Source organism: Lonchura striata, chromosome 3, assembly GCF_046129695.1.
Source record: "Lonchura striata isolate bLonStr1 chromosome 3, bLonStr1.mat, whole genome shotgun sequence".
NCBI classification, from domain to species: Eukaryota; Metazoa; Chordata; class Aves; order Passeriformes; family Estrildidae; genus Lonchura; species Lonchura striata.
Genome location: NC_134605.1, coordinates 70,555,638 through 70,699,816, shown reverse-complemented (window position 1 = coordinate 70,699,816; position 144,179 = coordinate 70,555,638). Strand labels below are relative to the sequence as shown.

At 39.2% G+C, this 144,179-nt stretch overlaps 3 protein-coding genes across 3 annotated transcripts; 2 read left to right on the top strand and 1 right to left on the bottom strand.

Annotated features, from left to right (window-relative positions):
- The first annotated feature begins 65,120 nt into the window (after window positions 1-65,120).
- CRYBG1 (crystallin beta-gamma domain containing 1) lies at window positions 65,121-105,917 on the top strand. Its single transcript, XM_031504397.2, has 21 exons — window positions 65,121-66,394; window positions 72,339-73,788; window positions 73,867-74,043; window positions 76,478-76,525; window positions 76,636-76,754; window positions 78,058-78,220; window positions 79,169-79,308; window positions 82,290-82,416; window positions 82,735-82,770; window positions 83,185-83,327; window positions 83,564-83,690; window positions 83,782-83,927; window positions 89,857-89,983; window positions 90,161-90,193; window positions 91,966-92,075; window positions 92,294-92,423; window positions 96,127-96,266; window positions 98,507-98,630; window positions 99,764-99,922; window positions 102,721-102,883; window positions 105,422-105,917. The coding sequence occupies exons 1-21, from the start codon at window positions 65,643-65,645 to the stop codon at window positions 105,508-105,510; spliced, it is 4,503 nt and encodes a 1,500-aa protein (XP_031360257.2). The 5' UTR covers window positions 65,121-65,642; the 3' UTR covers window positions 105,511-105,917.
- Window positions 105,918-108,185: 2,268 nt separating this feature from the next.
- Window positions 108,186-131,812, bottom strand: RTN4IP1 (reticulon 4 interacting protein 1). Its single transcript, XM_021553827.2, has 9 exons — window positions 131,566-131,812; window positions 130,295-130,446; window positions 129,416-129,484; window positions 129,059-129,183; window positions 123,753-123,801; window positions 122,152-122,288; window positions 119,878-120,061; window positions 118,432-118,524; window positions 108,186-108,319 (listed from the first exon to the last, which is right to left on the bottom strand). Exons 1-9 carry the CDS (start codon window positions 131,810-131,812, stop codon window positions 108,203-108,205), a joined length of 1,173 nt encoding a protein of 390 aa, XP_021409502.1. The 3' UTR covers window positions 108,186-108,202.
- A 165-nt stretch (window positions 131,813-131,977) lies between these two features.
- QRSL1 (glutaminyl-tRNA amidotransferase subunit QRSL1) lies at window positions 131,978-143,963 on the top strand. Its single transcript, XM_021553829.2, has 11 exons — window positions 131,978-132,108; window positions 132,341-132,500; window positions 133,617-133,715; window positions 134,732-134,828; window positions 136,501-136,677; window positions 138,889-139,064; window positions 139,173-139,285; window positions 140,802-140,994; window positions 141,358-141,475; window positions 142,761-142,966; window positions 143,432-143,963. Exons 1-11 carry the CDS (start codon window positions 132,085-132,087, stop codon window positions 143,641-143,643), a joined length of 1,575 nt encoding a protein of 524 aa, XP_021409504.2. The 5' UTR covers window positions 131,978-132,084; the 3' UTR covers window positions 143,644-143,963.
- Window positions 143,964-144,179: the final 216 nt, after the last annotated feature.

Below are 144,179 nucleotides of genomic sequence, written 5' to 3'. Positions count from 1 at the left end.
AAGAAGACACTAAGCACCCATGTGTCACCCAGCACTTGGGAACTCCCAGAACTGAAACCAGAATTAACTGCTGCTTGTTGACGAGTAATCTTTGATACCTCAGTAAGAACACTTCTTGCTGTACAGATCTATATTAAAATCATTTCAATAAGGACTTCATTCCTTTTCTGTGTTGCACTGCATAATTCCAAGCTCTGAGTTAGACTTGTTACAATCTGGTGTATTGGCTATATTATGAAACCTGACCAAATAGTACCAAATATCATATGAGTCCATGGATAAACACAGTGCCAAGTGTGAGACAGAGAGAGCAGCCCATATTCCCTGCCCATCCAAGTCATCAAGACTTCAAAAAAGTCATTTTCTATTCTCAGTAAACATATGTTTCTTATTACATCTGACGTAGATGACAGTTTTTCCTTAGATTTCTGAAAAGAAATAGTACTGATTTGTAAAAAAACACTAGATTTCTCTATTGCAGACAAAGAGTTGTTGTTTTTTTTTTTTTTTTAATATGATTGGATGATCCTCAGTAATTTTACCCATGGAAAGAATTTTTCTTAGTGATTCAAAATTCACTTTGATAATTTTGTAGTACTAAAGTGTTGATAACTCCAGTTCTGAAGCTCTGATATATCTTTGTTTCTCCATGAATAATGTCTGTTATAAAGATTGACATGTACAAAAATCTTTTATTGAATTTAAAATCAATATTGGATGCAAGTTTTTCTGGTTTTCTTCTCCTCTTGGTTGTATTTGTACAACATTTGTTATGTGAGTTAGCTAGTAGTAAATCACTGATTTCTCAGGGAAAAAATAAGAATAGGATGCATGTAAAATAGGAGAATGGGTGTTCAAGTTGATGGTGAAAAAATGTAAAAATCCTAAAGTCTATCTTATTCCATGAGAAGTATAATTACCAGTGACCTCATCAATGCTGAGGGAGCTGAGGGTTGTTGGAAATCACTTCCCTTGAGCTGCTGGCCACACTGTGTCTAACATAGCCCAGTGAATGCTTGATTTCCTTGCTCACACAGGAGTATGCATTTGCCTATCTTGAACCCCATGATTCTTGCATCCTCTTGTTTGCTGAGATTCCTGTGAATAACAGCTCAGCCCTCCAGCATATCAATCACTCCACCCTGCCTAGTTTGTATCACCCAAAACCCAAACAAATGTGTGTTCCTGCTCCTTGTCCAGTTCAATCATAAATGAGTTATGTGGCTTTGTGATGGGTTGACTGTGGCTGGATGCCAGAGTCCCACCAAAGCCACTCTATCACTCCCCTCCTCAGCTGGACAGGGGAGAGAGAATGTAAAGAAAACTCACGGGTCAACATAAGGACAGGGAGAGATCACTCACTAGTTACCATGAACTGCTCCTGCCTGAGTTCCTTCTGTGGGCTGCAGCCCTTCAGGAAGAGGTTGCTCCAGCATGTGTTTACTACAGGGTAACAAGTCCTGCCAGCATTCCTGCTGCAGCATGGACTCCTCTCCACAGGACCACAGGACCTGTCAGAATCCTACTCCAGCATGGACTCCTCTTCATGGGACCACAGGCCTTGTCAGGAGCCTGTTCCAATATAGGCTTGCCACAGGGCCACAATCTCCTTTGGGCATCCTCCTGGCATAGGCTCTTCCACAGGCTGCAGGTGGGGATATCTATTCCACCACAGATCTCCATGGGCTGCAGGGGGATATCCTGTCTCACCATAATCTGCTCCAGGCACTGTGGGGGAATGTCTGCTCTGGCACCTGGAGCACCTCTTCCCCCTCCTTCTCCACTGACCTTGGTGTTGCTGGGCTGTTGCTCTCACATGTTCTCTCTGCTGCTGTTTCTGCAGTGGTTCTTTTCCCCTTCTTAAATCTGTTATCACTGTTGCTGATAGGCTTGATCTTGGCCAGCAGTGGATCCATCTTGGAGCTGGCTGGTGCTGGCTCTGTAGGACATGGGGAAAGTTTACAGCACCTTCCCATAGAATAACACTGTAGCCTCTCTGCTACCAAAAATCTTGCCATGAAAACCCAATACACATTGAATTATTAACCACTATTCTCTGATCCCAGCAGTTCAGCCAGTTTTTCACTATCCTTGCAGTCTACTCATCCAGTCCACATCTCCTCAGTTTAGCTACCAATACACTACAAAAGACAGTGTTGAACGTCTTGCTTCAGATAAGCTATATCTGTTACTCTCATCCACAGAAGGCAATCAGGCTGGTCAAGGATGATTTAACTTTGATAAATTGCTGCTGGCTGATTCCAGTTATCATTCTGTCCTTCATGTGTCTAAAATGTGGAGGACTTTTTCCTTCATTTTCCCAGGAGCTGACCATGCTGTAGACCCTCCTTGATTTCTTAAAAAATATTGATGTGATACTTGTCTTTTATCAGCAACTGGGGAGTTCCCCCAGTTGCCACAGTCTTTCAAAGATGACAAAGAGGAGCCTCACAAACACATCAGCTGTCTCAACTTCTATGGATGCATCTTGCCTGGCCCTAAATCCAGAAATACTTAAATTATTCCTAATTTAATCTTCCTGTAGGATTGGTAGTGCCTCAATCCCCACAATTTGCTACTAGGCTCAGAGACCTGACCTTGGCAGTAAAAAACAAGGCAAACAAGCACTCTAGTACTTTTCTATTAAGTACGCCAGTCTTTTCTATGCAATTTGTCACTATATCCTTTGCATCTTGCCTGCACTATTTAGCAGGAAGTTTACATTTTTCTTCACCTTTCTTTCAGGGCTGTTTATCTGTAGAAGCTCTTCTTGTTGTCCTCTATGTTCCTTGGTGGTTTTGACCCCAGCTGTGTGGCTTTCCTAGTTTGACTATTGAATGCCTGAGTGATGCTGCTAGATTTCCTGGTAACCTCCTTTCTATGCCTGACCTCAACTAGAACTTTCCTCTTCAGCCAATCTTCCCACTGTATCTGCCCACCTTCTTGTGCAATCACAATGGGCCATTATGGTGCTTCACCAAGATTTGATTTGAAGACCAAACCTTTTTTTTCTTTCTTGCTTCCCCAGTGATTCGTGCTGACCCATTGCCTGACCAAGTTGAAGTCCACTCTCCTGAACTTCAGGTTTTTGCCATGTGCCTTCCTTGATTCCCTTAGCATCTTAAATTGAACCTGTTTTCCCACTTCTTTTTTGGGCTTTGATGGACATACTTTGATGAACCTACTTAGAAACCTTTTTCAACAGCAAGATTATTGGGAAAGGTGCTCTTGCCTTTCTTTCTTATGCTGGTCCCATCACTTCCCACCAGTCCTCACTCCCAGAAAATAATCCATGAACATAGAAGCCAAAGGCTCTCCCTGTGATACCAGCTACACTGGCTTTGATCTGCATAATACATCCTCTTGTATTAAGCCCATGTCCTTAATGGTAGGGTCAAAGAGGTACACCACCTTGGCTCTTTACCGCAGCTCAGAGCACAGCAGTTACCTTTGATCTGCTCAAGTTCTGTTCTCTTTTGGCAGCAACATTTGTGTCCAGATGAGTAAGAAATACACAGTAATGGTGAAAAGGCAGTAATAGATAGCAATAATCCAAAAACACTCTTGGTCCTTCTATGGTGTCCCGCACCAGGGCCCAGGACAAGCAAACAACTTCCTGACAGCAAGTCTGACCTGCAGATGGGTACTCTGGTCCCTAGAGAAGGAAATCTTTTAAATAAGAACAATCTTATTAGAGAAGTTTAATGAAGTCCATTCCTTGTTTCATCTCACATTGATTACTCTTTCTGTTTGTCTTTTTTTTTTTTTTCTTCCTGAATCCATAATAGTGTAGTTTCCTTGATAACTTATTGGGAAGGGCATGTTTATAAATACTTAGATTAGCTTACGCATTCTCCCTCATATATCTTTTTGTGGAACAGCTGATAGATAACTCCCTAATTATTGTTTATTAATGGTAGAAATTCACTGGCCCACATTCTCACAGTCACTCTCTGTGTTTGTTTTAAATATTACATCCTTATTCTCCATAATCACAACTGATTATCCTGGGAAAAGCAAATGCTGATGAACAGCTCTACTACTTCGTGCTTCTCCTCCCCAGGACTCACAATGACTGGTTTGTTTCATCAGGCCATTTCAACACCTCCTCTTTGGATAACTTTTCATGGGACAGTGCAAGGTTTATATTCATCTGGAGAGAGGGCAGAGCTGATGGCTTCACAGAGGCTGATGGTGTTCACAGGATCTGTATTATAGACCCTGTGTAATATACAGGTGGAAGAAGTGACTGGTAAACACAACTATGAACAGACAGTTCAATTTCCTTGTAATGTTCCTGTATTATCTGCAGATACATAAGAGCAGTTATGCTTTTAATTACATCTGGTCAGCTTATTATTTAATTGCAGATTCTTTAGCACCCAACTAGGTTACAAGAAGACTGGATAGCTGTTGGATTTGTCACAGGATGCTCATATCCCATAGCAATTTAATCAGCTGTGCTTACATTTCATTCTTTTAGCATATAGTCTCTAGACTGTAAATTGTGAAGATAGAGAGGGAACTACCTTCCGTCATGCTTGTCCATTTCCCAGCTCATCTGTTAGTCAGTATGAGCAATAATACATAAATGGTTATTATGTATCTAATTTTCAAGGCTATTGATTTAGTAATATACCTAGAATCTCTATGAAATAACTAATTTTAAATTTCCTAGTAGTTTCTGCTTTCCTTCTTAATAATTAAAAGAGAAAGATCCTATCCTAACTTAAGCCATGTTGGCAGATAGATCTTCAAGAGAGTATGATGAAAATATAATAGAATGGCATTGCTGATTTATACAAACAAATTTTAAAATATTCTTTAAGGTGACAAATTCATTTCAACCTAGAAAATGATCAAAAATTTAGACCAGAGAGGAACATGACCTATAGCTTTGCTTTTGGCTAAGCATGAAAGTGTAACAGTAGTATGCACACTAACCAGTGCAAAACTGGAAAGCAAGAGAAACACAACCATAAAATATTAGCCTAGAAATATATACATTTCAGCCAAGTTATAGCTACTCAGGAAAACATAAGCACATCTTGATATTAAGCAGTAGATTAACAAATTGTCTGTATTATATTCCTAATGCCTCATTGTTATGTTAATTTGTGGTGTTTTTCTAATTGAATTAATTTATGGTCTTACTAGTATACCTTTAAATTGTGACTACAGGAGAACTGGGTGCTAGAATTTACATACTTTTTTTTCCTTTTAATCAAACTCCAGAGGAGGCTGGAGCCCCTGATGCGCAGAGTGACACTGATGATGATGATGCCAATCAGTGGCATTCTGCTCCGAAGCAGCATATCCCACCTCCCTCCTCCTTTCCCACTAAGATGGGAAAGAAAAAAAGTAGCCACAATGTGGAATGTTCTGTCCTCTGAGTAGCATCCACATAATTTGTTTCAGACTAGTTACATAGCCTGTTTTCTCACAGCTACTTTATCTTCCCCTTTTATAGCTTTGAGAAGGAAAAAAAATACTAACTGAAAAACTTCAGATGCCAAATAAACACCATATTGAACCAACCTTGACATAGCACACATAAAGTGTTTTACAGATATTAGTACTCGGCTTGAGACCAGACTCAAAATCTTTAACTCTTTATGCAAACCAGTAAGTCCAAAGACTGAAAGCTTTCAATAAACTGTAAGTTGAAAAATGCACATAGGAAACATTTATCTTTTATAGGTGGGCAAAAAAGAACAAAATACTTGGAATAAGTATTGGAGCAAATACTCAGAGCAAGAATGAAGTGATTTGTAGGTGAGTTGTAGGTGTTAGCTTTGTACTGACACTGCACTTCAGTGAAAGATAATTATCATTAAAGAAAAGTAACATTGGATTGTTTTTAACAGAATGAGAAAAGCACCTGGCAGGCAACAGAAAACCACCTGGAAAAAATTATTTTTTCTGGGAGACGTTTTTCCCCCCTGTCAGCTTGTTGGAGAAGGAGTAGTATGACATGGATGTATTAGCAAGAAAAAGAGGAATATTCAACACTGGGAACTCCTGAACATTTCATAACTGAAATCTATTTGGCTATCTGCCTGGACTTTTGGGCTGAACCTAGCTGGCATTGAAACCAAACAGGGCACTCTCACTGTTGGCATCACAATGGGAGTATTATGTGGAGGTAGTAACTAATGCAGAAGTAGTTCACTTATATTTTAAAAAAACCTACAATGCCTTTGACTAGCACTATAAAATTTCATGTTAAAGTCAAAGACCACGTGCTACATACACCATGGCATCACTGTGAGACACTTCTGATGGGTCAGCACTGACGTTATACAACCCCATGACTTATTTTGTTTGCTTCCCTTGAGCTGTAGGATTCTAATGCAGAAGACTCTTTAAAGGCCCAAAGATGGGCTGTAGGAGTCTTCTTTGAGTAGCTGACAGGAGGTGTGTGGGTAGCGAGGAGGTCTTTTAACACTTTTCATATATGTGAGTATATAAGCAAGTCAGATAAATTTTTTGCATTTTACATCAAAAATAATAAGAAACCATGCTATTATTGAATTGATTAATTGAACATACTAACTTCCCATTAAAAATTCTAGCCATGCCTATCTGCTGTGAAATACTCAGTTTACAGAATAAAAATCTTACCGTATCAAAGCATGTGGCAGAACTATTAATGAATAAGTGGGTTATAAACTGAGCCAAAGCCATCAGAAAAATTAAGGTGAAATCTTGACCCTGGTAAGAGCCACATCCATTTTTGTCTTACCTGATCAATAACTAGCACCTAAGAGATGGACATTTCATGCTTTTGAGAGAAGTGTTAGCTCACAGATGAACCGAAATACCAAAGATCCCAAACCAAACCATGATGGGAACCAGGCAACTTAAAACAAGACCAAAAGCATCCAACATGGAAATATAAATTGCTGCCTGAAGTAATCACACAGTGTGTATAAGATCAAATTCAGAGCATGAGGTTATGTAAATTCACCCCCGCTCCAAAATAGCCTCAGAGCCTGAGGTGTTTCCATCTACTTGAGCTCCAGTGCCTGTGTGTTCCCTGTGTATCTCCCCAGGCAATCCAGCCATGTGGCCACCAGACAGACCAGGGTAAGTCATGGCAACTGGCACGCCAACAATGACCACCTGTGGAGCCTGAGTGATGTTTTGTCCCACCTATCAGGTACATAAGGCAATCCCAGAAAATCTTGACTTCCAAATTTACTTCTTGGTTGAAGCTCACATCAGTATCTCTTGCTTCTAGATTTCTTAGTCCTACTCTCAGTCACACTATTGCCATTTTTTTCCAAAGTCCTCCCCTGTGACATGGAATTGCTCACCTTTGAGGGATTTGATCTGCTATTTGTTTTAAGGTTCTCTTTGCTTCCCTGGCTTCCTACATATTAGTCTTGCTACAATTCTGGATGCCATGTTCCTGAACTAATTTAGTTCCTAGCATTAGCTCTTCCTGGTCCTAATATTTAGTTGCATTTTGCAGGCTGTCTTTAAACCCCAGGGGTGATCACCCATGTCTCACCATGTCTGATAATTTACTGAGGACATTAATTTATGCGTTTTTTTTTTTTTTTTCAAGGCATGGAATGGGACTCACTTCTCTTTTCAGGTGTGACCAGGGAACCTCTAGTCTCTTCTTGGGCCAGAAAACAAACATTAGTGGTGATATGACTGTATTCTTGTAGGTGGCATATTCCCAAAGCTACCATTTCCATCATTATTTCTACATCATACCTGGAACTCCTGGAAAAAAATGGAAGCCAATATGGCATTTTGTATGGAGCCTGCTGTTACTGCATGAGTTAATTAAGATCCAAATATGCAACCACAGGGAGTCCCAGCAGAGATCCAGGCCGAGCAATACCTAGTTTTTAGCTCCTTGTCAGACTTAGGCAAGAAGCAAGCACCCAACTCTCAGTCCTGTGAAGACTAAGGCGACTCTGAGCATGTGGGGAAGTGAATCCCTAGGAACCTGGGGCACTTTCAAGACAAACAGGGAGGCAACCCTGGAATTTAAGTGCCCACAGGGTTAGGTGTCAAATGAATGTGGGATTTCAGGACCATAGTTTGGGACTTACGTGTTTTATGTGGGACACAGGGAGGATTTTGGTCCCTGTGTACTTTATTGTTCTTTTACCACCAACTCCTAAGTGTAGAAATCCAAAACAGTCTTTATATATTCTGACAGTGAATTATCTGAATCTCAAATGTTTACATGCATGCACCATTTCTGAAGGAAATTTCACACCTCTGTTGTATTTGAAAGAAGAAAAAATATTTGATGACAAAGTTGATGATAATCCATTCATATTTTTCTGTAATTTGTGTATGGGCTTCACATTGGAGGTTTGTTTGTTTGTTTCAGAGCTATTGTGCCATATATTGGAATAGTTTTATATTAGAACAGAGATTATTTCTGTTTTGAAACAATAAAAAGGGAAAATCAATTATTCGATTTAATAGTATTATCTCAACCTGTGTTAGTTGATTTCCATAACAACTTCAAAAGTTTTGAGCCTGTATTTATTGGATTATCTTTGTAACTCCAATATTAGCACATTTCAGGTTTAGGGTTTTTTTTTTTTTTTTTCTTTTTTCTTTTTTAAATTTCACATACAGTTTGCAGTCAAGCAAGACTATTGAATATCTAATCTAGATACTCAAACATCTTCTTTTTCACCATGCTGGAATGATACCAAACAGGAGAAGGATAATTTGTTGCATAATACCTTTCTAAGGTATGAAGTAGTATGAACTGTTGCAAAATTGTGTTGGTTCCGATAAAGCTAGACTGACTTGTTCTGTTGCATGTGTCTGGATTAAACTGACACAAACTGGCTGCTGACATAAACATGACCATCATTTAAAGTTTCCTGAATGACTGGCTAATTCTTATGAATGTCTACCTTAACTAATGGCCTTAAAAATGCCTTTCCCAACTTGAGGTCCAAATCTTCTACATAAGACAGGTACAACTAAAAGTACAGGGCCTCAACAGATTTATTTGGATTGAAATCACACATTGTACTGACACTGCCATCTTTAACAACCAGACTTTAATTTTACCTGAAGTTTGAAAAACAACCGAAACAACCAAACTCCTTCACTTAAGTTTGTGTATCAGGATTTTTTAAGATATGTTAGCACTGAAGTACAAATGCTGGATACTTGGAGGTTTATGTGGAATGCACATTTCTTATATGTGTCTCTCCAGAGAGATATCGAACTCTGCACATTTTCTAGGTACTGTATGGTGCTAATGCTAATCCAAACCCTGCCAAAATAATCAAAGAGAATTTGAAAAAATGTGCACCTTGCACACCTTGCATTTTTTCCCTCTTCTCACTTTTGTCATTTAAACTATGTTTTCAGGCCAGACACATTTTTTTTTTTTTTTTCCTGTGGAATGAAGTAGTGCAGGTCTGTTGAACATACCCTCATCTGCCTGGTCTGCTATCATCTCAAGGTATCTAATGGGTAGAGTGGCAGGGAGAAGACACACCATAATTGCAATGGCCAAGACCCTTTTCTCTCCAGTGCTGTTTAGATGAAGTGGTTCACCAACACCAATTAATTTACCTTTGTTCTGGCGCAGCAGAAATTTACTGACGCCTAAATGGAAATGTAGCACACAGACACAGTAATGTATTTATCTGGCTTATTCAGTGGTGAATGTCAGAAAATGCCATAGTTATATCAGTTGTGGCTCTCTAGTCAAGGAAATAGAAAGGAATAATTTTAGGCTAAAGTAAAAGAAGAGGTATAGCTATTTGAATCTTTACAGTGTCTACCCAGTGTCCAAAAGTCCCATTCAGCTACAGAAGGCAGGACTTCCTGCTTTGTTCCTAGCCATCCATAAAGGAGAGCATCTACCTGCCATCAGGTCTCCTGTCTCTGTCCTTGGAAATGCTTAAAATCCACATGGATATGGTCCTGAATTGCCTGCTCTTGCTGACTCTGCTTGAGCAGGGGACTGCATTAGACAACCTTCAGAGGTCCCTTCCCACTTCAAGTGTTTTGTGATTCTACAATTTTCATGCTTATATAGCTTGCTTTACTGAAACTGACTTTTACTCTCAATCCTTTATGTAGTTCCTGAGAATACAACTACCTTTCTTTCCAGTTCTGCCCAATTTTGGCATGACACATACTTAATTTTGGGAAAAATAACTTTATTTTTAGGTTATTTTGTTTAGTTAATAACCAACCATAAATTACAAGCCAAAAAAAACTGAATCTGCCCCTCAAACAAGTGTACATATTTCTTGGGGTAAAACAGTAGTATAGGTAAGACTTAGCTGCTCAGCCAACTCCTGTGTATTCGACCACTGCATAAAACACAATTTGAAGTTTTTCCAGAACACAGACTTCCTACATTTTCATTATATCATCTTAGTATTTTAGCAGAGAATTATAACATCCGTGTCCCATCAGTAAAAAGTAAAAATCAGAACCAAAATCACAAGAGCCCTAAAAGCTCCTTGTATAAGACAAATGCATGCTTGTTAGACGCAATTTGGAACAGGCCGTATCCGTCAGCGCACAACAGCGTTTCCTAAGGAAAACTGGACCTCAAGGTCATTTACGAGAAGATTCCTAAAAGCACCAAGGAACATATGGAATCGTCAAGTCCTGGCAAGGGCTGGTCACGATACGACCCGACACGATCCTCCCCGCTGCAAAGTGTCTCAGCCTAAGCCTTCCCACGGGAGCGGCTCTGCCTCCCTAGAGAATCCCTTCCTCGTCCTCCTCAGCCGGGTAACGAGCCAGCAGCGCGGTCAGAGCCAATTTATTCCCAGGGAGAGAGACAAGCAGCTAATTAATTAATGTGGCGGGCACCGAGACAATAAAGCAGCACTACAAGGTTTGGGGTGTGTTGGCTCCTGAGCCCCTCGGCTGTACAGCTGCCTTTCTTGATTCATGTTTTTCGCCTTAAATGAGGAGGGGCTGGGGGGCGGCCGCGGGAGGATGCGGAGCCCGCAGTGCGAGCGGGCGGGCGCGCAGCCTTTTCCCGCACTTTGCACAAGTGCCTTGGGCGCGGGGCACACCTCAGGGTTAGCAGAAAACAACAACAAGATAATGGCCCCTAATGCGCACCTGGGCACGGATCACACGTGGGCCGCTCCCTTCCTGTGCGAGCGGCGGGGAGCCCGCCTGCCGCGGCGCGGCGCGGCTCGCTCCGCGGGGAGGGACCGACGCGTCCGGCGGTGGGCAGGGAGGGAGGCAGGCAGGGAATCGCCTTATTAAACGCATACAGCGGGGCGGGCGGCTCCACCGCCGCCCCGTCCATGCCCGCGGAGAGCCCGAGAGCGCCGCGCTCCCCGCGCTGCCGCTGCCGGCGGGCGATCCCCGCGCACAGCCCCGCGGAGCCCGGCATGGCGCGGCGCGGCCGCTTCCAGCGCCTCTTCGGCCGCAGCGAGTCGGAGGACTCGGAGCCCGAGGGGGCGGCCGCCGCCCCCCGCCGCCGCCCCTCCGCCGCCGCCGCGCCCAAGCGGCGCCCCGCGTTCCCCCACTGGCGCTCGAAGAAGAAGGAGCGGCATCCCCGGGAGGGCGGCGGTGCCGCGCCCGCATGGACCCCGCCGCCCGCCTCGCACCTCGAGTCCCCGGCTCCGCGGTAAGCGCGACACCCGAGCGGGCGGTGGGGCGGACTGGGGGCCGGACACGGCTGGAGGTCAGGGCTTTTTCCCTCGAGGAGGGAAGAGCGTGTTCCGCAGCCGCCTTCCCGTCCCGCGTTCGTCCCAGCCTGCCGGCGGAGCGGCGCCCGAGCCGTGTTGACAAACAGCAGCGCCCGTGTGAATAAGTAACAGTCAGCCTGTGCCCGGAGCAGGGGGAGGCTTCCTGGCCCAAACCAGCCTCCTACGGGCGGCTGGCGTGTGTGAATAGCTTTTACTCTTCTGCAGCAGTGGGCTTGTTCTGTGCTCGCGTTTTCTGGACGTAATAGAGGAGGAAAATGAAAGAGAAGAGCTTGACAACACTCTGCTACAGTGCTCCCCATAGCTGTTGCTCCCCAGTGTGGTCCAAGTCTCCCATGAATAATGACTATCTAGTGCATGCTGGCTTCTTCGGGACGCAGGTATTCCCCGGGGGATATTTAGAGCCTGTGGCCACGGCACAACGAACCTCAGCGAGACTGTGGGGTTGTCGAGCAGTAAAACCTCTGACGTGAAGGCAATTCACAGTAGTGTGTGATGAACTCGAGGCTAGGTCAGGAAAGGGTTTGATCAATACTTCTCAGATCTGAACATCACAAGCCGGGCAATGAGAAGCTGCTAGTGCTGCCTACGTTAAAAAGAAAATAAAAAAGTTGTAAGCTATTGATCCCTCAGGTGTTTGCTTCAAATTGAGAAATCTGTACGTTTCAGAAGGTGATTCTGTATGAAAATGTTAGTACTTGCTAAAAAATATACATCAGGTAGAAGTTAGAACTTGACTGTAATCTAATTATGTTTGTATTTGGTCTTGAAATGTATTATTGAAGACTTTGAACACCAAACTCTTTTATAAAAGGAAAAAAATGCTTACGTTTACATATTTTTAGGAAAAAGAAAATTAAGTCTGCTTTTCAGAACTTTTAAAACAGAAAATTATGTATTTCAGAATGCTATTGGTTGGCCAAGCTCAAGGTAATGCTGCAGGTGACCTCAACGAGGAGCAGATCCCTGTTTCACCTTCCAAAGGCCAGATAAAACAGAAGGGGATGGGATCACAGTGTAGCTCAGGGTGGAAGGGACCCCCAGACAAGGCTGACTCCGAGTTCAGATTCCAGTTGCTCAGGACTGTGTCCACCTGAACTTTGAAGTCTTCCAAGAAGAGAGAGTGCATAGCAACTTTGGCCAAGCTGTGTTACTACTACCTTGTGTGAAATAGTTTATTCTGGTAGAAGGCTGGAACATATTTCAATTCATTGCTTGTTCTGTGCCTGCCATGCACTACTGAAGAGCCCCGTGGCTCTTGGTGACCCTCTCATGCGTACTAACAGGCAGGTGATGGACTCTCTCTGTGGTCATCTCTTCCCTAGGTTGAATCTGCTTCCCCAGCCACTCCTCAGGGGAAGATCTCCAGCCCCTCAGTATCTTGGGGCCCTGTGCTCTTTTTATCTATGTATTTTGTATTGAGGGGCTCAAAACTGAATAGAATATCTAGATGTGGGCAAATGAATGGTGGTGTAGAAGTGGCCTAAGTCTTTAATCTAGGTGTGGGTTCCTTTTTCTTCCATATACCAGGATGTTTTTACTGCATAAATTTGTTTTCAAGTTCTGTGCTTAAATTACAAGAGAAGTCTAATAATTGCAAGTCTCCTGAAAGGACAGGGTTGTAACTGCTGTTACAAAACACTGGGGGTTTTGGGTTTTGGTCAGGGAACCAATCCTTCTGCTATTGATGGCAGGCTGGCTTGTGCTTCAGCACATGAAAGTGCATATGTCACCATCTTTAACTGCAGTTGGTCGTCTTCAGAGGGCACAAACTTCTCTTGTTTGTGTAGCTTTCTACCACCCTTTAAGCACCTTGCTTGAAAAAATGGAACGAGCTAAGCTTTTAGTATACAGCTAAAAAAACTAAATGCATTTTTAAAAATATGTTTAAGATTATGATAGCACTTCTCAAAAGACATGGTTTGAAGTATTTTATTTTTATTACATGCATGGTAGGCTGTAATGCTTGGTCTCAAGAGTACTGTATAAGACAGAGCGTCCTGTTAACAGGGATGACTTTGAAGATATGAAATGTTTAATTAGTGGCTATGGCTTTAGCTATGGTTTGGCATATGGCAAGCACGACAGCTGTCAGTTTGAAGACACTTATTTATATGGTACTCCACTTAAAAAAATTATCTCGTCATCAGCTGTTTTGCTTGTCTTATGTTATTTTTTCCTTGTTGTTAGTTATTTATCTGGAAGAGCAGTACCCAGCATGGCATAAAAAAACCTTTGATAAAAACCAAACAAGCATCCCAGCTCCTTAAACTTGAAGTTGCAAGTGTACATTCTCCTATTGCTATGAAATTTGTGTTGTATTGCCTGCATTCATGGGTGTCAGGGCAACCAGATAAACTCCTCTAGTTACTTTTTCCACCAAAAGCTTGTAGAATCTCTTCCCCTCAGATAACAGCTACAAGTTTGAGCCTCTTAACAGAAGAAGGTGCAGTGAAAATAAAAAGGAATTACCGTTGTCACCATGCTGTAGGTAACTGCATCATATTATGAAACCAATTTTTACTTGTCTCTTGGAGGTCATGTCCCTGTACAGCTGTTATGGTTTGGACTTTGAAGGATCCCCACCCAATGACAACTTCAAAAATGAAGAGAATGGCTTGGATTTGAGCTTTGTAGCAGGAAGTTGACTGCAGGAGGACAAAAAAGCCTGTTTATCTTTGTGTGTGTTTGTTTAGCAGTGATTCTCACAATGTATGCTACCCTATGAATCTGGAGTTTTTGTGTTTGATGGTCAAGACTAGACAAGTTACTTGGTCCAGTTATGAGTTGGCTACCATAAAAATGACAGTAGTTAGATTCTTGCCCAAGATGTGTCAGTGTAATCACTGTGAAATAGGAGGATGTTTTTGCTTCTTATTACTTCCTCAGTTTCAAGAAACACGGATATTTGATATTGAGTATGTTAGAAACACTAACACCAGCAACACTCCTTGTTTTTATTACTTTTCTCTCCCCTGATTAAATGAACTCAGCTCACCTTCATCAACATGCTAAATATGTGAAGGTAAAGAACTTGTGTGACTGTTATTCTACAGTGATTTGGCAAGGAAATAAAAAATATTAAGGGTTCAGCAAGAGCATTAAAATAAGGAGAGGGAAACAGCATTAGGCTGCATCCAAGGAAAGTTAGGCTGTGGCATTATACCTTATCTTGGGGAGGAACATGCACATCTATGACATACGTGGAATGTGAAGGAGCATGTTTTTGGTGGAGAAAGTGTCAATGAGACCAAGATATCATATCTCTTCCCTAATTCCATGTTGTTATTCTAAGTTACTCTTTTGTGACTTCTGTGTTGGAAGAGGTGAAGGAGCTTCCCAGCCCATGTGTAACATCACAATTTGCAAAAAGATGAAGAACAAATGCTTCATCTGTGAGAAATAAAGTCTGTAACAACACGGACTGCTAGTAGCTCAACTGATTGACAAGAATAAAGTGTAGAAAACTGTTATACAGTTTGCTGTTTTGTAAAGTACAAACCCTCAATTCAATGTACTTTATATATATATATACACTTCACATTTGTGCGTTGTCTGGTTGAAAAAAAGGAAAAGGAAACATGCACCTGTGTTCTTTTGTAAGACTGAATATGGATTTCTGCAAGTGTTCCTAGTTGCACTTAGTGGGAGGTAGAAATGGAAAAGGGTAATTCAGTTTGATGTATAATTAGTAGTAATCTGTAAAATAAGCATAACACATTAGGAGAAAGACTTAGTATTTTAATTTTTTTATAGGGGAGTGAAGATCTTAAGATATCACAATCAAAGAATTAAAAGCAGAACTTTTTTTTCTGAGTTTTTTTCTGTACTATGATCTGATGAGGAAATTGATCCTTGGGAAAAATACATGTTTCTAGAAAGATACTAAGATTGGAGGGATGACATGCTAAAACATTTATTTGCTGTTTTTGTATTTTTAAGAAGTAAAAAATACTGTCCTGTGAAAGTGTAATAACATCTGTGCCATGAAAGTAGTAGTTTGTCTCTCCTGCATGAGTTTAGCATCAGCTGCTGATTCTGTGTTGCTGATTTCATGGGTTTGGTGGCTATGTAAATACCAGGGTGAAGAACACTCTTTTTCATTTTCTCCTTTTCAGAATCAAATGACAGTCTGAAAAATATGAACCAGTAAGACTGCTGATGCCTTCCTGTTCAGCCTGCTTGGATGTCAGGGTATGAAAGCTAGATCCTGGTAGAGAAGAGTGGCATCTCATTCCTGACTGCTATGGTGCACAAAAATTGCTGACTTTCTTTGCTCATGCTTTTCCACTTAAATTAGAAAAAAAATCTTAAAAAAATTATAAAGAAGTGAGTTAGTGGACTCATGCCATTCACAGTCAAAATTTTTTTTCCTTTTTTTTTTTTTTTTTTTTTGGTATTTCTGGCTTTATTGGATGGTGATTTGATGAGATGGTGTACCTTACTGTATCCAGGTGAATCTGATCCATAGCTGTGCTGAGTTCCATTCAGGAGATAAGAGTTCTGTACTGAACATTTAAATGCCTGTTAAAACAAGGACTGTTGTGAAAAAACAGGTTCTATCCTACTCAAACTAGGTGCCAGTCTTGGCACCTTTGGTTTTTCTGTGTCAGGTCCACACTTGGAAATGGTGACAAATAAAAATAGAAGGGTGTTTTGGGAAATTACTATTATAAAATACCACTGTAGGAACCACCCAGGAAGGTGCACAAACAAAAAGTTCTTACTGAATACAGGTACATACAATTGACACTTAGTAATGCATGGAGTGCTAAAAACAATGTTAAATACTGAATGCATACCAGTTCAGTGAGTACCACGTGTCTGAATGAGAAAACAGCAGTTTTCAGTCTCTACTCTTTCTCAGCATATCTACCTCTTGTCTCTTACTTTTCTCCTTGTCTTTGTCCTACAACTCTGTCCCATCTTTCCCTCCCTCTCCATCCTCTCAAGATTTATACTGTGCAGTTTATACTGCACACTATAGTGGGTTCCTGCTTGCGTGGAACAAAGAGAAGAATGGCACTTTATTGTACCTGTGATGATCTCAGGGAAGAGGCAGGACAACATTTGTGGATAGAAATTAGTATGTTATAGGAAAGCTCAATGTAATTATTTTCATTTACTTCATATACAAGATGACATCCATATCCTCTAATCTGAGATATCTGCATCTGAAATAGTTCTTCACTTTATAATTGAGGAGGGCAAATAGTCATGTGTGGTGTGCAGTGCATCTCACTTTAAGGTGAGTGTCTAAACCAGGGTAAATGAATTGCATCTTAGAAGTACAAGTTTTGACTCATTAACTTTAAAAGCTGCCTGAAGCTTCCACATCTGAATTTGGGCATCTAAATTCCATCAATGTTACCCAATATGGGGGAGTCCATATGCTGAGTCCACAGTCTCCTACCTACATATAGGGAATGCTACGGTGCAAAGTCAAATTGTTGTGAGCTTCAGAAACTAGGTTCTGGTTTTTCATGTGCACCTTTAAGGAACCTTCTTTGTTCACAAGCAGTCTGGTTTGAGAGACTCATTTTTGCATAATTTCTGTTATTCAGTACATTCTGTTACTCATTTCATTGTGGTTAAGACTTTCCAAGTTTCTTTAGGGAACTGGGATTGATCCCTACTTCTGCATTTTCTTGGGATGGCTGGGAAAGCCATGAGAAACAAACTTTTCCCAGACGGCTTGGGAAAGAGAACAGGGGAAACAGGAGAAAAGGCAGAGGACACTACTACACCTATGGTCTGATTTGCAGCAGTTTAGCCAAAATAGTAATGCTTAGGAAAGTTAAATTCTGCTGGAAATATAATCCTGTGATAGGAAAGATGGGGAACTGTAAATACTAGGTGGTTCTTTCTTTACCAGCTTGCATTTAAAAATAGAATAAAAACATGAGGACCTGTTCTGTCAGCAGGGGTTCCTGTGCAAGGGGAAAAAAAGCCATTCTTCAACTTTCCAAACAGACAGAAGTCATCAGTGGTTTGCATGTGTGCAATGTATCTGATAGTGGTGTATCTTTGTATATATGACTCTTGTATTTGTCACACCAGCAAACTTTCTGCTGTACATCTTATCTTCACACGTGTTTGTTCATGCAGCCACATACTTTGGGCTCCCACAATCCATCATCAAATATTTCATCATTCGGTGCTCCCTTGAGACAAGAAGGGAAAGATAGGTAAAGACTGATCACTATACAAGATTGGCCTCCTTTAGTGCTCTCTGAAAAAAAAACAAACCCATAGTATTTATGTAAAGAAAATAAGAGACCATCTTTTGTATTATTCTGGAACCATGCTTGGAAATTACGAAATACAAATTTTTAAAAAATGTTAGTTGGATAAAATTTCTTTATGGTACCTGAATCCTTTATTCATTTAGAATTCACAGTTATAAAGTCAACCAAACTAAAATTTAGAAATCTCCTGAGCTATGAAAATTTGTAAAACAGACATGTTTGATGAATTCCCCAAATCCTGAGTTTCAGGTAGAGCCTAATGCCAGAAGCAAAACTACTTTATTTGTTGTCCCAAAATAGGTTATTTTATTCTGCATATGAGGGGCCAATTCACACACATAGTGAAGGTATTTGATTTATTTACAGTTCTGTGCAGAAAGGGGTGCTGGGTGTCAAACCCACAAAGCCAATGCTACTAAAACATTTCACTATACATTTTAGCAAACAGAAGGCTTAATTCATGGGGTGCAAGTTTCATAGTTCTTGTATTAATTAGTGTTCTATCTTCTATTAGTTAATGAGTCCCATGGTGTTTCTCTTCCTTTGGGCCGATGGGTTTTTGGGTCAATGATCTGTGAGTTGGTGGCTGGGACCTCCCCCTGCAGAATTACCTTTTACCCACTCACAGCTGGTTCAGCACAGTTGCTGGGTAAGGTTTATTAGTTTCTTCCTTATCTTGGGGATTCTACTCAATGTCCTTGTGGCCCATGAATTCTGCATTCCTTGTGTCTGCTGTCAGTGGTAAATCCTTCTCCCCAGCTTTGTTAACTTCCCTCTGGGTGTGAGATCACTGAAACCTGCCAGGCCCTAAAGCTTAGCAAGACAATTTTACCAACCAATTTGTCTTTCTAACAGCTGCACATGACTTAGAGCTTGTGGGCTGCTGTCTGTTTCAGACTAAATCTCCTTTCTTGTCAATTAGACTTGAAAATACTTGATCAACTATCAAGAAACCTTTCCCTAAGAAGGTTTTTATGTATTTAACGTTTTCCAGCATTTTGACAAAAGAAAATATAAAACTTCTAATAAGGATACCTTATTACAGTGCTCCTTGTACAGTTTAATCACACTGTAAGTACTCTAAGAAATATAGGCAGACAGATGGGCCCCTGTACATCCTTCGACCAGCTTTTTTATAGTTGGTCTTTCTTCTTTGTAAGCTACTTCTTTATTGTGTCCAGAGCATTTTGAACTGTTGCTGGTGCCACATCTGTAGTGCTGCTGTTGAGGCAAGGTTGTAGGTCAGGAATACTGTTTGATACCATTCAAATCCAGAAGGATCAGTGCCCAGGTTCACAGACTATAAACAGCCAAGCCGAAACATATGAGTTGCATAGCCTGAACCATTTTCCATTTGTTCCTTCTTTATGGTCAGGAGCAGGTGCCACCTGGGCTCTCTCAGGGCTCATGGAGAGTCATGTATATGACTTCTAATTAATGCTGGGAAAGTTGGAGAGAACCTCTAAAATCAGTGGGCTGGTGAGAAAAAGCTGCTTTTTAGGAAATGAGGAGGTTTTCTGTTTTTTCCTGGCAGAAGGCTAGCAGAATTTCTTATGCTGCAACTTGTACCCCTTCTCTCTCAGTCCTTTCCTGTGCACCTCCAATGACAGATTAGCTCCTGTTAAGCAGCTAGTTTCTATTCTTCCATGTGTTTCTTGTATTTCATATCCCAGCATCTCAGCATCTTGGTAGTCCTTCTCTATACCAAATACTTTTGTACACTTCTCATGTACAGGAGGTGTATGGGTAGCCCCCACTGCCAAGGGCATGCTGCTGATAATGCTTGATGGTAGAATGATATGAAGGCTAAGGCTTGCAGAGACTTGGCACTGAGAAGTGCAAGGTAATTCCAAGTGTCACTGTGAACCTGTGCATTTCTGGGGGAGTGCCTATAGTTTCTTGTTCTTTGACTTTCAGAAGGTTTTACTGATCTGTTTGATTTGGTTTCCATAATTTTAATTCCTTGAAAACCACCAGTGGGATATCATAGTGGGCATTCCACAATGGCCAGGGAGGCACTATGTGATTAGTGGTCCTGATATGTTTTCCTACCCTTGGCTGGGAATATTTAGTGAGTAACCAGTAATTCTTGTGATAAAGTATATATTTAGGATTTTGGTACAGTATAAACACATTTGGCATAAAATAAAACCATGTAATTATTAATAAGATCCTATAACATTATAGTGCCATCTCCATCTTCAAGGACAGTGTTTTGATGATTCACCCATGGTTATACTGTTTTACAGATGAAGTACAAATAATTCATTCTCCATGGTATAGAGAAGAGACCTGTAGATACATGCTGGAGCTTCCCTATTGTCCCCTGTTGAAGCATCTTTGTGACCCTTAGCTATGTGCAAAAGCTGAAGGAGTATGGGAGAAAATAGGGATGGAAATTATATCCATTTTACATTCTCTCTATTGGAAATGAAAAGGTTATGTTCTTTCTTTTTGAAGATCTGTGCACTTGGTGAAGAGGAAAAAATTGTTGAGTCTGGCAGGCTGCAATTAGGTCACCCTGAAGCATTATTTTTTCCAGGCTAAACAATCCTAATTCTTTCAGCATTTCCTCAGAGGAGAGGTTCTCCATTCCCCTCATCAACTTGGTGTCCCCTCTCTGGACTTGCTCCAACAGGTCAATGTCATTCCTGTGCTGGGAACCCCAGAGCTGGATGCAGCACTGCAGGTGGGATCTCAGTTCCCTGAGTTAGAAGTTGTCTAGGAGCAAGGTACCTTCTGTTTGGAAGAAACATAGCTGGGTTTAACTACCATTCACAAAAACAGTTTCATGCAATCATGTTCTGTGGAGAGGCAGATTGGTTATTTGGGCTGATGGATTGGTTTTTGCAGCACTGAGGATAAACCCACATAGTCAGCCTGGAAGGATGAATGTGCAGACACAGCACCCAGCTAACACAGTGACTTGGCTTGTAAACTACAGCTGCTTTTTGCCTGGCTGATTTGGACTTGGACACATTAAACACAGACATCTGCCTCACCCCACCTTGTAGATGTATTCTGAGTTAACTTTGTAAGATTTTTCTGATTTGTGGCTGGATTCCTTAATTTATTCAGTGGGAGGTACCGTTGCCTGTTTTCAGTTTAGGCAGTAAGAGATCTTTTTCTCACACCTTTTGTCTGTGCTGTTAGTTTACTGAGTAATCTCTCCCAGGCTGTGGTGGCTTGGGTTTTGTGTTTATCAAATGTCTAGAATAGTGGAGTCTCATTCTGACTATGCAAATAGTAAATAACAGCACAAAAGACCGAAAAAAAAGTTGGCATCTTTCAAAAGCTCTGAATGAGTACCTATGATTTGCAATTTCAGAGCGGAACTTATCAGGCTTTTTAGTCCTTGTGTAATTTAATGGGTGTGTGTGAGGTGAAGAATTAAAAGAGAGGCTGAGAGGCCTATGAACATTCCACAGGGGAGTATTTTAAATACAATCTATGTGACAGTCCTGCAGGTAATGAGTGTACTCACGTGGAATAGACTCCCTGGTTCCTGATGAACAGCTCAATGCCCATTCCTGTCACGTTTCCTGTCAGAAATTGAGTGTAGCCAGATCTTTTCTGTATTTGGGCTGAAACATCCTGATATTTTCAGGAAAATGCCTGTATTTAAAGTTCTAACAAACCTGAATTATGGAGGTTTCTGTGCTCTCTGATGGATGAGTAGAAATGCAAAGGCAACCAGAGGTGTACTATTACTCATATGAGTCTGTCTCACTGTTAGCACTATCTTAGGCCATGTATCTATGGCTTGGAGCAACTGGTAATTGAACTAACCAGTTCTTCAATAAGATCTAGATGATATCATCTTCTCTTGGGACAAGTAGAAAACTTTACTTTATAGCCTTTGAGTTAAGGTAAAGTTAGTCATTTTAACACAGGATTTTCAGTGTTCCGTATGAAATAAATTTATGGGTAAGTTAGATTCTGTGGGAAAGACCAATATGAAAGGACAAAAATCAGTCTAAATACAACAGTACTGTCTACTGGTTCATTGTAGTTAATAAATCAAACAAAAAAAATTAAAATTAGCATAAAAATTGAAGTCTAAATGCAACTTTTTCTGTTAAGGTAACGAGTTTCTCATCTTGACTTTCAAGAACTATTAGCGCACACATACTATCTTTGCATCAAAGGCTAGTTTAGAAGATGCTTTAATTTTTATAAACTGAAGTTCAAAACAAAAAGGAGTCTTATCCCAAAAACATGTGTGGCAGGGTGCTAGAAATATCTTACAAAGAAATAAAAAATTAGAAGATCAGCATATACTTCATAATGTAAGTTTTTATCAGAAGTAAATCTAGTCAGATGATAAATTAGTCTGTTTTGTTATGTGAAAAGTCTCCATTTTCCCCCTCTGGTAGTACTAACCACAGTGTAGTGTGACTTTAATACAAAAGTATGATCAAAAAGTGACCTCAAGTATAAACATTGTGAAACAGTGTTGTACTTTAGAACTGACTATTTTTATGAACCCTCTGCATCCTAAATGAACCTAGATTTAATGGACTTGTATCTCTTGTCTCCCCACTGCAGAATACAGTGCTCAGAAGCTGTGTGTGAGCCTGGCAGGAGCTGCTGGCACTGGAAGAATGTCCCACTAGCTGCCAAACCAGTGGGGCAGCACTGGAGGCAGTAATAATAGTTCAGGGCTCACCCAGAGGTATTCGAGGGAGGATTGCAGCTTACAGGGATGCTTGCTTTGGCTCCCGGGGAGGAACCGAACAGGAAGTGTCCAACAAAATCTTGGCAACTTTAAATTCTCAATTTCTGTGTCTACATGTGCTCTAGCAAGTTCAAATATTGAGCAGAGTATTTTTGATGACATGTAGTGTTGCCTGATGTAATCAAGATTTTTGTGATGAGTATTTATGTTTAAATATTCTGTCAAATAGCTTCTAAAAGTACAAAATATAGTTAGGCCATGGGAGATACTTAACTACTGTTAGGTATTTGAATCACTTCTCACTGTTGGATGCCTATTTACTTCATCTGATTCGTCTTCAAATATTTATTTGTCAGTTGTTTTCCTTGGAGTCGTTTTAATTATTTTTTAAAATGATTTTGCTAAATAGAATAATGATTTCTTAATATCACTGCCGTTGTGATTAACTTGCCATATGCTACAGTTTAGTTTTGCTTGGTTTTAAAAGAAAAAAAAAAAAGGTCTGTATACCTGTTTGAGCATGTCTAATCTCTTCTAAATTATATCTGAGTTACTTGACAACCTTTGGCATATTTCCTTGTGTAATTCTTCTGAACAGTGCTTTCCCCCTCCCTGCTTTTTTTCTGTAGTAGTGCTTCTCCTGCATCCAGCTTAAAGTCCTTTATGCTCTGAAGACTCCACATGTTGATAATTGGTTAAGGTTTGTCAAAGCCCTGAAGTCCTCTGTTCCCACAGACTTTATTATGTTCCATGGAGTTTTATCTCACCCAGTAATGGACTGGAAAAGCTTTTCCAGTTAAGTGGAACTCCCCAGGTTATGGTGGGACAGCTGCCAAAGCAATGTGCTATTGTGTATTCATTTCTTCCCACGGGGAGATGTATCATTTCTGACTTTGTTTCACATGAAATAGCAGTTAACAAGAGTTTACAATTAATTTCCTGGTCGAGACTCTGCAACCAAGACAGGAGGATTTCTCTCTCTTTAGTAATGCTACTTAATTTTTTCCAACATGCAATTCCCCCAGTTCTTTTTTTTTTGACATAATATTCCCCAGACTACCTACCCACCACCTGATCTTTTTCTCTCATAATTCTGAAATATATTTTTATTTACTTCCAGAGGACTCTCTGATATACAGGCTGTATTGCAACATAGATGCGTAGAGTAAATTCTATATAAATTAAAAAATATAAATTCATTTTCTATACAAGACATAATAATTGTTTTCATTCTAAGGTGTGCATTTTAATTTACTGAGGTTTTTTTACTACCAGGATGTCCATTACATGTGCAAATGATTATAAATAAATTTTGCTGCTGATGACAAATTAAGTGTTCATGTCATCTGATGAAGCAAGTGTGAGCAGCCAAGTGTTGGCAGCAGCAGGCCATGATGTGTGTGGGATACACATGCTTCCTTTTTTTTTTACTTTCAAAAGAAATCGGAGTGCTTCTCCAGGGGTAGATTTTGTTAGTTTCTGCTTTTCTTTCCTTTTTTTTTTTTCCCCCCTCAGTGTATGTAATATTCCATCTACTGTTCGAGTAATTTTTACTTGTGAAAGGACTTCTGAACCCCTCTTTCAGGTAACATCGTACTCTGTTTGTGGGAAGAACACATGCATTTGCCTTTACCTCTCTAATCACATTAATAATGTCAGGGGAAACAGCTGTGAAATAAAGGCTATTGAGAGTTAAGCTCATGAAAATAAATACTGTCTAACTGGATACTGAAATGTGGACAGACTTGATTTAGCATTTTTTATGTCTTCCCTGGATTGCCCTCTCTTGCCTCTATTTTCCTTGTAATTTTAGCCTGTGAATACAAAAACTTGGAGTCTTTTGAGCATGCCATTTTCTGAACTTTAGTGTCAGTTTTTTACAGGAGATGTTAGAACTTGGTAAAAAATAGAGAAATTACTACTATAACAACTCAACAAGGGTTTTGCAGAACCTTTCTCTGCATGTATATTTTAAATAGTCTGTTTTGCTTTTGAGCAGTGTTCCTCATTTCAGGTTTGGGGATGCATGTGTTTGTGGTTACTGTGCTCAAACATAAGGACTTTCTAATCTAGCAATATCCACAAGATCAACAGATTTGCTGCTGCCACTTGTTGTGCTTCCTCTCAGAACACAGGGCCAGACTTCTTCCCATGTTTCAAATGCTCCTCAGCCTGAGTGCAAGTTTCTTGTTCTTATGGAGCTTTTAACTTCAGCTTCCAATACTGTTAACAAGCTGGGGTTCATTGATTTAGGTCCCTTGTCACCGAGTTCACAAAGCTGAAGAAGGACACATGAACAAACAAGGCAGTGGTTGGAGGCATCTGGAGGAGTAGCGAGCACCTCCCAAAACTGTGAGCATGAATATTTTCCACTGGTGCTCATGCAGCTTTGGATGTTGGTGACCTGCTTCCAAAGTGCCTGGGTGAGGAGCAGGTGCTTTGGCACTGCCAGTGCCTTCTGCATCTCTCCCAGGGTCGAATCACAATCAAGGGAGAATAAGGAACCAATTTGAGCCCTACCCTCCCTGTGGTATCTTATTATGTAATCCTTATTATCAGTGTGGTGTCCAGTACCATTGCTGGCACAAGTCAGGATGCCAGGCTATATTTGGCAGAGAAGCCAGGGTATGTGAGCAGCAAGCAGCACTGACTAATGCTCCAGCACTTGAAATAGTGTTGCTGATGCCATTCAGTTCCTGTCATGACCCTGCTGCCTTTGGCCCCGAAGTTACCTCTATGCAGAGGAAGGGCGTTGCCTTTTTTTATGACTCCTCTCCAAATGCAGGAATTTAGGAGGATGTGATGAGTGTGAATATTCTCAGTCTTTGGCAATATGAGTACATCCTGGAAAGAAAAGATGGTTTCTGAGATGGTCTAGAGATGTAAGGCATTTGTGAGAGGACGGGCTGGCCCAATTAGAGACTCTTCAGCCCTACATCCACCCAGGAGGAGTCCCTTTGGCAAGAAAATGTTTGGAAGACAGTAATTGAGTTCTCAGGTGTTAGACATCCTATTTCCAGCTCATCCTCTAAGTGATTGTAGATGAGCAAGCACTCCACAGAAGATTTCAGAGTTAAGGTCTAAGATGTGATGAACTGGCACCATGCCACCAAATCAAACAGCCTGTTGGTGGTCCAGCAGACAGCCTTGGGAACAGGCTCTGTGCCTATAAACAAGTGTCCTCTAGGTGATGGATTTGCTGAACTGACCTAGGCTGCTGGGGAAGTAGCACCTCCAGCATGGTCAGAAACTGTATTTATCTTATTTAGGTGGTCCAAAGGACAGTTTTACAGTTCCACATTTGTGAAATACTACATGTTTTATGAGGGCATCCAGATTTGATGGTGTATTCAGCAAAACACTCCTTGACGTCTTCCTTTCCCTTCCCACTTCTGAGTTAACTGATTATTTCTTTGTTATTATTCATGTGTGTGCCTGTGAACAACCACAAATAGAGGAATGGAATTTTTTTAATGTGTCTCTTAGCTTTCCTGAAGATATGTAGTGCATAGGCACCTTCTGCAAACACTTGCTCTACACATGTGGCAGACTAGGGTCACATGCTCATGAGAACTGAAGTTCTGGGGGTGTTTTCTCCTTTATGACATCAATGCAAAGAAAATTAAGCTACATATGAAGAATATCAAATGCATAGGTACTGCTACAAAAAGCTTATCAAATATGTATGCTTCTACTGGAGTGTATTTATGGGTAGTACTGATTTAACTCTGGTATCTTTTTTTTTTTTTTTTTTTTTTTTGCTGTTTAAAACAGTAACTCAGGATTAAATTAAAACATTTTTGCTTTAAATGAAAGAAATAGTCCAACACAATGGCATAGTGAAGTAAAACCAGAGCTGTGGACATTTTTGTGTGATGACAGAAAAATAGTATAAATTTCATAAATAGGCCTTGGAATATATGTAATCTCCTGAGAACATCTTATTGTGGAGGAATCCCAATCCCAGCCCCATGAGAAGGATTTTACTTGGTGATGGGTTGACCTTGGTCATCAATGAAGCACTCGCGTACTTAGCTCATTCCTCCCTGTCAGTGGGATGGGGAAGAGAATTGGAAGAACAAAAGCAAGAAAAAACTCATGGGTCAAAATAAGGATATCTTAATAAGCAAAGGAGAAGAAAACCAATCCAAATTAATGCACAGTCCCTCAGTAATTCCACCAGCAGACCAGTGCCCAGCCAGTGTCTGAGCAACATCTACTTTGGAAAAACATCACAAAAACAGAGTTTGTATTGCTGAGAATGATGCTATGTGGTGTGGAATATCCATCCCTTTGATCAGTTTGGGTCAGCTGTTCCCTCCCAGCCCACTTGCTGGGGAGAGTGTATGTGAAATTGATAAACCCTTGGTGCTGTACAAGCGCCATTCAGCAGTGGCTGAAATGTTGATGTGGTGGGGTTTTTTTGTTTGTTTGTTTTGATCTAAAATAGAGCACCATATGAGATGCTATGAAGAAGATTAACTCCAGTCCAGCCAGACCCTGTGCACACCCTTAGGTGCTTATTCATAATTAGTGATTTGTTACTCACTTGTTATTAAAGAAATATTTGTTGTATCACTGTGTTTGGAAAAACTGGTGGATGAACCTTGATAGTTAAACATATGGTGAGTTTTATGCACGTAGATAATCTGGAAGAGAAGAGAAAACAAGCTGTGACTTGGAAGATCAGAGAAGTCACTATGAAATAATCCAGGCTGCCAAAAAAAAAATCTTAAAAATCTGATGAATAGTATTATTTTATATATCTTTAAAATCCACACAGGATCTTTAATGTAGGAATTGCAAAATTAATAAAGGAAGTATAAGGCTGATTTTTAAAGGAATTAAACAATAACATTGTATTTTGAAAGCTCTTGAAATGAACTGCCTGGGTTGCACATGAGGTCAGAGCTGCAGCTTAGTTTTAGAGAAGTCCTTGATAATTTTTACAAATTAAAACATTTGTAGTCAGTAAGCTTAGAGCAAGGAAAAACAAATCCTAGGCTTCAGAGCTTAATAATATTGCCTAGGAAAGACAGGAAAGGCTGTTTTGCCCAATATGCTTTATCACATAATTAGAGAAAAATTTGCCCTACTTTGTTTATAAAATAAATAGTGCCTTTTAATGATTTAATGAAATACAAATTTACACACCTAACATTGTTTCACTAACATTTTATTGTGTAAGTTTTCTTTCTTCCTTGTAGGCTTTATTTTTGAATACTTGTTGTTGAACTTCCCTGTTTCTATTTCTTAATCCATGAAAGCATGAATTTGGACACAAATCCATGCCCCAGCAAATAACTGATCATATCTTGCTGCCGTGTGACAATCCCTGCTGCCCTGCATTACTTAGGTAGTAGAGAAATGTTTTCACTGATACAGAAATGTCACTATTGTCCTGTGATCTTGATTTGAAAGACCATAGAGGTACAGATGTTGTGTCCATCTTGGATGACTCCCAGGAGCTTGCTGATGTCCTCTCTCAGTGGCTTTGGTGTTCACAGCTGTTTGGTGGTGTTGGTGCCTCCTGCCTCAAGTTTTCCCTGGCAGGTGCTGGGTCTAGGTGATGACAACTCTGATGAAGCAGCTGCTGTTAGGATAATTGCAGATGTTTCAGTGTAATTGTCTCCCCCCTTACTTCTTACTGGACATACCCAGTTTTTGGTACAGCACTTACAACAGCGAGATTCAAAAGATTCTCAGCATAATTGCAGTGCAAATAGTGCTAGATTTTACCTCTTACTCTTTTCTCTCTTTTTTTTTTCTTTAATGCAGTTTATCTGTTGATTACATTGTATTACTTATTATTTAAGTTTGAATTTTTACATGGCACCTACATAGAACAAGTGCAACAGAAGACAACAAATTGCAAAGCCTTGAATCACTGCAGACAATTTTCTAATGTTTATACAAATTAATTTTTCCTGAAACTTCTTTCCATTTCCTCTAAGAAGAAATACATGATTAAAAAAATGGCTTGAGGAGTCCTTCTTCTGTTAATTGTTGAAGAAGTCCTCACACTCCTTCATCTCTCATATTTTCAGAAGTGTTTTAATTTTTCCACTCTGATTTCTTTATGTCTCATATGCTGGAACAGTCTCATAATTTACATCTGCTCAATAATCTGTCCTAAATGTGTTTATTTTGGTTAGTTTTGCACCCTTCCTTTTATGCTGCTCTACTGTCCTTTAATCTAGCCCAAATTACAATTTAATAATGAAGGTGAGGGTTGAGGAGGACAGACTGTTGTAGTTCAAAAAGCTAGCTGTAAAACAAAACCCTTCAGTCCTCTCGAGCCTTCTGGTGTTGCAGTCCGTGGTTCAGTCTGCCCAGACTTTCAAGGGCAACTCTCCTTTCTTGTCCCTGTGTACAGAGTGCAATGCAGAACTGCTGCTGCATGTGGCTTACAAAGCCAAAGGGGAACTGAGGCTTTTCTTTAATGAAGACTGTGTGCCTTTTTACTAGGGATGAGAAAAGCCTTTTAACAGAAATAGTTTACTAGCTGCCTGCTGAAGTTTCTATAGCAAAACTGATTTTTAAGCCAACTCTTTAAATGTTTGCCTAGTAGAGCACTAAAAAAGAATGACTGAGGACATAGAACCATGTAAAATAAAAGCAGATTATAACATAAGCAGTTTGGTTTGGCCCTTCTTGTATTTATCTTCTTGTATGTATCTATTTATCTTCTATTTATTTCCATATTTTCTTCTCCACTGCAACTGCTTTTATTAATTTGTTTTGTGCCAATTATCAGAGGGAGATACTTGGCTATACCAGCTATAATTCAGCTGGAAATTTTTTAGTTAGGCAACTGATATTTCATTTTAACCTATTTTGTGAGTTCTGATCAATACTGGGAGGATAAAAATGGATTTGGGGTAATACTTACATTATACAGACTTACATGGTAAGAAAATAAACTTCCAATGAACGAGCTGGTTTCACACCCATAATGAGATGGGTGTGTAAAATAAAGGTTGTTAACTCTAGATTTTTGTGCTGAAATCCATAAAGCTTGAGTTGTGTTTATTGCTTCCACTACTTTTCACTACTCTTCCGACACATCCTTAAGGAAGAGGAGTATTGGAAACAGTTGTTTTGAGCAACTGAACTTACCTCATAGCCTGAGAAGGATATGGGGTCTTGCTTCAAGGTACAGCTGTTGTTGTTCTGAAGATCCTAAAATGCTATTGCGTGTTTTAATTAGTGAGAGCTGAGTTATTAAAATTATGTTGAACTAGCTCTCATTAGGGAAACCAAGACTTCAGTGTCCTCTTGTTTCTGTAGCTCCTGGTTTTTTTTCCTGTTAATTAATGGAAATATTAATAGAAGATGGTGAGTTTAATTTTCTTTTTTTATGTTAAAGATTTGTAATTAACAGACTTACAGACCAGGCTGCAGTGCTGCCTTCTGATGGGAACAGATCAGCTGAGGGCTTTCAAGTGAGTCCATTTCCTTATGATGCTTCTGCAAAAGCATGCCATTTTATTTTTACATCTATAATTTACTATTTTATACCATTTAAATTAATGAAATTATCTATCTCAAAAATAAATGTCAAATATTTAGGAATTATTTGTCACCCTTAGTTACCTCTTCCTGATCCCTGATTCTTTGAAGTTGGTATTATTGCATTTGAAGACAGAACAATGTACAGTTCTGCATTTTGATTAATGGATATCCTTTGACAGAGATTTTGGGGTCTGTATCTTTGTAGTCCGAAGGTCTGCTGCCAGGTTGATTGCATCTTCAAGTGTGCATTTACTGCAGACAACAGCCTAGCTTTTAGAATGCTTGAAGGTCTGGGTTTGGAGACTGGTCCAAAGATGTTGAAATTGTCCCTTGTTTCACTGTATATGTAATACAATGCAAACACGAGGCCTTGCTTTCTTTTCCCTTGCATAACTGATTCTAGTAAGAGAGTGTTGATTACCTCAGTTGTTTACTCATGCTCCCTTTTGGAGATTACTTAGGGTTTTGGAAAAGAAGTTGTCTTCTTTAGCTGTGGGAATATTAAGAAAGGAGGGGTTTACATTGTACTTTGAAAAATCACCAAGACAAAATACTTCGCTGTCTCAAACTGAGTATCAAAAATGTTTTTCCCCCAGATCCCGAGGGTTTATCTGTGGGAGATTCTGATTTCTTGTCCCTTGTGAATGAGTTGCCCCATCTGGGTCACAATGATGAGATAAATGCCTTGTTAAACTGGTTCTAACCCTCAGAGGGTTGAAAGTAGGCAAATGCAGAAATTAAAATAGAAGGTTTTAGCAGGTAACTACAGAGTTGCAGGCAGATGACTCTGTAGTCAGCTATTGTAAATAGGACATCCTAGATGACTTAAGTCAGTCCTTTGAACTGGCTCCAGAACAACTTGCATTTCATGTGTAAAGTCCAAGGCTCATAATACCACATGATGCTTTAGGATAAAGTTTACTGTGTGAACTGTTTTAAAATTAAAATGTGATTGAAATGGTTGTAGAATTTTTTTTTTTTTTGGTGATTTGAGATATTTACTTAATTCCTTTTTGTACTCAACTGTCAATTAGATGTCTTGTGTAAGACCCAGAGCCAAAGTGAGCTACTCAACCTACTGAGACACTGGGATGGTACAAACACCTTTAGCTCTGAAAGAGCACCAGAAAACTTTGTGTGTGGTGCTTTTGGGTTTCTGTTTGTTTTTAAATGGTCTTGTGTACATTTTAAAGCTTGAGGCTTTCAGCAGCTTGCACACTGAGGGCCCGTAAAGCATCAGAATTCCTCAGATGGTATTCACACACACTTGAACAATACGATTTGTCACTGAGTGCTATACTGAAACAATTCATTTCTTGGTGACAAAGAGCTGAAGCATGACATCTACTGCAATGAAAATTCCTTCCTTCAGCGAACACCGTGGAGGCTACTCCTGCTTGGTACACACCAGGTCAGATACACATAAGGATATGTGATGCTGTAGCTGCAGGCTATTGAGAGCGAGTTCACTCTCTTAAGTTTTTATTCTTAAATCAGCTTCAAACACTACCATAGTAATCTTATAGTTTCATAGATGGCATCTTTTATCAGAGATAAGGGAGATTATATAAAAATTTGCTTGTCATATGGAGAGGGAACTTTCAATAATTATAGACTTGACCCAAACAGAAGAGTAGGTGTGGCTGAAAGTTAATGCTTGTGGTGGACAAATCAAACTTGTTTTCACACAGAAGTGCATGTGTATTGAGATTATCCACCTCTGCTCTGGTTGTTCGTTAAATTTAAGAGACAAGATAAACTTATTTCTTTTACAGAGGTGTGGCCACAGATCAGTGCCAGAGATAGAGTTTGTTGTAACCAGCTTCCTCAAAGTTAAGACCTTATTTAGCTTTTTCTGAGGATTTTTCTTTACATGTAATGATTCTATTATAGGAGCATGTTGTTTTTACTCATCACAAAGTCTGTGCCTGGTTTACTGTGTTCAGAACTGCTTGGCAGGCTCCAGCTCAGACATTTAATATAATTAACATGAAGGTGCTTCCTGCTCAGGAGGTATTTAAGCATTCTAGGATGATCAAGCATTGAGGCTGGAAGATGAGCTGTTCAAAACCAATAGTTGAAGGCCTTGTTGGTTAGTAATTCAGAAGAGAGCTGTTAATGAACAAAGTGGAAGCAACATTAAGTAAGTGTACTGAATTGTAACAAAATGTTCATCATTTTAAATAACAAAGCCTTACACAAAATTAACTGGGCTGTCAGTGTCCCAGTTAAAAAAATATTCTCCCTAGTTTGTCTGCACCTCCTTTCCCAGGAGCCTCCCATTTTCATTTTTCATTTCCCCTTCTCGTCTCTTTGCATCCTTTCTTTTTTCTTCTCTCACTGCCTGCAAGATCACTTTTGGTAGCTATGGAAAAGAGAAGGGAGTGAAACAGGAGAGTGGTAAACAGATTTGACAAGAGGCAAAAACACTGTCAGGAGACAACTCATTCCTCAAAAGGTGAAGCAAAACAAACTCTGAAGGTGAAGCCCGTGGTCTTCTGGCTCTGTAAAGATGCAGAGATGCAGGTAGGCTGCCTACAGTGAGCTTGTACCAGAAGGAATCCTGAATTCTGCTGCTATTTACTCGGTAAGCTAGTCCTTCTGAAGAAGCCAATATGGCTTCAAAGAAGCACTTCGTAGTGTAAATCCATGTTATGATGTCTGTTTGAGCTGGCAGAAAAGCCTGAACTCTGTGGAGGTATGTAGAAAACCCATCCACATCCATATGTTTATTTCGATGTGTAACTTTTGACAATTTAAATAACTGTATTAATGGCATTTAAAGGAATATGAGATTAAGAGCTCGGATGATAATGAGTAGGGCTTTGGAATGTACTGTGAAATGGTATCTTACATTGGTGCTGTGCTAGAATTAGTGACAAAAATCACTTTCTATGATGCATTTGTGATGCAATTTATGTAAGTTTTTGAGTCGCCTTTTCATCTTCTCTATTGTTATCTTGTTGAAAGGTCTAATACTTTTTCAAGACTTCTCTGAACTACTTCTGCTGGACACATGACTAGAAAAACCATATGAAGTATGAGAATAGATTTTTTTCAAGACGTATCTAAAAAGATGTCTGTGTTAAAGCATTTTTAAATTGTTTTCATAAATGTAACTGTACATACACATAAAAGATGAAGGTTGTTTGCTCCAAGACATGAGAGTCACGGACCTGGCCCATTAAACACTCTCATAAATTGTGATTCAGTATTGTCATCTCTTAAGAAATGATGCTTCACTCATATTGAAATATACATGGAATTTAAATGAAAGTAATTAATCTAAGATTTATATTGAAATTTCTGCAGATGTGTGTTTTCAGGCAAATGAGAAAGTCCATAGTGATAACTTTTGCAATAAAGCTATAATTACTTAAAGCCTGAAATAATGAAGTCAGGAATCAACAAAATATCTCATATTACACAAGCTGACTTACCTAAGTATAACTCTATTTTCCTGCTACTTCTTACTGAATATGTCAGTTCAATTCAGTTTTCCATTCCTAACATCAAAAAGAAGTTATTTAATAATTTTAGTAAATTTTTCTTCCTTTCTTCTTAAAGCTCAGTAAAATTTCAATGGCCAGGTTCAAAGCTGAATTTACAAAGCTAAGTCTACATTCTTAATTGGTGCCTTTCTAGCACCACGTAAAAAAAAAAAAAAAGATTTTTTTTTTTCTGCAGCGCATTTGTAACTGTAGGTTACATAAGTATTTAGACTGCTGATATTCAGAAGTGACATAATAAATCTACATTAATGCAATTTGTAATCACAAACCTCCAGTGAATGTAAGCCGCTGTGTTACTTTGTGAGCAAAAGGTGGCTCAAGTGCCTTGTTGCCAAAAGTCTGAGTTTCAATTGCGCTCAGCATAATTGATGCAAATGTGGAATGGCTGGTACCACACTAGATGCTTGTCTTTGTTCTAGACAGTGGGCTAATTTAGCTCATGAAATCAACTCATTTTAGGTGAGTTCCTTTGCTGAAATTGCAGGGTGTGGTTTAGGAAGATTTTGATGCATAGATAAATGGATGAGTTTATGCAGCACCAACCAAACCTCAAAAGTCCTGGTTGCATCTCATTCATTTGGTCTTTTCTTCACTCTCAGGCTGTGCTGCCAGGGGCTCACCCTCATCCTGGGCTCAGGAACCTGTGCCGGGTCTCCTCCCTGGCCCAATGGATGCAGGAGAGACTGGAGCAGGGGAGGGCATTAGGCTGCAGAAAGGCCATGGAATCTTCTGGGATCTCGTGCTGCACAGGACCTTCCTGTGAGCTGCAGTCCCCAGCCGCAGCCGGAGCTGCGGTCATTCATTTCTGCATGACAAGCGGTGTCCCCAGCACAAGACCTGGCACTCAGGTGTGTGCAACAGTGCATCCCTCCCTCCCTGCTGCCTCTGAACCCATCTTACATGGACTTTCCTGCCTTTGGACAGTGGGAACTTGAGAGGCTTATTTTGGTGTATGCAAATCAATTTTATCCCTTCTTGTGGACAGAAACGTTCTTCCCAAGAATTAGACTTTCCTACTTGTTGCTGGAATTGCACTGTATTTAGAATTGTCCAGATGAATTGGACTTCTTCTAAGTTCCACTTTGTTTCCACTAAAATGGAACTTCAGTCCAAGGCAGATGACTACATGCTCACAACAAACTTTAAAGAGCGCAAACTTTGCTGATTTTTTTCAACTATCACTTTGAACCACAATGCTTAAACATAAAAGAGCAAGAGGGGAAATGCGAGTCTGTATGTTCAAAGGCATTTTTGTGTCCCTGGACTTGTAAACACCTTTCTCTATCTCCCAATGTAGCGACAGAAAGTAGGAAAATGATGCAGTAACGTGATGTTTCTGTTCTTCAAGTCATGGTGAGTCAATATGAACAAAGGAAGACAAGCATCATGTGTTTAAAGAAATGAGTGATGCTGGCTTTTTGTCTCCTCTGTCAAACTGCTTCGTCTGGTTCTTTGAGCTTCTTACTATATAAAATGAGATATTACCTGTGTTAGGTAACTCAGTGTGATGATTATTGTTTATACAATGCTTTAAAGCTAGGCCAGAGTATATATATCAAGATGAGCTTTTCACTCATTGAGATAGTCCAGTGCAGCATAGTTAAAATTGACCCAGGGGCAGGGATATTATTAGTTCATTGCCCACTAAAACTGGAATTTAACTTTGCCTGGGCTTGCTGGATGCTACTGTAATATTATACATGATTTGTTTTATATTACTGCAAAGCAACAAAGTTCATTATATATTTGCTCTGGCACAACTGTCAAAACAATTTCATAGTCTATCAAATATTGTCCATACTTACACATATTCAAGGAATCAGGTTTCTCCTGAAAGGTTTCTCTGCACAGATTAATTTTTTCCCAAAAGTTAGGAGTTAAAAAATTACAGCAGAAAATTCCAGGAATATTTTACAAAGCAAATTTTTAGTAATCAAGTTTAGCTGTCTTCCAAACATGGCTGTGTACACAAAGCTGATGTAATGTCAGTGCTTGGCTGCGGGAGGAATGGAGTGATTGTTGAAGGCATCATGGGTTTGTTGGGGCACACCTGGCATCTATGTAGAGGTGCCACCCAGTGGTTGGATGATAATAATGAGCTTTTATGATTAATTTTTAAAAAAGGATAAAAAAAGGGAAAAAAATACTTAAAGGAGTAAATCTTATATTAATATTCTATTAAGTTTTGGGATTTTTTTTAAACATCACTGTCAGCACAGGGAGTTCACATTTACAAAAAGTAGTAACTGACAAAATTTGTTAATGGTCTTCAAATGACAGAATAAAAAAAGAGCTTCAGTAATTTGAATAGTCTCCAAGTGATGAAATGACAAAATGTATTCCTCCTTTGAAATGAGATTTTAGAAGGTGGATCAGTACATGTTCCAGTTGTTTTGTATTAAACCAAATTTTTGTTTGTTGTTAGATTATTATTTTTCCTATGCAAATGAGGACTAGAAATACAACTAGAGAGAAGTGATTGCTTGTGGTAGGCATTAACTGACATTTATGACGTATCTCCTCATAGGAAGATCAATACAGAATGATAATAACCTGGTTTGTAGATAGAAAAAGTGAGTGGCTGTGAAGATATTTAAGATACAAAGATACTTAAGATAGCAAGATACAAAATTAAATCTATTACAGTTAATTCCATAGTTGAGAACATCAGGAGGCAAAATAGTGAAAAGGTAGTGAGCATCTGGCACAAGCCTGGTATAGTTCAAGCTCTATGCTACTATACATGAATATTTTAACTAGTTATATAATGGCAGGGTTTCTGGGCAGCTAACTCCATTATTCATTAAATTTCCAGATTATCTAGCAGACAACCTTATAATTCAACTTTCTTGTTGGATTTTATAACCCATCTTTTTTAAGTGTCTTTACTTGTTTTTTTCCTAGCTAATAGAGATGCTAAAAATTAACTTTAAACATAATTAATAATATAATTAATAATCGCAGTAATTTCTATGACAGAGGGGCTTTTTGATTTTGTAAAATGGAAGAATATCACTTGGAATTAGAAACCAGAAGCTGCTTGGAATCACTGTATTAAAGATTTGGCAGAGCAGCACTGTGTCTGTGTTAGCACTCAGAAAAACATATTTTGAAGGCCTAATGACTGTAGCATTTCCAGCTGCATGCTGTTTGAAGTGCAGGAAAGCCAGAAGCTTGGAGCCATTTCATCTCATGATGAAGTTGCTCAGAGCTTCAACAAACTGCCAAATGCAAACAAATACATTTAATAACCTGAAATTAATATATTGTACTGGGAAGGCGGTAGAAAGAAAAAAACAAACACAGGTAGGAATGGAAGTGGACAACAAGTACGACAAGTTTGTGGTATGAGAGTGGCTCAGAAAAGCTCTGTGCAGTCTGTGTGAGCAAATGTATCGTGGAACAAAGCAACAAGGCAGCAGACCTGCTCTTCATGGGTTTTTTGTGTGAGTCGAGCAGGCACATTGTGTGTAGCTCTGGACACATCTTTGCTGGAGAGGTTTTGTCAGAAGGAAACAGAGGAGAACATGGGAATTCCTTTACAGAATGGAAGATGATGCTAAATAATGATTGTGAGTGAGAGATACAGCTGAAGCCTGCAAGTATTTAAATGGTGTGAATTTGCCAAACAAAGAAAGGAATTATTTAGGCTGAATTAGTAAGGCAGACTGGAGTAACTATAACAAAGGGTGCTTTTAGGTGAGGTATTAACCCTGTTATTAAGACATATGAGAAAACACCTCGAAGTAAGCCAGTTAGGAATACTTCTGTGCTGACAAGATGTGACCTAAGGTAGTTTAAATAGACTTTTCTATCTCTAGGATCTAGAACAGTGGAGGCAGAAAGGCAAAACTCGATTCACCTGAGAATCTGAAGCATGGCCATTAGATGGCAGGGTGCTGACACAAGAGGGTGTGTGCCTCCCCGCCACTTCTCAGTGCCATGCCCAAGGAGGAGCTCTGAGCCTTTCATCAGTCTCAAGGCCTGGGAGAAGTTTGAAATGCTCAGTTTCCCTATAAAAATCACACATGCACATGTATCCTGTCACTCCCACAACAGAAGGACATGCAGTACATGCACCCAAGCATATATCCCTTCAAAGACATGTGTGTCTGTTCCACATTGCCACTCCTTGAGACTCTGTGTGAGTAGGTAGGTATGTGCAAGAGGTGTCCCAGTGTAGCAACCACTTTGTATAAGAGCTGAAGTTGGCTCTTCTGTTCTATAACCAGGGACACAGAAATGGGACTGCTGAAGCAGTGGGAAGGGGTGATATAGATGTGGTGAGTGGCTTACTGCAGACTGTTCAGGGAGTCCACATACTGGTTCTGTGGAAAAGATGACAGAAAGAATAACAAGCAGTGGCTTTGTATGGAAAAATTCAGCCCAGAGCAGGCTGTTTGAAATGCTCAAAATATATTAAGGCTGTAAAGACAGCAACTCAAATAATGCACAATTAAATAACCCTTGTTTAAAATAGCCTACACTGCTAAAGGATCTGCCCCAAGGAGTGATCCTTATAGATGTATCCACACCTCTTTCGCCTCTGGAGTGAACTGTTTGTGCTGCCTAACATTTGACCTGGGCCCGATGCCCCCATGGCTCTAAGATCATTATTATATTTTTGTGGCTTCAGTTCAAAGTGTTGGAAGTAATGTGAACGTTGCTTTGCTGCCTGCAAGACTGGTGTTTTCACAGCATTATGCTGCATGCTGTGGGATGTGGGGCACACAGAGGCTGTCTGAGGACAAGAGGCTTCTTGGGATGGTGGAGGTTAGGAGAAGCCACTATTGGTCTAGTCCTATCCTTGCTGTGACATCCTCAGGGCAGTCCATCCACAGAGCTGGAAAAGCCTTGGCTTTTCCTCAGAGAGAAGCAGTCGGTCTCCTTCAGAAGAGAGTCCAAGCACACGGTGATGCATGTGTGGTACGGCTGACAAGAGCGCCAGGACCAAGGAATGAAACAGGGAGGTAAATTATTTGTCAGCATAGGTGCATCTATTATAGTCATAAGCACTGAGGTGGTGGATGAACCAGAGAAATGCCCCTTACTGCTCTTCATATTATCTGTTTTGCAGTAAATCTTTAGTCAGTCATTTTGCTGATCAAATTGATATTTGCTGTTCCCAGGAAAAAGTTCTAGTCTTGATATGGTGTGGGAGGGGGAAGACTGGGTAGATGATCTGAACAAACAAACAAAATATCTTTCCATTGTAATCGAGTTGCTCTTGCTCATGCATGCTCTCTCTTAAAAAATTATCTCATAGTGTGTTGATTGAAAAGTGGGAATTAATAGGCAAGAACCATCTACTGGATACAGACTGCAGAAAAACAGCAGATGGCTGATGGATTGCAGGGCTGAATATAATGGATTATGAGGGAAGCCATGTCTGTGAAATTTATAAGGATGCTAGTTTCATAAGCACTGTTAGGTTAAAATGTATGGCAACCCACTCTTTTCTTATTTTTCTTAGTGAGTTGTTTGCTCATTGCTCCTACCTTGTCTTTACATGTTTTTGTCTACAATCAAGTTCCCTTCAAAATTATTTGTAATTGTCATATTTCAAATCAATATGTTAAGATAGTTAATATGACAGCATGTTGCTACTAAGGATTAAGGCATGGACAGGTGAGAGTGATGGGGCCAAACTGCAGCATACAGAGACCACTGCCAGGTCATTTCCCATCTGGTAGTTTCCTTTTCCAGTCAGCAGTTCTGCTGTAAATCAGGTAAAGAGAAGATGCACGTACCTACAGAACTTCTCCTTTTCGTGCCTCATGCTCCCTCCAAAAGCTTGATAATTTCCAAAGCCTCCTCCTTGCTCTTCCTTTGCTTCACTGTAAAATTAGTTATTACTGTAGCTAATAGCTGTATGAAAATATGTGTGCTGGTTTTGGCTGCCACAGAGTTCATTTTCTCCATGATAGCAGGTGTGGGGGTATGGTTCAGATTTGTGCTGGAAACAGCGTAGGTAACACGGGGCTGTTACTGCTGAGCAAAATGTCTGTGAGGGTTTCATAACATGCTCAGCGTGTTGCAAACACCTTCTCCCCCCAGAGCCTCGGGGCTCTGAGCAAGTGGGTATGGCTACACAAACACACCTGGGTGAGAAACGCAAGGGTGTGGGTTGACAGTGCCTCAGTTTCTCCATGGTGACTGTCCCCCTACCTGCCCTTGCCCCACATGAGTTTCTCTGCCATGCATTGGGGTGAGCTGCTCTGGATCTGAGCTGGAAGGAGAGAAATTGGCTGGGCAGCTGGGGCAGAAGAGGTGCAGCCCTGTGTCTGTCTCGCCCTCAGGAGCTTGCATGCATGCCCATGCCTTCGGGCGGGAAGCGTACTGCAGCATTTCCCTGGAAAACTGCCCGCTGCCATAAAATAAAACTTGGAGGCCCTGGTGAGCTTAGCTCGTCAGCAGATTGTTAGGAGGATAGACTTCAAACCATGAAGAAATTCAAAGAGCATCTTTTCTCACCTGTTTGGAAATCTGGAGCTGGCTGTTTTCCAGTGCAACATCTTTGGGTTGAAACCTCCCAGGCTGCTTCTGTCAGCTCTAGTTTTTGGTGTGAAATTGTGTCCTTTAAAAAAAAAGGTGCCTGAAAGAATCAGTGCTGCTTCACTGTATTCAGAAAGCAGCAGCTTTCTGGCTGCTACGCTGCAGACATTCCAGTGCCTGGAGGTCTAAAGGTGTCTCAGGGACTGATGGCCATCAGGAGTGGGCACATGGACCAAGGTGTGAGATGTCCCCAGCCTTCAATGGTGGAAGGGAGCCAGCAGGTGCCTCCCAGGTGGATGTTGTTGGCTTGCCTGGGGACCAGAACAGCCCCCTTCTGCAGCAGGACAAAGGATATCCTGGTGAGATATCCTGTCTTCCTACTAGGAAGTGTTTGCTTTCAGAGCTTCCTCTGGCTTTCTTTTGGCATTTGGGACTAGTGATGTGTTATTTTCTGGCACAGGTTCATTGTATATCACTTGGGATGCCGATGCTTGTCACCAGCCCAGCAGCACCATGGTGAATGGTAGCCTCTTGCAGAGTGTCCGTGTCACCTCAATGATTCACAGCTCTTCCATCCACTTCCCTTGGTGTGCCATTATTTTCCTCCTCTTCACCCTGACTTCTTATCCAGACTTCAGCCAAATGCTTTCCCAGTCTCCTGCCCATATCGTGTCACTTGTTCCATTACTCTGAGTGACTGAGTTGACAGTCTCCTTCAGCAGTATTGACTGCAGACAGGGTAGGTAGGGTGTCACAGAATCTTTCAGCACTACCTGAGCAGCCTTTTAATGTGACTTGTGAATTTTCTTATATGCAATATATGTTGAACCACCCCAAAAGCAAGCTCTATCGGTGGAGGCAGAACATGAAAATCAAGATGGACAGCTCAAAGTCAGCTATGTCCTGGGGAAGGTAACCAGCTATTAAGAGTGATGCTGTTTCTTCCTTAGAAATAGGTAAATAAACAAAATAATTGCACATGTTTATTGGGATATGTGTCAAAATGTCAAAACTTTTTCACCACAATTATGCAATAAACTGAACAACTTTATAAATATGCCTGAGGCTTTTCTGCTCACTTGTTCACTCTTTGAAAACTCTATATGAAAGTCAGTTATAAAACTGAATTTGCAAATAAAGCTGTACAAACAGAGCTGGATTTGGGACAATATGATGAGTCTGGAAAAGAAGCCTGTGGGAAAAAGATAGTTTTGTTCCAACCAAAATGGAAAATATGCATATTTTAAGGACAAAATAAAACAAGAGCATTTTGAGACTTTTTTTTTTTTTTCTGTGAAAGCAAAATATTTGATGAGGGTATTTTTTCTGCCTAGAGATCTCTCAGCATTTCAAACTGGGGTGAGTTCCTTGGATGGCTGCCAGTATGGTGATTGCCTGTGAGGCTTCACTTGCCCTGTGAAGAGAGAGTGGAGAACTGGGGCTTGTTCAGTTTTGGAGAGGAGGTAGCTCTGGGTGTTAATGGAGAAGAACCCAGACTTTTTGCAGTGGTGCATGGTGGGAAGACAAGACAACAGTGAGAAGTTGATAAAGGAGAGATTCAGATTAGATGTAAGAGAAAACATTTTCACTGCTGTCCAGAGAGGTTGTGATGTCTCTGCCCTTGCATATTTTCAAGAGTTGGTTTGGTAAAGCCCTGAGCAGCCTGGTGTGTTCCCATAGTTGACCCCGCTTCAGGTGGGACATCGGACCAGAGACCTCCTGGGGTCGCTTCCAACCTAAATTGTCCTATGATCCTATGAAAAATTCAGTCCAGTTTTGAAACAAAAATATCAAAATACATATATTTTTTTAAAAAATGCATTTCAACCAATTGTTGAATCATCTAAAGGACAAAAATAAAGAAATTATTATATTTATCAGCCTTTTAATAAGACTGTATCTTCAGAGAATTCTAGATTCTTGCTATTTCAATTTTTCAGACAGTGAAATGGAAGAGATTTTATAATTTGGTCAGTTTTTACTATTTTATTTCTCTCTCAAGGAGACTAAGTGAACTTTTTCACATTCTTTTTCAATTCTGTTTCAGAATTTGAAATTTGACACTGGAATAAACATAAGCAAAATTAGGTTCGTTAAGTTTTAGGACTGACTTGCTTAAAATGAATGTATTGCTTTAAAGATTTTATACACTTCTGGTGGGACAGCTTCTTCTCAATAAATGACTTGTTCTGAGAATTCAACTGGTTCTTTACTGAGATGGCTCCCAGAAGGAAAGTGAACAGAACATGTGATGTAATGTGGAACTGTAAACTCCAAATGTTGTAATCTGCTGTCTCTGAAGAGGTAGAGTGACAGGAGATAAGACGACTAATTTTTCTGCCTTGTGGCTCTGATGTGGTTATCCTACTCAGTATGGTATTTGGATTTTGGTTGTTTCATTATCAGGAAAAAGCTGACAAGAGAGCTAAAGTAGGTAGGATGAATTAATGTCTAAGAAGAGGAGCAAGTAGTTTAGCTAAAATAAAACAGTAAACTTTGGAAGTACCAGAAGCCTGGAACCACCGCAACAGGAGAAAACAACTTAGTGTTTTGTCAGAAATACAGCAAACACTGACTAAGGCTTTATTTTTTTATAGGATGCATTAACTGAGGCATGTTTCCTCTCCTTGCAGGTACTATGATGTGTCGGGCAGGTGCTGCACTGTTCAGGAGAACCAAACACCCTCAGTAATCTGCCCCCACTCTTATGCTCTCCCAGCGATATCAATGTCTACTGCCTCACTGCCAGCAGCACTTAGAAAGGTAGGAGAAAACTAAATATGTGTGTTTATATAAATGTAGATATAAACAAACATATATCGTGAAGTTGTCTATTCTGAAAAACAAGGCATAATTGTAATCTTCCTTTAAAAGACCTGTGTTTGAAGTACTGGAAAATTTTGAAATTAATAACATGTACGGAAATAAGGAAGGTACATAATGACTTTAGCTGGTATGAAGAGACAAAAAAGAAAATGGCTCGAGGAGATCTTCCACATGCTCCCACAAACCATATGGCTTTTTCCTTTTGTTCATAAAAAATATGAAAGCCAAAATAATAAAGGAACAACACCTACATTTCCTGTACTGTTTTTCTCCCAAATTTGCCCTAAATCAGGATACTCCATAAGTTTTTTTCCCAGAGAAGGATGAATGGCTACACATTTGTTTCTAGTGCTCATTTACCTCATGCAGTGTTACTCATTTGCTTGGCAGCAGTATTACTGCATGGAAGCAAGCTCGGGAAAATGCTAATTACTCCTGTTCTAATGTGAGAACTTAATTTCAGATTGCAGACAAAGTTGTGCAATGCCATTCTTGTCTTTATTGTAATATTTCCGTGGAGAGAGAAATACTATTTTTCCACATTAACAAAAGTACTCAGCAGGTCAGTAATTGAAAAAGTTTCTTTCTTCTTGGCTGTGGAACTAATATTCATCTAAATATACTTTATGAAGGCTTATTCTGTCTTTAAAACAAACACATTTATTTTTCAGTCTTTTCAAGCCAGAAAATCCCATCTACTAACTTCTGCATTTGGAAAAGACTCATTGGTCTTTAGCTGAATACACAAATAACACAGGCCCCAAATATCCCTTTTGGACTCATTCAGGGTCTTAGTTCTACTGATACTGTTGAAACACCCTACAAAAAGATCTCAGTTCTTCCCAAAACAGCAAAATGGCATATTTACTGTGCTGGGATGACATTCCACTGTAGTAGAGCTAGCTGTGAATTTGGCTTTCCAACACTGTTCACCCTATTGGCTTTCCAAGTACTGTTCACCCTATTGCTGTCTTGTATATTAGCTTCTTCCAAGAACTTCTAGAAAAGCAAGTAGATGTTTGATATTTTTCAGTGGAAAGAATAGGAGGGTTCAGTGGTTGCTTAGAAAACTCTGAGTTGGCGTTTAGTTCTTCTGGAAAAATTTGTTCATACTTACAGATCAATTAAATTGTCGGGGTGTCATTTCTCTAACCTGGAATCAATCCATTTTTAGTAATAACATTTAAAACCTTTTAAATGAAGCTTCTGAAAGTGAATGAGACTAGGCCATGTAATTTTCTACTTTGATGTATAATGCAAAAGTCTGATTGTTAGATAAATTATAAAAATCAAGGAAATCGCCTTGGGGGGTGTTTGTATGTGTGAATTCAGCAGTTTCTTTTGTATTGGGGTAATCTCCTAATGTGTGTAATAACACAGTCACCTGCTGATGACAGATGGTTTATGGGGATTGGGATTTAAGGAAGCCCTGCCTTCCCTCAGCATTTCTTGTGGGAGAGTGGTAGAAAACGGTGGATTAGAAAATGTAAGCTTGCATAAGGCTCCTCTCTGCTGCTGTTCTTTATATGGAAATCTTTTCATAAGCCTTTCAAAGCTAAATGTACTGTGTAGAGTCTTGCAGAATAACGTACCCAGACTAATTTGTTTTATCCTCTGTTTTTGCCTAATTCATATTATTCCCCTTACCTTGGGTAATTAAGAACTGACTCCAGCAATGACTAAGACAAGCTCTCCTACATTCTTTTGTTAATTAAACAGTCTTCCTACAAAATCTTGCTTATCAGTCTTTGGAGGTCATAAAATTTTAGTTTTGTTTTCTGGGGGAAAAAAGAGAAATTTGATTTTGCTGCTTTCCTTTTTTTATGGTTTAGTTATTATTAAATGATTGTGTTCACTTAGACTGCCTTTCACTCTCAGCCAGTTCGTGCCCTACTAGTCAGCAGAAGATCTAAAATAACCACTCCCTTAATGGTTTTCTTTACCTTCTAAAGAAAAAGCTGTCCCCAGCGTATTCCAAGAACTTGTTGGACTGTCTCCTTCATGTATTTATTTTTCAACAGAAAAAAATTAATTTCAAAAAGTAATTAAAGCCATTAGGTTCTCTCCTTTTGGATGCTTCCCTTGTGTGATCAAAAAACACAACTTCTCTCCACCCAAAATGCTAGTCTATAATAAACTTCTATCTTAGTATACCCTGGTTTTCTCTTTTCATCTTCTTCTGGGATTGTTTAACAAATCTTCATCCCTCCTCTTCCTGTACTTCACAGCAACTGTTCTTGATGTACAGTGCAACTTTATTTCTCTTTCTTGTTTGACTTCCATAAACAGTCATGGTAAATCAGCAGGATATTAACAAATGTTTAAGATCACTTGCTTGATGCTTCATCACTTACTCAATGGGTAAATGTTGCGTTGCCCAAATTATAAGGCAGAAATACTTCTTTTCACTACATCATTTTCTTAGGAAAAGAGAGGCATCCTTCTGTGGCAACATTTCTTTCTCATCAAATACTTCCGATGTTGATTCAGATGTACTTCTGATTCTGTACAGATTTCCACTTTCATTCCCTCCTGGCCATCTGGAATCTACAAGTAAGCTTCTGATTGGAACAACCAAAAATGTCAGTTATATAACCACAAAAGAGAGATTTCAGAGTGCTCTTATAAAAATACAAACTGTATGCTTATTAAGTAACTGGGTAATTGGATCTACAAGAAATTCAAAATCATATAAATTTGAGTATATGCTTCATTTTTGGGTTTGATCCCCCTATAGGCCATTCACTTAAATGTTGGATTTGATTATCCTTGTGGATCCCTTCTAACTCAGAATATTCTGGGATTCTGTGTGATTCTTGACTTTTCTAGTCCTGTGCTATTTAATGTGCAAAACATTTGTTTCATGAAACCAAATATTAGCTGTTTCTCTTCTGGTATTTTGGCAAATGGACATTTGATAATACATTATTAAATATTAAAGAGCCCTCAGAAATAATTTCTGGATGTCAGATCCACAAAATACACTATTTCTAGAGTTTAAAACTCAGCTTATTTCCTTTTCCCAAATAATGCATTACATCACTGGTTACATTTTCAAGTTTTGCTAATTGAAGCTAAATAGGAGCATTTGGTATCCTTGAGTTTGCTCGCAAGTGAAGGGAAAATAGCTTTCTTAGATTCCTGTTTATATTTTCAGTGTCTGTGTGGATTGCTTGAGCCGTCATATAGCCTATACTGCATGATGTAGATATCTGTGGCCATGATTTTATTATCTGTTTTTTATATCTTTTAGTCTTATTAAAAAAACAATGTGGCCAGTGTTCTCACTATGAATGAAGGAACAACTTTCTGAATGTTTGACTAATTTCATTCTCTTTGGATAAATAATAATTCAATATGAGAACCAAATTACAGATAAAATATGTGTTTTGCAGTCATGCAGCTTCAGTAGTAACAAAATACTGATACCAAGGGTGAAGGTGTCCTACCTGTGCTATGGCAAACTCACATAAACTTACATTATGTAGTTAAAGACAAACACATGTTTACCTGATAGGTTTCTGTATTGTTACACTGAAAGGCATTTATTCCCCTAGAGAACTATTTCAAATTTAGATTGGCTTCTGCTGATAGTAAAATGAGTGAATGAAAATAGAGTTCTTATTGCTTCATTATTTATATATTTCCTCTGCTTTAGGAATAATGATCACAAAAATATAGACTTTAAAATTCCATGCAAGACACCTAGGTTTCAGCATCTTTTTTTCTAAGTCACATCTGTGTGCTCTAATACTGTCTCTGCTCGTATATTCAGGTGTTGATTAGTCATATTTTCAGATTTATAGCCAGGTACCTGTCCAAAGGTTTATCAGGATTCTTCATCTAGATAAAGAGTTCTCACACCTACTTGCTACATGAACACAGCCACTGCCTTTCACACAAAGATTCAGCTCTATGACATGAATATTCATTGAAGGAAACTGGGTGGAGTATTTCTAATACCCAGGTGTGGCTATGGAAGCCCATTTTGATTCTGTGTCAAATTACTGGATTAAATGAGTTTATTCTATCGCTGCCTTTGCCATATTCCTGAGACAGCAGATATGTAGATTCCTAATTCCTCCTGCTCTTTTAACTCATCTTTCAAGATGATAGTTCATCAAGGTCTAAGATATTTTCATGTTAAGATTCCTCATCTGCTTCTTTAATTTTTGTCTGCCTTGCTCAGAGAAATGTTAGCAAGATATTCAGCCCAGCTTGTCACACTGCTTTTTCTTACAGTGGTTTATTTTTTCAAGAAATAACAAAACCTGAAGTCTGTTGGTATTTTAGTAACCATGGGGTTACTAAATTACCTCCCAGAGTGATGTTTAAATGGTAGAAACAAAGTATTTTACATAGTCAGTTGATAAACTTCCATATCAAGTAAGTGAAAAAGCAGGTGAGTCACTTCCAAAGTAACAGACAACAAAATTATCAGTTCATGGATAGGTGAGAGGAGCCTGTCCACAGGAGAACAAGTTGTTGCCTTAAGGTTCACCCCAATTTTTAATAGATAAGGCTTTTCAGTGGTTAACCAATCTCCTCCCAGAATTTGAGACTGAAAGAATAGAAGGCCTCCTTCTCCAGCTTGGAATCCGAAAGCTAAACAAAACTTGGTAGCCAAGGTCCTACAAAATGAGTCATGCAGGAGCTGAAAATATTTGCTGGTGCTGGTTTTCTCAAAATAAAAAAAAAAAAAAATAAAAAAAAAAACCAAAAAAAACCACAAAACCAAAAACCCCACAATTTCAGGAAACACAAACCTGCCTTGTGCGAAGATTGAAGGGAGAAAAGGAGGGGAAATTATATGACACTGTAATATCTTTTTTTTTTGGGATGGAGTGTTATAGGAAGGCAGTCACCTAAGAGAGGCCTAGGTGAGCAGGGGGCTGGGTTTCTCCTTGGTTTTGTTTTGTTTTCTTTTACAATCTGGATAGGTCCTCCCTCAGCTGTTTGGAATAGGTTATATCTTTCCAGATAATTAAATGTTGCATCAGGACAAATTTTTTTATTGCATTACCTGGAAAAAGACAGGGGAAAAAAGCCTGCTTAGTGCTGTGCTGCATGTCTGGATTCTTGCCAGACTTTCTATGTGCTTGACTCTTTATGCTCAACTTTTTTTTTTTTTTTTTTTTCCCTCTTCTTTAGTATAACTTTTGTGTTTCTTACCTGGTAAAATTACTGTAATTCTTTGTGTGAGAAATATGGCCAGGGTCACTCAGTGTGCACCTCACTGAGAGGGAGTGTTCAGAGCAGACAGGTCATTTGCTACTGAGTGGTGGTTCCAGCCACCATACTTTCCCAAGTGTAACTTGTTTCCCTGAAATAATGGCCACATCTTCCACCTCCCTCCCAGGCTTAACCAGTTGAATAATTTTAATTTCCTTTTTTCTTTCTTCCTTTTTATTTTTTTTTTTTTCCTACTAGGCATTCTCCCTTGCTAATAGACACAGATTCAAAAATTCATAGATTATCCCTTGATAATCTCTACATAAAGCTGGCATTCATTGCTCTCTTTTCAGTGACTCATATTTGTGCTCACTCTGCTAGGGCTACTTTTTACTGTTGCTCCCCATTATCATCCCTACAGAGGAGATTCCCATGTTTTAAATTTAAAGTATAACTTTTAAGTTCTTTATCTAGACGGGTCTTCTTGTGAGAGTTACCTACATGTGATGTGCCTCTGGTTCACTAATTTATGGGAAATCTGTATAAATATATTTCTTTAATTTAAATAAATCAAAAATACAGCAATAAATATTTTATAGGCTAAAATAGGTGAAGTAATTTTATTTACATTTTTATTTATAAACATATACAGATATGCATGTATGGGTATATATTGAAATGTAGATATGAACTAAAGGATTTTTGGGGGATATTATTCATAAGCCATGGCTTTGGGATTGCTGACATGACATATTTGTATCAGTTGAAGAAAACAGTACATAGAGAGAATGGAAAAAGAACAGATGTGGTGAAGCACAGATCACATGAGAGTCCTTTGACAACATTCAGAACAGCTACATTATTCCTTGTCTGTATGGCTTCTAATAGGATGTTATAGTGCTGACCAGCACATTAATTCCTTATTGTCCTTTCAAAGCAATTTGTTCCTATTCTTGGGCTACAACCATGATGTGATTCGGACAAGAAAGTGATGTTAATAGGAAAAGAACACTGAAGCCTTTACTTTGAAATTCATGGTGGAGAAGTAATCAAATTCTCAAACCAAACCAGTTGAGTAGGGTGGAGAAATGTGGGAAGGGAAAAAGAATGCTTCATTTTGCCCTGGCCATGACATTTCCTATAGAGTTGACGAAGCATTTATATACTTAACAAATATTTAATTTGCTCTGTCCCTTAAACTTTTAAAAATTTTTAGAGTGTTTAGCTATGAGTCATGCTCCCTTTTGCAATAGTATGAGATAATACAGAAGTACTTTTGCAGGTTTATTTAGTTGATAAGTATGCAATTCATAATTAAAAACACAACATCACCATAAGCATTAAGAAAAAACTCCAGAATTTAGGGAGTACTGAAATCATTATGGAAGCCAGGAAAAGCAGAACTGGCACAGAATTTAAATGCTAACAAAGTCACAGTGATGTCTCCCACAAACACTTGTGTTCCAAGAAGCCACTGTATATTAATTTACTTGTCCAAAGTTTGGTGAGTAGTGTCATAAACCAGTAAACTGAAATGGCATGTCAATTGCTAAAACCCACAAAACAAAGGGGGAATAATTTGAATATAGCTTCTATCAAAGATTTTCTACAGAGAGAATATTAAGAGATGATCTACAGAGACATAATGGCACTGTTGACTATCATAAGTATATTTAATTGAAAGTGGTGCTCAGGATCATGCAAACAAAACAGAATTAACCCCAGCATGTCCGGATAATCTTTTTGTAATATTGCCTGCCAGCAAGAATGCACATGTAGGTGAGATCTTCCTAAAGAACAGCACTAAGAGTGGAGGACTGAACTTTGCTTTTGTTTATTTTTTCAGTTTTATTAACATTATAGTTATGTCTTTTAACATAGACCCTTCTCAACATTAACACTTAGAAATATAGGAGTGGCAGAGTCCTTATGTTACTTTTAATAGTGCACGGGTGCTGTTGTACCTGTAGGAATGCTGAATCAGGACACTTGGGCAGCCAGCTGCAGTTGTAAGTCAGCATTGGTAAGGCTTATTGCTCTGATAGAACCTAGATCCTATGTCTGTTTTCATGGAAAATAATAATGAATTTATGTAATAATTAATTTATGTACCTCAAGCCCATTTGCTTCTGGGATGTGATAATTGCACATCCTTTGCTTTACCTGTGTCTGCTCTTTGTTAAGGACTCGATGGGAGGAGGGAAGAGGGGACAAGAGGAAAGGAAGGCCAGACAGGAGAAATCAAAAAGATGGCACAAAAAGAAGCTAAAACCATAAATCAAGAACAATTAATTATTTTAGATTAAATTCACAGCAGATAAGAAAGAAATCTACCCTAAAAATGGAAGTAGGAGTGTTCAGAAGACAGAACAAGAAGTTTCTGTCATTTAAATGCAATCAGTTACATGATAAAAGGTTTGTGGTTTTCAAGGATTCTGCTGTAAGTCAGGTTTATTTTATGTCTCTACTTAAAGAACTATAATTCTGATATTTGCATCCCTAAAATATTAAGTGACTTGTAGTAGTATTTCCTTTCAAACACAATTGATCTGAGACACATGACAGAATTAAGGATTACTTATGATACAAACCTTTGGTCAAGCATCATTTTGCCCAGGTTTCCCAGGACACAGCAAGCATTCATAACACTGCAGCAGAGATGCTCTGGATACAAAGATATTATTCTTTAACAGAAGAAGATAACAGGTGTCCTCAATTCAGCCATATTTCCTAATAGTGAAGACAGAAGAATCAAGCAACTAGTTATACATGCAGTGTCATACTTACTGTCTAGGCAGAGAACCAAAATTCTGAGAAGTCACGATGTCAAAAAGCTTGGGCATCAGGTCTACTAGAAAACTATCTGATTATTGTGATTTGGCTTTAGCCCTCTGAAGACATGCTCTTCCTTTTATCTTCCAAAAAGCCTGGAAATCTATGGCTAATTACAGCACAAGAGAGGTTCTCAGCTATCCATGACAAAACCTCTCTGAGTATTGCTCAACAAAATTACTTCTCTGCTTAATAAAATACTGTGTTGCTGACTAGACTGATGGCATCATGGCAATTTCCTTGTTGGTTAACTTTTTTTCCATATTCCCATCTCATTATTCCGCCTATCCCCATTTGAACCACAAATTCCCTTCAATATTAACTTACTAAGGTTTTCATTTTGCTGTTTCCAACGTGGCTAAGACACCAACTCTCTTATTTCCTAAAAATAACATCTAGTTAGGGTATGTCCCATTATTATGGCTGGTTCAGAGAGACCTTGAAAGCATCTCTTATATTTCTGCTGCATTTTGGTGAGGTTAGTAGGAGAGCATCTAAGCTGTGGTTGATTGTAGGTGTGTACAGGACTACAGCTGACGATGAAAATGGGCCTTGGAGAAGAGCAAAACACAGGAGGGAAGACAGCATGGAGTTATATATCATTTTCCTAGAAGGAACATAGGTCCTGGAATATCAGTGCAGGAGGAATCTGTGTTGCAGTCTAATACCCTGGCATTCAAGATGGCAGTGGATGTACTGAGTCAAGAACGATCCGTTCACCCCTTAAGAATATATCTGAAGGCAGGAATACCAGTAAATTCTTACTCTCATAGACATCTTTCAAGTACTTACAAAGTTTATTGAGGAGATTGTTAAGGACTTGATAGATATATATATATACAGTTAAAAACACCCAAACAAAGTTGAACTTGTATCAGACAACCTGCATATACTTATTCTTGGCTGGCAGCTTAAAACCACTGTCATTTGGATAATCATTCTTCTGAGCAATTCAATATATTCACCTTGAATAAGGTGAAGTATAAAAAGGCTATGTTCAACTCTACATTGGATCTGAATCCTGAATAGTATTCATATTCAGCTCTGTTTGGAACTGAATTTCATATGAGTTATTGAAAGCTCCATGTAATATTGTGAACAAATTTAGTGGAAGCAGTGGGTAAAAATGTGTTTCTTTTAGAGAGGATTAATGATGGCCTAAAGTCATGTGAGCAGTCATCTTGGAATGTGATAGTGCTGAGGTCTTCTGGGCTGGGCTGCTGAATAAACTGCAGCCTCCCAAGCAGGGACAAAATAAAAGGTCTATCAAACCAGCACACGTCTGCACTTTGCACGAGTGAGATAATGTGGACAGCCACATACTCGGTGTGGTATTGCCCAGGGAAGGCAATGAACCCTTCATGCACTGCAAATTATTTAGGAGGTCTGTCATCAATGATCAAGCATTGACAGTACATAATGACTCTGGTAATGGTGACATGGGAGTGTGCACCAGGCAGTCTGGTATTATCGCTGACCATCCTTTATCTGCCCCACCTCTGTGTATCATCATGCCAAACACGCAGCTACATAGCATTTCAACATTTCACAGGTGTTACTTATGCTAGTATGTAACTTTTCCTTAGGATGACAGCCGGCACTTTACTGCTTTCTTCCCAAGGGTATACTCCTCCCTTCTCTTTCCCTTGGTGAGTACAGTCCTGTGAAGCTGCTCTTTGAATCACCGGGGATTTGTTTTTGGCCTCTGTGCTGGGCTGCTGTGCAGTGATCTGCAGTCTGGAGAGCTGAGGACTTGTCCTGCATCATGCTTTTCTTGTACCATTTCCACACTTGTGCAATGTGTTGGAATGGTTTTCAGGACCTTGGCAGCTAGCTCTGCTCTTTCCTTGGGTGTGGCCCTCTTTCCATTTTGCCATGCTACGTGACCAGCTGGCTCAGACTGCACCTGAGCAGCCTCAGATCTGAGGAGGTTGCGACACACAGCTTTTGCTAATAGCCCATTCCTCCTGACCAGGCTTTTGCCACTTTTTAAGCTATATAAGGTGTGCGACAATTAGGAATGCGTGTATGCATACAAATATGTGTAATTTATTGCCAGCTGCAGTGTAATAATGGGTTTGAAGAGGGTAGTCATGAAAAACTTCATCTTTCTGGTTTTATTGTCTCAAGAACTGAATTAGAGTGAATAAGCTGGAATGCTTCTTCACTTACCTCTTTAAAACAAGCACTCAACCTGCCATGGCTCAAGATCTGCAAAAGCAAAGCATGACCCACTTAAAAAACCAAACTGCCTAAACTACTGTTTCAATAAGATCTAGAGATGGTAAAAGAAGTCTACCATTCTTACAAACTAGTATTTAGAACTAGAATTTTCAAAATCACAGGGGGGTAGCATTTCACCAGGTAAGTTTCCAGTTTGTTGTGGTTACAAATAATATCTAAAGATTTAAATAGAATGTAATGTTTTCTACTACAGACTTTGTTTTTTATGATGGAAGTTTGACATCTTAATTTCCTCTGAATCATATCTTATGATGTGCAAATGAAAATTTATCTTCTTTTCTTCTCCTATCATTAGAATTCTCCTCTTTTTTTTTTTTTTTTTTGTGTCTTTTTCTTTTACTATTTTGCTTTCTAGGATATATTTTCAGGAAAAATAAAGAGAATCATTGTCTCAGAGGAAAACAGAGATTAAAATGTTTAGCTTTTGAAAAGTGAAAAGTATGAAAAATCTGACAAACTATGAACTATACCATAAACGTTTAGCAACCAGAGTTCAGATAAAAAGAACATGAAGATCTGTTTAGTTTTTTTTATGTCTCCTCTGGAAAAATTTGTAATTCTAAAAGGCTCTCAGAGGTAATTCTGGATATTCCCCTCCCTCTTCTTCAGGGTAGTTTTGATGGTATTGCTTCTGGAAAGACTAAGGGTTATCTTTTTTATCTGGTGTGTCAGACAGTTTTTATTAGATAAATTTCTGACTCTGAAAAAGACTTCCACTTTCCAAACATGGGAGATGTGAAGACAGTTTGTGAGGGTTTTTTCCAAGTGTCTGCCAAGCAAAAGAGAAGCTCCCCGTGCTTGTTGCTGGCTGCTGTTCAGAGCCTTGTGCACAGCTGGGAAACTGAAAAGATTTGTCAGGTTCACCATGTGGCCAGCTGGGAAAGCCTGGGTTCCAGAAGAGAAAAACGATGGAATCACCTGCAGAAAAGGGTAGGTAGCTAGAGAAAAACCCTGCAGAGTAGGAGGGATTTGTATTCCCAGCCTTTCCCAACCGGTGCCAAGAAGGCGTGGGAGGGAAGCGGTAGATAAGAGGCAGGGGAGAAGACTCATTCTTGCCTTCTGCATACAGGAAACACTTGTTGTCTACCAGGTTTTAATGGTCGACAACTACCTCCCTCCAACATTCCACAGCACCAGTAAATAATGGAGTGAGTTTATGCAAAGGCGACTCCAGGAGTTGCTAATGGAGTTGTTTTGCTATAATTATTTAGAAAGTATCTAAAATAGTTTGAGCCCAACATTAGAACTGTTGTAGCTAAAACTGTGGTTAGTTATGATGCTTTTAAGGGCTAGCTTTAAAAATACCTTTGTTAAATCTGTTGTTCTAAGTCAGTCATAGAGTATGTTGGATTGGCCGATATCCAAACGAATAACTTGAGAAATTCAAGTGCAGAATCAATAACTCTCTATATTTCTTGACGTTTCCTGGAAATCTGGGTGTTTCTGAACTCTGCAGTTTCAACCAGTTTCATCTAATTCCCTCTTGCATTATTGTTCATCCACAAAATATATTTCTAGAGGTAAGACATGATGTGGGTTTTTTAATACCAAGTGGGAATTAGAAATTTCATCCAATTATCCACCGATAATAGTAGTGTGATTTAAATGCTGTTGCAGTTGTATCTCTTTAGTAGCTAACATTTAGCAGTTGAAGTGCACAGTAGCATAATGCAGCATGACTGCAGTAATTAATCTGTAATAGCAGGAAAAGAGTATCTCTTTTTTCTTCATAAGTAATAATATATCTGTTTTCTAGACAGATGCATTGTTTATTTTAATGCTTTCTGCATTAATTAGTTCTGTTTGGAGCCTAAACTAAACACACCTAAGATTAAAAATGCATTTCATGAGAATATTTCCTCTTAGAAGCTTCTCTTGCTTAATGGAGAATATTGCGATATGGAAGTAATTGTGGTGTTATAAGCAAAGAGTTGGAAGGATATTCCACTTAATTTACATTTTTGCCCACAACACTATAGGGAACCAGTGGGTTTGGAGTCATTCCCATTTTCTTCATACTGGTTTTATAAAGTTTATTCTAACCAATAGCGAGACACTTCTCTGTAATAATTATTATAAGAAATAATTCTAGTGAATTCCAGAAGCCTTAGGTTAACACTGTTATTTGGAAAAAATGCTAATAAATGCTATATAGTTATATATGTAGTACTGTAATTCAGATGTAAAATGAGGTATCAAGTTGGTTTTTATGAAGTCAGGATAAGGTATTTTAGTAATAATAGTTCCTTGCACTTAAAACTCTTCATTTGAACATGATGGAAAATCTGTACATCAAAGAAGTTATCAAGGAGTGTAAACACTTTATACATATCATAAAAGGGCTTTTTGAAGCACACAGGCTATTGAACACAATTTTTCCAAAACAGCTGCTATGCTGGGCACCTTGATATTGGGGGCCTGACTTAAGACACATTTCAGTTGAAAGGTACCAAATGATACCCTCGTATAATGTGCAATAGGATTTACATTGCATGATTTTAATCTATTTAATGAGAGCTTCTGTGGAGAAGAGAGACTACATTAATTTCATGTTTAAATAAAGTTTGATTAAATATTGTGATTTTTCATTCTGCTAAGTGGTTTTCAGAGTCAGAACAATACCTTAATTTTTTTCTGTCACAGGACCATCACATCAACATTCCAAAGCCAGCATGTTAAACATGGAGTTCGCTTTGTTGTTTAGGAATTTGGCTTTGATCAAATTAGCAGTCCAATTTGCATTTCATTTGCTATCTTCATTCTTTCACACCTTAACAGCCTCACCTTAGTAACACAGTGCTCACAAGGATAGTTTTCTGCTTCTTGCCCTGTGACAGCCTATATTCTACTGTGCCTGACCTGGGGAAAGTCCCCATGTTGCTAAAGGCATTTAGTTTTCCATTTATAGATTCAGACTATCTACTACCCAAGGAAAAAAATCTCCAGTTACTGAGTTAATTTTAGGTGTCTAGAGCTAGAGCTACTGAAGGACACTTGGGTGCTTTAGTTAGTTTAACTAAGTCCTGGGCATCTGTTCCCTAGACTGAATTAAAACTGCAGGTGAGACCTAGGTTTCCTACCCAGTAGTGTGGGACAATCTGTACCCTCCTCTGCTGAGCACTTACGGCCAGCTAAAAAGAAATGCTGGGCACAGGAGTGTATTATCATAGAATATCCTGAGTTAGAAGGGCAAAGTCCACCTCCCGGCCCTGCACAGGAGGTGTACCATGTGCACTTGGGACACCCCAAGTGTCACACCATGTGCCCAAGAGCATTGTCCAAACACTTATTGAACCCTGTCAGGCTTGGCGCTGTGACCACTTCCCTGGGGAGCCTGTTCCTGTGACCAGCTTTCTTCTGGGTGAAGATCTTTTTCCTGATATCCAACCCAAACCACCCTGACACAACTTCAGGCCGTTCCCTGGGGTCCTGTCACTGGGTACCACAGAGAAGAGACCAGTGTCTGCCCCTGCCCTTGCCCATATGAAGAAGTTCTGGACTGCAGTGGGTCTCCCCTCAGTCTCCTCCAGGCTGAACAAGCCAAGTGACCTCAGCCACTCATCATACAGCTTCTTCTCAAAATCCTTCACCATTTTTGTAACCTTCCTTTGGAAGCTTTCTAACAGCTTAATGTCCTTGTTACGTTGTGGCACCCAAAAATGCACACAGGACTCAAGGTGAAGCCACGTGCAGTGTCATGTAGAGATGCCTAGGAAAAGCCAGCTCAGTTAACCAGCACAGAATAGCCACATCAGTGCCCTCTTTGGCGAAGACTGATAAAATATGTGGCTCTGTAAGATTATTTCCTTTTTGCCGTATAATCATTTAATGTAATGCTGCAAGACTTTTTCAAGTGCCATAGGCTTCCCAGACTGCTGAGCTCCTATGGACAGCAGCCCTTTTGTGTGAAAGCATGGGGAAGAGATGAAGATTGATGGTGCTTAAGAAAGAGCTGATTTCCAGAGACAGATTGCTCAGTTGGCGGTAGAGATACTTCAAAATTTGCAGAAAAAGAATCGTATTTCTTGTCTCTGGTAACTATACATAAATACTTCATCTAAAAGGAGTAAGTGTTGCAGTAAGCTGTAGATCTAAATTAGACAATTTATGTTAAATCTATACTAACCAGTATACACCATTTAGAGTTAGTGACAGGACACTGTACACTCTCATAAAACAGATGAGGGACATACAAGCATAGAAGAAAGAGACCTGCTAATTCACAACCACTTACGTAATAGATTCTTTATCATTGTGAATTGCATTCAGAAATGAAAAAAGAAAAGGGGTTAAATTTGTTAGTTGTAGCTTCTGATTAGGGGAGACTTAAAATTAACTCCAAGTCACTCTATTCCTCTCCAAAATGCTTTTGCCATTTATCCTTTATTGCTTAACAGAAAAAGTACTTTCAAGTTCCTATCTCTTAGAACAAAACATAGATATGTTTATTTTCACTCTTTACTTTGAAAGAGATCATTTTGATGAATCTTTACACTAAGAAGATTATTTAGTGATACAGCTCTGACCCAGCAGCAGGATTCAAAATCCTGACAGTGAAGATGTGAGGCTAACTCATATCAAACTTCCTCACTTTCTCTTGTACTGAAACACAGAGTTGCAAGTGCAATCATTTATATTAATACTATGTTTTTGCATATAATTTTTTTCTGTATGTCTTTCAGGTTCAGGAGAGTTTAAATATTCTCTCAGTTATTCATTGACTAATCCCTGCTCCTGCTTTTGGTGCTAGTTCTTTCTGTTTTTTTCAAGTCCCTTTTTAGTACCATTTTACCATTAATAGCTCAAAAAATAGAGATTTAATATACCAAGCTAGGAAGGTGAAGAACCAAGGATGCCAACATAAAGCAGTCTCTTTCGGCATAAAGGCACAGGTGATTTTTTTTTCCTTTAGCCGTCCTAAATTTGGATCAGAAAACAGTCACCAGGTCTGTGAGAACCAATGTGTGTGGTATATTTTCTCCTACTGTTGCATATCTGTGCTCTGGTATTGCATGTTAATTAATACACGTAAGGCGTTTGCCCAACACTAACTTTGTAGTCCTTTGCAACATGTTCTCTGCTTCTGTAGAGCTGCTTACTGAAGGACTTGCTGCCACCCTTCTGCAGTTCTTTCTCCTATCCTCTAATTGAGCCCCTTCCACAGTTCTAATTTGTCTGCCAAATGACTTATCAGTTGGAAAGGCTCAAGTCAAATACTACTTCCTTTTTTTTGGCTTGTTTTTACCTGAGTGCTGCCAGAAGAAAGAAGGGGTTAAAGCGTGGGAGGATTGCTAAGAAAAAGGGTTTGGTTAGTGACATACAGGACTGCATCTCACACACGATAGTTTGTTTATTCTTCTGTAAACAGCAGAAAGAATTATCATCATCATGGTAAGGCAAACAACACTCTCTTTTATTCCTTTTTTAAACCTCACCAGAAATCTTCATGTTAATACACACTTTTTAAAAATCATAAAATCAACTGATCTCCATTCGTTTTATAGAGCATTTCTTTAACTGACAGATGCTCCTTTTGACAGAGGGGAGGGGGGAAAGATTTTAGTTTATGGAAATAACTAGCTCTGGGGAAGAGGAGATGGGAGCAGACATGCCTTTTCTGACATGCCTGTTCTTATTTATCTCCCTCCTCTCCTAAATGCTCATGTAAGGATCTGTTTCATTTTATCAATGCCTCTTTGTCTTTCCTGAGCTTTTTTGAAAGATTTCCATTCATTTGATTTTACGTGATTTGCTCCTTTCAGTTTTCCTGTTCTTTTCTAATACGTACAATATCTAAATCTTGGTGTTTGTCACCTAAGAAATATTATGGGATAAAACAATTTATACATACATCTATGCTTCTTGAGCTGATTATTTCCTTTCCAAAAATCCATTAAAACCACAGGCTCATTAGTCTCATTGCAAAATAATTAATTTTCAATGTACATTTGAACTAAAAATCTACTTTTACAGTGAAAAAATAAATTGGAAGCAGACAGGTCCTGTTCTCTTGAAGATAAGAAATGTTTCACTAAAATATCTTGACTTACTAGAAAATGCAGTTTGTGTAAAAATATTACTATTAAGAAAACTTACGTTTGTTTCACTTCATTCTGCTCAAGTCTCGCATTTATAGCCCCTTGCTTATTCAGGTAAGTTTCTGAAACTAAATAATTGCATTCCCTACACAAATTGCTCAGGTAAAGCTGAAATTGTTTAAAATCCAATTATTGCTGTTTATATCCTCTATCTGCATAGCAGGCAAAGATCTGGCAGAGGCAGAGAGTGAATTCCATGCTAGAGTGGACCTGTTAAATTTAAAGTGGTTTTTTTTCTCTGACTCCGAAGAGGACACTGTCAACCGGGAACATGTCATCCTTAAAATAGATGATAGAAAAAGGTTTAAGAGTATATGCCAAACTCTTTGTATTCAGTAGAAAGCAGTTTGGGAGTTAAAATAACATAAGCCACATTTTCCTAATAGTGACCCCCGCTTTGCATCTTTGTGAAGGGTCAGCATAAACAATGAACAATGAGTATAGTGAATTGAAGTAATTCAAATCCATTTGATTGACAGCAAGGTCAGTTAAATTGGTTAGGTTTAGAGATCATTTCTATTAATTTAAAATATAACTGCTTTTTCCCCTTCAGTGAACCACAAAAAGAATTTACTCAGGTCAAATGTTTTGTTAAGTATGTTTTCCCCCCATGCTTTTAAAAGAGGAAAATAAGCACCAAGCCTTTATTTCCATCTGCAACTCACTCCTTCTTTCTCTGCCAGTAGCTGTGGCACTCACCTGTAGGAGAGTGGTATGAAAACTCCTCTCTGTAGGACTTGAGTGGGTCTTGTGCTTCTCTGACTTTTCTCTCTCTTAGCTTTGATTTGTACATTGTTCCTTCCAGTTTTTCTACTAATATTTTCACAGCACGTTGAGCCAGAAATACTCCAGAGCAATTTTCAGCCTCACAAAGCCCAGCACTGTCAGTGTGGGATATTTGAGTCTCAGTCTCTGCAGAATGTTAAAGCCTGAAGAGTAATAGATTATTTATTTAAATGTTTTTGGCTAAAGTACTTTTGGGGATGTCATGTGACTGCTAGAACTTCAAGGCTTTCTGTTTCTCACAGCTGGGTGAATTATGATAGTGTGATTTAAAGATATTTGACATTACTGGCTTTCCAGCATGAATTTGTAAGGGTCCTACACTATTAGAATTGCTGATGATAGAAGGTTCTCAGAAGTTTTCATTTTACTTGAAATCCAGTCATTTATGACCTTCTAATGAATGATAAAGCTCAAACTTACTCTTCACTAAATGGTTTGTTGCTTTTTTCCCCTCTGAAGATGCTGGAAAATAAATGTTTAAATTAAAGAACTGTCCACACTAGATATTATCATCTATTAGTTACCACAAAGTTGCTAATGACTAGTAAAAATACTGCTTTTTTCTCTAATATGTGCTCTAAGAAGTGTTTTCATTTATGTTCAGCTGACTCAGATGAACTCATCTAAGAAAATAACATCCAACTGATCCCTCAAGACACATCCTGAAATTTTGATTCAATAGATTACAGTAGCTTATGCTGTCTTTTCACCAGAGACCAGCAAAGCATATGTTAAATTACACTGTTAAATTAGGGGTTTGGCTGTGGCAACTTACATTAGCTAATGAGGAAAAAAACCCAGCCGAAAACAGAGGAAATATTTCAATGCTAGCATAAACAGGCATGAATATAAATACAAACAAAATTTACATTTCTTGGCTAAGAAGGCAGCAGCATTTTGCTTTCAGATTAGAACACGGATTTCAAGGTTCATGCAGAGTGCTTGAAATGGCTTCCTCCACACTGTCCAAGGAATGGATAGGCAGGTCCTCTAGATTTTTCAGTTGCCGATGCCTTTGATCAGGTATTTCTCAAACAGCTAATGTTTTAAGAGTAAGAATGCTTGAACGTAAACACACTGAAGAAGCCTGATCTGTAGAGCAAGGGTATTGCCTTCTGAAATCAAACACTTCCATGCGGTGCTGTGAAGCCAAGCATTCTTGTGCTGTGCTCTGGCAGGCTGGGTCCCACTCGGGAGTCCCTTGAGATGCTCAGTCTCTGTGCCCTCTTGCACTGGCAATACTGGCTCACCTACATTTATCTGACTTAAAATACAAGATCTTCAGGGCAAGTACCTGGTCTTTTATGTGTTTTGAAAGAGCTGTATATAATTAAGGTACTTTGTATGAAGAAATTACTTCAAAACAGTTTACATAGGGCAGCTATTTCAAGATCAAGGAAAAATCTTTAGCCTTGTTCCCTGAGGAAACAAGGCTTATGTGACTGGACTGGCTGGCTGTCCCTCCTCACTTCCATTCAACACCTTTTGAACTTGTTAGTTGTAGTTTAAACTACATTTGAAAGGGGGAGACATCTCAATGATAATTAAGTTCCCATGGACTTTATGAAAATCAGTGGCTGGGAAGAGAGAAATCCAGATCCCCAGTTGAAATTACTAATTTTTCCAGGTGTAATCTGGCAAACTAAAAACTTGACAGCAAGTGTAATAATGACGGTCAGGTTGATAATGTAGTCCCAACTACTTCAGAAGACTGACAGCTCTTTCTATTCAATTATTAATATGATGGTTGACACCATAATGAAGTTAAATTTCCTGTGTTTTGGTGTTCCAACAGTTTTTAACATGAACAATATAGTCATCCTCCTCACACTTGTATTTATTATTAATTTTCAGAAAAATCAATATCATTCCTTATTACCTTGCATTAAGTGTAAAAATTTTGTAATTTTGCTTATTTTAGCTGGCAATGTTCATTATTGTCATCTTATCCTTTCCCTGCAATACATACATAGAATAAGAAATTAGTAATTGGGCTGCATTACTCATGATCTGATAGGGAAATTTATAGTTGGTTTTGTTATCACTAAAGCACTTTACCTGTCTGAGCTGTGTGAACTTAATGCAGCCCTTAATGTTGCTCTTTACTTAATTGTGTTGGTTCTACTGGTTGAAAAAAGTCCTCAAAGGGAGGGGGAAAAGGCAGGCATCAACTTTCTCATTTGTAGGTTATTTCACTATGTAATAAAACCTAAACCCCGACAGTACAAAAACTTGAGCTTAAGGTAATGACTTAGACTTGCCTATTTGAAGGCCACTGGTGGAAGATCACTGTGTGAGAACACAGGTTTGGTGGTACACCTGCTTATCAGTTCAGTGAGTGACATTGGTTATGAGAGGTAGGCAAAGACAAGGATTCCATGGATTTCTGTTAGGTTGCAGTGTAAGTCAAATCTACCTCCTCCCCAGCTTAGGCTCTGTGTTTTTCATGGCTTTTTTGTATTTTTCATTTGCTTGGGCAAGCCTTGCTGCTGCACGTTCACTGGCATTAAATAGCTTATATGTGGCTCTCCTGAGCAGACTATGTAGGTTGTTGATTAAGAAAAAATAACTAACTTAACACTTTTCCAGCTGGAGAAGGAAGTGACTCCATAACAAAAGGTCCTTATTTTCTTCAACAGCCAAAGGGCCAGACACACCGCAGGGCGGGCACCCCGGCCAGCTGCAGGCGGGCTGACCCGGTGTCTCCCCCGCCTCCGTGCTGGGCCCTCAGATGCTCCGAAGCGAGACTTGCGTGGTCCTTCCTGTTAAAGCTGTTCCACTTCATATAAGTCATTAAGCGTTAATTAGAAGAGGAGTTGTTGAGCATTCATTAAACATTAAATACTAATTGAGCGCCCGGGGAGAGCGCCGGCACCATCGGGCTGCGGAGTCATTCTCACGCCGGCCCGAACGGGGCTGGGGGCAGGCGGGGCAGCCTTGGCCGCCTGCAGCCGTGTCCCGAGCCCGGGGGCGGCGTGCCCGGGGCGGCCAGGCAGGGCAGGAGAGTCGGGCGGCACAGACGGCCACCAGCCGCGCCCGCCGGTGCGCGGTGCAAGATGCGGGTTCCTCTCCCCGCGGGGCTTTGAACGCAGATGTCCCGCGGGGGCCCCGGCGGCCGGGCGGGGACGAGCCGGAGCCCCTGCGCTGCGCTGCCCCTCTCCCGGCCCGGGCAGCCCGCGCTGCAGCTCGCCGGGGCGGCGGCGGCGCGAACCGCCCGCCTCCAGCCCTCGGTGCTTTTCCCTCAGCATCAAAGGCCGTCGGTTTTGCCCGGGGCGGCGTTTTGCCCTCAATAACAAGGCGGCAGCCGCAGCGCGGGCTGCTGGAGCACCTACGGGGCGCGGCGCCCACTCGCGCCCGCCGCCCCCTCGACGGCCTCTCCCGTGGCCGCGGGCGCCCGCGCTTCCCGCGGCCCTCGCCGGGGGCCGGTCCGGCGCTGCCGCCGTCCCTCCCTCGGCGGCCGGGCGGGGCGGCCCGGGCAGGGAGAGCCGCTGCCCGCGGCGGGGCGCGGCTCGGGGCGGTGCGGGGGCGGGCCGAGGCGGAGCGCACAGACGGCCGGCGCCGGGGCAGCCGCGCGGGTAGCGGCGGGTGCGTGGGGCGGCTTCGCGCAGGGGCCGCCGAGCCCAGCCGAGCCGGGCGGTGAGTGTCGGGCGCTCAGCGGGATGGGGGAGCGAGGCGAGGCGAGGATGCGGAAGCCCGTCTCGGCGCCTTCCTCCTGCTTATCCCGTTTTGGGATGGGGAGGACAGCCGCAGCCTCGGGTGGCTTCACCCTCCTGGTAACGCTTGAGACGGGGGCCGTGACTCCTCCGGTGAGGTGGTGCTGGGCTGGTTCTCTGCAGCCGTACCTGCAGGGAAGGGATCGGCGGCCGCGGGGCTGCGCGGAGGGCGCGGGGCTTCAGCTCCGGCCCGCCCCGGGGGGACGCCGGGCACCGGCAGCGCGCTGGGCACTGGCGGGCGAGGTGGGCGTCTGCAGCGGGAAACAAGTTGGAAACTTGCGAAGCAGGGTCCGTGCTGCCGAGGGAACCCGCTCTCCTCGAGAGGTCTGGTGCGCCGGGGTAGAAAGTACTCGCGGTGTTTTGAAATAGACGTCTCAAAACAAGTATTCATCGTGCCGGCATGTAAGAAGGGCTAATGTATATTACAATGCAAATATGCATGTGTACTCGGCGATGCTGTTGCGTGTTTCCTGTTTACCATGTTAATTAGAAGTTGTAAGGCAGAACTTCGCCAAGAGTAATCCAGGGCAGTGTTTGACCCAGTAATGCTCACTGAGTTGCTTTTATAGTTCTGGGGTTTTTAGCCCAAAAACACAAGCTGAATATTTACTGAACTTCATTAATGAGAAATGTATGAATTTTAAGACAACTTACACCTTTGAAACTACCGGTGCAAGTGTGAAAACTGATTCAGCCAATATGGAGTGAAAGTTAAACTCCCCACTCTTGTTTTTGTAAGGAAAAGTTTGACTCCAGTCTTGCAGGCACCAGGATGCTTTTCTGTAAAGTTTTGGATGGCGTTAACTAATTGTGCAAATTTTTGAGATTTGGGATGTAGAAAGTTGCCATTGTAAGACAAGATGAGCGCATGTATGCTCAGGCAAAAGCATACAGAAGCATCGTGGAGTCCCAGTTGTTTTTCCTAATTGTTTTTTCTTTTGTTGTTCCTGCTCTTTTTTTGAGAGCTAGTATTGTTCAGTAAACAGTTTTGTTTCTATTCACTGTGTCTTTTTAATTTAGAGGTAGTCCTAGAACAAACAAATGTATTATAGAAATAATTTTTACATTAACCAAATGTTTGTTTATTTGTTTTTGTAGTCCACCTCACACCTTCCAGATTCTTCCAGAGAAGAAAATAAAAAGAAGCCCGTTTTGGAAAGACTTGGAAATTTGTTTGGTACAGGGAAGAGGAAAAATGTCAAAAGTTCACTAGAGCACACTTCACGTCATAAGGGCGAGAGGTCGGGTTCTCCTCACGGGGCACAGGCAGTGTACTGTAGGCACTTCAGAGAAGGACACGAAGCTCCTCAAGTAGAGAAACAAGTGAGAAATGTAAGTGCCCTTTCTGAGGCACAGGAATATAATTTCAGTGGGGAAGTTAGACCGCTGTATCACGATACGATTTCAGAATGGAGCAGTAGGGGAGTCTCTTCAGACAGCGAGTGGTCAGCAGATTGGAGCGGCAGCAGTGAAACCATTAAAAACTCTTTCTGTGAGAGCAGCCTGAATGTGGAAACACTGGGGTTGGAGAAAGAATCCGTCACAGATATAAATAATTCCACAACTCCAGATTTCATACAGAGCTTGAGAAATCTGTCTAGTGAAGACTTAGAAAAGAGTATCTTAAGTCACAAGGAGCTTGTGAACACGTGGGTGTCTGAGGAGCCTGGGCATGCAAAACCAAAGGATTTGCCATACGAGTTGGAATCTGCAGCGAGTGAACACGCATGTTCTGCTAGAGTGTTAACTGTTGATATCTATCTAAGAAAAACAGACGAACTCCTTAATGAACCCGTGACTCTTAAATCTGAAGAAAACTGTAGTGATTTGGACACAATGGATAAAAAAACTGCTAGTAAAAGATCTGGAAAACGGAGAAAGTCTCAGTCATCTAGTGACATTCCAAATGGAGAGAGAAACCAGACTGAGAGTACTGCAAGAGAAGAATCTGGTTTTGAGGATGATGCCCATTCTGAGGTGTTTTCAGACAAGATAATAAACCCCGAACGAAAAGGTTCGGTAAGGTCTCTTCAACAGACTCCTGAAAGAAATTCCTCTTCCTCAGGTAATAATCAGGACCTAAAAGTTGGATCTGCTCACAAAGGGTCTTCTAAAGCTGAAGCTGACAAGGGCAAGCAGCAGATCTCAAACACAAGCTCTGCAAGGAGAAGATCATACAAAAAGAATCAGTCGGATACTGTACCCATTTCCCCTACTGGTTTGAAGGGTCAGGTGAAAGATTACTCTTTAAAAAGGCAACCTTTAGCATCTCCAGAGACTAACCCAGTAATAAAAAGAACTTCAGTGGAAAAGGGAGCTATACCTGTGGCTTTTGGGGAAGACAGTTTGGAGTCTCCCAAAGCTTCTTTGGCTGCTAAGACAGAAGACTTGGTGTTTGCTGAAGGCAGAAATGATACCAAGGCAGTAAAGAATGGTAATGGTCCAGATGGAAGAGCTTTCTTGCATGCTGATGGGATTAAAAATGGAGACCTGTGTTTGTCAGCTGAGAGACAGACCAATTCTGATTTAGACACCTTGAAGCTGAAGAGTTTGGATGCTTCCAGAACAGTCATGACAAAGATTAGCCTGTAAGTAACAAACTGGTTTACCTTGTCCTTGTAGCTGTAGTTTTGCTTGTATCTGTGTTTAGAGTGCTATGAAAACGCTGGCTGTGTATCTGTTATCTGTCTAAATTGTTTTCAGTTAAGAACTGCCTTTAAAAAGTTACCATAACTAAAGCTACTACTTAACAAGCACTGTAGTTTACATGTATTAGAAAAGAATTAATTTTCTCATTTTTTAAATTGATAGGCAATGTTTTTGTCAATTCCACTATATGGAATAATTTAACATATAAAAAAAAAGTGCTCAGTCATCATCATCGTGGATCAGATTAATTCATCTATCATTGACCTTAATTAATTTTTCTCTCTGTAACCAAATCAGAATGTGGTTGAAGATTTTGTATGTGAAAAATATTTAAGTTTTCTATGAAACAGCCTAAATTCTGCTATTATTTTATGAAGAAATATAGGATGCAATGTAGAACTTGATTGTTCAAATGATATGATAGATCACACTCCAAACGTTTGAATACATACGGTTGCTTTCTTAAGTATGTGCAGGATGAATCACTTAAATTTTGGTGCATGTGAATAGCATTAGGTATTTGCAGAATTATGCATATATTAATTTTCAGTTTTTGATTTTACACTCGAAGAAACTATCTCTGTCAAACATGTGATCAGAGCTTTCCTTAGGATAATAAAGAAGTGGCTGTATTTATAAAGTTCACTGTCACTAGTATGAGATCAGTGATTGATTACTTGGATACTGTTACATTCTCATACACAGGGAACGATTTGTTTGCGTTATTCATTTCTGTTTGGTTGCCACGGCTGTGTGCTGTGTGCTATTGCACTCCTCGTTCTGGCATGTTCAGTTGTAGGTGTGGGGTCACACTGAATCCCGTAGGCCCACCCAAGATACACTGAGCATTGATAATTGTTGTTGTGTTAGAGGGATGTGGAGGTTCAACGTGATGGTTAAAGAGATGTGTCTGTTTGCAATTATGCTTCCCACATCTGAGAAGCACAGGAGCAATTTCCTTTGCACAATTTGTAATACTCTACATCTGAGTTGTTAATTTGTAACTTAAGTTTAAAAAGCCTAGTACTGAAAATTAAAGTGTCATTTTTTTGTACTTGGTGATGCTTTGCTATCTAGCAGTAGAGATCACAAATCTTAAACTCTTGAGTTTTTATCTTCACAGCTTCAAAGGAAGGGTAGCTTTCACATTGTTTTTTTCTCTGTGTCACTGTCATTAGTGATGATGAAGTTATAAACACCTGCATAGCTGGATTTCATTTTTTCTGTGTATCTCCTGGGCTTGCTATATAGTGAATTATGTTTTACTGTGCTCATAAAGTAACAGACGAGTGTCCTGTCTGAAAGACTGAATTTTAACAAATAAACAGCCTGTTCTATTTCATCCCATTTTGTGGGGTATGTGATGGTGTGTCTTGGCCTTATCTGCTGCTATAGGAACTTTAGCCCTGAGTGGGGACTGCTGTGTTGCCTGCAATGTTTCTGATGCATCTGATAGCTGTCACTGCACAGCACCACGCCATTTTTTTAGCCAAAGTTACATGCTCAGGTGATCTGGTATAATTTATAGTCATTCATTAGAACATATGATCTATAAACCTGGATGTGGATTAAGGTGCTGTAAAGTGTGAAAGGGAAAGATGGTGCCATTACTAGAAGATGGTGTGGTTTTGTTCTCTAGTTATCACTGTGAACAGATAACTTTTTCATTTTCAAAGGTTAAAAAGTTATTGTTAGATAGTTCACACTAATTCCTTTCTGGTTGAAAAATACCCATTTACATAGATATTCCTTGGCCCCTTGTAAGAAGGATTTTATATAACGCAAGTAGTTCTCCTTTAAAAATGCATTAATCTCTTAGTAATGATCTTGTGCCAATTCTGGGAATCGGGTTTCTTTGGAAACAATTTCAAAACAGGTCAGTTTCTCCAGTCACCTTCAGAAATGCAGGTTTCCTGTAAATAAAAATAGCATTTTCTCTCTTTTCTCTATTTATGTCTGTGTACTGGATAACCTGAAAGTCACAGGATACTGTGCTTCTAGCTTTTGAAAGGGAAACCTATCAGATTTGAGACTAAAATGAGGTTGACGGTAAATCTTAATTGACATATAAAACCTCAGGCAGTAGTCACTTTTATGTGCTTAGTGGAAAACTTGGCTTCAGTTGTCACACTTTATGTTCAGACATGGTTTTGTAGTTGCCTTTTCATTTAAGCCCACTTGTTGAATTATTCTCTTTTCACATGCCATTTTTCTTTGCTCACCTCAATCTGATATTTTGGCATCAGTGTTTTTTTGGCACCACTTGCAAGCCTGATGTGTGACTCACCTTCCATTTTTGACTGTTGGGAGAGGTTTAACTGCTTGCTTCCACAGTTCAGCTGCAAGGTGTAGCCAAAGAGAAGGACATCGGTATTTCTCTTGTGCCTGCTTGTTCCTGGCATTGCAGATCAGGAATGGGTAGTAAGGATCAGCTACACTGGACTGTTTGTAAGGAAGCATTTATGCTGTTAAGTTTTTTTTGTTTTTTTCCTCATACAAGATGAGAGGCTTAAAGGATACTCAATCAACATTTCCTTTTAAACAAGCTTCAAGACTCAGTTCTTGCAATAAAGTACATATTTTGGCTGTAATTAAAAACAGTATGTTATAGTGTGGAAAAAGGTGTAATGAAAAAATTAGAGGAGGCCAGCTGTAGTGAGTGGAGCTGCAGGGCTGAGCTTTATCAAGCTCTTTGGTCTCAGTTGTTTGGCCACTGCTGCTGTGCAGAAATACTGCAGAATACAAAGTGTTAAAGTGGTTGTTTCTGCATAAATTTGCGAAGCTTGAAACTATACATTTTAGGGGTGAGTTATTCATTTAAAACAGGTTTTAGGTGTGGCTGATAACTATCGCTTGTGTCTGGGCATACAGATAGACACAGATTTTATGGGGAAGATACGTGTCATATTGAAATAAATGCATGTAGTAGTGCAAGTGACAGGTGACAAAAGGGTGGTATGGGGATTAATTTGTTAAGATAATTGGGCCATTAGTGTTACCTCTTGAAAATACTGGTAAAAGAAAAGGATAAGTACATTTTTCTTCTGATCAGAAAAGGATATGAAATGTCCTTGGGAGCAGGAGGTTCAGCACGTGTCAGTAGTGCATCATTGTACCAGTTGAAGGATAAGGCTCTGCTGTGCTCCATAGGCAGGAGCATAGCTGGCAGGTCAAAGGACAAGATACTTGGTGCTCGTGGGTCTACATCTGGGTCACTCTTTTGAGTTGTACCCCTTCCTGTCCTTCCAACTCTCTTCTGGTGTACGAGAGGTGTTCCCAAATTGGAATGAGTCCAGCAGTGAGCCATTAAGGAAGATGACAGCTCTGGAGCAAATCATGTATGAGGAGAAGCTGAAGCAGCTTGGTTTCTTCAGCTGAGAGAAGAAAAGATACAGGTAGACCTCAGTCATCTCTCACTACTATAGAGAAAGCAGATCCAGATTTGTCTCTGAGCTGTGAAGGGACAACAGACACAGCTGCAAGTTGTAACAGTGAAGTTTTAATAGGATATAAGGCAAAAATAATTCACAGCAGCAGTGGCTGCAGTGCTTCACTAGGAAAGTTGTGAGATCTTGACCCTTGAAGTTATTCAAAACTTGGTCAGGCAAAGCCTTCAGGAGCTTGATCTAACTTTGAAGCTGTCCCTGTTTTGAGTAGGAAGTTAGGCTAGCTGATTTTCAGAGCTCCCTTGTAACTCGTATTAGTTTTCCAAAGAGAAAAGTCATGGAATAATTTAACTTTTAAAAGTTTAGGAAGAAATGGTTCAAGTGAAAAGTAGTACCTCAATATATTTCATTTTATACTGTATGATAATTCCCTTCATGCCTTCCCCGCTTTTCTATTTTTCCTTAATTTTTTCAAGTGTGTTTTATTAGCACCTATCTGAAGTATGGCCAGTGGATCTTAAGTTTGCTATCTCCTTTTTTATTGATCATGCATTTTTCATAATTCTTCATAAAGTTGTGAACTAGCTTGAGTAGGCTGGTAGTTAGAGGGAGCAGTGTTGGGAAGTTGTCTCTGAAATGACATGATGATAAGAAGGACATGGAGCTGTTGGAGCAAATCTGGAGGAGGGCACAAAGTTGATAAGAGGACTAGAGCACTTTTCCTATGGAGACAGGCTGAAAGAGCTGGGGCTTCACAGAGAAGAGAAGATTGCATGGAGACCTCATAAAAACCTTCCAGTATCTGAAGATGGAGGTCTAGAGGGAAGCTGAAAAGGGACTCTTTGCCAGGAACTGTAGTGATAGGACAAGGAGTCCTGGGTACAAACTGAGGGACAGAAAATTTATATTGGATATTAGGCAGGAGCTTTTTACTGTGAAGGTGGTGAGACACACTACAAAAGGTTTCCTGGGGAGGTTGAGGATGCCCCAACCCTGGCAGTGTTCAAAGCCAGGTTGGAAAAGGCTTTGAGCAACCTGATCTAGTTGGAGGTGTCCCTGCCCATGGCAGAGGAGTTGAGGCTAGATGATCTTTTAAGATCCATTGAAGCCTCTTAAAAGTCTATGATTCTATGATTTTTAATAGTTGCTCTCTATATAGATTTGTAGGTAACTATTTTTGAATCCTCCTGTTACTTCAGTAAGTTTGTTACTCATGGTATTCCCAAGAATAAAGCTTGTACAATGGAGGGTCTTGCATTAGAAGGGTTTTATTTCTTACTTGGGATGTATCACTTGAAGAAGAGGGGAAAGGATCTCACTTTTGGGGTTGTTCCTGTATCTCATCTCTTTCTTGGATTAAAGAGCTGCATGAAAACTTAGTGAACACAGTTTATGTAGGTAAAAAGAGAAGAAAGCACTTAAATACCAGAATTATCCATTGATTGGTAGAGCATTTGGGACCCTGGAGATTGCTGCAAGCTATTTTATCTCCTACCTTTGTCAGTTTTCATGTAGGGCAGTTTCTACCTGTCCTCCTACTCCTGAGTGTCTCCAGATTCCTCTTTGGAAAGCAGGACTCTCCTTAGATCTGACTGATTAATTTTGAAGCCATCTGCCTTGCATATCCACAGCTGTTCATACTGTACAGTATGCATTAGCAAGTTACATGGACAAATTATTTTTCTTGGTTGTAGGCATTCAGAGAAAAGAGCTTGAAACACTCAGGTGTGCATCATCAGCCTTCTGCCATAGCACAGGAGTACTGTGTGCATGTACTTGTACATGTGTCTCTGTCCACTCTGATAGGAAACATTTGTGTTTCTAAATTAATTTATTGTAAAATGATTAGGCTTAGTTTACACAATTTAAATTGTTAGTTAAGTTTACCTGAAGGAAGTTGAACAGTCCTCACATGTGGTGTTTGCTTAGCCAAGGTGGTGATGCAGTGTTTGGGGACAGCTAACATTTTCTGCAAGCACTCATGAGAGTGGAAGAGTTCTTTCACTCAATTTGAGGTTGCTTCTGCAGTGTAGGTGTAAAGGCTGCAAAGAATCTGGGCAGATGTCTTCAAAACTCATTGGAGAGAATATGCAAATGTTAACCAACTTATTATCACCTTAATGAATTGGGATTTGCTTTCTAAACTCTGTAGGGAATTGCACGTTTATAATTTATTCTGCCTATTCACTACTAAATTTTAATGTCCGTCAGTCATAAGTAGTTGAGCTCTCTGCCTCAATTGCAGATGCTGTAAGTTGCTGTGTTTGTTTTACTAACCTTAAAGAACTAAGTACATGTTTGAAATATATACTCCTTATTTAGTGTCTAATTTTTTAAATTCATATAGTTACTCCTCTTTTAGTTGATTCCTTTTGAGATATCAAAATTTGAATTAAGTCTGTGGTTTATAATTCTACATTTTATTGTTTTGAAAATTGTTACAAGCTTGTTCAAGATTAATTAAAGATGTCACTCTATGTCACTTTGCCTCTTGTAGTCCAGCCAAACCGAAGAATATAGAGCTGAATTTAAAAACACCTATGAATCAAGACAGTTTAGAAAGTGAGCAGGACACTCTTGAAAAACCAGTTAATAAAACTAACAGCAACATTGCCAACAAAATTTCCTTGTTTGAAAACAAATGTGCCAACCAGAGCCAAAGACCTACTGACATCCTTGCTTCAAAAAATAATGCTGTACCAAGCACATTTGTTGGCAGAGCAAAGCTGAAATTTGGAAAACAAACTAAAGAAAATGAGCAGCCTGATAAAACATTAAATAAGCAAAGCAGTCGCCAGAAGTTATTTGAGAATGGCACACTGGAGAAAGAAGGCACTGCGGAGTTAAAAGGCAAAAATGGAGAAATCTTTACCTCTTATGAGGATATTGGGAAGACAACAGAACTTAAAGTAAAAGCTGCTATATCCCTTTTTAACCAAAGCAGCAAAAGTGATGCTGGTAGTGTCTCTGTGAAGCAACCAGAACCAGAATTAACCACAGCAAAGAAAGAAAGTTCACCTTTTAAACTGCCTTTGCACTCACCTGTAAAAACTGAAAATGCTCAAGATCCTTTCTACCAAAGAAATTACACAAGCTCAGAATTCCATAGAAATGAAGAAAAGGTGCTGCCAAATGCAGAGGCTGTATCAACTTGCAGTGATGATAAATATCCTCTACCATCTCAGGTTTCCAGATCAGAATTTAAGAAGATGGAAAATGGAGATAAAAAGGTAAAGCCAGGAGATTTGAACTTAGCAACACTCCAGTATGATGACAGCAATCAAGACAGTGTATTGGAATCAGAGCACAACACCAATACACAAAAGAGCCCAGGGAAAACCTGTAATGGATCTTCTGAAGATGACAGCATTTTTGATTCCCCATCTGACATGAAGAAGTTTGCTGAAACAATAAAAAATTTAGACAGCTCAGTTTGTTTACCGCAGAAAAAGAAGAGGTCAAAGCTTCCCAAGTCTCCAGCACCACACTTTGCAATGCCTCCCATTCATGAAGACAACTTAGAGAAAGTATTTGATCCTAGTGTATTTACTTTTGGTTTGGGACTGAGGAGGGAAAAAACACAGGATCTGTTACCAGCACAGCAAATGAAAATGCAAAGCTTGGAAACAATAGCCAGAGTCAGGCCCAAACGTGCATCAACGGAACAAAGTATCATATTCAAAGCTCTGCAGTCATGTAGAGAGGAACCTGCCTTTACTCAGGAAATAAATGGAAAAGAGAATCTTGATTGTACAGATGGTGAAATTAAGAGATCACGGCTTGAAAAAAGCTCCCTCTTCTCAAGCTTGCTGTCTTCTAAAGAGAAGTTTTTTAGCACTTCTGTCACTTCAGTAAATAACACAACAGGTTTTGCAACTGACTCCTCGGGGATGCCTCCTTTACAACAGGATGTTTCTGGGCCATTCATCATGCCTCAAAAATCTGAGGTAATAAAGATCAGTCAGGAAATGAAACCATATTTGTTGACCTGCTGAATGATTGCTAATTTTGATTTTGCAATTCAGTCTCTTTCAGATATGAAGTTTCCAAGTTTTGTGGAGAAGTACCTGCAAGCAGATAGTGCAAAAAAAGAACTAAGTTTACAAATGCCCAACTATGGCAATCCTGAGAAAGGTTTTTCGAGCTGGTTAGGAACAAGCAGATACGAATCAAATGTCCCCCCTGGTTTATTAGATGTGGATGTAAGTATTGTGTTTTAAAAAACTGCCTGCAAAGTTATCCAGCTTTTATATTTTCGATATACAATATACATATATTGTTTTGTTTCCCTTCTTTGGGAAATATATAGATTGCCAATACATTGAGGTGAACTTAGGTATGGTACCAGTTTGATCTGAAAATGAGATTACATCTATCAATATAATTAAGGGGTTTTTATTTTGAGACTTTTTGCAAATATGAATGGAAAGCATTTTTTGAATATGTCTTCATACTTGATTTTGTATTATATTGAAACAAATCTTATGCTAACTTCAGTTTTTTATTGCAAATTAGTAGAATGCTTTCTGTGGACTTCAGAAAACTTCTGTTGAAGTAATCTCTTCCAACAAGACATTCAGCCATTGTACCATTAAATAAGTAACAGAGCACATTTTTATTTTAGCCCTCTGTTGTATTCCTGTGCATTGGCAGAAAAATATATATTCTTTAAGAATACCTTAAGAACTGGATAGTAGTGATTATTGAAAATGCTGCTACAGTGGAGGGCTGTCCCTTGGTCTGATTACAAGCATCTGTTCTTCCTGACTGAAGACAGACCTATATTTTCCCCTCAAAGCAACTTTAATATGGAATATATTTGTAATTTTTGTTTTTAAAATGATGAAACAATGTCCGGTAGTATTTGCTATTTCTGTTAATGTAAGGCCTTATTGTAACCTGTGAGGAAAACTATATTCAGGAAATCTAAGAACCATGGGAAAAAATATGTTTTCTGAAGACTAATAGCTACATGAATGTCACCTGTGGAATTGAAGCAGCATGTAAGAAGTTTGAGAAATACTTTCAGAAGCTAATGGTCATCTGCTGTAGCAGTTCTACTAAAAGGAGTGACAACTTAGAATTAGCTCCTTTCTTTGTCACCTTGCAGGAGACAATCATCCATGGTACCTTGCAGTTTTGAGAATGTAGATTCTTCTCTTATGGGAAGTTTTCCTAATTAGAGTGGAGATGAAAATTAGGAGGGTTATTTACAGTAGATTTTTGTTACCAGTTAAAGAAGCTTTCTTACTCTGATGGTTCTGCTTGGATTTAAAAGCTGAAATTTAAAGCTAAATGTCTAGTACTGTCTTAGTTTGGTTTTTGCTACTTAAACTGTTGTTCTTGAGTGGGTTTCAATTTTGCAGTAGAGCGTGGAGGCCTGATATAGCAGTGGAGTGTGTACATACCTAAGACCACACTTGAGAGAATCCCTTTAGGCTTCAAAGGGTTTCTGTATTTCTGTGCTACTGTTGCTGACTGAATTGTTTTGCTTAAGTTAGGAATCAAAAATGTTTCTGTGAAGTGTACCTGCTGTGCATCTTCCACTGACTAAGAAAATAATGATGCAATGGCTAGTGGGTCATGCGAAGGAAAGAGTAAGAGCATCCCAAAACAATGACTTTGTCATTCCTCAAAACACAGAACAAGTTTTAACTGGAATTGAAGCGCAGGCTAAAAAACCAGTCATGCTTCAACATGTATTAATGATGCCTACAAAAACCTGGTGGTGGTGAAGAACAGTCTTAGGACCACTGCCTGCTCTGCATATTAACTATGTTCTCTTTAATTCCTTGCACGTGTTGCTGGTTACCTATTTAGGGGCAGGATCTGTTTTTGTCTTTTTGTTTGTGTGAATCATTCCTAGAAGAGCAGGACCCTGTCCCAGAATGAGCACTCCTGTCCTTCCTTAGGAAACCAAACACATCATTTCAATGCTTGCTTTATTTGTTTGAAGGTGATGTGATGCAACCACAACTTTCCCATATATTCTGTATCATACAGTTTACTGCTGACTTCAGCATTGTTGTAGATTTTATATACCTATGTGTGTTTTTTTGTTCTGAATATTTTTAGTTTATCACTTAGTGTGCAGTCTCATGCTTTTTGAGGAAACAAGGTGTTCATCACAAAATTGATTATGCTAGTTTGCTCATACATGTATGTCCCATCATGCATCCTCAGTCTTTTCATATATTCCTTCAAAATGCATCGTGCTTTATGGCTTGACATTTTTACACATTTCAACTCATCTTTATCATTGTACAGCATGTACTGTATCAGTGGCAGTTTTTAAAGCAGTCTCTTGGCATTGAAATCCTGGAATGTGTAGGAAGCTGATCAAGATGATTTTAAAGCATTTCAGATCTGAGGTTAGTCGACTTCAATGAGATGATAATTCAGAGTTTTAGAAAAGTGTATAATTTTATACATTTGTGACTAGATGCTGCTCTACAAGGGGAAGTAGAGATTGAAGTGGTAATTAGGTATAGTTGAAAGGTTATTAACTTTTACTATTCAGAGTATTTTTTGAGTATGTTTATTTTGTTCTTTTTTTTATAGCTGAGTATCTGTATTGAAAATGTTTTTGATTTTGTGGGTTTTTTTGTGAATTTTTCTCTTCTCACTGTCTATTAGACACTTCCAAGAAATGGACAAAGTAAAATCAATCCCAGACCTGGCAAGGTAAGATCAATTTTAATAGTTTTAGTGTTCCTTTCTATATTTAAAACTTAGGAAGATAGAACTGTATGTTACTGGTGTGTTTTTCTGTTTTGTTTGGATTTTTAATGCAGCTGGTGATATACTGTGACTCAGACTGTCAAAAAGCTGGCATTGAAGTTTTCCATGATGTTCCAGATTGCAGTTCTTGGGTTCTGTCACCAACAATTTTAGTTAAAGTCATCAGAGGATGGTAAGAGATCCATTTTTACTCTTTATACAAAGATTTTTTACTCTGTCCAAAACTGTTTTGAAACAGAACTGGAATGTGATTCACAGTAAGTTTGCCTTGTAAATGGACAGCTATGAGCAAGAAATAGGGCATTTTACCTCTGCAACAGGAAGTTCTGAGCTGGAAAACCTATTTTGCTGACTAATTGAGTGAGTGTTGCCATCTGATGGGGTGCGAGATTTCACTAGGCATAGGTGTGGGATGAAATGACAGATTCTCTTCAACTCCTCATTAGGGATTCTTGCATAGTATTTGGATTGGGCTAAAAGGCTAGCAAATAAGTTTAAAGCTCAGTCTTACATAATTATTTCATGACCAAAGGAATAGGATGGTGCTGTAGAGATAATTGACTGTTTCTCTGACAAAAGGAGGGATTTTGCTCTAAAAGCTGTATTGCCCAAGAATAATTCAAAGCCAGTTCATCTCCTGCTTTCTTCATAGCATCCACAGAAGGGCCATTAGTAGTGTGGCTAGCACAGCAAGTTATGCTGTGGCCAGGCTATAATGCAGTCAAATAGCAGGTTCTCAAAAGTAATTATCTGATAGTAAGGTGCAGACACAAGGGCTAGCCACAGTAGGAGGTACTGGGAAGCAAACTGATTGCTGTTTAGCTTCAGAAAACTAGAACAAAAACCTTTTGATCTCTCTAAACCAGGTCGTCTTTTCTAGCATGGTCTACAGGGACTGGATATAGGGTTTTTTCCTCCCTCCTTTGAGAGCCTGAGTGAAGAGTTTATATTTGCAGATGGATAAAGTTCTTATTTAGTTATATATTCTGTTCTGCCATTAAAAATGAAGCTGTCCTTGTCTTCTTATCATCTTCTGGCACATCTACCCCAGCTCCTGTGGAACTCCATGCTGTTGTTCACAGGATCTAAGCATGATGTAGCAGACTGCAGTGTCATTGTTTTCTCTGATTTACAAATTGGTTCTGATTAGTATCTCATACGAAGTCTGCTATTGAGAGACAGTAGTCTTTGCTGCCACAAATTATAAATTTTAAAAGGTGGAGGAGTTTTTTGTGAAAGAAGTACAATTCAGCAGTAGATATTTTTGTTTTTATCATTGTTTGTAAAGGTGTCACAGAGACTGAAAATGGCTTGCATCAGCAGTGTTGGGTGATTAGGCTGCATTGGGAAAATAGCAAGGGTTTGGAAACAGTACTGTGTATGAAACAATTTGTTAAGTGGGAACATAATTTTTACAAATCACACTTGATAAAGCACCATGAAAAATTAGATTTTTTTTTAAATTTTATTTTAAGCTGGATACTCTATGAAAAAACAAATTTTGAAGGCCCCTCTATTCCATTGGAAGAAGGAGAGTTGGAACTCACAGATATTTGGGGTGCAGGTGCTTCTGAAGAGCAAAGTGACTACAATTCTCAAAAGCCTGCAGTGATCGGTTCAATAAGACATGTTGTTAAGGCAAGTAATATAAGTCAAAATTTTTTTTATAGATCTTAATGTATAGTCATGTTTTATACTGATAGGGAGTATGATTGGTCTATTAGGACACAAACATAACATGAGCTACAAGTGCATGAAACAATATTCTGTATTGAATTTCATGTTTAATCACAAAATGCATGTGGGGTCTTTTGCACAGTGGGCGTTGCGGTAACATCAAGAGGAAGGACAGGATAGAACAGAACTTGGTGGGCTTTATTAGAGTAGCCACCAAAATACTACATACAGCATATGCTTTGTAGTCTGGTGAGTGTCAGGAAAAGCATCCCAGAAAACCATCAATAATTCAATATTTTCAAAATATGGCTTTTTCATTTTTTTCCAATACAAACCAAATTTGCACTCAATACAGACTTCAGTGTGAAACACCAAACTATGGTCTGCCTGGTATGGACAAACTTACCAGTGAGTTGCACACATGATGGAACATCCTTTCTACATGCACTTTTAACCTACTATTAAATAGTTACAATTGCAGGTTGCCAAAACAAGCACAAGCTATAAAGTTATTTGACTAGGAAAGGAAAAAGGACGAATATATATTGCTTGTAACTACAATTCTTGTTTAAGTTGCAGTTCTCTTCAAGGGTGGCTCTTTTGGTATTATCTTAGTATTTAATTTGCTAGAGGAGATGCTAACTGATGAAAGAAGATGGATTCCTGCCTAGATGGCAGAAAGTAAACAATGCAAATGCTGATTAGAGATTGACTGACTGTCTTGGTTCAAACAGAGACAGGCAAACTGGCTTAGCTATACTTTTATTATAGGCATCTAATAGCAGTAGTAATTGACGAGGGGGGAAACAATTTAAAATAAACAGGTGTTTCAAAACTGATTTAGTTATGCACAGTAATTACAGAACTCACAGCACAGATCAAGTGGTTATGGCAATCTTTATTTTTCAGGATTACAGGGTTTGCCGAATTGATTTGTATACAGAGCCTGAAGGGTTAGGAATCGTGACTTCCTTTTTTGATGACACTGAAGAAACAGGGGTGTTTGGAAGCACTCAGAAGACTTGTTCTATTAAAGTGCATTGGGGCATGTAAGTATGCAGCTCTGTATGAATGTGTAGTGTGATGACAGGAATTTGGTTTAAACCATTGGTTACACCTGTCAGACTTGCGAGCAGGCTATATTTATTCTAGTCCTATATTTTAGCAGTATATTTGTTGACAGTAGTGTTAGTACATCACTGTAATGCTTCACTCTTGGGGAGTCTGACCTAGAATGTTTTGTTAGAGCTAGATTTTCTTCGGCTTGCGTGTAGTAAATACTGAATAACCCTTGCATATTTGTAGCCAAGGAATAAGAGTTTGCCTCTCTTGCTTTTTCTTATTCAGGCAAGCTTACCATAAATGAGGGTGGGGAATCAACTGTTATAATAAGACCACATTTCCCACTTGCTTTCTTCTAAACTTGAAATCATCCTACTAAAAGAAGAAAATTTTTGAAGTCATTATGTTATAAACTAAGACAGTGCTTTAGAGAGTTGTTGTATTTCACAGTGCATTTTGATCTGGGCTTTTATGGTGATGTGTAATACAAAGATGTTATGTCACCTGAAAATATCTGGCCATCTGAGTTAGGAGGGTAATATTGTGAACTAAGCAAGCTTTTATGAGAAAGGAGATCTCTAAGGAGCAATCCAGGTGCTGTACCAATATTAGTTTTCATGGCTTAATAAACAAACTAGTAAATTGTTATGGAAAACATGCTTCAAAGTAGTACTGGGAAAAGTATGCAGAAGAGAGGCTTCTTTTAGAAAAAGTGAAACTGGAGCCACTTCCACTCATCCTGCAGAACTTACAGGGTGTACAGACTTTGGTTGTTTGCTCTTACGTTTGGGAACTGATAGCACTTGCCTTGCTGCAAATAGTCTATCAAAAACTGCCCAACTGAAGGCAGGTGTTACATATCACTGCAAAGATGTTTCAAATCTACCACATGATATGTGGACATTTTTGTTGTTAGGTGAAGGGTATTTCATCTGAGTAAATATTTACACCTTGATTTGTGGAAAAAAAATGAAGCATTTTGGTATGTAGGAAAATTTGAAGATGTCCAAGTAGTTGGTTCTCTGACAGGAAGTTATTTCTGATGAACAGCAACCCCAATACAAATTACATGTCTTGCAAGAGTAATGAAATCAGATATGTTATTTGGAGGTTGATTGTTAATTCACTCAATCTGTGTCTCCACTTTATTTCTGTCTCACTTAAAAGCTATCTGTGACCAGTAAAATTACACATTTTTTGGGAAGGAGGCAGAGCCTGCGCACATCCGAGTTGTCTTTATTTTGCACTAGTGTAACAGCATTGTTTTACTAAATCTACGTGAACTCTTGCTATATTAATCTCTCTCTCTTGCATTTGTATCCGTGAAGGAAAGCAGACTAGTATTTTTACTAGGAAGTGAAATATATTATTTTTCAACTATCTTTCTCAGATATCCGTTTATTAGTCCAGTGTAGAAAGAAGTTGCTTCCATGAGAAATTCTGCAGATGGCTGCTGCTTTTTTGCATGTTGTAGGATTGGGGGATTTTTTACCTTTAGTTTACAGGCATGACATAGTTCACTGTGTTGGCAGGTGAGGGAGGCTCCGATTCTGAGTCACCTTGCCATGTGGGTGTGGTTGTATCATCTTAAAATTTCCCAGTGTTCATGCTTAATTGCTGTTTGTTAAAAGCTGCCAACAAAAATGAGTCAATACACCTTTATCTTCTGACTGTACTCTCTCCTTGTTCTTCCATGTGTGTCAGTTCTTGCAGTGAAGTTAGTCACAGAATCCTCTAAGATGGAAAAGGCCTTATAAGACCATCCAGTACCACCATTAACCCAACACTGCCAAGTCCACCACTAAACCATGTCCCTAAGCACCACTACTGCACATCTTTTAAATACCTACAGGGATTGTGACTCCACCACTCCCCTAAAGAGCCTATTACAGTGGTTGACAACTCTTTCAGTGATTTTTTTTTTTCCCCTAATATCCAGTGTAAACCTCCACAGGTGCAGCTTGAGGCCACTTCCTCTTGTCCAGTCACTACCTGCCTACTACCTCCTTTCAAGGCAGTTGTAAAGAGCAATGAGGTCTCCCTGGCATCTCATTATTTCCAGGCTGAGCACCTCCAGCTCCCTCAGCCACTCTTATTAGACTTGTGCTAATAAGTGTGCTCCAGACCTTTCACCAGCTCCATTGTCCCCTTCTAGACATGATCCAGCCCCTCAATGTCCTTTGTGTAGTGAGGGGACCAAAACTGATCCTCTGATCCTGAAACACAGGATTTGAGGTGTGACATCACCAGTGTTGAGTACATGGGGACAGTCACTGCCCTGGTCCTGCTGGCCACACTATTGCTGATACAGGCCAGGGTGCCATTGGCCTTCTTGGCCACCTGGGCACACGCTGGTTTAAGTATAATTGGTGTTGACCAGCACCCCTAGGTCATTTTCTGCCAAGCAGCTTTTCAGCTACTTTCAGTCCTGAAGCACTCCTTGGCAGTGTGACCTGGCCCTTTCCCATGTTGAACCTCATCCCATTGACCTTGGCCCATTGATCCAGATCCCCCTGTAAAGATTTCTTACCCTTCAGCAGATCACCACTTCTCCCACCGAACTTCTTGTCATCTGCAAAACATCTGAGGGAGCACTCAAATCCCCTCATCCAAATCATTAATATTAATGTATTAAACAGAATTTACCCCAGTACTGAGCCCTGGAAATACCAGGTGTGACCAGCCAAAAGCCAAAAGCTTACTGAGTGGTGTGAATAGGGTGACCACAATGTATCAAACATTCAGCTATAGACAAATGTAAAACTACAGTCCCTTTCTTGTTTCTTGGAGCCGTGTGTCTGCAATGAAACTATACCAATTTGAGCCAGTTTATATTAGCTTGGAATCTCTCTTTAAAGGGAGCAACAATCTTGTTCCTAAAGTAAGCATATTATCTGGTTCTTTACTGTTCAGAAATGTTCCGGGGGTTTTATGTCTTACTTTTGTCCCTCCACCTCTCTACTTTTAGATGGCTTCTTTATGAAGAACCTGGTTTCCAGGGAGTCCCTCTAATGTTGGAGCCTGGTGAATATCCTAATTTATTATTCTGGGAGAAGAAGGAAGCCTACATTAGGTCCATGAGACCCTTGAAAATGGTAAATTACTGCTGTTACTTAGAAGTTAAATGACCTATGTTTATGTGCTAGAAATAATGTATTAAGGTGGTTAGACTTTTCAAGACTTACAAAAATCTCTTTAAAAAACCCTAAGATTTTTAGTCTATAAAATTCTTGAACTTAAAACATTTGACTGCATCCATTTCTGTCATTAATCTGCCATATATTTTCACTTGCACTCTTAAAGGAATATTTGACCTTACTCTTGTAAAGAATTGATGACTCTTAGAGACATATATAAGTTGTCTGACTCATGAACAGCTTAATTTTTTCTTCTTTTTTTCTTCCTTTTAACAGGGTGGTCGCAAAGTTGAATTCAGTGGGGAGCCAAAGGTAAAAGTCAGTATTGATGGTCGGTATTGATTGTCCAAAGCTATTTTACAGCACATGAACTACACGTGGGTAGATAAGTGTGCTTTGATTGGATGCCAGCTGCTGATGGTTTCCTGGGTAGTCCTTTTGTATGTGACCAAACTGTGAAAATACAACTTCTGTTACATTTCTGCATCCATTACATGCATATATGACAATATTAACAGCAATCCAGATAATGCAGATGGGTAATGAATGCTCAAGCCCTCATGTTGCATCTCTAGTGGAAAGGCCTCTTGTAAAGGAGACAGAGATCCCGCTAGTTGGTTTCATCATTTTGCATTCTCCCTTTACGTGCCCATGCAAAAGAAACTGTCTATTGTTAGAATTCATCATCCTCCCTGCAATTTTTCTTTTCCTTCATTTCTGCTCCAGGTAATTGTATATGAGAAGCCTTTCTTTGAAGGAAGACATGTGGAAATAGAATCGGAGATCTTTATGCTTGATGACAAGGAATCAGAAGACAAGACAAGACTTCCACTTACATCGGTGGGATCCATGAAAGTACTGGGAGGAGTGTAAGTGTGGAAAAGTGGGATTTACCCTTCAGCTGAAGTAGTAACTTCCTAGGCTGGAAGTTGCAGTGGACAAATCCAGTCCCTGTTTATTTTGTTTTGGGTTGAGGTATACACCAGGGTTAAATTTTAAAATATTCACAGCAAAAGAATAAATATTACCTATCTATATCTGCTTCATGAAAACATGGAGTGGCACTTGTCCATTTTCACATGCAGACTCTGTTGTTGTTGTTCAGTTGGGTTGCTTACGAGAAGCCTGGGTTTGAAGGCCATCAGTACTTGCTAGAAGAAGGAGCATATCGGGATTGGACAGACTGGGGTGGCTACGATGAGGAGGTGCAGTCCCTGCGACCAATTGTTGGTGTAAGTTCCAAGAACATATAGTAGGTGTCTCCTGACTGCTCTGAGGTGTCATGTGGCACTTTCCTTATGGTGCTTCTCTTTGTTTTGACAGGACTTCACAAGCTCCCATATGATAATGTACAGTGAAAAAGACTTCGGACCAAAGGGTTCCAATATCAATGTGTTAGGTATCATTTCCAATTTGAAAGACACTGGATATGGGCTGAGGACACAGTCTATAAATGTGCTAAGTGGCGTGTAAGTGATATTTTTATTCACTCTTTCATTTGAGATATGCTGGTCTTTATAAAAGTTGATGGTGTTTGCAGATGTTTCTCAGGACTCTTGACTTCTTTGTAGAGTCTTTGGACAAAATTTTCTGCCCTTGGCGACAGAATGTGAAAAGTAAAGTTTTGGTGAATATGTACAGTAAATCATCTTTCTTCTTATAATAAGATAAAATGGTCCCAGAAAACATACACAGAGTATGAAAGCATGAGATGACATTTCATCAAGAGAGGAAGAAATAGCTTGTTCTTGTGGCTGCATTTGTTTGAAGCATTTCAACAGCAAAATTGTTATGGAATTAGTTTCCAGTTTTGAAACTAATTTCCAGGCTTCTTGCATTTGACCAGAGGTAGATTCCTTGCTCTCGTGTTTTAAATAGAGATAACTTTTACTATGCTCACTAATACCTTCTGATATTAGGGAGAGTAACTGTTCTGAAAATTAACATTGCTTTTGCAGTGAGTCCTGTAGGTTTAACAGTGGTATAGTGCTGTAGTGTTGGTTTTTATTTGGGTTTTTTTTAACATATGATTCCCAAAAGTCTGTATTAGCCATGGCCATTAACAAACCAACTCTTAGTGCCACAAGTGCTATCACATGCAGTTGATCAGCTGATAGACTTTGCTTTGATTAGTTGAGTCCATCAACTGCAGATTGAGTTTCACAGCCTTACAGACCATAACGAAGTATTTTGGAAATGCCAATAAGTATTAGCAGTCATGGCTGCAAACACACAAAAAATTAACTAAAGTAGCAGAACCAAAAAGCATGAGATGTACAGTCTGTCTCCCTGGCTGGAGTGCATGCAGTTGACTTGCTGGAAGCTCTGCCTTACCCAGCCACACCCAAAATCTTCCCCTGTGTTATCTGTGCTGTATCTCTGCAAGTTTTGTCTGGATAAAGATTGCAGAATCAAGCTCGTGCATTCCAGAGGAATGCTTTTAATTTGTATATGAATATGGTGTGACAGCAGGTTTTTTTTCTGCCTGGTGACCTTTGAAGCCACTGTGCTCTTTTGTCTTCTGTAATATGCCAGAGAGATTCCTGGGAAAGAGTCGTCTCTGAAGGTTTGGAAACAAATTGTGGATTACCTATCATGCCCTTCATGTAGTTGTTCTAGTAAATCTGTCTGTTGCATCTGAGATAGGAATCATACGTGAATTTGAGTATTCTAGTAATTAAGAGTGACTTTAACACTCTGATGGCAAAGGTGGCTAGAGGTCTTTATGAACAAAACTTGTCCCACAGACCCTGCTAGCACCCCTGTAGACTCCAAAAGATGTAATTTGTAGCAATAAGCTTTTAAAAAATTGAGATGCATTGTCAGGCGGCTAGGACTCAGCTCTTAAGAGTTTTGTACAACCCCTCTGTTTCCAGAAAGGTTGTGAGTGTTTGGGGGTTTTGTGGTGATCTTACTAAATTTTAATTTGTCAGAAAGCTGGAATGATCTGTGTGAAGTCATGTTTGGCAATACAGTGCTTCATTTTAAGTGTTAACCGTCTGTTCAGGTAGAAGATTTTTTATATCTTTCCTTCCAAGAAATCTGTCACAGAGCAGTGAATAATCCATTGAGCAATTTCCTGAGTTGTTTAGGCTGTAATGCAGATGACATAGTGAACTGTGACAGATTCAATAAAAGCTTGTCATAATATTTCAAAGTAACCTTCTTGGTATTATATTGAAAACACTTAATTAAAATAAGTCAAAAATTTAAGAAGGCCTCAACCTTTCATTGCAATTTTTTAACTACAGGTATCTGGAGTAAGCAGTTAGATCAGTAAGATAACAGATGATCAGTATTTCCCACATAATTAATTTGATTGCTCTGTAATTTAAAGAGTATATCAAAGAAAAGAAAGCCTGACACTGCAGTGCACAGATACTGTGGAACAAGTTCTGAGCTCAACTGCAGCTCTGAACTGTATTGCTGGAGACAGCCCAGCTCTGCATTTGGGGAGTGACTATTCCATTTTGGGGCAATTCGGCACTAGCTGCATTAAAATTTCTAAATTTCTAAATGTTTCTAACATGTTTCCAAGCAATATTTTCATGTCTTTGCTAAATCCATTGTAAAGACATCCTGAAAAATATATCCTAAGGAGATGAGGATTGACTTATTGAAGAATGAAAATGCACTTCTTGAAAAATGAAAATGTTTTGTGCTTGAGCATTTTTTGGAGACTAGCCAAACATAAAATTCAAAAATTATTTTTCTGCCATTAGGGTGGGAGAAAGCAGGCTTTAAGTAGGGTTTGAACTTTACTTCCAAACTGGCAGAATTTGAAGTGGTGGAAAATGGAACTATTTACTAGCAACAGGTAACACCCTTTACAAGTTCAAGCAAGTACTAAAATCAAGTGTTGTACTATTTTGATTTCCCCTGTGCTTAAAAACTTCTTCAGGCTTTTATTTAATAGTGATCCAAATCACAGGAACTGCATGTTTGAAATGTGCCTTTTCTTTATCCATAAACACACCAAACATTTGCCAGAACTCCGGAAGAAGCTTTTGTCTTTTAGTTGATTCCCTTTGAACTTGCTGGAAGAATTTTCCTAGATTTGTTTATTTTATGTAGTCATCTGTTTACTGTGTTTGTGTTATCAGCCTGGTTTTCCCCTAGTTTTCAAGTAATTAATCCACAATGTAGATTAGGGTTGCTTCTAGAGTATGTATGGATAGTGAGTGATATTAAGGAAATAATTAGGTAATAAGTGGTTCATATACAGAAAATAGAAGGTATTAAATTTTACCTAGATGCACTCAGGAAGTTAACATGAGTGAAACTGGAGACACAAGGTACAAGAACATACCTCCACTGTGAGCTGAAAAGGGCACAGATATCCCCTTGGTTACCCCATTGGAGAACACTTCAAACAAAGCTTTAACTTCTCTGTATATCTGAACTGATGTTCAGGAAAAAACCTTTCAAGGAATCATAAAATTAAAGCTCACGAGTCCCTGGGATACTAACAATCACAGTCACAAAGGAGTATGGTGAACCCATTTTCTCCCTCCTATAAATAGAAGTTTGTTACCTCCTCCTATCTATTAATTATGGTACAAATCTGCAAGTGCTAGTTAACTTTCTGACCTCCCTCCTAAAGTTTGGACAAGGTGAGTCCTGGGCTAACTGAGGGCAAATCTGATTTTTGGTGAGTTACCCATGTCTGGATTATTTTTTTGGCTGTACTTTCAGACCCTGTTTGGAGCTGCACTTCCTAGATATCATATGTAGAGGTTTTTGGAGAAAGATTCTCTGTGTGTAATAATACTAACAATGTATAATCAAAGCTTTATGCTACTTCTGGTGTCATGGGCATGGATGGTGCCCAGGAGGAAAGTCTCCAGCAGCCTGGGATGGAGCTGTTGCTCAGCCTCACTAATGCAGTTTGTGCATCTGGGGATTACAAAATCTGTTGTGCTAGGAGAGCTCACTCCCTGTGGGGCAGGATGGTTGCTGCCATGCTGCAGAGCAGCACTTCAGTTTTTGTTGTGCCTGGCAGCTGGAATGTGGCTCTCCTACTCAGCTGTGGAGGCAATATCTTGCTCTCCAGGCCTTTCTCTGAAGTCAGAAGTTGGATTAAGGCAGTGCTCCTTCCTAGGAATAATCTTGAGGTCTGGCAGGTTTAGCTGGTACTGAATTCAGGTGCCTGTCCTTGATGATGTTATTACTACTTTCAGCAGCTTATATGGGCTTCTGAATGAAGTGGAGAAGCACAAGTATTTCACCATTAAGCCCCAGCTCTGGGAACTGTTAAACTGCATGGGCTGACTTGCATAGAAGAGTGGCACTTAATGATTAAAATCCCATTTATTTAGATGTAAACATGTGCAAGTGAGACTTGTTGGTTACTTCTGCATTCAGGCTTGTTTTTAGATGGGGGGGGGAACTAAATAACTGCTATCAAGGCTTTCTTAGGAGGCTGCTGATATGTCTTACAGTTCACTTTGTATCAGAAACACTTTTTTGCATAGATCTCAACCAAGTAAAGCTACCATACACTATAGGGGTATCCTGGTACTTGTGCACTGAATCTAATGAATGCCTGCTGAAGAATTGTTTAAGGAAACCTAATTTTCACTGCTTTTGGCATATGTGGTATACAGGTATAGACACACCTGAGACATTTGAACTCTGCTCAATTTATTGTACATACCAATGTCTCTTTGATGAATTACTCTGAGGTGATTTTGAAATGGACCTTGAAATATGCCGTAAGTAATTAGTGCATAACAAGTTGGAATAATTGATTATATCTGAGGCAAACCAAGAGATGTGAATAGTGATGTATGTGAATCACTGTTTGAATGTTTGCAATGGACAAATAAAACAAAGTTCATACTCTAGGCACTTACATGCTGATGCACCTTTATTTCAGTTTGAGGTTGTCCCACTTCTTGTATCTGCAGAGGCTCTGGCATTCGTAGTTGGAATAAAACTGCAGCTTAGTAGAATCCAATTGATTGACACACATAAATTAATGGGGAATTTTGATGTTGAGAGTTATCTTTCCCTGCAGATTTTAAGATCTGTATTTTGCTGCTTTATGATATGAAATTTTTGTTAGTGTAGAAACTCAGTGAATTTCTGAGCCCACTGAAAGTGGATTTTGGCATAACCTGGCATACACTCATTATGAACTACAGTGGCTAAAATTAAAAGCAGGTTGACTCTGAGTAGAAGTTTTTCTTGTAGAATCAGGAAACCAGCAAATTGTCCTGATTCCTGCATAAATATAATGAACAAAATGCAGCTGCTTGCTGTGGTCTCATCTTATATGGGCACTCAAAAAACAACCGAACAGAAAAAAAAAAAAAAAAGAGTTGTAAGTATGAGAAAGTTTGGGAAGTATCGCAGCAAAAAACAAGTCAAGTTCTGAAGGTTATGACAAAATCAAAGGTAATACAGACACAGAAAGTGCTCTGTTTGGGTTTTCAGTATGGAACCAGGGTTAGAAGAACACTGTAATAGATTTCTTGAATGTAGTAGACTATTCTTAGCAAGACTAACTGATAGCAGATATTTAAGACTGGACCTGAAGTCTGCAGGAATAATTTGGCATCAGAAAGATGTAGTGATTTGGTTGCTTTTCCAGTTCTTCAGGTATGTATGATGTCAAAAGTTGAAAGTCTTTCAAAAAGGCATATTCTGACTGAGACAGAAGACTTGATGCAGACCTCTGAGTTTGTGGCCTATGTCAAGCATGAGATCCAACTGAGTAGTTACAATAACAGCCTTGCATTTAAATGCATTGATCTGGTCAAATCTGTGGTGGATTTAATGCTTAGCTTTCATTGATATTCTTCTTGTTCTCTCTGATTCCTAGCAGGGAACAGTCTCCTCTGCTTAGCAGATATGCCTGTTGTTGCAGCTCAGCATCCTGTTGAGGTATATACTTGCTTAAACACAACTGAGCTGTAGCTACAGGAAACATTAAAAGTCAGTATTGCTACTGCCCAGATTACTCTGAACATTAGTTTTGTTGAAAAAGCTGTATTCTGATTATTCTGTTATCTGTCTGGTGTTTTTGCCTTTTTTTTTTTTGGGTTTTTTTTGTTTGTTTGTTTGTTTTTTGTTTTTTGTTAAGAACTTGACCTTGGTAAAATAATAGAAATGTAAAACATCTTGAAATATTATTTTAGGATATATGATGTGTCTGAACTTGTGCTTTACTTTAGCTAATTCACTCTGATTTGTATCAACATAGTGGAAGAAGGTAGTAAAATTTGCATAGGATTTGCACTATCAGATACACTGGTTTGTTTAGGGTTTTAACAGCATCATAATTTGGCACTTAAATAACTTTTTATTTGTTTTTACATTAAGACAGTAATGAATCTGTATTTTAGTGAAGCAGTGTGACTTTTACCAACCACCCTCCTCTTCTTTCTCTTTTAGATGGGTGGCTTACGAGAATCCTGAGTTTACAGGGGAGCAGTATATACTGGCTAAAGGGCTGTATCCCAGCATTGAGGCATGGGGGGCAAAGAATTGCAAAATATCTTCAGTTCAACCCATTGTTATGGTAAGGATCTAATTTTCTACTTGTTTTGCAAGTCTCTCTGAAGTATTTGGAACTCTACTTTTTCTGTCAAATTCCGTTTATTTACATTATTTAAATGATAATTAATAGTAAATTTTCTGTGTTATTTTATCACTGTTGAAAATATTTTTTCCCTTCTTTCCCTCAAAACTTTTGCAGGATATTGTTGGAAGCGAAAGGGGTAAAGTCAAGGTAAGATGCTTCTCTAAGCACATGAAACATACTGCGTGGTGTCTTGTAACATGCAAAAAAAGAAGTGGCTGTTTGTCCAGGGGAGGATTCAGGTATTTGCATAGATGGCTGACTAGTCAGAGAGTGAAGACTGCAGGTGGAGGAAAGCTTCTTTCCAGACCTATTGAGTAAGGCATGTTAAGACCCAAGGAAGGTGGGATTTGATACACAATTGCCATCAGAACTTTCTTAGGGTAATGACAATGTCTTGGTTCAACAAGTGAGGTAATTTGGGGTATCAGTGATTTTTATAGAGCTGGAGCCCACAGCCCTCTATGCAGAGGTGCAGGACCTGGAGTGTGTTGCTGAGGTGAGGGCTATACAACAGAGATGTTGTTTTGGTGAGAACACTACAGGATAGATGTTGTTGTTCTTGGTACCACTGACTTAATTCCTTTTGAACCTATTTCTTTGGTTAATTTGCTAGTGGTGGTTGCACTTGAAGGGAGTTGTTCACTCACAAATACTGCTGAGTTTGTTCTTAAAAGTTAATGCCATTTTTGTCAATAGCATAAGGGAAGGAAGTGGCCAGGAGAACTTGTCTGTTCAGTGAGTTAATATATTTCTACATTGGATTGTCTCCTTTGTGCAAGTACTAATAATGTAGTTTTGACAGTGAGGCTAATGGGCAGCTTTTTTCATCCTTCTTAATTTCTGAATCTTTTCAGGTTTTCAGATTTGTCTCTGTACAAAGTTATTGTTATTTTTATTTTCATTTCAAAGTAGTGAGTATATCATAGCCTTAAAAACTAAGGAGACAATTTTTAGCTGTCCTGGTTTGCTACTCCTGATTAGTAACACACTTCACTGGAATCTCCTGCATAGGGATAATGCATGAACTATGGGGAATAAAAATCTCAAGGCTGCTTATTTTCAGCTGTGTGCATGAAAAATTATTTGCATCTGCACATTATGTGCATACTAAGACCCTATCCTAAGGATGACCTTATTCTAAGGAAACAAAGAAATAGTGGCTTGCAGCCAACAGACTGCATCCATCATCAGCGTGTTCCTCTTTAGAGAATGCTGTACCTGCCCACACTCCTATCTCTATTAAGAGTGAATAAAGCTGGTAGGCATGTTGTAATGTGAATGACTTCTGTGTGATCACAGCTAATTATCCTCTAGCCAAATTAGCAAGTTTGCTGCTTAGATTTTTTTTTTTTTTAATAAGGGCAAAACACTCTAGGGGATGTATCCTGTCTTATCCTTGGAGCAGGGAAAGAACCAACATGAGACTGTGTCTGTAGCTGTAACAGGCTCATAAAGCCCATCTACCCTGGGATATTGGCATATTGTCTGAGTCCTTTGCAAGGATTATATACCAGTAGTGTTCTGAGAGGCAGAGAGTTTTCATTTACTGGGAGCAGTATGCATTTTGGAGATTAAGCAGATTGATAATATAAAAGAAAATTTTTATGGCCTTTTAATAAATGTCTGCCTATTCTGGCCACTCTGTGGGAATTTAAACATGTTAACCAGCAGATAGACCAAGATGCTATACTTGTTAGTGTTGTTATCTTTGTATGTCAGTAAGTGATTTACAGCCAGAATTATTTTTGGAATTGTTACTTTGCTCTCTTGAGCAAGGATTTTAACACTGAAGAGGTGACAAACATAGGTAACCAAGGAAGTCTGGGTGTTATATTTTTATGTAGTTATAGAATTAATGGTAGAGATGTACTAAGGGTAGAAGAATGAATTTCCTTAAATATGTTTATAACTTTTTAAAGGTCCAGTTATTTTCAGAGCCTGAATTCAAGGGCAACTGCCAAATATTTGAAAAAAACACAAGATGTATTGACTCATTTGCTGTGAAGTCTTCAAAAATTTTAGATGGCAGGTAAGTTGTACTGAATGAATACTGCAAAACCACTAAAATGGTAGAAGTTTTAGAAAAGCAACCAGCTTTCTAACACGTGAGGAGGTTTCATATATGGGGACTTACAGAGAACAATGCTTTGCCATTTGCACATCAATTTTTGAGGACAAAACATTGTAACAGCTGCATTTACTGGCACAGATGTCTCAAGAGCAAACTACTTCTCTTCCTTTCTACAGCTGCATAGTATATGACCAGGAGGAATTCGCTGGTAACCAGTATGTGTTGGAAGAAGGGATCTATCCTGATCTGACAGCAATGGGTTGTTCACCCCAAGCAGTTCTAAAATCTTTACGGATCATAAATATTGTAAGTAAAACCTATTCAAAATATTGTAAAGATAAGGAAAGTGATGACTCCCCATTTTTTTCGCAACAGTAAAAATTCTATGGCACACATACAACAGAGGAGGGTTTGGGGGCAGCAGTTGGGGGGGGGTTGGTTTTTTTCTTTTGTTTTGGGTTTTTTTTGTGCAGTAGCAGTTAAATGTCCTAGATGCAGTTAGCCAGGTTTTCTTGACCTCTGTGCTGTTTTTGCAAAGGAGAAGACATTACAGAAGCAACTGTCTCGGATGCCTGTTCTTAATAACAGCTTATAAAAGAACTTCCGTAAAGAGTCAAGTCTATTTTCTGGTAGGAGAGACTACTTAGAATGGACTGAGAAGGTGGTAGGATGGTGTGAAGAAATATCTGTACCATGGACCTTGTTTTTGATGCATATTTAAAAGCAGGCCTAATTAAGCAACTTTGCATGAAATATATGTAATTATAAGACACTGTTATCATCAGGACAATGGAATTTGAGTTAATCACAAAATAATGTACCCTTCTAGATAAGGTAAAGCAACACCCCATACTATTTGGCAAAATCAGGCAGCGTTGTTATGTGTGGTGGATACAAACATTTACATTTACATATTTTGTAACTCATCAGTGGCCAGGAATGAGTTTGCTCAAGCTTATTACCAATCATTATGATGGATCACTTACGGAATCTACAAGTATCTTTTAAGATCAAAGTCATTACTAGCAAAATGTGGTCAAGATTCCAGGGACTTACAGCAACATGAGGAGATGGTAGTCGTTTTAAAAAAGGAGAAGTTCAGTATTGAATCTCTTCTTTGAATTTGGCAACTTTATTGCACTCTACTGTCAGTGGTGTAGAAGTTGCTGAAGGAGAGCAGAAATGTGTCATCCTCTTTCATGGCTCTTGAGAATTTTGATGTACTCTGTAAACAAACAACTACAGCAAGTATGTCTCCCTTCTGAACGCTTTGGCTGTCTAGTAGGCAGATCCTGTTAAAAACAATAGAATTGTTTCTAACCAAGCTTGGAGGGTGATTGCCATGAATTAAATACATTTCAATAGTTCCTGGCTTTAAAATGCTTGTTTCATTTCAGTAGTTCCTGTGTTAAAAATGCTTGTTTCAAGCTGGAAGGATCAGCTTACTTCTAAAAGATTTGCTATTTGTGACAGAGACTGTGTTAAAACAAAAATGCCAGTTCTGTGCTTAAGTTCTTTACACTTGTGAAACTTATTCTAGCCCTGCATTCCATCATGCTTCAGACAGTAGCACAGAGCTGCATCTGTCTGCAAATCATGTGCTGCTGCTTCCTTCTTCAGAGGCTCCCTAGCTGCAGAGAAGAGGAGAATGGGTTACTTTGCTCATTGGTTTATTAGCAAACCAGAATAGAAAGAATAATCATTCCTAGCTAACTAATTACATTGTTTGTTTTTCATGATTTTCCAAAGGCCTGAGCCTTATTATTTTAGCTCCTGGTTTCACCTGTCAGGCATAATTTGGGAATGTATTTTGCCAGTGCCAATCTTAATTCCTCCCTACCATCTGCCATTTCTATAACTTCCTCAGGATTTTTCATGACATTTCTATACAAGAAGCACCCTTGCTATTTTAATGTCTTGTTACTGTATTTACCTAGTTAAACACCCCTCTGAAAGGATCACTTTTTAAAGGACCATAAAAAAAGGAAATTAAAGGGATATTTTATACATTTGTAAGTGAAAGCTAAAAAGACTTTTTTAAATAAAGGAACTTATGAAACTACATTAAGGGAGGTTTATAAGCTCAAAGGTTTTGGGGGGTTAGATTCTACTATATCTTAGTTGTGCTTGCTTTGCATGCTCCACATGGTTGTGCTATAGATAGAAAATAGCATTTTTCCTTCTTGAATTTGATGCATGTTCTTCTTCTCGAGCATACTATAAAAAACAGCTGTGAATGTGGTTTATGCTTGAACAGTCATCTGCAATGAGTAACCCTGTGGAATAACTAAATGTAGATCTGCAGGAACACCAGCTTGGTACAGTGCAGTACACAGGAAGAACTGACAGCAAACTCATGAGCTGACCTTACACTTGTCACTGTTTTATATAACAGTGTCACTGCTGAATTAAAAAAAAAATGCCCAGTGTAAAGTGTGACAGAAAACTGGAGGATTTCCTTTTCTGTTCTGTTTTCTTTGCAAGAAGATTATTTCTAAAGCATGACATGAGGCTGAAAGGCTGTTGTCTGAGAAGTTGCATGTCTCAAAGGACAGGTGCCAGTCTGTGAGTTCAGAGGCACTGGGACGTCATCACAGTGTGACTGGTGCTGTTGGGCTCTTTACCCGTGGTGGTGCATAGCAATCTAACTGGTGTTGCCTTTCATGGTGGGGCTGAGCATACTCTGATTTTGGAGTAAAATGAAAAGGCCTCTCCTGGCATTTTCCACAGCCTAGCAGCAAGTGTTCCATCAGGAAGCACAGCTCAGCTGCTCTGTGATAAGTTGGACTGCTGCGCAGGTAATGGTGATGCTCATCCAACGCTGTCATCTGAGCCCTTAAACATCTAAAGGAAGATTAAAGAGGAATTTAAGCTCTGTCTAGAAATGGGTAGATGGGAGGTCTTGCCTAATAAATTCACATGGAAGCATGCATAGATGAGCTGCCATGCATGCATGGAGCCAGCTCTGCCTTGGAGGGCCTGTTTCCATGCCTGAGGCTGGCTGGGAGTCTGTCGAGACTTTGCGTCATGTCAGGCGCTCCCGATCCAGTTGATGAGTGCACTGAGCACATGCCAGAAGGAAGGAGCTCTTCTGGCTGTGGCCTTGGTGTTATACAGTCGTTGGCTGGAAGATTTGTGAGAATGGGAGTGGCAGTGTCATTTCTGTCTATGAGTGTACACGGTAAAACCGAGACACTCAGGCTTAATTGACTTTACCCCAGGGAATTTCTAACCCTACCTCCCAGCTTCCACAGGAAGGCCTTCATTATGACAGGTTATTTTCAGTCCACTACAGATACCTTGCCCCACAGAAAAGAGTCCAAAGTCCCTTTTGCAGAAGACATTCAAATTGGATTCAGTGTTGCAGAGAGCTTCATATGGGCAGAATCCCTCTGACACGAGAAGCATTTTGACAGAGAAGGAGAAGAATCACCTCCCCACAGAAATTTGGAGGATTCAAATGTTACAGTTTTCACTTGTGGTGAATTTTTACCTCAGTAGTATGAACCTTGAATCTTTTGTCTAGTCAGAGATTGAAATTGCAGTAACCTACTGTAAAAGTTAAAAATTAATGAGGTAAGTGATAAGCAGTGCTGACAAGGCTGTCATCATTTGAAGCTGTAGAAATCAATATTATCTTACTGTCTGTTCAGCTCTTTGTATGAAAATTCCCACCAGTGGGGGTTAGTGCAATAGAAGAGAGAGATGGCATCGTTTAAAATGTATTTTAAAACATACTTAAGGTATTGTGCAAGAATCAGCCACAGAGGTCTTTGCCCGAAGATGAGGAAGCTTTATGTTCCATGCAAGCAGATCCCTCATGTATTTTGTATAAGGGTTTTTTATGACTTTTCAAGTTTAATTAGAGAGTTAAAGAGCAGAAACATTCAGGGGTTTTGATCTTAAACAATCAAAAAGAAACTTCTGAGGGGGTTTGTGGAGTGCTGATCTTCACAGTCACCATCTGGAATTCCACCATCCTATAAAAGCACTTATCTTCCTTTTGCAGGAGCTGTCAGAGCCCTGCATAGCTCTTTTTGAAAAGATGGGTTTCCAAGGAAAGAAAATCGAGTTCAATACAGAAATCTTAAATCTTCAGTTCCTGGGATACAATCCTCGAATAGCTTCAGTTCAAGTCCTTGGTGGCATGTAAGTTTAAAATCACCTTTTGATTCTTTAGAATTAAGTACTTACTCAACTTTACAGGTGTAATGGAACCACAGAATGTAAAATGAGAATATCATAATTTGTGTAGTGCATTAATGCCATTTTGTCTTACAGAATAGTTTTATATCCTGTCTCAAAGATATGTTATCACTGACTCTGTCCTTTGCTAGGAGTTGAAAGGAATTTGAAAAAAGCTCTCAAGGAAACTCATGTCTTCTCTCATGCCATATTATAAAAATCAGCTTGGGTAGCATTCCTAAAACCAACTTCTGTGCTCTTGGTTTAGGTCTCAGTCATAAAAAAAATCATTTGGTTTGGGATCTGTGTCATAAGTTCAAAATTATTTTTAATAAGTCTTCATGGTCATCCTTTAACCTCTGCTATGGACACAAAGGTACAATCAGACCATGATCTCACCTCTTTTGGTGTTAGCAGTAATAGTCCCTTTTACTTCAAGAACTGGATGAGAATCTAGCAGTTAGATTTGGCAGCTGTTTTTAGGCAGTTGTGTTCTCTAAATGTACCCTTGAAGATCATGTAAAAAATAGTCTGTCATGAAGTTTAAAAGCTGCTTGGAAGCATTTTTAAAACTACTGTCCTATATTCTAGGATTCCAGCAGATCTGTTAAATTCTTTTTGTTTTTTTCCTTATTGTTAACCTCTACTTCTAAGATACTTGCCCCCAGTTTTGATGGTTTTTGTAGTTTGGGGTTTTTTGGGTTTTAGTGATAGATCCATGTTACTACTATTGCTCTGCATTTAAATGTGTTCTTTTGAAGAGGTAAATTTCCTAAGTGTGTGCTAGAAAGATGCTGCTGGGTAGCTTAAGGCTGCCCTCAAGTGGATAACTAATAAGTGAATCTGTAGAGCAAATAATTTTCCCCATCAGGATAAGCTGGTCAAAGAGTTTCCTTAGCACACTGAACTGAACTTTGAAAAAAAAAGATTGTAAGAAAAGGTACATGTTTGTATTCTGAAGCCTCCCAAGGTTTCAGTATCTTTCACCATAACCACAATATAGTTGATTCTCACTTTCCATAACATGAAGTGAAACATAAAGTTACTTCTTGGCAAATATCATTATTCCAGGTAATGGAATTGTGAAATGTGTGTGTTTCCTATATATGTGGGTTTGTTTGGTTTTTTTTTTTTAGTGGCTCACTGGAAACATAGAATATGATATGAAAATTCTGATTTCATTATAGCAGTGTCAGCTGCTGAAATGTGTCAAAATACAGGGTTTACAGTTTTCTTGCCCCTGTGGCCTCCGTTATTGAAGACTATTTCATCTTCTCTTCCTTTGCTAAGAGACCTCAATTTATAATTCTCTTAATTTCATACCTGGGGATAGATGTGTATTAGGCAGTGAAAAAGCACCAAAATTAAAGTGAGTTTGCCTCTTGGTGGAGACGTCTGGTGAGAAATCAGTAGAGGAAGGAGGTAACCTGAAAATGAGGATATTGAGTGTTCATGTACTGCCAGAGAGACCCAGCACATCACTGTGAGAAAACTCTAGAAATTGCACTGTATGGCAACCTATTTTATTCACTGGCTGTGCCAATAATGGAGAATCAGAAGTTGGGTTCTGACAGATTGCACTCTGTGTGTGATTTTAAGTATAGTTGGATGCATGTTAGGAAATGCTAAGCAAATTTTTTCTATATGCATTCTTGCTCTAGCTCTTCCCACCCCCACTGCAGGTATTTGGAAAGAAGAGAGATGTTATAAAATAACATCTCTATCAAAATACCCAAGAGAACTTTACCCTGTTGCAGTTTCCAGTATTTGCTTGTTCCAGGCAGCATCCATAGTAGTTCTTTCTCATGTGAACCAGGCCTGCCCAAATTCAGATACACAAACCAGTTGGTTCTGCACCTGCAGCAATGTAGCATTTATAGCATATAGATCTATGCTCCTTGAGGAGCCAGAGTGCCTCCTGAAAACAAATGGTATTTAAAAGTTGGGTTCTCCCAAGAAAATGCTTTGATCCATTCAGCTTGTAATTTTTAAATAATAGGACTCTAAAATTTGAACCCATCTCAGTGTGGCCGACCTAAATCAGGATGTTATTTTATTTTCTTAAGGCCTGTTACAAAGAAGGTAATTGGCTTTCCAAAGCTAAACACTACTATGTTGTGGAACAGATCTCTATTAAATACATTTATTGATTCCAAAGCAGAATTTGGCAGTTAAAATATTGTTTTATTTTTTTCTCCTCATAGATGGATAATTTATGAACACAGTAATTACAGGGGACGTCAGATGTTATTAACACCAAACGAAATTGAAGATTGGTATAAAGCCAGTGGCCTTTGTCACATAGGTTCTCTGAGACCTTTACTGCAGGTGAGTGGGCTTTGACATGAGCTCATCAAGTACTAATTTTTATCCTGTCATGGGGTTGGGGAGATACTATGCAGTTCAAAGCAACATTACAGCCTTGTCACAGGCATGTGACAAACTTCAGCATGGGCAATTGTGTAAAGAAATCCAGAGTTTTGTGTATAATAAAAGGTGTTTGAATATGCTACATGGCTTTGCAGTTACAGGGCTTAAACTGTTAATTAAATATCCTTTAAACCAAAGTACATAAGACAGCATATAAGGATTAATTAAGGATTAATAAATAATGGCTATTATAACTTCAATATATAAAAGATTTTAAGTTGTTTCATAACTAGTACCCAGACTGGTTGCTGGAATCCTATTTGTACTATCTGCATTATTTATGGAACAAGAAAATTGGTAAAAAAAGAAAAAAGATACTTCAGTTAATAGTGATTTTATGTTGATTTAAGAGGAAAAGTCCCTCCCTGCTTATTAATTGGCAGAATAATTTGCAAATCTAATGCAAAATTTATTTTTGTCATGTACTTTTTATTTTGTTCTCCAAATAAAGACCATATGATCTTGTCCAATGGTGCAGCAGTCCTGGGAGCTTTGAGGTTCTTGCTCAGCCATATTTCATTGGAGAAACAGCTTTTTCTAATTCATAGGTTACTTGTACCTGTAACCAGCTTCATTTGCTTGCTGTCATAGCTTTGTCTTTGCATAGCCTTAAGCAGAATTAGGAATAATGCATTTTGACTGCCCTGCTGAGAGCTTGTCTGAACAGAAGTGTTCATGTGGAATAGGCCACACAAGTGCATCCTTAATGAAAGCTAAGAGCAGATATGGAATGGAATTAGCAGAGAGAAGTTAGTTCTGCTCTGAATTAAAAATTATTTAGCTTTCTGGTGTGTGCTGATTTTGGTGCACAGGAAAGCCTAAAACTCTCCATGCAGAATGGTGAGTTCTCACAGCTTGTCTCATCCAGATGTTTATGGGATTCTGAATTAAGTTCTCAAATAAAAAAGTTAAGCTTTCAGAAGGAGGGAGGTTTGGGGTTCAGCACTGACAGTAACTGCTCTGAAGATAACTCAGAGAAGGATATGTTCTCTGCTGAGATTGTGGTTAAAGAGTTCTTTTGTTTTGTGCAGAAACGTGTATACTTCAGGCTTCGAAACAAGGAAACAGGAAAATTCATGTCAGCTGATGGCAACTTAGATAATCTGAATCTTCTTAGAATACAGGTTGCAGAAGATACAGACTCAGATGATCAAATCTGGGTTTATCAGGATGGATTCATAAAGTGTCGGGTAAGGTTTGAGTTCAATGCGCATTTTCTCTTTTACTCTCCAGCAGTAGAGCTTTATGAATTTAATTCCTACTGCAGCATCTTCATTTATTTTATAGACTTAATCTGTTTCAAGTATAATGTAATCTTTCTGTAGGGATTTGCTTTTTTGGGTATTGTTTTGTTCTGTTTTAATTAAGTCTGCCTTTTTCAGATGATACAAATTAGTTGTAATACTTTTTGACATAACTGAAATTTAGAGAAAGTATTGCAAAATTATCAAAGCAGGGGAGACCCTTCCTGATAATATTTTGAACTATGCATACCTTGCAGTAGGACAGTTAGTGTAATGTAGGTTGGTATTTGTACTGGTTTAGGGCAAATTTGGGAGGAATTTTAAAATACAAATATCATGTATCACCCTAGGACAATATCCTCTTCTGCATTTAGGCAAGCTTAAATATAAAATCCCACTCTTTTGAGCCATTTAGGGGTGGGGTTTTTGTGTTTTGGGGTTTTGTTTTGTTTTATTTTCTGGTTATCCCTGTATTTGTCAAATCCATACTTTTTTCTTTCTTCTGTACAAGTTTCCAAATGAAGCCCTACTTTTCTCACAGTCCATAAAACTAATCATGTGCAAATTGTCATTGAGGTGAGCAGAGGTATGCACAGTTCATATAATGTTTAAGCATGAACAGTCTTAGGTAGGGATGCCAGCCAAAAGAAAATTAAGTTACTTTAATACTGTTAAACAGCTTGACTGCAAAAAATCATGTGAACTTTTTCTATAGGACTGTGTAACTTCAAAGGAGCCATTTATAACTATGTCATCTATGCTGGAGGGAAGAATCTTACTGTTAATAAGCTAAGGCATTGTTCGGACATGTTTACAGGACACATGCAGTTGTAAAAGGGATTTATGCAGACAGCAAAATGATGCAAAGTAAGCTAAAAGCTTTAATGTGACATACAAAAGACTTCTTTTTGATGGTGCTTCTCAAACATGTCAACAAGTTTTCATATTGAGACAGCATGGTATTATATGGCTTTGGATAAATATTCCTGGTTTTTGCCCTTTTTCTGTATCTCATAAAGTAGTTTTTCTGTGAACAGAAAATACAGTTTGTGCTGTATAGCAATCAAGTAGCTTAGTGCAGACTGCAAGCTGGCAACATTGATATTAAGTGACTGAACTCTTACAGAGCTCTGCCATCTTTCTGATGAATGGCAATAAACCCATTTTGCACAAACCAAAAATTGGGTTTTACCATATATTACAAAGAAAACTGGGTGGGTGGGTAGCTACCTGCATGGAGGCAGACATAGGCCACTGGAAGAACCTGCACCTTCCTGTAAGCTTGTGTCATCTCAGTGACTGAGTCATGAGATGTGACTTTGAGCTGTGTCTGGAGTTTTCTAGGAAGGGCTGTTTTGAGTTCGTGGGATAAGTATTAAGCAAGATATGAAAGTCATTCTGCTCTTTTTTCAGAAACAGATACGAATGAAGGTCTCCTTACTCTTTATGAGTTTCATGGAGATGGGTGAAGTTCTGGCCTGGTGGACCTAATGTCTAAGCTCAGAGTTTTCCTAGTCCCACTAGGGAACACTTCAGATACAAGTGAGAATTTCACAACCAATCAACTTTTAATTCTAGGTTATGATAGAAGCATGAGTTTTTCAAGAAAAAGTGCTTTCAAAAATACTTGTAAAATAATTTAGGGCCATTTCAACAATGACAGATGAATGTTCAATATGCCACAGAAGCGCATTCAGTAGTTAAAAGGCGCGGTTTATGATGATCTACTGAAAATCACTGTTTATCTAGAAAAATTAACTGTTCCTTAGTAATACAGCCTTAACACTCTTTTCAAATAAGCTTGATTTTTGCCAGCTCTTTTTTTAACCAAGAAGACATTTGCAGATGTTTGGAATCAAGTAATACAATTGACTAGGAAAAGAGTGTAGAACAAAGAAGCAAATATTACTGTGATACCCTGTGAAATTCATACACTTGATACTGTGCAGTTATGTCCTCTTCATGAAAAGGTTACTGCAAAGCTAGAAATATTTGGGAAAAAAATATGTTCAGAGGAAATGGAGAGCCTCTCTATGCAAGGAAGAGACAAAATAGCAAGGACATTTTAGCCTACGAAGTGTACACTTTGAGGGATAATGTGCTTGAAGTCACTGCAAACATAGCATGGACAACACAGCCTTTAAAATAATGAAGGGATGAGGAGAGCATCAAAACTAGTTGCATATCAAATTATTTTGGATTTATGTTTTTAAAAATAGTGGTAGTCAGGATGTGGAACTACTTGCCTCAGTATGGAAGGGTTACAATACACGAGGGTGTTCACGTTAAAGGGTTACACTGATCATGGTGGGTAGTGGCTACTAAATTCACACATGGAACAGAAAATGGGCATTAAAGATTCCAAGATGTGTGGAAAAGTGTCTGGGCTGGCAACTGCTATAGCCTAGAAGAGATAACCAGGAACATATTACATAGGAGAGTACAATCAATGTAGTCTTCCATGATATTAATGTATTGGCCACTGTTAGAGACAGGTGCTAATTGTTCCTTTTGGTCTGATACAGCATAGTTATTTTAATGTTCCCTTGTAGTGGAGAGTGTCAGCATGAACAGGAACAAAAGAAAGATGAGTCGAGTTTGGGGCAAAAATGGATTCCTGGAGGGAAGGTTATTCCTGAATTCTGTTCTCACCTGATGACATATCTCCTATTCGATTAAAAAAACAGTGGACAGTAGAAGTAAGGCCATTCTGAGTAATTGCTGTTGCCTTTTTGATGACACAGATGGCAGAGGATTGCTGCTTGACAATTGTTGGAAATCTTATAACTCCTGGCTCTAAACTCGGTCTGTCATTTGAGCGGAATGAAGACAAACAATATTGGCATATTAGTCCCGATGGCAGAATTTATAGCAAGATGAAACCCAAGCTGGTTTTAGATATCAAAGGTAAGCAAATGTTATCTCATTACATTGGGTCTTAATTACATGGTATTTGCAGTGGGAGACACACTAAATGCTCCTATAAATTAAGGATGGTGCTTTAGTTGCTTTAATCTAGAAGCAAAAAAGACTCGATCAGCTAGTTTGACCTCCTGAATTATACAGGCCCTAGGACTTAATTTCATTTCTCCTACGTATACAATTTAGTAACCCACAGTACTTGCTTATCTTGTATTCTCAGTGTCCACTCACTGTAGATAGCCTCTGTTAATTTTTGGGCAATGTGAATATGAATATTTAAAATGGTGAAGCAAGAACAACCTAACTTTATATTAATTTCTGTAAATGCAACTTTTCTTATATAATAGTTGTAGGTGCAATACCAAAAGGATTTTAGGAAAGCAAAGGCAGGCTTGTATACTGATATGATTAGATGCAAAAAGGTGAGGTTCTTTTGTTTATTAATGGCTATACCTATATGGCAAGTGTGAGATTCTGCCATAGCAGCCCAGGGTCTGTGAACACTTGATGTGTATTTTGGAGTCACTTTTGTCATAGTAATTTGATTTTTGTAGATATTGTTTCTGAACTTCGTTTTCAGAGTTTCACAGAAGGTCTAAAAAGGTAGCAAATAGAATGATTAGCAGAATTATCATAATCAGATGTTCTTACATAACTGCTTTTTTGGGTGAAGGGAGCATACATTTTCTGTAACTGTTCTATTCTATTAACTTTTTAGCTGTTTTAAAATTGATTTTAAATTGATGCTGTGACATTAATAACAAGCACCACTACCCCCCAGAAAACCAACCAGAAAAACAGCATAGTCAACAGTCAACACTTTAGAACTAAACAGGACTGAATGCCTGAAATCATAGAATATCCTGAGCTGGAAGGGACCTATAAAGATCATCAAAGCCCTCAAAACTCCCGGCCCTGCACAGGACACCCCCCAAGAGTCTCACTATGTGCCCGAGAGCATTGTCCAAAATCATCTTCAACTCTATTAGGCTCGGTGCTGTGACCACTTTCCTGGGGCGCCTGTTCCAAACAAGCAGAAATACTACTGCTTTGCCCTTTCTTCAGTTAATCATGTTAAAAGCAATTATGTGTTCTGCATTTATAATTTAAGAACTTTGCAATTGATAGGTCTGGTAGTGGAAGTATAGGTACACTCTTAGCTTTAAAACAAAGTAAATCTGTACAGTAAATACAAAACAGGAGATACACTTAGCTTTTATTTGAGAAAGCCTAATAAGAATATTGCCTGTTTCTGCCAACTCTGCTGATCCATTCCGGACCACAAATTGTGTGTTACAGAATTCCTCAGCAAATGAATGCAGTTATGTAACTGTGCAGTTGCCAATGCCACCTTGTGGATAAACTGGCATAGCACAAAGCCTTGTCCAGAGCACCATGCTATCAAAGTAAATAGTCTCTCTATCCACTGAAGAAAAAAAGCCATATTTTCCCATCTTAAAATGTTTGCATTCTATCAGACACCACTTCAAAAAAAATTTTTGCACTCACAGTGATAACTGAGCTACAAAAAAAAAAAAAAAAATTAGCTACAAAGCTCAGTATGTTACACTCATCATAAACTTTCAGCTGCCAGGCTTGTCTTTTGCTCAGTCAGGAGGCAGTTGGGGTGCAGAACAAAAAGACAGTGTCCATGGGAGTGTCCTGGTGCTTTGTATAAATGGTTGGCACAGATGGTTACTTCCAGGGGGAATACCACTTGCTTTGCAGGCCTGTTGTAGTACAGGAAATGCATGTGTCCTACATTTCAGCAGTACATACTAGATCTGAGGGAAAAACCATCAATTCTCTTTTTCGGCTCCAGTCAAACGTGTCTTTGCTTCCCAGTTTCTTAAGTAAGAATATTAATAGTGTTCCTGTATGAGAACATGTCTGGCATAATATCACATAAGCAGATTAAGCTTTTCTAAGAAATGTTTTTATTTTGCATTCAGATATGTTCAGCTGCCAGTGGAAACAGCTGAACATTGGGTGATTGTGCATGATAACTTGTGATTCATCTGGTCAGAATAAAGGATTAAAATGGCAAGGAGTAAACGAATGTCAGACCTTGTCTCTGACTTGGTCACGTGTGTATTGTCTGTTAGCAGAAGGACTTACTTCATCATCTAAACATCTTACTTCTGTTTTTAGAGTCAAGTGACAACTGACAATTTTTGCAGAAAAACTGAATAGTCACATGTGCCTTTTGGGAAGTGACAGTATTCAAGGAGCTGCACCTGGCTGTACTTCAGTGTTTCTTTCCTTTTCCATCCAGGCTGAAAAAGCTGAGAAACTGAATTGCTAAAAGGGTGGAGAGACTAAAGTAGACTGATTCTGGTTAATTCATGAACTGTTTAAAAAATAAATTCCAAAGCAGGCAGTGATGAAAATACATTTGTCTTCTCAGAGCTATGGGTCAAAGAGAAATTGTCTACACCAGCTCTTACAGAGCTTTTCTGAAACCTAGAGTATTTGTCTCTTACTACAAATATAACCTCCCTTCTTTGACATTTCTTTCTACAGGAGGCACACAGTATGACTGTGACCATGTTGTTGTCAACACAGTCAGTGAAGAAAAGTTAACGCAGTGTTGGGAACCGCTGGTTGTATAAACCCAGTGAAGCAAAGGTGATGTTTGAATTAGCCACTATTCTGGACACTGGAATTGGCACTGCCGTCTCTGAAGGATACAGGATCAATGATGAGAGTTTTGTCTTTTCTTCACAATGTAAAAAAGAATAAGAAACAGAATGATTTCACCTCCCTATCCAAGATTATTTTCCCTATAAAAGCTTGACTATCTCAAAACCTTCCTTTTTTTTTTTCTTTTTTTTTTTCTTTTTTTTTTTTTGTTGTTGTTTTTAAATCCTTACAATTCAGTGTTGGATAGAGAGTGGCAGTATGCCTCAGGCTAGAAGGAAGCAACTGAACGTGGGAGAGACCCCATGGAGTTACAGTCATGTCAGTGAGTAGTTAACCCAGAATAGTCAGTAAGTGCAACTTATTTTATAAAGGACAGGAGTGCAGTGTGTATCTGGTTATAGCAACTTGGACCTGTGGGCTGTAGTATAGAGAAATATTCACTATGGAAAATTAATATATTTGGTTGACTGGAACAAACTTATGTTTACTGAAAGTTTAAAGACTGCTAGTACAGCACATCCAAAGAAATTTTAATATGTGGCTTCAAGTATAGTTAGTATGCTAATATAGTAAGTCCTAAATTCTAGATTTTCTCATGTATAGAGGACGTAAAGTAGCAGATATTTTATTAGAAAAACAGAGGACTGGCAAAAGGATGCATTGGAATGTGAAGAATTTGCCCATTTCATAGATTTGCCTAACTTCTCGAGTTGTGGGTATTTTTCTTCTTTGCCAAAACACATTTGTACCTTCTAAAACAGTTTCAGTAAGTAGAGTCTTAATGAACTCCAAAATTGTATAGGAAATGAGAATTCTTACGGAAAGAATTACTAAAGATGACTGCAACAGCCTGGAAGCAACTTGAGGTTACTGAGTTTTCCAGCCATTGGCTGTTGGGCTTACCATAGAGCATGCCCAGCTCCCCAATATTTCTGATGTTAGAGAGAAATGTTAGTGGTGGGCTCCTGGCTCCCCGTTGGACAGGAGTGTCAGACTCCCCTAGGAAGGGGCACAGCCAAGCCTGGATACATACCCAGCCAGAAGTGCTGTGCCCATTCCACGTAAGTGTTACTGTTTAATAAAGAGCTTGTGACATGTAGGATGTTCTGATGACTGCAGGAAGTCCTCCTGTTGCTCTACTTTGAACCTAGTCATGTTAGTTTTCCTTAATAATGTTAGCAAAAAGGTAAAATACCAACTCTGATACTATGCTGCTGTGTTTTGTTCTGGCTTGGACCAGTGTTATTACAAGCTGCTCTGAAGAGCATCCAGGCCTTTGTCTTGCATAGTAAATCTGTTTAAAATTAACATTTTCATTATTGTTGTATTGCCTCAAATGATACTGGTGCTTTTGCTATTAGCACCCTAGAGGAAGTGCCTTACTAATTTTCTTCCTTTTGTAAAGACACACTGAAGTTTTGTTGCTCTGAAATGTGCTGCTTTTAGTCCTTAATAGAAAATATGATGTTACTGGTTCCAAACAGTGGTACTTTGTCATATTGATGTGCTCTTGCTATATATAATATAGCATTTTACAAATAAATTAAAGTTAGGTAACGTTTTTATTGAAGTTATTTTTAAAGGTAGAAAAATGGCATTTTATGATTAGTTTTGCTTTCATTTTGTGCCCATCTCTGTCCATAATTCCTCTGTGACAGCCAGACCCTGAGGAGTGAATACATGGTGTGGAAGAGCTGCAGGCTCTGAGGAATGGGTGATTCTTCTATACAAGAAGAATCTTCTGTACATTTTTGTACACATACTTGTACAAGCATTTATGCACAGGGCCACCATTCACAAGGCTGCCACTTCTGTCCCCTGGTAGAAGTGTTGCATGACATGGTTTGTGCACCAACACAGCTTCACTGCAGTAAATCGACAGCTCTCACTTAAGAACTTGCCACTTTCCTTTAATCCATCTGCATAATTGTAGGGGAAGTTACTCCACAGCCCATCTCTGGCAAAAAGTCAAGTTGAAAAACAGCCCACCAGACACAAACACCCCCTCCAGCACTGATGAGACACAGCAGGAACAGGGACAAAAATCATGTCTACCCTACTTGCACAAACACTGCAGTCAGCTGAATTTGGGCCAGGAGTTGGGCAATTAGAATAATTATCAGTTACAGATTGTTTTTGTTCAATGCTTCTATTTAGATTAGCTGTGTCATGAGAGAATTGCCATAACAAGATCAAAGTATCAGTCTTGAGAAAGTGATGTGACCATTTAGTTCTAAGAATGAAATAGCTTGAGCAATAATCTACATTGTGAAGGTAAATAGAAGTAAGAAAGCCAAGGAAAAACAGCACAGGTTTCATATAGACAAGTAGATAAGAGTGTGCCTCACCGTTTCAGGACTTTCATCTGAAAAAAAAAAGCCCAAGAAATACAAAAGGAAAATGCTGTAGGCTGTTCCTCTTATCCTAAGAGGGAGGGGTGTTCTGCAAAAGTCAAAACTACATTTTTAGCATGGTTTTCAGGTAGAAATGCCTAAGAGACATTAGTATGTCTTGCCTGCAGAGTAAGAAGGAATCAGATGCTTTTCTAAAACAAGATTTTTAAGTTATGCATCCTGTATGAGCTTTTAAAAAAGAAACACTTGCTACATACCAATTCGTCTTCAAGGACTGACTGCAGGCAGACTAATGATTAAAGATACTTTATTGTCTACTAATTACATTGATCACTGTTTTGCCACGTGCATGTCCTCCTTCCAACTTCAGAAAGGCCTCTGGTACTTCAGAAAATGAGAAGACTTCATCAATAACTGGTTGAATCTACAGAATAAAGAAAAAAAGTATGAAGTAATGTATCACCCTCACACTTCAAAACTGTATGAAGAAGGGGAGGAGGTTTCTTTATGGTATTTAGGACAGAACTTGCCATGCTGCCATGTAGCCACCAGCTTTTAAGATTTTTCAGGGATACTTCTGCATCCAGAAGAAGGCTTTCTGCTGCTCTTTGCCCAAGTTTTAAAACACCTCTACTAGCACAGTTTGGGGCCTCTACCACTAATGTCACCATATAAGGCTCTAACTTCTACATCCTTTCAAAAACTGACACTCTGGTTTAATTTTTTGTTGTCCATAATGATATACTTACAGAAAGAACATTTTTTTCCTCACATTTCTCTAACAGTTTTCTTGTTAAACTCAAGAATTCTCACGTTAGATCTTTTAAAGATACCTATAAATCTGAAGCCTGTCTGCATCAGTACATGGCTTAGTACCCTCAAAAGACCACAAATGAAGTACAAAAAAATGTTGCTGAATCATTTAACTACACTTGAAAATTCAGCCACTGTATATTCCAGGAGGCATAAATCATTATTAAGCTCAGCTTGCATCAACTGCTATTTTGACATTAATTTTGTAGAGTGGCCTTCTGGATTGTTTTAGACTGATTTCTAATAACAGTTAAACTACTTATTCACTTTCCCCATTATTAACTAAGGAGCCTGAAACCCCTATACGCATTTTCTTTAGATGTCATAGTGTACCAACAGAAGCAGAAGAAATGTCAGCTCTTCTGAAAAATATTTGTCACTGCTGGTCCAAGGGAAGAGGTTATTTTCTACTGTCAAGTTCTGAGTCAGCATTCCAAGTGCCAAAATATGATTTGTCTCCAGAAGTACTTCTCACACCTCCTGCCAAAGATCTGCCTACCCTGAGACAGGTCCTTTACCTTGGATCCTATAACAGCAGCCCAGTGCATGTCCTTGCACTGATCCTAATCCTCTTATCAGAGGAAAAAAATGACCAGTACATGAATCTGCAGCTAGGGCTTGCATTGATGAAAATTTGAAGTACCAAAGATCCAAACCCACTATTTACAGTGCTAGAAGAAGATCCTTTTCACTTGTGTCAGGGAAAAAATATCTTCTGCATTTTCTTTATATTAGGGTGAGCATGCACCCTCTCTTGTTGACTAAGCCAGAACTGGTAGTTTCTCTCTGCTGGCAGGATATGCATTGTGCTAGACAGAAAAGGAATACTGCAGCAATAAGGACACAAACACTTTCCAAAAAGCTGCCTTGCTTTTACCACACAACAAAGGTTTTGCTTTCAGATACTCTCAGAACTGCTTAGAAGGCGAGTGTGCAGCACCATCAAGGGAATGTTTTCATACACACACTTTCCTAGCAACAGAGCTGATCACCTAGCACCCTCCCCAACAGCACAACAAATGCTCTATGATAATTGTCCATGCTCAGGGAAGTCCTTTTCTTAGAATTCCTCGTTTCCTCTTCATTTATACATTGTGCCTTACCTTGATGTTCACTCCTTGCACTTAAAGAACTACTGGCTTTACTTATATGATAACAGTAATCCAAGACATCAGTACTCTAACTTGCACCACAGTATCCCCTAATATCACTTGATTTTCCTTTTTATTTTGTCAAGGGAAGCTTAGGCATAGTGTGAAACTTTACATGGCAGAAAATCAGGAATGAATGAACCCCTTCCAAAGAATGCATTAGAATTTGCAGACTAATCACTTTGAGAGCAACTGTGCAAATAGTCACCAAGTGCCTCAAAATTGCCATGCAGCAAGGTACATGGCTTAGTAATTTCTCTTGTTCTGCCTGGATAATGTCTGTAAACCAACCCCTAGCAAAAGGGGTAGCAAAACACAACTGAGGAACCACAAAGATAGCCCAATGTGGAAGAAATGGTGGATATAAAGGATCATGTTCAAGACAAACTCGTGTCTGGTCAGCATTCAGCATAGAATGGAAATGTTGTCTTGGACATCAGCAAAGAGACATGGACTCAAGGCAGCAAAAACACTGAATTAGACAATGGTTTGGGGTAAACTGAGCATATGAGTGCAGCTGCAGCTGCTATGACCATCAGCAAGACGAACGTGCTGCTGATCAGTACTGACTGTTTTGAAGGAAGACCAACCCTTGCATTCATAGCAGATGCTTGGGAAAACACAGTTTGGGAACTTGGTTGAGCCAAGCACTTGTACAGTACTGATTGTTAGTGTCAGTTGTGTACAAAGCTGTGCTTCAATTAAGAGGGAAAAAAGAGATACAGAAACCCAGCCTGCTGGTGCATGGACACAGATGACCCAGACAAGGCAGCAGGCTTGGAGGAGAGGAAAAGTGTTCAGGGAAGAAAGCAGAGCAGCAGCACAAGGGATGTGAAGTTCAAGGGATTCCGGGGAAAGGCAGAAGTTAATTTCAGACACGTGCAGCAACTGAGAAAACATGAACAAGACATTCACTGTTCTGCTAATCCACAGTCCCTTGCTCTAGGTTACAACTTATAACTCTGACAGAGGTATGTTACAGCCTCAGTCTGTTGGGTAGAGTTTAAAACATTGCATTTGGAAAAGTGGTGACGCAGTGATTCAGAGGAGCCCTGAATTCAGTCTCACAGTTCAAAACACCATGTGTATTGCAGCCACATGCTCAAAGCTCATCTGCTACATCGATGTAACCTCTAGCTTCATTTAAATGCTGGCTTTAGGCAGTGCTATAGAGAGACATGAATACCAAATTGATGATCCTGGCAATCTAGAGCATTAAGCATTTTATCTGGCTGGCTGGACAGTCCCATTGTTTGAATAACCCTGAAAGGGCTGACCATGTTGCAGCACAGTGATTCACTCAGCCTTTACCATAATCCACTGACTAAGATAAAATTTCTTCCTGTGAACAGACAAGCAGGGGAACGTCTGCTGTTTGTTGAATATGTGATAATAAATGGAGATTAACTGGATAATAAAAACATTGCCTATTTACAGCCACGCATCAGTTCCTTGCCAGAGGACACCTATTTGTTCACGGAAAAGGGATTAAACTAAAGTCTAAGAGAGAAAGGATTACACATACCCACATTGAAATGTTTATCTGAAAACAGATTGGGCCTGAAAGGTATTTTCTTCCTCTTCATTCTCTCCAATGCAGGACATACTATAGCAATGAATCTCAGGTCTCTTGAAATGAACTCATGTGTTTGAAAAAATAAAAAGAGTAATCACTGATAGTGATTAAGGCTATCCTACACACATAACAGAGGGGTGTCCCAGCCACTCCAGCTCTGAATGCAGTAGACAGTGAACAGCACTGGCAGGAGTTGACTGGACAGCAGGAACACACTCCTGCTCATAGCAAATTCAGGTTCACCCTTGGAAGTCCCACTTTCTGCGTAGCAAGGACACAGTTTTAGTTTATCAGAAGAGGAGAAGTGAGGAAGAATGAAAGGAAGGGAGAGGCTTCGACCCTCACAGTAGCAACAAGTGACTCCAATAAGTGTGGAGCTTTTTCCTGCCACTGGAGGGAGAGCAAGAGCCTTGAACGTCTCAGGAGAGCGACGAACTGAGCCCAAGCCTAGTTCACAGCGCAGAAGGACAAAAGTGACGTCTCTCAAAGGACAGTGACAGTGCACTGGCTCTCTTCCAGGTCTGCGAAGGATAGCCGTGTCAGAGCTGCCCAGCAGCCTTGCCTGGGAGAGTGCCTCCCTCCCAGCTGCTGCCTCCCTCCTTCCCATGCCTTGGTGAGGCTGCTCAGGCTCCCAAACACCAACCCTCCAGGAAAGGAACGTGCACTTGCAGAGAACAAAAGCTGGGATGTGCTCTACCAGACATCAAAGTCCTCCCGAGGGCTTGCCGTAATGGAAAAGACCTGCTTGCTGATTTGACTAGCTGATGAAAAGACAAAGGTCATCTTCCTCCAGAAATTACCACCAGGCTTAAATGTGGTCCATGAGCACAAATGCACAGCTTTACAGTCTCCTTTGGTCATTAGTGAGTCTCTCATCAATGTCAACAAGAATTGTGAAGAGAAATCATTAAAAAGAACAGTCCTTGTCCTGGAACTAAACAATTGGTTATCCATTTGTTAATTTATTATCATCCTATGGGGAAAAAAGATGCTGTTTTGGGACACTCCTACTGTAGCTGATCATCTTCTCTGCTGTAGTCATGTTCCATTCTCCCTGGATCGTAATCTCACTCTTTTCTTCTTTCTTTCTTTCCCTAAAATGGCATGCAACAATGTGTGCCAAGCCTCATATTGATTGCCAACAGCAAATTCTAGGGTCAGCTCTCACTGAAGACAAAGAATTAAGTTCTTACCTTCTGCAACAGCTGGCTTGGGTCACATCTGGAACAGATAGCTTTGCAACTGCACGGTATCAGCATAGAATCGTAGGATGGTTTGGGTTGGAAAGGACCTTTACAGGCCATTCAGTCCTAATCCCCTGGCCATAGGCAGGGACCCCTTCCACCAGACTGCTCAGAGCCTCATCTTTCAATGTTTTGGAAAAAGCTTTCCTTGCTCTTTTTAATTAACTTGTACTTCAGAGAATATGCACTTTCATCCAAAAGCACATTAAAGGACAGCACATACATTATATTTGTGCCCCGAATACCTATGAGAAGTAAAACTGAACCAGCAATACACCCACAACAAAAATGGCACTGCAGTGGTTAAGATGTGGGAATGGAAGGCAAGTGTTCCAGGGTCTAATCCCACAACCTCTTATCAACAACTGTATTATCAGGTCTTACATGTTTTATTAATACGCCAAAGTACATTCTTTAATATCAAATCTCTAACAGCAGCCCACAGGAGCTCATATACATAATATACAATTATTAAAATGCTAGCAGACAAATCCCAGTTAAGCAGGCTATCCAGGTACAGTTCAGAGTGTAAAAAAAGGCTTCAAAATCTCTTGTTTGTTAATCAGCCCAGGCAGAACAACTTCTACAGAACACAATGAAGAGCAGTAAGAAACTGGGACAGGCCCAGAACTGCAATGTGTGCCAGCCTAGCCCAAGCTTAAATCAGTAGAAATAAGGAAGATCCTTGGTTTAGTTACGTACTGGACCATGCTAAAAACCTGTTAACTAAAGGCAAGTGCAATTAATCTCTTCTAGAAACCCTGGTAAGGCACATTCTTCATAGTTATCCTGATATTTATGCTGGTAATTAAAGCAATCTAGATCAATGTTACCATATACTTAAGACAGAACCAACTTTGGTACAGTTAAATATAAATAATATTTACATATGAAAGCATATGATATGTAGAGATTAGAAGATTAGTCCTGCACAATCCACATTTTCCCACTCTCAGGAAACTAAGCTCACACCAGACAAGGGCTGCCTTGTCTGCACTAGGCACAATTCCCTCCTACACCTGGAGCTCAGAACACCAGGACTGACTTACCACACAATTTACAATTACATCAGGTTAAGGGAACACATCTGATTAAATGCTTGGTAGATGATGAGGAATTTTTTCCAGACCTCAGTGTGGAAAAAGGAATTTACATATTGAAACTGTATTTCCCCACAGTATACAAAATTTCCATTGGTGCCCTTCACAGATACTTTAAGATGTATCATGCACACAGCTCAGCACACATGCAAGCTACCATGTTCTGGAGGAAAAGGAGCAGGTATGTTTTAATAAAAATCACATAGAGGTTCTTTTTGAAAGAAAAAGGGCAGAACAGAGCTTTTGGCAACCCCTCCTTGGTCAATATCTCTGTGTTCTAGCCAACCAACCTGGCAAACAAATGCGCTGCAACAGAAAAACACAAAATTAAAAGCAAAAAAAAAACAAAAAAAAACCAAGCTTTGCAATTTAGCGTGAAGAAAGATGGTCATCAGAACAAGCATGAGTGACAAAAGAGAGTGGGAAGAAGGACTGAAATCTAGTTAATTGATGCATTTAACTCTAGAAACCCCTACACTTAAGCACCCTAGTACAAGTTTTCAGAGAGACTAAAGCAGGTACCACACAAGGGCAAGTTCTCAGGTATCTTAGGATACCTGAGCACAGTCAATAAAGTCTGGAATTACTGTAGAGAAGGCCACACCTATAGATGCCATGTTTGGAGAACATTCAAGGACTCAGTGTTGCATTCACTGTTTGATATTCATACAGCTGAGAGAAATGCAGTAATAGTGCAATAAGGGCCAGGGTAAAAGTTATTTGCAGAACTGTAACAAGATGAAATGGAAACAAATCAACACACAAGTTAGGACAGAGAGTCCAGAAGCTGTGATGACCTACATTAGCAGTCGGTGTAAGCCATCTTTAATCATGGTCATCCAAACAACTTTCAGAACCCATGGCATGTCAAAGTGGATGACCACATCCATCCATTTATGTTTTATTTACTTCCTGAATAGGAAAGACCAGGAACAGAAAACAATTCAATTCCTCATTTTAACAAGGTATCTCAGAGCAAATCACCAGAGGTGAATAGAGGGCATTAGCCCTCATTAGTAGATCAAAAAATTATGGTAGCAAAAGGTTATGTGATTTGTTCAGCATTGCACAGGAAGGCAGCAGCAGGGCCAAAGAACAGTCAGCATCCTGCCCTCTAAACCATAGCAGCAGGTGCTAAGTCCAAAGCATCTAGTGCCTTCAGCAAAATGTATAATCAGCACTACTCACAAATTACATTCATATAGACAGGCAGTTGTTCTTCCTATGGGTGCCTGTGTTGGAACACCTATCTAAAAAGCAAGTATCAAAGAGAATGATCTATTAATTTAATGATTGGAGACTCTGTTTGCCCTTTAGCCTTCCTTCTGCAGAAACTACTTTCACCCATCAGCCCATCTGATGCAACAATGCTCTGAAGGAAGCCAGTCACCAGAAATACTGCACACACACTTGTACTGCATTTAAAAAGCACTGAATTTAAATGAAAATGTCGCATTTCTGTTGGGCTGCATGTTAACCCACATCCTATTATGGTCCTGCAGGAACACACAACACACTCAGTGCTCCTGTTTGTAACACTAAGGAGTCTTCTGAGCCTGCTTTCCTCCACCATTCTTTAAAAAAGGCAAAGTAACTGCTCAGTTATGAGTTAGAGGGTTCTACCAACTTAAATACTTACATGAATTTGGCCTGCTTTTAGCAAGGACTACATGACATGTCTTTAGGAAGAAAATGCTGGGCAAGCAGCAAAAACCAAAATTGTCAATGTTAAATCCACAACACTGACCACAAATACATCAAATTAATTCCTAACGAGCCTTTCAGTGACGATGCTTCACTGAACAGTGTGCCAGCAGATCTGTGTCCTGAATTAAAGGCTCTGGTGATTTCAGTTGTCTTAAGATGAGAATTACAATTCACCAGGAACATTCTACCATGGAAAGAGATCCAGAGCTTCCGACATGGGCTTCATCAACTCATTTGGTGGAGCCCACATTAAGCCAGTCAGTACTGGATCATAATTAACTGCTGCAATTCAAACCACAATGGGGATTCTTCATAAGTTTAGAAAATAGACAGTCTCTCTAAAATGTGTCAAGGAAATACTGGGTTTTCTTCATGCCCACAACTGTTGGAGCAACCTCCCAGCCCCTCAGTCTTGCAATAGTCTCTTTGCAAGATGTCCATCTGCAAGGCAGAGAAAACACCTCGTAAACTGAAAACAGTTATACAGTTCCTAGAACTGACTGATGTGCAGGTAAATTACACAAGAAAAATTATTCTCTTTCCTTGTACTACCATCTCATCAAATCCTCTCCTTCACTTTCCCAATAAAGAAGACTCCTCCTCAGAGCTGACATTTTGCAAATCTTGTTCCTTGCTGCAAAGATCATCCGGGTGAAATCTGAACAAAATTGCTTATTCTTCATCCACTGAAGGACTGAGAATCCTTTTGCTTTCACAAAGGAAGATGATGAACTCATCAAAACTAACAACCTCTGTTGGTGCAGAAGGACTGTAAGGAAAAACATTGTTAAATCAAAATGATCTGTAAATGTTTCAGAGATATGCTCTTCAATGCTACACTAACTGTAGCATCTCTTTAAACCATCATCTCTTTAATTTCTTACATTTAATTCCCCCATATAATTTATTCCTGAAAAAAAACCTCTCATTTTCAGGAGCTTTCTAATTGCTTTCTTACTCACTTCATACAATCTCAAAATTAAGATGTCTTTAATAGAAAAGACTAAAATTTTTAAAAAGCCATGCATTAGTCAGAAATATTCACTCAAAGGTAACAAGTTCAACTGCATGAGCTCAATTTGCTGGCTTCCCCAAGCTTCTTGATACGTATCCTTGTTTTCTGCTTTTTTTATTTCTCCTTTATTCTTTCCTATCCAAACACAAACATTTATTTTCACTTACTTATAGGAAATTTTGGTACAATTTCTCCAGTGATTCTCTCCTGCCTTTTTTCCCAAACACCTACTCTTCTGAACGGATAATCTGTCCTCTTATGAGAACTCTTGTGTCTAAACAAGAAAGGTCATAGTCTTATTAATATCTGTCTAAATGGAACACAACTGGGTCTTATAAACTCCTGATGACAGCTCAGATGTTTACAACATTTCACAAAATAGAGTAAAATGCTGCTAGAATAATGACTCTGCAGACAGTCTGACATTAGGATGTGTTTTTGCACAAAGAACGAACGACCAAGCAAACATCTTTGTCCTCATGATCATCTTACAACCAGAAGTACATCAGGACATTCATGTATGTATGACGTACATTTTAAGTGGCATTGCAGTTCACCTGTGCAGGTTATTAAGCAAAGAACACTGATTAAGCCCTATCTCTATTGCATAAACAGCTGTTTCCCAAGAGGCTTTCATGAGCATAGTCTGCATTTGTTTTGCATACAAGGTTGAAGCAGAACACAAAACAAATTGCAACTGGCTGAGAACAGGACAAATGGTAGGAACAAAGACAAGGGCATTCCTTTTTCTTAGACACTAATAATTTAGCAGTGTGACTGAATGCAATCATAGGATGAGGATTTTCTACAGCCTCTTTCTTGACCCCAGGATTATGCCTACAGCACTGGACATAATGCAAAGCAGAGAATTTTTTATTCTTAGCAGCATCACTGAGGTGGCAGAACAGAAGCAATCAGGTCTTCAGTACAACAGCAGTTTATTGACTCATTTCCAAACTCTGGAACATACTGCATACCAAAAAAGGGGGATCAACACTCAGACTTTGAGAGATCTAAATTTTACTAATATGCACAAATTTTGAGCAGAAGATGGCAGTTCACATACTGGAAATACCAGCAGTCACTCTGCTTACTCTTCTGCTTATCTACCACAGAAAGATTAACAGCAGTTGTCCATATTCTCTACTCTTGGATAATTTCATGCTGCCAAAATTCCCAAAGAGGACACTGCTGGGGCCTATATCACCACACAATCTAAAACATAGGAAATCAACTGTTCACTCCCACAATATATTTTTTAACAAGCTCGTAAACCTGAAAAGATCACAAAAGCAGACGTACTCTGTCTTGGCTTTTCCCCCCCAAGTCCATTAATATTCCCCAGAAGCTTATGAATGCTCACAATAATCCAAGTCCCTATGCTGAATTAGCACAAACATCAGAATCTGCAGCACTGAAATAATGAAAAACAAGATTCTTGTCACCACTCTGCCAACGGAGATCATCTATTACCTGCAGTACCTAGAATATACTAGTTCTGTGCAAACTACGGGCAGGACGCCCAACCATCCAGGCAAAACAATTTTGAATATGCAGATACACAGCCATGTTTATTCTGCCCAAAAGAACCAAGTGAGGCCTCTTAAAACACAATTTTCATATAGAGTTCATATTCAATGATTCCCACTGGCAAAAATAAACAATCACTGGACATTACTCATTGTATTTTTGTAAGCTTTATGTTTTTAAAAAGTATGCTCAAGAAGGAGAGGGCAGAACAGTCTTAAACATTACAAACTCCTAAATTCCATGCAAAAGGCAGATGTCAGAAACTGGAACAAGCTGATTTTTAACCAGTTTTCCTTACCACGACTCATAAAATTTTATTTCTCAACACTGAACTACACCATTTTTGAGTCCAAGGAGCATCTCTTTCAGCACAAACACCCAAGTAACCATTACAACATACCTTTCCAGAATCAACCAGTTCTGCTATTTCATCCAAACTTGGGCCACTTGGCATAAAAAATGCCCACCGATAATGGACTCCTTTAAGGAGATGCTGCAAGAAAGATCACAAATCTATTAAAATATCATGAGAGCAAACTGGAATGGGAACTAAAATTAATGACAGAATCTCTGAAAAAGTAACTGAAGGAAAAGACATGGAAATTATATGCTAGTGTCTAAAAAAACAGCACCTAAGCATGTGGATTAAATGTACAGACCAGGATGTTGTGTTACCACAATAGGATCAGGGTGAATTGTGCATCCAATTGAACAAGTCAGCTAGTAGAGAAAAACAATTACCTTGTCTCTGCAGCTAGAAACAGCACTGTTTGTTACATAAGAGAGGAATGGTGTTGTGTGTTCATGTACACTCGAAATAGGGGCGAAATAAACCCAGCAATGTTATACTTAGAACCTAACTTCAGCAATTGGTGACTTCATTTTCCACCATAATATCTGCCAAAGTCATCATTGTCCAATGAAAGATGGCAGCTCACATGAAAAGCATTTCGGGAAGATCTCACACACATAAGTCAAGAGTAAGTCATTACAGGAAAAAAAGGCATCATCTGCCAAAGAGAGATGATCTTTATATATGGCATAGAATCCTCTTCATCATGGAAACACCCATACTGAGAAATAATATTACATTATTTCTTCCCCACCATTTCATTTTGTCTTTGGGCTTTCTTGAGAAGGTACGCTGCAGGACTTAAAATCCCTTTCAGCCAAGCCTTTGCAGGAATACCATAGCAACTGCTTAAAAAGCATTCATTTGGAGAGCAAGTACACAAGCATAGGGAAGAAAGAGAAAAGTTCTAAAAAGCCCCATGATCTTGCCACTGGCAGAATGTTTTAAGATCCACTTATGAAAACTAGAAAATCAGTATCACCATCTAGACACATGAACATGAAAGAGATGAAAGACTTCCTAGCCACCCTTGACCATGCTTATTACTCTCTGGTGCTGGAACAGGATGAAGAGAATCACTCATGGAACAATGTTCTGAGAGAAAGCCTGACCAGCCTAAAGCAAATAACAAAACTGCCCTCACTTCAGTGAGGCAGAGATTTGCTGTGTTTACTATGAAACCCTGGCTGTCAGCAGGACTCACTAGGGAAGCCACATGGAAAAGGCCACAATGGAAAGCACAATAAGGAATCAAACTTCAAAGCTCCCCAAGCTACTACATACACCCAGAAGCACCACCCCAACACATTTCAGTGCAAGAAAGAAAGAAAGAAAGAAAGAAAGAAAGAAAGAAAGAAAGAAAAGTATACTTAATGACATATGAGGACAATGCAACAGCTGCCTCTCCATGAGGTCTGTGACTGACATCCAAGCCACAGAAGTAGTCACTAAAGTACTACAAAATATGAAAGTACATAAGATTTTGTCAAATACCTTTAGAGTTTTGGAACCAACAGTGACTCCTGTTTGCAACATGCCATCAGCCACTCCAAGTTTGTCCATATTGATCAGGAAAGGTGTCACTAAAGTAACATATGTTGCTCCTGACCATTTCTTCAAGAGATCTAGTGCCCACTTCTCTGTAGATCCACCAACATTATCTAGGATAAAATCAAACCTGCAGACATACAAAGAACAGGTTTAAAATCCTGAGATGGAAAAAATAACTTCACTGTAATTAAGCTAATGAATAGCAGAAATCACCTATACTTCACATTTTTACATGTCATTGCAATGCAAAAAAGAAAATCAGCCTGCAAGGTAGCAGTAAGAAAGTCCCAAGACTTCAGAAAAGTCCCAGCTTAATGTACAATGGGATTTAAATTTACAGGTTATTGCCTATTCACTGTGCAGCAGACACAGGTTATTTATAAAGTACACTTAAACTCCAAAAAGCAAACTTAGATGCACAACTACATTCTCTACTTGCTTAAAGCCTTCTACAGCTCTATCTCTTCAGCCCTCCCACAGAGACTACACAAACAGTTATGAGCTCTAGCACTGAACAATATGGTATGTACATGTAAAAACTAGTCTGGACTCATGCCCTCAACTAGGAACAGCTCTTGTACATGCTGTACTCAATGAAAGTCAGTTTGAGTAGCTGAAATTACGTAAACAAATTATTATACTAACCCTTATTTCCTCACATCTTTTCTGTGACCCAGTTCTCAGCTTCACTTCTCCAAGTTTTTTTTTTTTTGACCTCCTTATTTATTTAGGGGTCATTTTACCTCTCCTGACAGCCCTTTTCTTCATGTGTACGCATTTAACATTGAACCTAACAATGCAAAGGATCTAAAACCTTCCCCCCATGGAATGGGTATATGCAGCCTCTGGCAAAAAGCCACAGTTTCAGTGTTCCTTCTCATTATAATACCAGCATGTAAGCCTGTGAAGGCTGAATAGGGCAATAGGGAGCTATGCACCTGTTCTGTTAAATGCACAACTCATTCTCATCTGTAAATTTCCAGCAATCTCCAGATTGCAAGAGATATGTATATACACATTTCTCTAATCTAAACAATCTACAAATATGAGAGAAAATACTTTATGCATATTAAATAGAAAAGTCCTTATTTCTCTGGAATGTCGGTTTTCCTGCTTGTCTTCCAAGAGTGTGATTTCTTGTTTAAAGTTCAGTTCATGTAACAGTTAGCTGCCAACAAGAGAAGATCATGAAAACTAATGCTCTGGAAAGAGTAGCTGACTGTGGGTTCTGAAGAGTCAGTACAACTGCAATGGGGAGGGAAGCAGGAACATCCCACTCAGTAGAGCTGACTGATAGCCTAGTTGCATCATTAAACTGCACCCCAAGACACTGTTGTTGATGTCTCTTAGCAAGGGTCACTTGCAAGAATGGGTGTTTAGCATTTGAAGTGTTCAGAAAGGCAAATTCTGCACCAATTGCAAAGTCCATCCTGCTGTACAGACAGTGTCACTGCCCTCACAACTCCCCTCAGGCCTGCTGACAATTACACTGCAGTTAAAGGGCACGTGGCTTCTTAGCACAGTTACCAGTAAAATTCTTCCATAGATCAAGCAGCTTCTATTTCCCCTCCCAGAAAGTTAACTCAATCTAGCTAAAAAGAGCAGCATAAATACCATATTCAAATACAAGTCACAGTAAACTAAGTTTAAACAGATGGAAAGATGACAAAAGCAAAAAATACTCCTGTTCCAGAGAAAAATCCCAGCCTAGTTTAAACATAGCTGCTGTGACAAGATAAATGTGATTGTTTTTCAGAGGCAGCGGTATCCAATGTTACAGATTAGAAATTTACTCCCAGTTGAGTTGCACAGTGACAAGTTGCTACTTTTTCATTATATAGTTCTTTCCTCTATAAAATCAATTTTTTATTTACCAGCTTCACTCAGGACTTCATAGATTTCTTTCAATTTATTAATGCATTGTATATTCTCCAAGATACTTGGATGGAAGCTACAAAACTGTTCGTATTACAATCACTGAAGAGAAGCACATGGAAGTGAGCTTGTCCCCGAGTTAACTGGATTAGTGTTACAATGAAATCTGTCTTGGGCATACTCACTTGCAAACTGCATTCAAAAAGGTGAATCTGCTTTACAAAATAATGCTTTAAAAATGAGGAAAAATCTAGGGACTTCTGGCAGAGTCAAGCAATCAAAAAGCAGAAGGTCTGACCACCAACTCCTTCATCTCAGGATTAAAGCAACACAAACACTCACAAGGGTAATGCTTTAAGCTGATCTTCCAGATTTCCAGATTTATAATCAACCACATCATCTGCTCCAAGCTTTTTCACCAGTGTGCTGGCATCATGAGAGCAAACTGCTGTCACGTGAGCATCCCAGGCCTTCATTAGCTAAAAACAAGTATAAAAAAAAAAAGAAGTCCAAAGATTAAAATTTAGTAAAATATTGAGAATAACTTAAAAAGCCAAAGTATTATATTCTCATTATATTTATATAACAAATGAGCACCTTTAATAGGGACTGTTCCAATACAGGATAATTTCTCACAAATCCCACAGACAAAATAATGGCTAGAATATTTAAGACAGTTGTGGGGAGGGAGGAGTTGGTGTAAAGAAAAGAGTGTGGGGGTTTTTTAATGCCACTGAAAGATAGCAGGTCTCATGAAAAATAAAACTCTCAGTTTGCCATCTGTATGTTTAGTCTACCAGCTAAACATACACCAAGAGATACTGTCCAAGTTGCCAATCTACCAAACTGGCACCAGATGTACCATTAAATATTATTAAATATGTCCTTTAATTATTTCATATTACTGCAAATATGTTAAGTACTAGTAAAAAGAAAAATACGGAAGTAATCATAGGGACAGTATCAGGTTATTGTCTACTCCAAAAGCTACAGCAAAGGACTTTTGTTAATTATTTATCTCTTTTTGCATCTCATTTTTTTTCATTCACAGTAAAACTTTTTACCTTTATTCCAGGTTAATTAACTTAATTCATCCAGGACTGATCAGTTGGCTTGTCAGCCTTTCATACTGAAAGTCATCACCTGCTTTATCATAGATGAGGCAAATAGCATACTACAAAAAAAAAATTCTGCTGTAAACCTCTTTAAAACCACTATGCTTATGGCCTAGTAACATGGAAAGCAGTGATGCAATCACCCAACTTCTGTATTTTTTTATAATCTTGAGAGAAAGATTTCTCAGCATGAGATGACAGTAATTAGTATCAAAACTCCCAAATTAACTGAGAGCATGAAAGAGGATGTTCCACAACTAATGAAGCAACAAAAGAGCATGTTGACTTTCCAAAGTTTAGAGCTGCTAGAACAGACAGACAAAAGGGCAGCAGGGCAAATACAGTGAGGGAAAGTAAATTTAAGCCTCTGTGCTTTACAGCCACTGCACACAAAAGCCTGATGGCCTCTCACATCATTTGACCAACTACAGTAGTTGTGGTAGGTGACATTCTCCATCAGTTTTCCTACTGATACACTAAGTTGTGCTCATGTTTAGAGCACAGAGCTGAATGAAAGATAATGAGAACAGGTGACATATTTCAAGTTACACCAATCAAGAAATTTCCTGCAACCAAATTGTGAAATGTGATCTTACACACAACTCCTTTCTTTGAAAGTCCCTGCTTCCTACTATAAAATAATACAACATTATAAATGGAAAGCAATAAATTTGAAAATACTTTACTTTTGGAAATATAAATCATCTCGATCAGGCACACTGATCAGTAGCTTGCTATTTCTCTATTCCTTCTCTCAATTCCCTTCTGTTAGTTTTTTTCATACTGAAACACTTGAAGATTCATCCTGGGCATGCTGGATAATATTACCTGTACAGCAAATGTACCAACTCCTCCTGAAGCTCCTAATATTAATATTCTGTAAGAGAAAATTAAAATATATTTAATAGTTCTTTAAATAAACTCTGGAGTAACTATGTATTCTGATGTTTTTTACACATCTCTGACACTGAATTATTTTTACCAAAAGACTGGTTTTGTCATTCAATGTCATTTGAGAGTGGTTAACCGTTCAGATAGGCAAAAATGTGACTTAACATTGCTGACCATATGTCCTGTGCCAAAAACATTATCTCAGCACAGCCAAAGAAACTTCCTCATATGTGCTTTCCACTAAATGCAGGCAGTGGAGCTGTCAGGTAGTAGCACTTATGTCACTCAAAAACCCTGTGCCTGTCCTCATTTTCCCAAACGTAATTGTTTGGTTTGAGACAAAATCAATTAAGAGCCCTTTCTGTCTCCTAGACTCCACTGTCATATCTCCTACAGAAAAAAAATCAAATTCACCAGCATTTTACATAAAGTGTTCCTATCTAAGTGAAAAAGTAGTTTAATATCACATTATTTAAAGAGGCTGTGAACTGCAGAACATATGGAACATAATGTTTATATAAAAGACAAAAATACAGTGAAGTACTCTCACCACTAACAAGTTTAATTTCTATTAAATTAAGATAGGTATAATTTTCTTTAGGAAAAAAGGCAGTAGAATTTTTCTAGTCCCTTCCAGTACATCTCAACAAGATCCTGTAAATTCCAGCTTGTGGGAACTGGCACACAAGCAAGAAAATGAAAGAGTATACTGCCAAATTATTAGCAATTGAGAGTTCATTTTAATTGCTAACCCAAAATTCCAAAAAAATTTAATAAAGTTTACTTGTGTGAGGACCTTACTGCTAGAAGCCTAATCACTGTTCAAAAATTTCATCCAAATATTTTATTAAATAACTAAACATCAGAAAGTGAATTAGTAAGAAAAGTTTGCAGCTCAAATTGCAAACAGTGATTTGACTTTGAATCCATTTGCTAATTCTAGGACAAAAAGAAGATCCAAGATGAAGTCCTGGCACAGAATTGGGGAACATCATGTTTTTCAGAGCTTCTGTTTGCCAGAAAAATCTCAGAATCTTCAGAAGCTGGTAAAATTCCTGTTTTAAATCTCACAGTAAAAGATGTTGAAGGAAATTGCTTTTTACAGTACAAAACTGTACTATACAATCTGGAGTCTCAGTTTACAAAAGTTCTTTGGAGTAGCTTAAGAGACTTGGCTTTGGTCACACTATCCATTTTAAAATGCTCCTTTTGTAAGTGATCAGATTCTGTTCCCTTCCATTTCACTGATCCAAGCTGCAAAATTCAGATTAAGAATATGAAACCACAATACCACAAAGCCTGCAGCTTTCAAATCTGCCAAAATGTGCTTATCCTCAGAACCAGGCTTCTAACGACAGATGCCTGGAGCAACACGCATATTTTGACTTCAGTATACTTGAAAATGCTCTGGGATCCTGCACTCAAGATACTGGGTTAAACCCATCTTCATCCTTAAAAAGGACAGTCAAAAATTAAATCCTTTCAAAAAAACCTTTTCAATTTCACTCCTTAGTTAAAAAGGGCACTTCTACTACATATTTGGGGGAAAGCTGTCATCTTAAAAGGTACAATTTACTCAGCTGATTTTGGTAACATTTTCAGTTTGGGGAGCAGCATGGCTAGGACTTTTTTAAATTTTCCCCTTCAATAAAAGCCCTCAGGATTCCTTCAGGTAGAAATACTTTCCAGATTCAGTTTGTCCCTATGTTACATGGGCCATTTTCTGCCACATCTTCCAATTATTAAAACTCTCTCCACACATTGTGACTTCGAGAAAGCTCTTCATTTCTGAGACAAACTACATCTGCACAGGAGATTCATGTCCATGTGCAGCAGCTCAACAGCACTGTCAACAGCAAGACACACAAGTAAGAGGGGGAATGTTTGAAGGTGCAGGACCTGTTAGGACAGTACTGAATGACAGATGGTGGCAACTCCCAAAGCAGGAAAAGTTTTGTTTGCACTGCCTCAGGAAAACACAGCCAGGAGAAAACACATCATAGAAACCACCTGTTTTCACTGCAAGGGTGAGCTTAGGAGTAAACTAATATACAAGTATGTGCACCATAGACCAAATTGACAAATCTGACTTGGACAGAGATCCAAAAGAACCAATTCTTTCAAAAGAATAAAAAGAACATCTGTATCCCAGGCTTTCCTCCCTTCTGACAGAGGCACAACATTCACCAAGCCCTCCATGGGGCTCCAGCAGTTCAAACAATCATAGGCAGCACATCTCTCCAAATAAGTACACCATGAGATTTGAAAGTTTAGCCCATCTCCCTGGGCCCTGCTTGGAGCTATGGTGTGGTCAGAAACGAGCATCAGAGAGGCAGGACCTGTTTCAGCTGTGTGCACTCCCCACTCAGAACATGCAGAAGGTGGGGAATGGGTGTACAGATCAAGGACTAATATTTTCTCCAGATTGTAAACAATAAAAAAATTTCAGTTACTGAGTTACAGACAAGGTAACAATTGAATAAATACATCAATTTTATATAGCTGTAAAATTAATGTATTTATTGACTAAATATATCAACTTTATTTAGATATAAAATTATATGTCATTTGATTATTCCAACAAAATGTCCTAAAGAAATTTATTCCTGGATCAAGCAGTGTTTACCCTCTCAAGAAGTTTTACAACCTACACTCAATTTCAACTTCTCCACAGACAAAATGATGAAATAACACACAGACATTGAAAAAGTATTTTCTTGGGGTGTTATACCATCCAAATTTTCACTGTAACCATATAGACCAGGAGTCTACATTTGGTAGCTTACATTAACAGAATCCAGCATCTCTGCCCAACATAGATGCAAGTCTAAGATATTGCCTCTGTATTTACATAAAGAGTTTCACTTAAAAGCAATGTAAGCACTTTGAATAACTTCTCAAACTGTCAGGTTTGTTTATGTCATGCATTTTTTGAATACGGAAAGTAAGATATTTAACAGCTAGTGTTGAACAACCATATCCCCTTTCTACTGAAACAGGTCAGTGGCACACATGAGAAGCTCCAGGTATCCACAGAGAACTTCAACACAACACAGTCATTTTGAACATTTAGGATAGTAAGAACATTTAAACTTCTACAAGAATATTGACATTAATTAGAGTGGCATAGAATAAAAACTATGGAAAAATGACTGGAATTGGTGGAGGGTTCACAAACAATGAGAGCACACTTCAGGAAACTTGTAAAAACATAACCTGTGAAAGTATGTGTAGGTGGAACAGATAATCTCTCAGATCAATGCACCGCCAGAACTGGACTAACAGCAAGTGTTTCTGGTTAGCCCACACTAATGCCTTGAAAGAGGCAAAGAAAAATCTCACTGCTTTTAAGATGTCTTAACATTGCACTAAAGCACCAGTGAAGTAGCTTTCATCAAGGAATACATCTGCTTTGCCAAAATAAGACATTTTTGTGTGCATATACACCCTTCTACATAGCTATTTACCTACAACTACAGGAGACAAAAAGACTGACATAAAATCACACATGTAGGTAACTTCTCACCAAGTACATGATCTAAAGAAATTAGGAAACATGGCATAAATTGTCATATTTTTAAATTATTACCCTGAGAGTTCATGGAATATTATTTTGCACAACCTTTTCAACGCATTTTAAACATTTTCTTACAAGTAATATTTCAGGGGAAAAAAGGTACTATCACATAAGTCATTCACTGCTGGTTTTACAGTTCAAAATTTATAGACAGGAAATATAATATTTTACAGTACATTAAAATGGGTTTCTTGCTGACAACATAATTAAAAAATTATTTGGAATATGAAAGTAAATATTAAATCTAAAGACACATTACAAATCCAGTTTCAATTTTACTGTTAACAATCTAAACACTTACCTGAAGATTGGAAAGACAAATACATCTAGCCTATCAGTGAATCTTTAGGTTAATTCTATTTACATGTGAAAATTAAGATAATAAAAAGTCTAAACACTGAAAAATAAAAAGGTGATCTTATCTAGAATTTTATTACTAGCTGGAAGTTAATTACAATTAAGTATCTTTGAAACACCTTTAAATTTTGAATTTTCATCTCAAAACATTGTTTATCTATGGAAAAAACTATTACTCAATATTTTCATGATGAAGTTCACTATGACACATGAATGACCACTCACTTGATTGTCTTCAGAGACATGGGTGAAAAATTTAAATCGATCCAGAGTCCTTTGCAACGTGTTGCATTACAAAGTATCAGCCAAGATAAGAGGTCAGGCATCCAGACTCCTGTTGCCCAGTAATTACTTTATGACCTAAACCTGTGATGCAGCATAGTAATTTTAACTACTGTTTTTCAACCCCTGTTTTACTTCTGTCATTATTTCCATTCTGAAGATTTTGCTATCTATTTACCCAACATCCAAAGGTCAAAATAACTGAAAATTTCAATTATCAGGAGAAAAATGGTATTTGCTCCAATCTTTCACTGCATTTTTCCTCATCTGCCATTGTCAGATCAACAGACTGATAAACAAAGTCAATTTTTCTATTTGACTGGCTGCTCGTCTTGTACATTCTCCTTTTCTTTTCTTCATTCCTGACCTCATCAAAGTTCTGACCTGCAGGTCAAATAAGAGTCAGTCACCTGCTCATTTTTCTCTAAAAAGCTGGAAGACCAGTCTGCCCCAAATGGCCCATGCATGCAGGAAGTGAGTGAACCACATCTCTGTCCTTGAGAGGGATTTTTGTGAGCTGCCAGTATAACTCAGAGAATATTACATTTGGCTAGCTGTCTTAACAGGAAGACAGGCAAAGTCCCTACAAATTCCTGGAGATAACATCCTCAAATTCTCTACATAGATATACATGGGATTATGATAGAAACATAGAAGAGCCTGGGTTGGATGGAACCTCTAAGATCATCTAGTTCTAAATGCCCTGCTGTGGACAGGGACACCCTCCAATGGGGCAGGCTGCCCAGAGCTCCACCCAACATGGCCTTAAGTATTTCCACTTGTGGATGTGTGGGTATCCACAACTTCTCTGGGCATTTTTTTATCTCTATATAGGGACCTCATCTGAGCCTTCCTCTAAAGAAGCCTCTCTCAGCAGCTGTGTAGCGAGAATGCATCATCCTCAGACAACTGATCCTTAGGAATGTCACGGTATAACAGTCTTTATTGCTGCTGGACTTGTCTTAGAAGCAGCTCATCAATATAAAAATTAAGAACTTTAGTTTTAGCACCAGAACTGTTTACTTACCTTTTCCCACTACAATTATTTCGGTTCAGTCCTCCCACTTGGTTAAGTGCAGACCACGCAGTGAGACCAACATATGGTAAGGCAGCAGCTTCTGTGTGACTGAGAGACTTTGGCTTAAAAGATACCTGAAATAAAATCATTACTAAGTCACACAGCAGCTCCTATGTGACACTGAAATACTTAAAAAAGCTTTACTGAATTTCAGATTGTGTATTGCACATTTTCAGCCATCTTTAACACTAGCTAGAGTATAAATCAATCCAAGCACTAAGAAATAAAGTTACTTAGATACTGAAGAAGAAAAATGCCAGTCTTTACAACTTTGAGGTTTTGTTAGCCAGAGTTTTGGAAGTTTACCTCGTTTCCACTAGCTACCACGAACTCTGACAGAGTGCCTTGTTTCCATGGGGGAATTGCTGCCCACACCTAAAACCAAACAGGAAACAACTATCAATTTTTGTACTTTTGCACACAACTGTATGTACACAGAAGTTTCCTTTGTTAAGGAAATCTTTTTTCTAATTCACAGAATGTCCTCACTGTTTATCAGAAACCAGTTTTGGCTTATTTTGCACACAAAAAAACCCCCACAAAACAGACTAAATGTAGGACTGGAGGGCTATGTAAATAAATTGTACCATTGCATTGTGTATAAGACATAATTTTCAACTGCCCCCATACTACTCCCATGCCAGGAAAGCCCAGATTAGAGGGGTGAGGGTGGTGCAGAATCAGGATTTGCTTAGCTAAAACTGGTGAAATGTGAAAGCAACTGGTGAAGGTGAAAGCAAACAGTATCAGTATTTCTGTGGGCACCCATTAAGTACTTCTTGGGTTGAGCCGAAGTTCCTACTCCAAGTTACTCAAGAAAAATAAAAACAAATCCCTTCTCATTAGAATTCTACTTTCAATTGAAAACAAATTGGCACTTTGAGTGTGCACTTATAAACAAACAAATTCCACTCTTGCTACTGCTGCAATGGTCCAAAAACTAAAACACAGAAAGGAAATTAACTTGCAGAAACAAGTCTCTGAAAGACCATGTTTTCCAGAGAAAAAAACAAAGGGAAGAAAGTATTCCAGGAATTTACTGCCAGATAGGCCTTACTAAGAGTGTAACAGCATTAAAAAAAAATTAAGATGCGAATGAATGCTGAAGTTCTCATAGTATATTTTAACTATACATTTTGGGGGGGAAGAAAAAAAAAAAAAAAAAAAAGAGATTGGTGGTTTTACCTCATCTCCAGGTTTGAAATAGGACACACCCAGTCCACATTCCATAACAACACCAGAGACATCTCGACCAAGCGTTAGAGGAAATTCAGTCTCGCCTGTTTTGAGTTTCAGGGGATCCCGCTTCATATTTAACGCAGTTGCACCATAACCACCTGCAAAACATGGAATCAACCACAACACACCACAATTGAATGCTCATTTATTAATTGTGCAATTCCAATTAAAAAGCATTGTCATCCATAAGGTGCCTCATTTCTGTTACAACTGAAGCATGCAAAAAATCTGCAATATTTCACACTTTTACAGATTTTAGAAATAAAGAGCAAGTGTAAAAAATAATAAGGCATATCTCCTAAGATGAGTAACCTGGACTTCTATTCAGTAAGCACAGACAAATTCTGTGAAGTCTCAGAGTTACCCATCTAATAACAGTGCTCAGCCTAAAAATAGCCTGCATTTGGGCATGTATACCCACTCAAGTGCTGGGACAAGTCCACCTAAGGGCCCTATCATGCCAGAAGGTGTCTTAACAGGAATCCTCAGATAGGAAATGTCCCATCACCAAACCCCTAATTATATGGAAAAATTTTTTAAAATTCATTTATTAGAGACCCAAAACACAGATTAGAGCTCTGTCTGCAGGCTTCCTGCTATTGGCTAATTCTACTGCATCTGATTTGATATGAAAGCACTTCTACACAGGAAATATAAGGTATTCTATTACCACAATTTCCTTCTTGTGTTTCAAACCCAGAAGCTGGGGAAGAAAATCTGATTGACTGTGTCAAATACGAAGAGCCGGCCAGTGAGAGAGACAGATTTCCTGGGCGGGATAACAGCACGTCCCCAGATGCCAATTCAGGATAGGCATGGCAATGAACACCAGGGTTTGCCTTAGGTCGCACATGCCGACTTGGCAGCAACTTGGACCTCCAGCCCCATTCACCGCAAGGAGATGGGAAAATCCAGCATCACTTAGGGAGAATGCTGCTCCTTGGCCGGGCGTCTCTCAGTCGAGAGCAGCACCACAATCACTCAATTAAGAGTGCACCCTCGCAACACACACACGCACACTTTTGCCAGTGGCTTTTTGTATCGTTCTTCCCCGAGAACCTGAAAAAAGGTCGAGTTTCCAAGAGGCGGCGGTTTCCCACAGGGCTCGGGAAACACGTGTGCTGAGGCAGCCCGGGACAGTGCGGGCAGGACGGTGCCCCAGCGCAGCCCCTGCCATCCCGGCAGCCCGCCCGCGGCTGCTCGGGCTCGGCACTTACTTCTCATGCTGAGGTCGATGGGGTTCAGGCTCGCAGCGTGAACCTTAATGATGACCTCGTTCGGGAAGTGTATGATGGGGAACATCATCTCCCTGGTGAAGCGCAGCACCTCGTTGCTGCCGTACCGGTCTATGACCCAGCTGGGCATGGCGACCCGCGCCCGCGGAGAGGCGCGGAGCCCGCGGGCCGGTGCCCGCCCGTTCGCCCAGCGCAGCGCCCGCCCGCCCGCCGCTCCCCACGACAGCATAGCCAGGGCAGCCGGGCCGGGCCGGGCCGGGCTGGGCCGGGCTCGGGATGGGGATCGGGATAAGGACCAGATCGGGATCGGGCCGGGTCGCCACGGCGCGCCTCAGCGCTCAGCCCGGCGGCCCCCGCAGCCAATGGGCGGCCGCCTTCTTGGCCGCCCTGCCAATGGCGCCGCGGGGTGTTGCGGCAAGATGGCGGCGCGCGGCTGCCGCGGCGGGGGAAGGTGAGGGTCGTTCGGCGGGCGTGAGAAGGTGGCGGCGGGCAGGGGCAGCCATGCTGCGCACCTCTCTCCGACAGGTGAGTGCGGTTTGTCCACCTGCTGAGGATGCCAAAGAGCGGGGTAGGGGTGTCGAGGAGGGGGGCGGGTTCGCAAGGTGACCCGGGTCCCCTGGCGTCCCCCTTCCCCGGGGCGGCCCGGGAGAGCGCTTCCCGTGGCACCTTCCCTCAGCGGGGATGGCGCGTTCTTCCCGTTCCGCCCCGGCGCGGCCTCTGTCCCCCGGCTGCCCCGAACGACGGGCTGCGCTCTCAGGTGTCGGCGGCGTTGAAGGAAGGACGAGTCACTCCCACGGAGCTGTGCCAGCGATGCCTGGCCCTCATCAGAACCACCAAGTTTCTGAATGCGTACATTACCGTAACGGAAGAGACCGCTTTGAAGCAGGCTGAAGAATCAGAGAAGAGATATAAAAGAGGTATGTTGGTTTGTAAGTAATGTCAGTCCTTAAAAAGCTGCTGTGGAGGAGCTCTTTTTGTTAGACGAAGCACCTTTGCTTTTTAAAGGGGATGTCTTGGCTTGTCTGACTGTTGGGGGATGAGGCTCACGCTTGAGGTTTCCGTGGGTGCTCGTGGACGTACACTTGGCACTCAGGAGAGTATTTAGGCCAAAAAACAGTCTGGACTGAACAAGGCACTGCAGGTTAAATAGCCTCTGTGCCTCTTGGACAGCACTGCTGCTTGGTGTCTGCTGCTTCTTTGCCTCAGCAGTTCATTTAGAATATGTAGCCAACAGGTGCTATGAATAGGCAAATGCAGTGGTCATTCACAGGCCTCCAGGCTGGGATAGGCAAACAGCTGGCAGAACCTATTGAATTTTTAATTAAGAAAACAAATTAAAATAAAGTAGCTTTATTAATTGCAGTTAGTAATAGGAGAACAGAACAGTTTTCAGTCCCGTTATCTCCAGCATTTAGGAGATGGCCATCCTCATTTTGCCTTTGTGTTTCAAGAAAGGCAGGAAAGTTAAATTTTCACCCAATAGAGTACACAGTTTCCTTCCTGGGTGACACTTGCTGTCCTCTGGCAGCTCAATAAAATTGTCAGCCAGGTTGTTTTGCTTCCTGATGTAGGCCATTTCATTTTTGGGTTGGGTTTTTTTTTTGATGGTGGATAATCAGTTACTTGGGAAGGATTTTCTCTGCTTCAGTAGTTAATCTACTGTGTACGTCAGTTAGGCAGTGTTTATGGCTGCCATCCTAGTGATGGAGTGGATTTAGTAGCACCTATGGCTGAAATAAGTGTTGTGTGGTCCCATTGGAATGCACTCCTTTGGGATAGCCAGCCTGGATGGAAGCAGGTGGAGGGCTTAGACATGAGGTCTGGTTTGGGCACAGTGCTCAATGCTTGAGCTGGAATGGAAGACGGTTCTTGAGAATGGAACAGACAACCATCAAGTGCCAAGTGGAAAGCAATCTTGCGTCCAAAAACCACCCAAAGCGATATGTAAAATAAACAGTAATTGATGAGAACTTTATATTTATAGAGCACATTTTGCTTTAATCTCTGTTGTTTTATAATCATTCTTAATGCAGGTCAGCCACTGGGCATTCTAGATGGAATTCCTATTGCTGTAAAAGACAACTTTAATACAGCTGGCATTGAGACAACATGTGCATCAAATATGTTAAAAGGTACAGTAAAGCTTTTAAAGTAAAATCAGATCTTTTGCTCTTTAGAGGGTTTATGGACTGGAGGCTTGCAGAAATCCAAGTATTTTTGAAAAATGAGCTGGTATCATTTGAGGAAATATGTTTATCCAATTTCACTAGCCAAGTTCATCTGGTATTACAGATAGATCTTTTTCTTCTTCTAAGCATGTTATTTCTTTATAATTGTATGCATTTAAAAACATTAAAAAAACAAATAAAATAATAATAAATAATAAAACTACAATAAAATGGTTCCAAAACTTGCATTTTCCTTCACATTGCTTTTAGGTCTAGAGGAGAGCAGTCAGTACTGTTCTGCCTAGTGAAATCCAGAGACAGTCCAGTTTTGTTGTTGTTCTGTTTATAATTGGTGACTTAAATAGTTTTTTGATATGGCTGTAGGAAAAGTAGATATTAACAGTCCAACATACAATCACTCTATAATGCTTTTAAGGAATTTTTTTTTAATTTCCTAAACTCATTGTTTTTATTAACAGTTCATGAACATTTTCAAGTCATTACAATGTTTTTATAGTAAAAACAAAAGTAGGAAACATTTCTTACACCTGTTTTATTCTGTGCAAAGTAAGACTATATTAATCCTTGAGGAAGATAGCAGAAGTAAATTAGCAGACCTCTAATTTGATTATGGTTTTTTTAATAGCAGAAGAAACAAAATATGACTTCACTGTTGTAAAAGTTGTTATAGATGCTTTTCCTTAAAGCACATCCTCAGACCTGTTGTGATTGATTGCAATGAGTATTAGGAGTGATGTCCTTGTTTCTGATGAAAGTGGGAGTGAAGAAGCCCTCGTCGTCATTCACAAAGTGAATTAGTTACTACTTGAGATCTCATGTCACTGTCATAGTTCTCATCCTAGGTTATGTAAGGTCTGAGTGGTAATGATAATATCAAAATGTTCAGAGAAGCTACTAAGCTACTTGTAAAAATAATTTGCATCTCACCAGTTGCTCTTAATTATTTTGATTGTTTTCAGGTTATATTTCTCCTTACAATGCTACAGTAGTTCAGAAGTTACTGGATCAAGGAGCTGTGCTTTTAGGTAAAACAAACCTAGATGAATTTGCAATGGGGTAAGTGATGTTTATTATTTTTAATGTGCTGATTTTACATAAAATAACATACATACCATCTGTTCCAATCTACCTGTAATCCTTAACTCCTGTTTCTGTGAGGCAAGACAATAATGAATACTTACTGGAAGGACACAAAGAGCTGCATGAACTTCTCCTTGAGTGTTTATAGTGTTGCATAAATGATACAGACGCTGAGTTTTGTGAACATAGTGTTCAAATGTGCTTGAGAGGCAGGAAGTGGTCCAACTTTTGCAGAAGGCTGAGGACAAGTGGACTTCTTGTAGATTCAGTAGTGTGTTAATAGACTTGGTTACAACACAGTTAATTGCTGCCTTTTCCTCTCTCCTTACTGATGGCTTTTTGCCCTTGGGTAATTGTTATCATGCCCCCAGTGGCAGCCACTGCCTCTGCCAGTCAGCCACTGGGGTAATTTATATGGGTACTCCCTGACTTGCTGCACACAGGCTAATCGAGAGCAAGGTTTTTAAGTTGCCTAAGCTAATGTTGGTGACTTTTTGTCAGGAACACATTGACAAATGCTCCTACAAATTGATTCTTTTGCAAATCAGTGAAGGCAGCCAAGCTGTAGCAGAGAATGGCATTGGACTGTTAAGGATGGGAATTACTGCTAGGTTTGGAAGGGAATCTTTAGTTACCTGTGAAAAACAGTAAATGCAGTATTTTGGTTTTATTATACTTAAACCAAAGTCCAAGGTTTGATTGGAAATTCACATGGATGGGGTGGAAATACTTAGACAATATTGGTTTGAATAAAGTAATTTTTGTGTAAAAAAGATATTCCTCAGAGGAAGAGCAGGCAGAAAGCTTGGGAGAAACCTGATAATGCAGTATTTACAACTAGTCTAAGTTCATTAAAGCAGAGGATTCTCCTAAAGAGCTTATCCCAGTACTAATTTCTTATTCTGCTCTGCATGTTTGCATGATCTCTTGATCAGGGAGTGGATCTAGCTCTAAAGTAATCATGTCTCAATAAGGTTGGTTTTCAACTACTGTCAGTTGTCTGTTCTGTCTGATGATTTAGCTGGTAACACTGGCACCTTGCAGTCAGGGGAGCATGGGGTAAAGGGCCTGAGGAAGGAGGAAAGTATGCCCTGCCCCTGCTTCTGGTGTCAGCTCACACTTGGCGACACAAGCTGACTGAAACCAGTTTCTGAAAACCCAGTCTGGCATGCTGAACCAGTAAACTGTGCCCTCTGCAGAGGGCTACAAAGTGAATAATAGTGTGGCATTTCAGAGAAATGCATGTTCTTGGTATTGTGGAGCTTTTTCTCCACTTCTAGCAGCCTGTTTTTCCTCACAACAGTGATCTTGCAACAAATGCAGGGCTGGAGAAACAGAATACCTTGGTTTTGAAAAGGGATGTGTTCCTGTACTTTTACAAAGCTTAAATCAGTTTTATGTCTTTGTGACTCTTGTTTGTTTCAGTGGCATTAGCAGAAGTATGAGTTCAGGTTCTCTGTCAGAAACTAATGAACAGCTGTGAATTTTACAATTGTGTGTAATGTTGTAGAAGTTGACTCTTAAGGATTTACGTATACCAGTCTTCTTGTATTGAAATTGAATTTGCAAGGATGAAGAGGAATTAGATTAAAAAATAAAATTGTGTGTCATCTGTCACTTCTCTCTGTATTTGTCCTGTCTATCTTAGTTCTGGGAGTACCGATGGAGTATTTGGACCAGTCAGAAATCCCTGGAGTTATTCAAAACAGTACAAGGAAAAGTCTGTCCCAAAGTCCCATTCTGAACATGAAGAGTCTAACTGGGTAATAACAGGAGGGAGCTCAGGAGGCAGTGCAGCTGCTGTGTCGTCTTTCACATGTTTTGCGTAAGAGGCTTTTAAAATTGTCTTTCCCTAAATGTCTAAAAATATGTTGGAATGTTTTAATTTTATAATTTTCTCATAAGCTAGTATGAAATAGGAAGCTTATTGGTACTTGCATGCAAAATTTTCTTTTAGCATCCCTAGGTTACTCATGGTGTATCATGAAGCCAGAATTAATCCATGCAGGCAAATTTAGATTTACTTATTTTAGGCATTATTCAGTGGTATGACCACTTTGCCCTGTGTGAAATAAAATTATGATGCAGTAAGGGAGTGACAATTTTATTCTTATTCCCACATAATCTCTTAAAAAGTCTTATGGGGTTTGTGACACATCCTCTTCCTCGCTAATTGCATTACACAAATACACTGAAAATGTAATTCAGCAAATTAAGAGATCCCTTAATTTGTAACAGTATAGTAATGTTTCCTCTGCTCCTGCGTTTTTGTAGCATAGTTATGTAATAGTACATGAGATTTGGGACCTAAAAGCTTTAAAATCTCTAATTTAACAAAAGAGTACAGAGTACTTACTACATAAATACTTACAGACATCCCTGTTTTTAAGTTAGAAGATAGTTTTAGGGTTGGGGTGTTTTTTTTAGGTAAATGTGTGTTTATGGATATTTGGAATTTTTTTTCCTAAAGAAATTTAAACAAGCTGGACTTTTTTAAAATAGTAATTACTAACTGCATGGAGTATCAACACACTGTTTAGCAAGTCAGTTGTCTATACTATCTTCCCCATCTGACTGTTAAAATTGATCACAAACCTTTACACCTTGCATTTTATGCAATTTTTAGAGCTGTATGTTGGAGCATCTTTTATAGAAGATTGCTTCAATTGTGCTCTAATTAGAAGGTGTTTTAAAATGCTCTTTAATTACTTTATCCTTGTTTGCCCATAGACTATATTACAAGCATTTATTTTGTTGTTAAAATATTCTTGCAAATGTTGATCGCAACTTCTTATATAGAATTTTTTAAAAAATGTAATTTATCTCTTCATCTCCTTGCCCTTTACTGGGATGTAACCTACTCCACATTTAATACTGTTGAAATTGAGCTCCTTGCAGCCATTCCCAAGGACTGCTGGTCTTCATCCTGAGCCAGAAAGGGCTGATCCTGAGAGGGTGTGGCACCTTTTCTTATTTTTCTGGGCTCCCATTTTGCACTGCTCATCACATTGTCAGACAAGGGAGATTTTTCTGTCCAGCTATTTTACTGCATATAACCTATTATATATTCATCCTATTAGTGTCTTTCAAGCACCAGGAATGCTGCCAGTCTATACACTTTGTTTGAGATTTGGATGTCCAAAACTGCTATAAAATTGAGGATGTTTTATATCAATACAAAGGCTTTAAAAAAAATTCCACTTCAGGAAAGTCAGTTGAATTGGTTCAGCTACTTCATAAAAAAATGGCTATGGGAAAAGTCATATACTCACTTCAATAAAAATTATACCTGTTTCTGGAGTTTAAATTTGTTTCATTTGAATGAAAACTGCTTTATCTTTTTAATGCTTCTTAAGTTAAATCTATTAAAAACAAGAGAACACCATGTTTCATTTCAATACGATTTCTGAAATGAAAATTCCAATTTAGAAAGAACAAGGTTTCATTGTGGATATAAAAAGAGGAATTCAACAAAATATACTGTGTTTTAATTGTACCTAAGCTACTGTAAACTGGGAGTTCTGATCAATCTTTTTAGATTTGGAAACAGGAAAAACATCTTTCCAAAGTATGCCCTCTTGTTAGGGCATACTTTGTGAAGAAGTATCACTCTTCATTTTTATCCGGAAAAATGCTGACTCATGGTGCATTGGCTACCCAATAAATAAAATATCAGTGTTGAAAATTGTTCCCTAAGTCACATAAGGTGTATCAGTATTGGAACAGACCACAGTATTGGAACAAAGAAGGCAAAAGAAGATATCTGGGGCCATTTTCAGGTGGTTTGAATTCTACCTATCTGCCTCATGAAGAGAACTGGACTCTCCTAATGGCAAATTCAGAGACCCTAAGAAAAATCACAGAATAAATGAAAAATAGACATAGAGAGCAGACTGGAATTTAGGCTGTGTGATTATGACTTCTGATCTGGAAGAATTCACAGAGTTTTAAATCCATGCATCTCAAAGCCACACATTCTTATGATTTGGAAATGTTCTGAATTATCTTACTAATGATGATCCTTTTGAAACCATAGAGCCTTAGGGTCAGACACAGGAGGATCTACCCGAAACCCTGCTGCTCACTGTGGTGTAGTAGGTTTAAAGCCAACATATGGACTGATCTCTCGCCATGGTCTCATTCCTCTAGTGAACTCCATGGATGTGCCAGGAATCCTAACCAGATGTGTGGATGATGCAGCAGTTTTGTTAGGTATTACTGTGTCATACATCTTTGTTTACAACATTTCCTTAAAACAAACTGAATTCTGACTAACTAATGTACATTTTCCTGGTCTTCACATATCGTGCCTTATTTCAGGTTCACTTGCTGGACATGATCCTAAGGACTCTACCACAATTCAGGATGACTTTAAGCCTTTTGAAATACCTAATTTGACTGATTTCAGCAAGCTTTCAATTGGAATTCCAAAGGTAACATTTAAATCCTGTTAACAGTTATGGACAGGAAGAGCAAATAAAAGGCACATAACAAAAAAATACTTGTGTCTTGACCATCACCTCCCAGTCTCCCATGATTTCAAACAGTAAAGACAGTAAAAGCAGCTCATGGAAAAGAACAGTACGTGTTTACTCTGTTGCATGACCAGGCAATTTGAGCAAGCATACCACTAGCACATCACCTAAAACATGTAATTGTGGTGAGAAGCACTGTCAGGAGCTTCAGGGGAAATGGGGAACTTCAGTTCTTGGTTCTCTCTGTTGCTTTTTCCTTAGTCTACTCTATAACCTCCAAAAAGTTGCTCTTGGTGCCTTTCCACACAGAGAGGTTGATACTGATTGTGCAAAGCTTTGAGATCCTTGCCTAAATGCCACTGTGTTAATATAGAGCAGAATTTTAAAGGCAGTTGAATGGCATGAGGAGCTGTGATTTGCAGAGTCCTAATAAGAACTGAAAGACATCTGTAATTTGGCATCTGATGTATGCAGTTCAATCATGTTTGTAACTATAAGAGTACTTGAAATTTAGGAACAAAGTTTGGGACTTCAGCCTATTTTTAATTTAATAAAGGCTCTGCCTTTAAAGAGACAATGTGAATAACACTTATTAATTGGATTCTTAGTATTGGAACCTAAGCTAGAACAGGCATACCAAAAGTTTTAATTTCGTAAGCAGAGATGTCCACTGACCAACTATTCACAATCTGTGAAATGGAAAAATTGCATGCCTGTTGATCTGTGCATACTGTTTAAATATTGGTAAGTCTAAAATTGTGATGTTGGTGAATTTTTCTTATCCTTTGGACAGCTTTTTCTACTGCTACAGGTTATTCTAAACAGATGTATGCATACGTTAAACATGGGTCATAGCTATTCAGAAATCAGACACAATTATGACCCTGATGTTATGGCTTAGAATTAAAACAAGTGTCTTCAAAAATAGGGAATTTCAATAGAGTATCTATTAATTTTTCTGTGAAATAGGAATGTAGCTAATCTAAGTCTTCTCCCGACCCCTTGATTGTAGTTCTTCTTTGGTGGGTGGTTTTCTTTGTTTCACCAAGGTGTGCCAGTTGCCACTGATAACACTGTTAGCGTTAACAGGGGCTAAGGATTTAGTTTTAGGATTTAGACCTGGTTTTAGGATTTAGACCTGAAGAATTTCAACCAGTGACTGCAGAGCAGTACAGTATAGTCTTGATAGATAAATAAGAGAATAATTGGGCAATTACTCCTTCAGAAGAAACTGCTGAAATTCCATTGTCTGTGATACATATGTTGATCCTACTGAGATAAACATAATATTCTTAAGAAGACTGAATCCTGTTAATTTAATGCTCCTTGATTGTATAGCATTTAGTAGATGCAAAAAGCTTTACTTAGTACTTTAAATCATATAGTTGTGAGATAATGGTTTCAGTGTATTTTTAGCAAGGAGTATTTGTGTTTTGGTGTGTAAAATAACTCCTTTTCTTGTTTTTCTTCTAAGGAATATCATGCACCAGGGCTGTCTAGTGAAATTCTGGCTCTCTGGTCAAAGGCTGCTGACCTGTTTAAGAATGCAGGTGCTAAAGTGGTTGAAGTGAGCCTACCACACACTCGTTACTCAATTGTCTGCTATCATGTGCTGTGCACAGCGGAAGTGGCATCAAATATGGCGAGGTTTGATGGACTGGAATATGGTAAGGCCTTTGAAAAAACATTTTCCACAGACAGTAGAAACATTGCTGGATGACATGTAAAAATGTTACTTTTTGTAGATTTTCTTTTCATGGTTGGATTGTTGATATTCTTTCTCCAAGATGGAACATAGTAAAAAATCTTGTGCAGATAAAAATGTGTAAATAAATGCATAATATATTTCACTACTAGGCATATCAGTGTCTGGGCTCAAAATCTAGTTTAGTATTTCCATAATAAAACAGAAATATGTTTTGTTGTTTTTCCAGAATAGTAGCATGTCAGACTGCATGTACTACAGTGATGTTATTAAATCTTAAGGATTGCAAGAAGTATTAATATCCAAAAAAGCCTTTTATTTTCAGGACATCGTTCTGACATGAAGGATTCCACTGAAAGTATGTATGCTGCAACACGGCGAGAAGGCTTTAATGATGTCGTAAGAGGAAGGATTCTATCAGGAAACTACTTCTTGTTGAAACAGTAAGCAGAACTTCTTGAAATTCAACTTTTCTAGTTAACAATTTTTTGAGCAAATGGCAATTAATTGTTCATCATGACATGAAAAAGAAATTGCCCTTACACTAGTAGCTGTTTGTATTTTTATTATTGCTTTAGCTCTATAATACCCAATGGACTGTTAATAATGAACAAAAATGTTTGCCCTGAGTCTTACCAATGAGAGTCCTAAATTAAATAAATAGAACAACTAAGTGATTTTTTTTTCCTTACCAGAGCATTATTGACATCCATTAGTTAAATTAGGCAGAAATCTGCCCTATGGTATGACATTGAAATCATACTGAAGTCTTTGCTGTCCTAGTGTTAGAAGTTCTGTAGCTGTTAATTTCATTACAACTGCTGGTACATTGTAGGTCTTCTAGAGAGAGCCAGAGACAGCAATTAAATTAACTGCAGATCTCTGTCTCAGTGTACAGGAAAGGAGAAACATTGGCATAGTATTGAACTGAAGTCCTTACAGAAGTCAGGGTTTTATCCAGCTCACGTAGAGAAGCTGGTGCATAGATTAATTTTGTGTTTCTAGTTTTCAATTCTTATCCAGCAGTCCCAATTTATGTTAGTAAAAGTGCTGTTTCTCTTTGTCTGAATTTGTTCAGGTACTAACAAAAATATTAGGCGTGTAATCAGTCTCTGTAGTGCACTTGCTTTGAAAGAGCTCTGTCAGCAAGAGTATTCATCAGATGTGACTTCTGATTGCTCTCAGACAGGAATGTTGTCAGTCAGTCTGTAACAACCAGCTTTTATGGAATGCTGATATTTTTGCCAAGTGTGCTCCCTTTGCTTACAACTGTCCAGATCAGCTTTCCTAAGGCTGCTTTAAAATTCATGTAGTTAACTCTTCTGTGAAGGAATACACAATTATCTTCCACCGAGATGGAACAGGAGAGTTGTGTTCCTGTTCCACAGTAAATTACTCTTGAAGAAGAGTGCAGGGTTCAGAAAGCATTATTAGAATAAGTGGTAGAGAAAACCCATCTGTGTCTCCTGCAAATGTTGTCTTTTACAGCTTGTATTTATCTTGCTTTTCAAAGTTTTGAAATGATTAGGTGATTGTTCAGGAAATTCTGTTTAACATCTTTAGAAACGGCATGGACAAGGGGATGGAGTCCTCCCTCATCAAGTTTGCAGACAGCTCCAGTTTGAGTGGTAATATTGCTGGGCTTGTCTTTTCCACAGTAGCTAAGAAATAAAGTTCTGTATTTTGGGAATTGAAGTGTCAGGCCTTTATGTCCCTATTCCTTTCTAGGAACTATGAGAAGTACTTTGTCAAGGCACAGAAAGTGAGACGTCTCATTGCCAACGACTTTGTGAAGGTTTTCAGGAGCGGTGTTGATATTTTACTCACTCCCACGACTCTGAGTGATGCAGCACTATACACGGAATTCATCCAAGAAGACAACAGGACCCGCAGTGCTCAAGATGACATCCTGACGCAGGCTGCAAACATGGCTGGTGAGTAGGGAGAGGAACTCAACTGTTTTCCCCTGCCTAGTGATTTTAGATGTCCAGTTCCTTTAGGTATTTAACCTTCTCTTTAGAATCAAGGTATTTCACCCCTGTGTCATGAGTCTTAGGGTGGTAACTGAGTCTAAGGACAGTTTATTAAATGCTTGAAAATGTGAGACTAGATTTAAAGTAAAGCACCTTGGAGCTGACTGTGGGCTGCAGGTAAGATGAATCTATTCCAGAAAAAGAAATCTCTTTCTAAGGAGAGCTGATTATCTTTTCCAGAGGATGCTGACCTCTTAAATCTCTCTAAATGATTTCTTGTCATCATCTAACATTCACTTCATTGAATCAAATTATTTTATCTAGTCTTTTTATCTACGTTTTTTTTTTTCTGGTTCTCTTGAAATTGATGCAAAAATTATTTTAAGGTTTAATTTGTAAATCTTTGCATCTGTATTCTTTTTTCAGGACTGCCAGCCATAAATGTTCCTACAGCTCTTTCAGAGAGAGGCTTGCCAGTTGGGCTTCAGTTCATTGGACGTTCATTCCAGGAGAAGCAGCTTCTCACTGTAGCCAAATGGTTTGAAAAACAAGTACAATTCCCAGTGATTCAACTAGAAGAAGTAAAGAGGCATGACAGTGGTGTATTTCAGCATAAGAAATCTGCTTCTTTTTCATAGCTTGGGACTTGCTAGTCAGCTAGAGCAAGAAAGCTGTGGGGATGGTCAAGAAATGAATTTCTGCAGTTAATTGTATTTTGCAGAAGTAATATGTTCTAAGAAGACGTTATGCAGTAATGCACGATGGCGTCACGACAGCTTGTTACAGTGTAATTAAGGCAAAGTGAATCATTAAGTAAACATCACCATGTTATTAAAAGCCATTTCTTACTGATATTAAAAATACCAAGTTGAAATTCTGTATGTTACACCTGTGAAGCTGATTTTTTAATCCCTAGAGGGTGTGTAAGGTATCTGACCAATTAAAGAACTAACCTGAACTGTTGTGTGAAAACTTCATGGTTGCTAAAGGGCTTGATTTCCTTCTGGAGTGTAGACTTTTGTAATGGCAACAACCAGACAAGCTCTGTTGGAACATAGGTATCAAGAATCTGTTCACCAAGAGTTAAATACAAAGGGAAACAAGGGAATAACATAGAACCATGGAATCCTTTAGATTAGAAAAGACTTTTAAATTCATCAAGTCCAACCCAGCA

Coding starts and splice junctions, on each gene's coding strand:
- CRYBG1 (XM_031504397.2), top strand. CDS start 65,643: ATGGATAAAAAAACTGCTAGTAAAAGATCTGGAAAACGGAGAAAGTCT. Junction 76,755..78,057: donor GTTAAAGTCATCAGAGGATG/GTAAGAGATCCA, acceptor TTTTATTTTAAG/CTGGATACTCTATGAAAAAA. Junction 89,984..90,160: donor CAGTTCAACCCATTGTTATG/GTAAGGATCTAA, acceptor AAACTTTTGCAG/GATATTGTTGGAAGCGAAAG.
- RTN4IP1 (XM_021553827.2), bottom strand. CDS start 131,812: ATGCTGTCGTGGGGAGCGGCGGGCGGGCGGGCGCTGCGCTGGGCGAAC. Junction 122,289..123,752: donor TTGGTACATTTGCTGTACAG/GTAATATTATCC, acceptor ACTTGTTTTTAG/CTAATGAAGGCCTGGGATGC. Junction 118,525..119,877: donor TTGGTTCCAAAACTCTAAAG/GTATTTGACAAA, acceptor TCTTTCTTGCAG/CATCTCCTTAAAGGAGTCCA.
- QRSL1 (XM_021553829.2), top strand. CDS start 132,085: ATGCTGCGCACCTCTCTCCGACAG. Junction 134,829..136,500: donor CTAGATGAATTTGCAATGGG/GTAAGTGATGTT, acceptor TGTCTATCTTAG/TTCTGGGAGTACCGATGGAG. Junction 140,995..141,357: donor GTTTGATGGACTGGAATATG/GTAAGGCCTTTG, acceptor TTTTATTTTCAG/GACATCGTTCTGACATGAAG.